Source organism: Malus domestica, chromosome 14, assembly GCF_042453785.1.
Source record: "Malus domestica chromosome 14, GDT2T_hap1".
NCBI lineage: Eukaryota > Viridiplantae > Streptophyta > Magnoliopsida > Rosales > Rosaceae > Malus > Malus domestica.
The window spans coordinates 880413-1024591 of record NC_091674.1 but is presented as its reverse complement, the minus strand read 5'-3'; the positions used below and the strand labels follow the sequence as shown (position 1 = coordinate 1024591).

Sequence of the window (144179 nt, the reverse complement as noted above, 5' to 3'; positions counted from 1 at the left end):
ACTCGTAGTTACTTGAACTATTTTGTAAAGAACTATGAACTCGTAGTTACTTGAACTTATATATCATGATTTTATAAGAAATAACAGTTTCAAACATATGGTATAAATGGTTGAGTAATACACCATCTCAAATAAATGCTAGGTGACACAACCTGATTGGAAAACAAATTTTTTTTTTAAAAAAAAAAGAAAAAAGAAAAAAAGAAAAATGGGGAGTTGATCACGTGGGAATTTGAGAGAGAATGTCTTTCTTCTTCGTTGAAACCAAGGTCCAAGAACAGCAGAACCGTGGTGATATTTCTTCTTGGTTTAGAGCTAATGTTGCACAACATCTGCATAACCATCATGGTCTTCTCTCTTTCACCACTTGCCCAGACCATTGGGTGGTTCTCGAATGTCCTCACAGGCTCTTCTTTGGACTTCTGAGTACTCTTAGGATCACCTGGTCCATACATGCATTCACTTTTGCTCCTAAGTAAAAATTAAAGATTATCTAGAAATTATCATTTTCTATTGCACTATTTAACATGCTAATATGAAAACGAAATTGCTAAGAACATCTCTAGTAGAGTCCTTAAATAGGGACAACCACCATATAACATGAGTATAAAACAAATATAGGGACAAAATGAATCTCTAATGGGTCGGAAAGTGAGTTCCTAAAGTATAAAGACTCACTGAATACATAGCGTATGTTCTCACATATAGAGACTGTATAGGAAAAATCTTGAGTGGAAAACGGGGCCCACAATCTTAATTGAAGCTCTTAATATTTTTTATACTTTTAATTTTAATATTTTATTTAGTTAAAAAAAATGGTTAACATAAACAAAAAAAATGTACACCTTGAGTGAAAAACGAAATCCACAATTTTGATTGAAGATTTTAATGGTTTTACTTTTAATGATTTTAACTAATTAAAAAATGTTAACATAAACAAAAAATGTGCACGTAATCAAATTATCACATAAATCATAAAAACTTCAAATTTAGGAATTCTACTGTAAGGACTACCTTTATTCACTATTGAAGGCATATTCTTTTAAGTATACAAAGATTCCCTTTAAGTTTCAAAATGAATACTTAAAAGTGGTGGTGGGAGTCCTTAAATAGGGACTTCCATTAGAGATGCTCTAAGTACTCTAAATTTGAGTGAGAAAGGAGCTCCTAACATTATATACAATTTTTTTATAATTTTATACATAAAGTACTCTATTCCTCTTAATTGGCTGGAGTATTAATTTTTTTAGAGAGCTCCTAAAATAGCTTTCTAGCATTTTTAGCTAAAATTCAACTAAAAAAATAAAGAGCATGATTGGAAATGCTCTTATTAGTTGTTACGAGGTTTATTAATTTTCTGATGTTAGACATTTTTTCCAATCCTCACATATTACCCCTCCTACTGATATTCACCACATTAATCATCTACTTGGTACCACCAAACTATCGAATTGATCGAGAGGTATTGCGTCGTTGACACGGTGCTAGTAACTTCATCAATCAAATTTACCTCACTAGATTGGATGGATGTTGCCACCAGACCAATGCCCAAAACTATACGTCCAAGGATCATTCGTACATTCAACGACTTTTTGATAGGAGACTCTTGAGCCACTTTTGCCTCTAGGATGAGTGATTAGATAATCACTATCATAATTCATTGTCATGATACCATGTTAGAATTACGTATATTATCTTCTGATCGATGAATGAATGAATTTATGATGAAATACAAGGCTATATAATTTACTTGCGCAAGACAAGTAACCTCCACTGTAAGAGGAAAATATAATTGATTAGAAAAAAAAAGAAAAAGGGCGGGACAAAAATTGAACTCCATTAAAAAAAAAAAACTAAAAAGGATTGCAAACATGAGTTGTTAGGGGGAAAAAATCATTCATCACAAAGGGGAGACAAACTTATAGCTCCAGACCAATAAACCTGATTGAATAAACAAAAGAATCTCTAAGAGACGAGTATCATGCCAAACAACTGAAGACGAAAGCAATTCTAGCCTAGATTGACATTGGATCGGCAGAAGTTGTCACGCTCTGATCCTGAGATACACCAGGATCGACATGTGATAGCTGGAAGTAGAGATATAATAAAACATAGAGTCAGCTGAGACTCATACATAATAATCAAAGAATCAATGGAAACGAAATTACAATAAAAGTAACCAACTCTACTCTGTACTGCAGTGCAGACACTAGCTACACCTCTTGAAATCCTCTTTCTTTGACCGCTACTTGTACTCTGCAAGAAACAGTCCTACACTCTGGAAATCATGCACTGAACAAAGTAAAAATCCGGGATAAGCTGCGAAGCTCGTGTGATGCGTTGGTTCTGGTAGGCTATAGCAATATGTATTACGATCAGCTAACATTCCTAACACTATTAAGTAAGTTCTAGTATCTGAACCGGTTATAGAAGAGAAGCCATGAATTATGACTGAAACCGGATAAAATTCAGTTCAGATAAACAGAAACTTGTAAGCCAATTGACTTGCATGCTATTATCTTGCAACCATTTTTCTATCCTGATTGAGTCAGTAATATTGTTCCACGGAAACATAACAACTCATACAAATTTAACTTTACCGAAATGGTTGCCTAAATTTCAAGATTAATCGAGGAATCAATGAAGCAGACAGGTAAGCAAGAGGGTTGTCCACTACTGCATATATATTTACAATGAGCAAACAAAAAGAGAACAGATATGTAGCTCAACAACCTTTATACAATCGCATTATCTAAACTTTCGTAAAATTACCTTTCTTTTTGAAGTCAGAACTCAAAACTCTAGAAATAATCAACGATTCAGTTTGAAGTGCAAAATGTACCGACCCAAGAGAGAAACTGATCACCACATCTGACCAGGAAGCAAGACCAGCAATACGCGCCCAAGACCATCGAGCAAAAACACAGTGAAGGTTTACGTACTTTTTTAGGAATGACGAGAATGAGGGTTTCCACACTATCCTGTCTACTAGCATTACCTAGTAGTGGCATGCTTGCGGTTCTTACAATTTCCTGCCTATATATACCAGAGGCTGGGAAATTAGTGATAAACATGGATGAATTCAAGATATGGCTCTTGCCTTTTGTTTTAGATTCTAAAGTTCTGAAAAACATTACATTTTTGAGGTGGATTCCATCTGGTTAGGCTTAATGCCTAAAGCGGTCCATATATATAGGATTCTTTGAAGCCTCATCCGGGTCATCAACTCTAAATGTTTTCGGAACAAAGCACAGTTCTGATTTCTCCACATCCATAATATTTTAAACCCTCGAGTGCTTTCCTAGGGTTGGCGAGCCATTACCTGAGCAGCGACTATTACCAGTAGAGCTAGGAAGACGGAGATAAACAACCATTAGATCCTTACAACAATACATTTCCCAGTCCAGCAGGAGGCCATAGAGGTATACAACCGCAATGTGGTGTTTGAGGAAACTAAAGACATGATGATAAAGTATAAGGTAAATCACCTCAACAAAACCATTTTCCAGTAAATGATCAGTATGTTAACTGATATTAAAAACCAAATTCATATTTTGGAAGTAACTACTACAAGTTAAGAAACATTTATATATAAAAACTTAATATGCTTTAACAATGTCAATTATTCTCAGTCCTGGGCTCTCTATCGGTAACAATGTTCTGAAAAACGTAGGTAACCAGATCAGTATAAGATTGATTGAGCAGAGGTGTTTGAAAGTTATCTTGGATGTGATGGTGAACTTGCGTCGGTTTGAAGGTTATTTTGGATGTGATAGTGAACTTGCTTCGGTTTGAAGGTTATCTAGGGTGTGATAGTGACCCTTACTAAGTACCACCTACCAAGGTTGGAACTTCGTAAGGACTGGGGCACTAACCGACTAATCAATAAACTTTGGCAAAACCACGTCCATTTTAGCTGAGGTGCACCCGTTCAAGTGCAACACTACGGCTCCTGCGCTGTCAATTTTGTTGAAGGACTCACCAGGTGCCAATTACAACTTCATCAATTTTGTCGAACATGTCGATTACATTGGTTAGCAAAAGGTTTGTAAAGCCACAGAAGGGCAGATACTTGAAAAGCACTTGGAGCATGAGATCCTCTGCTAGTTGTACTGAGTTCTCTGTTTATAGTATTCGCAGACATGGGCATCAAGTAATCAAAGCTGGACTTCCATCCTCATAACATTCTATCTCGGCATTTGACTCAGAAGAGGACTTCACCAGTTCTAAAATGAAGATTTGAAGTCTATGGGCTAGTTTAGAAGTACTTTTAAAATGGTTGAAAGCGCTTTTGGTGAAATCATCGGCAGGATCATCACCCCTACCGATCTCATACTTATCCACATCCAACTTTAAATAAAACAAGGATCAAATTCCCACCTGCTATTACTAGATTCCGTTGTTGATAAAAATTAGGTGTTCTGAACTCACTTGTAGAATTGGAAGAGCATATCGGAAGGGCAATTTCTCTTTCAAATTGAAAATGTCTCAAGTTCGAATTTCCCATGCCATTTAATAAGATAAAAAAGTTTAATACATCTAAAGTTCCATGCAGTTTCATACGAATGTTTGACAAAAACACAAATAAAAGTTCGTCCAGAATCTAGATGGATCGTGACTGTAAAGTTTACACACACATATGAAAAACATACTAAAACTAAAGCTTGAGAGGGAACAGGATCTTTAAGCTTTTCCAGGGGTTCTTGGGTCATGATGGTTGTTTGCTCCTGTTCCTGGATAGTCTTCACTTTCTATAGCCATCCTTCCTTCAATAAAACTCTCTCCCTCGCCCGCATCAAACACCTCGTCTCCTCTCCCGACATCCACTAGACCCTGCCAGAAAGATAAATTAAGAAAGCATTATTATGGGATAAATTGCAAATAATTAACACATACATAAATTTATGTACGAATCTCTATATATTGCATAATAAAGCGGGTATAATAAGAGAATTGTTATTAATACTTTGAAAAAGTGATCATGCACTGCTTCATACTATTTTTTGTTTTTTTTGGAGAACTGCTTCATACTTCTTTTCACCTTGAAGAAGTGCACAATGACATTTTCATTAAAATGCCTTACTGCTTTATGAATACACGATAATGTTTTAGAGTGATAGTAACAACGCTCCAAAATAATTATCATTGGTACAATATTTCACTACTTTAAGGAAAGAACAAGAAGAAAAGAATGAATGAGAAGGCGAAGGAGATAGAAAGCTGAACCAGAGATTCTTGGACCGACAAGTCTTTCGCCTCTGACCCGAGGCTCCCTACAAAACAGGCATAATAACGAACTATTAATCCACTTCTTTTATATAAGAAAAAATAATGAAATAAACCACTATTTTTTGCACAAATAAACTTTTGTATACAGATAGACTGCATATATGTATATCATGTTGCATCAGCTTTAGACCCTTCTACTGAATCCAAATGACCTAAGAAAATATTTAAAAAGTGAAAGGAAAGAAAAAGAGAGATTCTTGAGCCTTACTGGTTGCAGGAACTGCAGATGAAGATAGATCATACGAGAAAACCAATGAGAGTACCAGCAGTAGTCTAAGAGATGGATTTTGAAGCATTTTGATCAAATAGGAGGAGGAAGAAGAGGAAGAGGCTAAGAGTTGGTGAATAGCAAGAAAAATCATGTAGTATGATTGCCTATATAGGAAGAGCTATCACAAGAATATTTATGGAATTCTTTATCCCACCGCAAAAGTCAGCTCAAATTATTTCTCCTCATCCAATTTAATTTGATATAATAATAATAAGGATTTTTATCACATAGCCATGCTATCAAGATGATCTTTGAAATTGAAAATCAATCAATGTAGTCATTGAAATTGGGTGTTGCAAATCAATATGATCTTTCCATTACAATTCCGTAAAAAATTCTGTTATGTGGTGATGTGGCTCATAATTGGATCCACAAGTCTAATTAAATATAGTTATGTGGATTAAAAATAATAATATTTTTATTTTTATATAATTAAAAACTTTTTTAAAAAATGAACATTTCACCGTCTTCTCTCTGCGCTTCCGCACCAACAGACCCTCTCCCCATTCCCGGTGGCTCACGTCTTTCGCCACCTCCACCGTGTTCCAGACTTCAGAAGATCCTTCAGGATCTTGTTCGACAACACTCCGATTCGTTCTCTCTCGATCGAAACTGTAAAGTTGTGGAATTAGAAATGGAATGGAAAAAACTCAAATCATCCCCAAATCAGAAAAGAAGAAAACTGAAATGGGGGAGTACCAAACCCAGTAAAAAGAAAACTCAATTCAAGACCAAATCGCAGCAATTCAAACCCAGTGTGGTTGAAAGGCTGGTTGGGGTTATGAAAGTACGACAACGCTGAGAAGAGCTCAGGGATGTCGCTGGGCTTGTAGTTCACCTTCTTTTTCTTTTTAAAGTTTTTTAATTATATAAAAATAAAAATATTATTATTTTTAATCCACATAATTATATTTAATTAGATTTGTGGGATCCAATTATAAGAGACTTCACCACATAACAGAATTTTTTACAGAATTGTAACGGAAGTACCACATTGATTTCGAACATCCAATTTCAAGGACTACATTGATTGATTTTCAATTTCAGGGACCATCTTGATGGACTATATCAATTTCAGGGATTGTTTTTGATAAAAACCCTAATAATAATAATAATAAGGGTTAGTTACATTTTACACCTTTGAACTTAAGAAGATTATCATGAAGTACTTATAATTTTCTCACATTACGTCTTAAAGTTTTAAAATTGTATCATTTTATATCTTCTTGTCTTTTTAAACAACTAATCCTCCATTGAATTGCTGGGTTTTTTTCTTCAATGTTGTGGTGCAAAGGTGGCTTACATGATAGCCCATACAAGGATCCCATGCTCATCATGTCGTCAATTTAATGAATGTTAAAACAAGTAATCCTTTGACCTGAAACACCATGGTCTTATGGAAAAGCCATTGGCTAATTGATGATGCAACATGACCATGCCCCAATTTGGATGTGTTTGACATATTCGTAGAGGCATATGAGTGTAACAAGGAATTTCTAACCTTCAATAAGAGAAGGAGAATATTATACGATCTAATTTGCGAATTTGTGGTCAAAGTATCCAGCGTGATTAAAGAAGGCATTCTTTATACGTTTCAATTGAATAATATATATTTGGGGAAATCACATTAGGGGTTTGACATAAACATTCATACTCTAATAATTTGATTATAAGTATTGAGTTAAAGAATGATCGAATTGCATTGTAATTGCAACCAAGTAGGCTCTCCAAACTATTCTATATTTGCTTGGGTAGTGGCTAGAAGTCATTCATGACTTGTGAGTCTTCTCGAGGAATAACCACATACTCTTCGATGATTGAGAGAATTAAAAGAATGTTTTAATTTGCTAAGTGATTGTAGCATTACTAATCACCTCACTGCCTATTGAAACCTAAAGGATCATACATTGATACGCTAGTGTATTGAGATAAGTACGAGGTGATGGAAACAATTAATTACAGTAAATAAATAGAGGTGAAATTAATTAGGGAATCTTAATTTATCATATTAACGATTAGACGTTAATTTTAGGCCTTAAAATAGTTTGGGGTTTTTGGGGCCCACTGGGCCCAAACACATTAAGCTTCATTTAAGGACATGAAATGACGAAAATGACATAAGATCCAAAAGAGCCATCCTTCTATGTATGGCCAAGGAGAGGGTCAGTTCACTTGACTTACCTCCCTAAATTAGCTAACACTTGGCTTATTTCTCTTTATGATTTTTGGTGGTTCATTTCTAGAACAAGAGAGGAGAACGTTTCTCCCTGTCTAACATCAAAGGCCAGCCCCTAGAGGACAGATTACTAGTCTTTATTTACTAGAGGTGTGGGGCATTTAGGTTGTCTCATGTGTCAATTTTTGGAGAAATCAACGGAGAGGACCAATGGAGAAAGCCAAGAGAAGTTCCATGGAGATTCAAAAAGGAGAAGACAAGGTTCTAAGGAGCATAGGAGCTTTCTTGGGGAAGCCAATCTTGGCTCCAAATGGTATACAATCCTCTCTCCCTTCCTCTCTAGTTAAATGTTTTCCAAAATTTGATACCTCAATCATTAGGCCCATAAATCTTGAAGGGTATTTAGTTTTGATTCACTTTTGTTTATTGATTATATTGCCACGCATTATTTTAAAGTATATGCACGCTAATCTAGTGAAATCTCACAACAACAAAAAAAAAAAACTAATAAAAAGAGTTTGAAAACTTTGAGTTTTAACGATAAGGACAAAATAAAAGGTAAAGTGAATAGTACCAGGATTGACTTTTTAGTGTAAAAATGTGGTTTTTTATTAAAGTGAACAGTATCAGAAGCTTTTCATTAAAGTTCCCTAAATCTAGTGAAATCTCAACACAAATCTCTAATTTTTCCTTCAAGTTTGTCATAAAAAAAAAGTAATTAATGTTTTATGTTAGTTTCTCATGAGTGAAGAAAATTCCCAACGATAAAAATGATTAAAAAAATTTGTTGGAATAAAAGAAATTAATAAAAAAATGCTCCTCGATGGTCATACAAATTAATCAACAATTTTGAACAACATAAAGGGGAAACCGAAGTAAAAATGATTTCCTAAGTGGGTGGAGGGCATCATTTTCCCCTCTATTTTCCCATGGTCAAGGAAATTCGTTTCCCAAGCATACCCTTGCCAAACATGAAAAATGCAACAATTTCCCATTCTCCCAAGTCTAGTTTCCCACAAATCAAACGCACCCTAAAAATAATTGTGTATTTAGTTTTAAAATCAAAGTTGAAGGGTTGAAAAGTCGAGCTAGAAGTTAAACTAGAGAGTAATGCTATAAAAGTCATTTTATTTGAATCGTATTCTTATATCATATGATGTATTGTTGACATATATTTGTCACGTTATTAAAGTTAATAATTGTATATATCGTTTAGCCACTTAGTATTACAGAGTAATATTTTCCTTCACTCGTTAGATAGTGAGTTTGATATATACCCCACCCCTTACCCACGCCCTCACCACTAGGCTATTCCTAGTGGCTTGAATGATATGTTTGACACTTCAAAATTTTTATAAATGAATAGACCTTTGGTTTGAAAAAAAGAAGAAGAATTTTTGACCTAAAATTCAGGTACCATGTACATTATAATTTGATGGATGAGGATTTTCTCCGGATCCTCTTTGTGAGGATTTTAGGAATCCTCACATCCTAACCGTTTATCGTATATCATGCAGTTAGTTTTCGTCAGGTACTATTTGTGTTTAATTTTAAATGAAAAAATCAAATGATTTCTGACCGAACGATGTACGATGAAAAGTTAAGATGTGATAATCCATAAGATCTCTACCATTTAGATACGGATGGATTCAAATCTTAATTTGATGACCTAAATTAAATTTTCTATATTAATTTCTTGTAATATGTCCACCACTCGTAAAATAAAATTTAAGGGAAAACTAATGAAAATGACTTGAAAACTTTGAGTTTTAATCAAAATGACAAAAATGTGTTGTAAGTGAATAGTACCAGAAATGACTTTTTAGAATAAAATTGTCATTTTAGTTAAAAGTGAAAAGTGCAAAGAATGTTTCGTTAAAATTTCTAAAATTTAACAATTTGGTGTTATGTCATTAATGGACATGACATAAATTAAAGAAAAAGTGTATTATATTGTTCTAACAAAAGTTCATTTGTGAATTATTTGAGAAAGTTTGTTTTTTTCTTCTTGTTTTAAATACTATTATTGGTACAGCACAGAATAACGTAAGGAATCCCCGTGACTGCAATTGATGGACATCTTGGGAAGTTTGGAGAGCTTGGACGGTGGAAAGACGTCTGACTCGTGACTTTGTTCAATTGTCGCATATGGCAACGTCGGCAAGTTCGATTGTCATTAGGGTTAAGATCCCACTCACTCGCTGACTTAGGGTTTGTGGTAGTTGTCCCCAGTGATGGAGATCGACTGATCATACATTCATGCATGGTCACAATTATAGATAATTACAGACATCCCCTACCACTTCTAGGGAGAGCCACCTAAACCTTATCAGCTTCTTTTTCTTTTTCTCTGTCTTCCTAATGAGATCAAATGAAATCTTACCCAAAAATCAAAAGAGATTGAAGGAGATTTGAACCTCTGGCATGCACTTATATAAAAAGCTAAAACACATTCCATCGTTTATAGCTTTTTATAAAAATGTTATTCTCACTACATTTTTAAATTATATTTGTGTTATTTCTATAATAGATTAAACTCATATGTATTAGTAACTTATATTTCTAATGTGGTATGAAAAAATGTGATAAGTGTAGCATCACTCAACATTTTAAGTTTTGAAGAAGTTTAAGATAATTTGTTAATTGTTTAATTCTAACCCTATTTTGAGGACATATAAGAGGTTTAAGGCATTATGCATGTTTGTGATGTTATCAGTTATTATTCAAAATATTGAGATTTTCTATGGTTGATTCCAGACTTCTTGTTCTATGAACATTCACATTGATTAATCTTCTCTTTGTCACGCTGCGCCAATTTTACATTCTGATTTAGGAGATTTTTCAATCTAGAACATTATCACATGTGATACTACTCTACTCAAATTGTAACACGTGTACTTGTTTTTTAATTATTAAAATACCTTAAAAGTGGACCGTGTGAACCTTATCGTTTGCTCATATTAACATGTGGTATCAACCCCAAGTATATATTCCATAAACGCATAAAATGTAAATTATATGTAAATTTAAATAATTCTGCATCTATTATGTTCTATCAAAAAGAATATGCTGAAGATTAACACAAGTGATATATAAGGGATGATATATATGGAAGTGGAACTAACCCACACAGAAATACAATAAATAATTACCCAAGTTGACTTTAGGAGAAATATTCTTATCAGTTACGTTTTGGCTTTTGCATATTCAACTTGTCCTTCTTATCTTAATTAATATAAAACGCCAGCCATTCCCACATGTTTCCTCATGCCAATAGCCATCATCGCCCACCCTCTCTCCCCTCCTTTTATTTTTCTCCAGTCTGCAGTGCTGTGTAGATCCATTCAGTGCTTCATAAGAAGCAAAGGCATGGCGCACAAGTGTAATTTTATGACACAACTAGTTATCTTTCTATGTTTTACATATGTCCTATCATCAATAGCTGCAGCTCCTACGACAAGTAAGCCTTTTATTTATTTATTTATTTTAATTTTGAAATAACTGAAAAAATTACAAGATCCTCGACGAATGATATTTATGTTTCTTTCCTTGGCTCTGGATAATATAGGAAGTCGGAAGATAAGTAAGGGAGACCTACCGAGTCAGAATTTGTTGGATGAAGGTGTCCTTGATTTGGGAGAAGGATTTGTGGAGGGGCGGATGGATCTGGAAACCAATGATTATTCAGGGGTTGGAGCAAATCCGGTGCATGATCCAAAACCCCCAGGAAGAATTTGAGCCTTATGGTGGGTTTTGTTTTTGAACTTTTGATCTGGTTGGGGTTTTCTTCAGTTGTATGTCCTCCATGTCCATACACGTAATAATTTAATATACAAGAATTATTTTTTGGGTGATAAGAACAACGTGCTTGTTGAATACAATCTTTCTGGTTTTTGGTTGTTGTAATCTTCTTCTAATTATTTTATTAATTCTCCTTTATTATTTGTTGCTACTCCCACCTTCATATCATGTTTTCTCACTCTTTTGTTTTTGTTAGATGTTACAACTCCCCTAGTAATAATACATGTAACAAAATAAACCAAGGTGGATTGGATTCATTGCTCCTAACATCTAACAAATTTATCGTTAGAATCTTGTCTATGTTAATCTAACATCTAATCTAACACAATATATCGTTGGGCAAAAAAACTAAATAAATAAACCAAGGTGGATTGGATTCATTGCTCATAAACCTAAGGCCATCTCCAATTGACCCGACCAAAGGGCCAAAGGGTTAAAAAATACCTCTTTTGACATGAAAACTGTCTTCAACTGAGGGGTAGGCCAAAGAGCTCGTGGGCCCTACCTGACCAAAAATGGGAGAACCGGCCAAAGGGCTGGCCAAGAGCAGCCAACCTGCCAGCCTTATGGCCCAGCCCAAGCACATGCTACCTTACGTCCCACTTGACGTCATGTTGGCGTCAGCCACATGACGTCATGTTATTGTTTGACTATTTTTTTGACGAAATTTATAAAAAAAATTCTATTTTTTATTTTTTATAAATACCTAAGCCATTTCTACTAGGGGTGGGCACGGACCAGGTCAGGCCCAAAATTGAAGGAACCGGACTAAACCCGTTTGTAAATAACACGCGATGGGGCGGGTTTTGGATTTTTCAAAATGAGATCTAGACCTAACCCGACCCTTTTGAAATGGGTCGGTTCCTATGAGTACCCATGGGTCCTACAGTAGTGAGGGTAACTAGAGAAGAACAAAAAGACTGCTCATGGAGACCGACTGACCCCCGAGGACTCGACGGCACTGCTGGTTGATAATAAGCAGCTCGACTACTACAACCACTACAACACCATCGACGGCTACGTCTGCAACCTCATCAGATTCCCGACCTTGTCCTTGGCTCCTGGTCCTATAGCAACCACCTTCCCTGAGTTTAGCTGCATCAATTGGACCAATCGCAACCATTAAAATTCAAGTCAAGATAAAACCCTAAACCCTAAATACATTTATGCGAAGAAGAAGATGATGTCATAGAATTTACCTTGGTGGAGGACTCGGGGAGAAGAATGCTGGCAATGGTTTTGGAGGGCAGGATGATTTTCTCAATCAGGACGCATTTGAAAGTTGGCTATTTAGGTATCTGAGAACACTGGAGCTACTGGGTTTAGGGTTTGGGGGAAGATGACGACTGCTGATGGTTTAGAATGTAAGGGTTTGGGGAGGAGGATGACTGCTGATGGTTTAGAATGTAAGGGTTTGGGGAGGAGGATGACTGCTTGTTGATCAAGTTCTAAGAGATGATGGAAGGTTCTAGGTCTTTGGGTTTTTGAGGTATTAGATTTTGAGAGGTGTGTGCTATGGGCGTGGGTCTGATAGTGGAGTTTGGGCCTTTGTTTATTGATGTAAATAGTCCAATGCTTAGGCCTTGTTTGTGTCACGCCCCGACCCACGAATAAAGACTATTCCTGAGTTAAGGTGTGAGTCATACCTTAGCTATAGAAATAAATTCTACAACCAAGATATGGTGGAAAAATTAAAATAAAATTATTTGGAGTTGATTACACAATACATCTTGTAACACTAGTTAACAACTTTTACATACTAAATGCTTGAGTTTACCACATAAAATTTATTGAATATGCAATGGAAATAAAATATTAGTACTCAAATTAAATTGTAACAATTCTTTCGAATGCATGAAATATATGCAAATGAGAAGGATGAATGTACTCACTCCCTTCCAATCCCGCTAACACATACCCAAGGCACCTAAGCCTACACGTCCCATACCATGCTTATACCACTTGGCTCTGAATACCTTAGAATATGAGTTAACTCTCGTTCATCCATTAAACCCAATTTTTGTAATTAAATTCTCAATTTCCACTTTATTATACAGGCACTTCCCGTGATGCCCAATTGTATATTCAAGCCGTTCCCCCAACGCCTGACATATGCAAGATTTCATTATTTTATAATCAACCGGTTGCATACTCAAGCCCTTATCCCGACACCTGATGTATACAAGGTTCATTATTTTATATTCAAGGAAAACTTCAACCCTTGAATATTCTCACAACTCAAACACAACTTAACTCTTTTTCTTACTTTCCATGCATGTTTATGTATATGCCATGTTCATATAGATATCAATACTCACATTTTATCCAACAAGCCTAGAATCTTCAACATAATTCAATTTGATTAGTAACAAAAGTAATATAATCATAATATTAACAACAAAGTAATAATCTTTAATGTAAATGATAAGCAATATGTTACCAATTCCTCCTTGAGTCGATCCTCCTTTTCCATCAAGTTTCTATTAAAAACTCAGTGTTTTATTAATAAATGGTTTGCTCAACTCAAATTTATTGCAATTAGACAAAGGAACACGGAGATTTAAGTGGTTCACCAATTTGGCTACGTCACTAGGGTTGTGTTTTTATTTGTATTTCACTAGGTAATGAGGATTTACAAATGCATAACAATGACTTAAAAGCCTTGACAAAAATATGTAAGAAAAGTGATATGAGAATGACGGTTTTTCTCTCTTTTCTTCCACCCTCCCTTTTGCTCTCTCCTCCTCCTTCCTTTATATAGTGAGTGATTGTGTTTCTTCCCTTGAATTCCTTCCCCTTGAAGCTCTATACATATAGATTAACCTTGTTTGCTTCTTTTCCTCATGATTCATGGCACATGTGTTCCAATAGCAAGACACCAAGTGTTGTTCTCATCATTAGCCATGATATGTGGTCCAATAGAAAAACAACAAATGTTAAGTTAATCAAGCCCTAATATGTGTTCCAATAGAAACACACCAAATGTGAAGTTAATCATTGACAATAGGATGTGTTCATATGATAAAGCAACATGTGTTAAGTTAGTCATAAACAAAAATTATCATGCAAAGTGGACAAATACCCAAAGGCCACATCCATACTCTATAAGATATAGAATCCCACCTCAACCTATCTAGAGTAGTGACTAACCCCTCCTCTTTATTCTCTAATGGTTGGCAAAACGCTACTTAGCCTTTGTGAGAAAAATAAAGCCAAACTCATCATAATCCCCTTCTTCAATTCAAACTAAAAATATCTCTAATTACATATGAACATGAAATAATACTAGTTAGTTTTTGAAATAATCTTGTAGCAAAAATGAACTTACGTTGACACTAGTAGACATATCAAAAGTATAGCGTATAAAAAGAAACCCAATAAAATTATTACATAAAAACAACTTCGCACATACAAACACACATATATAATCATTTTTTTAATATGGTGTATTACAGTTTGCTAATAAAATAGCCCAATACATAGGCCTTGTTTTGTTACAAACAGGACGATCCAGGTATCCGTTTTTCTATACTTCTGGAACCGGCTCGCCCCGTTTCTCTTATTAAAAACTTGGAACTGGCCCGTACCCACCCTAACCCGCGGTTCCTATACCCGTTTGCCCATTCCTAATTTCTACCCCATTTCTCACGTCCTTTTCACCATCTCATATTATCTTACCTCATTTTATTTTAATTTTCACCAATTTTTCACATCATTTTCATTCTATAAAGATAAGAAATCCGAAGACTTATTAATTTAGCGACAAGTGGCACTCAAAATATGTCCAAAAATCTTATTTTAATATGGTAATCCAATTCAATTAACCATATTAATTCAATTAACCATATTAATTCAATTAAAATAATAAATTATGTTTGGTCTATAGCCTTTTGACCCCCTCGGGTGGAGATGGTGTTTTGTCAAAAGCTATGTTTGGCCTATGACCCTTTGGCCCCCTCGGTTGAAGATGATATAAAAAAGGGAGTTTTAACAAAACACTTCAAGTACTGTTCATTTTTAATGAAAAACCATATTTATACATTTCACTGGTACTATTCACTAAACCTTTAAAAATGACTTTTCATTAAAAGGGAAGTTTTTTGGACTTTTCGTTAGTTTTCCTTATAAAATATGGTCTGACATTGTTTATTAAAATATAATTTATTGCAGAGCTATAGGGCTAAACATGGCCATTTGACACTCTTTCGGTTGGAGATGGCATAAAGACCTTCTCGAGGCTAAAGGCCCAAAGAGAAGAGTAACTAACTCGACCATATTGATTAACAAAGTGACTAACTCTGAACAAGCAACATTACAAAGCACGTACTCGGTCATTTCTAGTAAGCCGAGTGAGATGCCTTCTTCCAGTCAACATATACGGACAAAGTAATAAGGTGATAATCTGCGTTCAATGCAGATGTCCGGATTAAAATCCCTATCGTATAGTTCTTCAAACTGAGCTCCATTAAGAAGTTGCATGAAAGAACGCTGGAAACGAGTGGAAACAGCAACTCTACAACGCAAGAAAAGATTGCATAGGATGGCAAAGGCTTCCCATACCATGAGTCTGAACAACAAATAAAAGTAAATACAAAACATAAACATAAAACGTGCCTACTTCTTAATGAGTATAGCACCAATCTTTCAATCTTGTCAAAATTTTGCCCCAAAATTTTGCTGACCTTGTAAGGCAAAATGAACAACGAAAAACTGCCATATTTGTCCTATTTCCCTGATAACAGTTGATTTTATACCATGAAATGAGATAATTAAAGGGTTCAATTGAAATTGACTGCAATACTTATTATGTAAAAAATTACAAGCATATGCATTATATATACCCACATATACTTCTTCAACCCGATGTTAGAGCAAGTATATCAGATTATAAACCGGAAGCACTAACGATTATCCCTCTAACACTGAAGGTTTTCTAAGCTTCTAACTTCTGCTTTATAAGTTTCTAAATGGCAAATTAGTTTATAAAATCATAAAACATTAGTCACTCGGGTTAAAGGGCGAGTTTAAATCCAAAGAAGCAAATAAAATCGTACAACATTACAAAGTAATCAAGTAACCAACTCGACAATTCCTTAGTAACAAGGTATGTTGTGACTAAAGCATTTTTAGTCAGTCGATGTGTTTTTTTGGTGACTAGATCAATTAGTCACTCAGGCTAAAGGGTGATGAATTTAAATCAAAAGAAGCAAATAAGCACAACATGCCCAAGAAACCTAAAAAGATCAGCTAACATGCAGGCACAAGAGAGATGGTCGACCATTTATGTGCGACCAACATTTACACGCCGTGGATCTATATCTCACACAGAGAAGATGCGTCATTCAAAATGTGTATCCACTGCCCCCTCCTGATACCTCCTAGGCAATATGAACCTTCCATTTCACATCGAAGATCACCACAAAGGGCATGAGTTTGTGTTCTTGTAAAAGCTCATCAATTTCTTTTTCAGCAAAGGTAAAAACAACATTTCTTCCGAAACTGCTGCATTTTCATCTTGTAAAAGGATGTGTTAGAATCCAGGGCAGCCACTAGTTAGCTTGGCCCTTGATTGTTTCCTTCACATCCAAATTTAAGAAGTCAGCGGGGAATGACATCATGCTGGCGGTGTGAACCCATTTAACCGTAACCGTTTAATATCCATTTAAACATTTACCCTTTTTAACCCATTTATCTTTCTTTTTTTACCATTACCCCTTTTTCACCCGTCGTGTTTTCTAACAACTTGAAAATTTAAAAAAAAAATTGTCATAATTTTTTTTTTGACAATTAAACACCGTTATAAGTACATTTATCATACATTTCCGTATTTTAATTTTTTAAGTCCTTTATCATTACAATAATTGAAATAATAGTTTACGAACGATATTTTTAATTGTTACCAATGAAGGTAATATAATATTTGCTAAGTATTATTGGGTTACGAAAATTGTTTCGAAGACATTTCAATCAATTTCACGGTTATCCGCAAGGAATTTAAATTAATTTGGCGAATTCCTTGCGGATGAGAGTCATCATTCCTGCAGCAATGTTATTGAGAGAAAGACCAACGAATTCCTTGCTAATTTATTGGGTGCTAAGTATTATTGGACCGAGAACATGATTTGTGTTAATTTTACATATATAAAATAAATGGATAAACGGTTACCCGTTTATAACCGCGGTTAATAACCAAACCACCCATTTAAATTTCACGGATAAACGATTATACCCATAACCGTAACCGTAAAATTTCAATAAGTGGGTAACCGCGACTATTTTGTCCATCTCTAAACTCAGGCGAACGAGGTATTTCAGGAGGCGAGGCAGTCGGATTCGCGCGCCGCCGCGGGGGGGGGGGGGGGGGTTTGAACCCTAGACCCGAGCTAAGGTGTATTTGTCTCCGCATCTTTGGTATTTGAGATTAACAGTCATCCAAACCCAGGATCTGCAGCTAGGTTCGGGATCCGAAGCTAAACCCGCAAAGGCTCCAAATCCCGAACTTTACTTGAAAGCTCAGCTGGGCCCACAACTTTTCAAGACCAGTAGGACCGCCATAGGGTCCACGTCATCAAGCTCTGGCAACCCGAGCTGGAACGAAGACTTGGTGTTTGTAGTTGCCGAGCCGTTCGAGCCGTTTCTGTTTTTAACCGTTGAGTACGTAACCAATGGGCAGTCTGTGGGCCATTCCAAGGTACACGTGCCGAGTATTGAGAAGCGGAGTGATGACTGGGCCGCACCAAAGTCCAGGTTGGTGACCAGACGCGTCCTTACGTGGGAAGAATACATCTGCGAGTTTGTTTAGAAGGCAGGTATCACGTGCTGAATAAGGCGGTACACGCGACAAGCGACGGTAGACCGGCGACAAAGCAGTCGGCGAAAACGCCGATTGGGTTGCTGGAAGTTAGGATTCGCGGGCCACAAATTTGCTTCCGGTGAAGAAAAAAAATGGCGTGCGTGGGACCACCGATACATACGTGGTTGCCAAAGTGGGTTCGGAGTTCGGACACGAACTATTCTCGACCGGTTTAATCCAAGCTAGAACGAGCAGTACACTTGGGACGTGTACGACCCTTGTACGGTTCTCACAACTCTAGTTTTGGATATCGGAAGGTACAAGCGCGATGAAGCGGGAAAACCGGAGAAGGATAGTCGGATCGGGAAGATCCGTGTGAGACTATCCACTTTGGATATGAATCGGGTGTACATGAGCTCATATTCCCTTACGGTGTTGCTTCCTGGTGGAGCCAATAAAATGTAAGAGATTGAGATAGCCGTTAGATTCTCATGCTCATCGTGGATTAGTTTTATCCAAGCTTACACGTCACCAATGCTTCCTAGGATGATGCACTACATGCGCCCACTAGGACCAGCACAACAAGATATTCTGAGGCACTCGGCTCGCAAGGTCCGAGCCGCCGTTGGGACAAAAGGTGGTTCAGTTCATGTTGGATTTTGACACGCATGTGTGAGGTATAGAGAGATTTTTCAGTATAATCGGTACATAAAATGATACACCGTATGTCATTATACAAATGGTGGGATATATATATTAAAAAGTTAATAACTTAGAACATAAAATTTCCCACCAATTATATAAAAACACATAATGTACTCTTCGTGTTCTGATCGCAATAAAAAATTTCTCTGCAACAGGAGAAGCAAGGCCAACTAGTTTCGCGTGGTGGGGTGCCTGTCACGTGCGGCTACATTGGCCCGTTGGCTTGATGGAATCTGCACGTGGCTTCATCCTCCCACCACCGTTTTAGTGCACGTACTGCTCTTGGCGGTTGTAATTTGTCCGCATCTGGTGTCACCCACTGTATTCATGTATGGCTTCTTCATCCTATTGGTACGGTCGCGGTATCGTCAACTGGGCCCACATAATATGGACCCGAGAATGTCCTACGTCGCTGCTGTGAGCCCAGAAGAGTTGAACGAGGAGCTCGACAGGTTTCCAACCACGTGACCGTCGGATATAATTCGTATCCGATACGATCGACTCCGGACCCTCGGAGGTAGGGCCCAAAGGCTTTTGGATGACGTGGCAGCCCATGGGGAGCGTTTGGAGGCCCTGTTTAATCGGAGGGATCCAAGGGCCGCGGAAATATTTGTGGTGTTTTGCGTGGTAGCTTCTTCTGTGTTTTACATGGTGCCATTCAAGGCCTTTGTGTTGGGGTCAGGTTTCTACTACTTGCGCCACCCACGGTTCCACGACGGCATGCCTTCGGTTCCCGCCAACTTTTTCCGGCGATTGCCGTCGCTCTCTGACCAGATTATGTAGGGTGATCCATCTGCATGGGCTACTCTCTTGGCGAAGTACGTAGCTGCTAGGTAAGTAAGTAGCTAGCTGATGATGATTCTTTGTTTTCTTTTTTGTTTTTCATTGGGGTATTTCATATGAACATTATGTTTTTAAATTACTCAATTGGAACTTGAAATAATGCACTCAAAAAGGTGGAAGAATAGTGAAGTGACCGTTGTTGTCTGTGGGGTGGTGGACCTCGTAATTTATTCTCAGTACGATTTCATCTAAATTCAGAACTTTACGATCGAGGAAGTGATCGTAGTATAAATCAGCCTTCACAATACTACAAATAAGTGTTGCAAATATGAATCTCACTTCGAGAAAGAGAGACTTTACATCTGCTCGGCTACTATCCATAGAGTCAATAGGTTTATTGTAAAACCTCTTAACTGTCTTCAGTACAACTACACATCCAATACAGAAAAAAAAAATGACTTTAATTAAAGGAGAATCCTTGTCCTTTTTCTCTCTAGCTGGTTAAAGCATTGAAAAACATTAATTTAAAGAATTTAAAATTTTTGCATTAATTTTGTGTGTGGTATTTTTATGACGTCTATTATTGATTGATATGTATTAAGTTTATGAAAACAGAATTAATGAGGGTTAAGTTTATAGACAAGTGTCAATTAATGTTAAAATCCACAAAAAGGCAACACACAAAATAAATGCAGAAGATTTGAACTCTAATTTAAACTAATTTTGAACAGGCAAAGTTAAATTATTCAACCAAAAAGTATCGAGTAAACTTTTGTAATAATCACTATTTTATTGCTTGCTTGTTTATTGTTGCCTAACCCACAAAACTCTATATCTTTTTCTTTTGTCGGATATGAACAATAATGAGAGAGGAGGAATTCAAACTAAAATACCCGATGGAAGAGGGAATGATCTTAACCAACTAAGTTGCTAACCTCTTACCAAACCTTAAACCCTTAATTAAAAATTATCGTGCAATTGTCTTGAGTCATCCAAGCACAAGTGCACATCATCTATGTGATTTAACTCAAACAATAAGACGTTAAGAATTGTGTTGGAAAAGAAAAAAACACAGTAAACAGATAATAGAGGGATAATATAATGTGTTCAATTGCTTGTTTAGTGCCCCTTTATGTGGCATGCTTTAGGGTTTACCTTGGCAAAATACAAAGAGTACCCTTCAAACTAGGCAATAGAAGTGATTCAATCCTTAAGACTTTGAAGCTTGCTAGCTAACTAGCTATTATCATAAAGATATATAAAAAATATAAATAAATAAAACCCCCAAATTTCAAAAAATCATGTAGAGAACACACAACTACAAGCATGCCATTTATTAATTTTGGTTATTAAAAGAATCATCTGCATTGTTGTTTCTTGAAGTTCCTTGTGGAGAGGAGTTTCGTTAACAAAGATTTCAACCTCCTAGACCCCGGTCCCGGCCTTAAAACGCCATAGTTTTCACTCTGCAAACTCGAGCATACCTTTTGCGTCTTCCCATTACTCCCAGAACACCATCCCCCGTAAGCAAATTGTCCGCGATGTCGTTTAAGAAGGTCGCGATCAATTTTGTTTAGAACCGGGGCATTTTTCTTGAACTTTCTAGCAAATGGACGGTTGCTCAGAATCATTCTTCTGAGATCTCTCAGTCCAAGAGACCTCGGATGCTGCTTCGGAGGTGTATCCCATGTAATGTAATGAAGGTCGTGATTGACGGTGGTGTTCTTGTAGTCTTCGGAGTTACATATTACTGTCTGGAAGTAGCCTTCCGGTGATGAAACAAAGTTAGTGTAGTAGAGGAGGAGAGTCCTTGGCAGATTGTCCCACCCTACGACACAATACTCGGCAAAAGATCTTGATAAAATTGTCCAAGCTGAACCTGGAGTGAAAGCAAGAGATCAATATAGATTAATAAGTGTACTGCTTTGTTACTTTTATGATCATTTTAGTAAAAGTGTTGCTATTCGGACCACATTAACAACCCACATTACCGACCATCTTTCAACAATGTGGTTAGTACATGTAATACAAAAAACGTTATTCCTTCTGTAAAAGAAATCTCAAATCCATAACCCTAGTGACACTCCAAACAAATATTTTACAATTTTGAAACAATGGCTAACATGCAGTGTTCAATAACAAACTGAGAGTGCGAACCTAATAAAATCGTGCGAACTTAAACTACGTTCATATAAACTTGCAAATTTGCAAGCAGTGGATGTATTTATGTGTATAATATATATTGGAAAATACTACTTTAAAGAGTCTATAGAAGCAAGAGAACAAGTTCATCTCAGCGAAAGCAGTTTATAAAAGAGAGGCCTTATCATTTAGATATGTGGTGCATGCAGATTGCAGGTGTCTGTTGTTTGACGTAGCTCTGCTCCCTCTCCAATGCTTATACTCTTTTTAGTTAACCAATGATTATTACTCGACTTACACCATATTGCCACATGCAGTAAAAAGTTTCAATCAGATTTAACAAACCCCGCACCCCACCCCCTCAAAATAAGGAAGGTGCCATAAACCAGTTTGGCAAACTCGCCAAAATGATCATCTTCCAAATTCCCAAGTGTTGAAATGTTCAGTTTTTCAGTACGCTACCAAAATATGGCCGCTATATTATTAATTTGTTATTAGTTATTTATCAGTTTATCAATTAAAATTTAATTTCTGATTATGTTGGCCAATCTTCTTCATAATTTCTTGAATTTTTCGTGTTGCGTTTAAGATGCGTGTAGTGTTGGTCAGTAGTTTGGTTCAGCCAACAATAGTTAGGTGGAGCGGAGAGAAAAATGCCAAAGCATGTTATTAAGTGATGCATAAACATCATGATAAATATGAACTGCGCACTAAACCTACCAGAAGAGGTGGAAATAAAGAAACGGTGAAAGGGACATTTGAAGATTCCCCAAATGAAAACAACCGCAATTTACATATAATCCGTAAATTTCATCATCACCTTCATCTTGTCATGGACTTATCATAGGTTTCCAACTGGATTGTTCTCCACCTTAGTTTTTTTTGTTGACTGTTTTTTTATAAGTAGTGGACTAACTGGTTTATTTTTATTTTTGTATATCAATATTTTATTTGGACGATAAAGATTTGAGATAAGTAGTTGAAGGGTGGTGCTATATACACAATTTTTTTTACCTTACACACATTCTTGTTATATAAATGGGGGTAAGGCTAGCCGACATTCATCTCTCCCAGACCCTGCGTAAAGCGGGAGCCTTGTGCACTGGGTACGACCGACACATTCTTGTTAATTTTTATCTCTTGATCTTCTTCAATTCATTCGATTCGACAACAGAAGTTGAGAGATGTGTAGGAGGTAGCACCATCCCTACCACCATTGGTTTTCAAAATAACTAGCCTCTTTTCACACGGCGTGTGGCAATTAGCTATTTTTTATCTTATTATTTATTTTTCTGGTTAATAATATATTATTTATTATTTGGTTGTTTTAGTTTTACTTATTTTTGTTGTAATTTTTTTTATTAAATATATGTTGAAAGATAATGAATTGCAAGAAAAAAAATAGACAAATTGGGCAATATGAAAGTTTCATCATTTTTGCCTTCTTCCTTTATATATATAGGGATACAATGACAAATTAACGAGTTCATTAAAATTTGATAAATGGTTACCTTGAAAAATATCAATTTTTTTCTTTGCTAAGGAAATTAAATCTCAATTAGTACGACTAGTTTGCTCATTTAGTTTTAAGATTCTGACATCTAAACTAACCTTTACACGTCGACTTCCTTTTTCCTAAACTTGAAAAGTACTTAAAAGTACTGATCAAGTTCAAATTTTGATTTTAATTTACAAGTAGATGTGAAAATGTGAACCAGCGGACGAAGACAAATGTTATCGACAAAATGCGTGAAAAAAGAAGCACAAAAGTAAACCATCACAACAACAAGACGTGTTATCTTTCGATGCTTGTGCTGTACGGAAGATATTTTTAGCATGTCAGGACACAGCCTGTTACACAATTGAAAACTTCAAAAAAAAAATCCATTAATTTTAGGGTTGTGATATCCACATACCCCTTTTTACTTCTCTCATACATTTTTGGTTTTCGACCGTCGGATCAGATGAATTAAAGAATATCAAATGACAAAAATTAACAAGGGTATGTGAGAAGTAAAAAGAAGTGTGTAGATAGCACACCTTTAATTTTAAGGAAAACTAATGAAAAGGGCTTGAAAACTTTGAGTTTTAATGATAAGGACAAAATAAAGGGTAAAGTGAATAGTACCAGGATTGACTTTTTAGTGTAAAAATGTGGTTTTTCGTTAAAGTGAACAGTACCGGTGTTTTTCGTTAAAGTTCCCTTAATTTTATTATGGCACTTGATGCTGTATTCTCAGCACAATGAAAAATTGCCCGTTGATTAGAAGTTTGTGTGCTACTACAATAGCAATATCCAAAATAAAAGAAGAAAATATATCTATTTGCTAATTTTCTTTTCTAATTTATAATTATTAACTTAATTAATGAAATTAATCATTTTTAATAAGAAAAAACTTGGGAGTTGGGGTTGAACCTGTGTAAAGATTGAAAGCAGTTGGGAGAGCCCTTTGTTTGATAACCCACCACAACTCTGATTTATTCAGGCTGTACAGTCCTGGGTCTATTACCATTGGCTTCCCTCTCTTATTTCTGCAAAATCACTAATTAGTTTTAACAATATAGAGGTATATAAGGTACTAATTATTCTTTTCATCATAGTGATATTCTAATTTAATAGGCTCTTTAATCAAAATGATCTATGAGAATTGCATAACTCTTTACTTTGGTCTATAAGATTTGAAATCAATAGAAGTGGTTCTCGAGATTGTCCAATATCAATCATTTTGGTTATTGGATGAAAAATTATGAAGTAAGGACCAAAATGATATAATTACTCTCCATTTAATAAACAATAGGCCAAAATAATTTGACCAAAATTAAGAGTATTTTTGTCATCTTATTCTTATTTTATGAATTTTTTTTATAAAATGATCAAAATGATTGATTGTAGACAAACTCAGAGATCAAAATGAAGAGTTATGCAAATATTATAGATGATTTTGGCTAAAATGCCAATTTAATATAAAGAGCAATAAGCGGAGAGTGGAGAGCGTTCTAATCAACTTAATTAACGCAAGAACTAATTGATAATTAACAAAAAACAAAAAACAAAAAAAAAGGAAGAAACAAAGACTCACAGCTTCCAACCCAAGCGACTAGTGTGATGTATGAAATTGAGATATCTTGGTAAATCAGAAAAAGCATGTATCAGATCTGAAAATAAATTTTAATAATTATGTAAGAATGCAAGAAATTTAAGTAAGAAAAACCCAACACAAAAAATGGATTTAATTGCAGCAAAAACAAAATTAAACAAAAATAAAAAGGCACTCACCATACCATCTTGAGTGATTAAAGGATAATCAGAAGCACTAAGATTGATAAACCAATCCCAATCCCAAGTCCTCAGGAGCAAGGACAATGCATGAAGAGTAGTGGCAAGCATGGTTGGTCCTCTGTAAGTGACCAAATTAGGTTTTCCCAAAACCCAAACATTACCAACTTGCCCAAAAACTGGATCTCCAGCCACAAAGTCAGCAATGTCCCTGTGCTCATCTTCTGGTGCAGCGTAATCCATATGGATTAGATAGTAATTTCCAGGATGGTATAGGGCATACAGCATGCGCTTTAGCTTCATGGAATCGCCTTTGGATGCAGAGATTAGGTAGGAAAATGTCACTGGATATGGCTTGGTGGTGCTGTTGCTGGATATGGTGGTTAAGTTGAGGTAGTTTATGCCTGGCTTGAAGTTGTGGATGGGGATTTTTAACCTAGTTGGGATGTATAGGAGAGAGAAGAGAACTGAGGTTAGGAGGAAAGATATTACACAAACTTTTATGGCCATTGCTGAAGATTTTGGGGATGGAAGAATGTTTACAGAGAGAGAGGGAAAGATTGTAGTTAAAATGGTAAGGGAGAGAGAGAGTTCTAATTGTAAAGCCAATGAAGGAGAGATTAGGAAATGTATTGGAAGTGAAGTTGCTTTGAAGTGAAGGCGATTTAGATGTGTCAATCACTGTATACTTGTTGTTGGGTGGGGGAGATCTTTAAGGTTTTAATTAGTTTTCTGGTGATGCGTTGGTTAATTGCTTAGTTTTTTAGCAATGACATGAACTTAATGAAATGAAGAGATTTATGACAGGGGTACACCATTATCATGGTGCTATGTGGATATTATACAATGATATATGTAAGTTTTGTTTTCATGTAACATTGTATTATTAGAACAAAACACTATATTAATAATATAGTCAATATATTTGTGCTATGCAATTGTTTTCGATAAAGCACTAAAAGTTTGACAAAAGTTTTTTCTTTGACTGTGTAACTCATAATATTTATGTTATGTTTTGGTGAGAGATTTCCAAGTTTTAAGTGATTGAATTTGATGGTGATGTTCCTTGTTCTATTTTGCAGATTTAGACCTTTAGGTTCAGCTTTAAAGGGATTAGGTTTCATGTCTTCCTCCCCTCTTTTTCTTGTATCTTTGTTGCTTTTGTTTCTAAAAGGGTAAAGTTTATGTCCTCCCTTCCTTTCATGTATTTTTATCCTTTTTTTCTTGTATTATGAGGGGTTAGGTTTATGTTTCCCCTAACTAGGTGTACTATTTTTTTTCGACGTTCTCTCTTTCCGTCGAGGTTTTCTAAAATAATAATAATAATAATAATTGAATTTGAGGCCAAGTTAATGGGGATGAACTACACACTATTATATACGAGAAATTAGAAATACACTTCATAAGCATTAATACAAAACAAGTGAGAAAATTTTGCAAATGACTACTTGAAGCACATACCTTTGCAAATGCTCATGACGGACATTTCTAATTCTCTCTATCCTATTGTTTATGCCAAATTATGGACCAACGAGATAGAGACTAGTGAAACCACACAAACACACAACAACTTATGGTTCACATGAATTTGGGGTAATCCACATTGAGTTGTTTCTTTGGTTTTCATCATGAGAGCCGTTAAGGGAGGCCTTTAAAAGAACAAAACTTGGACTCAACCTCCTTTTGTGTGTGTCTGTGTTTTTTTTTTTTTTTTTTTAAATTTGTTTTTTTTACATATTTTTATATTAGGCCCACAATGGGGCCCAAAAATGAGGCCCAAACCATGTACCAACAAAATATATAGTAGCTCAACTTCACCATAGCATTTCTTGGCAAGTAGTAGTTGTAGTTGGCACCTTGAAATTGAACTGCCCCCAAATTCCGTTGAAGGGCATCCCTGTAATTATGCTTGCCCCCAAAGTGGTTACAAATCAGTTAGCAGCTGAACCAAACAATCATCTCTCTCTTTTTAACAGAATAAACAACTTTTTTTCCCCAAAAGAAAAAGTGACAGAAAATCCGTGCGGAACAAATAAAAAAAAGTAGCCCAACTGCTTCACGAGGGAAAACACAGGGCCAGCCAGAAGTTGTTTTAATTCTTGCGCAGCACGTCACCATTTCTGACCTGCCTAATAACCCTAATTAGCAATAGTGAGGATCCTCGCCGGATCCTTTTTGTAAGGATTTCGGGATCCTTCAATCATATATGTTCATCGTACATCGTGCGGTCAGAAATTACTGTAAATTTCTTTATTTAAAATTGAATATAGACAGTACCTGACGAAAATTGACCGCATAATGTACGATGAACGAATATGATTGGAGAATTCCTGGATCCTCACAAAAAGAATCCGGCGAGAATCCTCACTCAATTAACAAATCATAAACGCCCACGTGGCAGCTAGCCAGCACATGATGCCAAGAGTGAGGGTAAGTGACCAACAAGTTAATCTGAACTCAAGATAAATTGTCGTCGTGGAAGACTCGGTCAGTCGTCTTTTTAAATCGAATTTCGGAAATTTCCATCCATTTGATGATTTGTTGAATCTTGGAGGCAAAGAAAGCGACAGTCGAATTGGGAGCCATTGAAATACATAAGTACTTCTACACAAAGATAATTAGAAGTAAGAACAGTCCTTGCAGTTGACCTCTTTCCGATATCATTTTCGTCTGTCTTCGTTGAAACAATCCAACTGAACAACCACGGCCGGAGAATTTCTATGAACACAACCCGGGATTAGTTTAATTCGAAGTCCGGGAATTTTGGTGCGTCTGATTTTGTTGAAACTTGGAGGCAAAGGAAGTGGTAGAAACCATCCCAGAATTTCTGTTAGAGAAAGGACAGTTGAATTCGGAATTTCGACGCGATTAAGGCATATGTGCATCGAGTTATGGCAAGTTTAGAGACCACCAAGAACATCCACATGCAAGTTCAAGTCAGACCTTCATCCGTAAACCAAATCAAGGTTCTCTCTCTAACCCAATTCTTGTTTCTTTCTCTGGCTTTCATCTCCGTCACCAATTTTTCTTCTTTCTTACTGCATCTTTCTCTGTAATATAGATTTTGTGGGTTTTCGTTGATCTTCTTGTTCATTGATAGATCCATTTCGTTTTCTGTGGATGCAGACGCAAGAACCTATCGACATTCCAACTGAAACAACCACGGCAGGACAATTCCTCAGGTGGCTCTTTAAACTTCTGTTTTACTTGCACTTGATTTTCATCACCATCTTCGTAATCTTCCTTACGCTCTATGGCCTCATCTTCACCACTCGCACTCGCCATTTCCGACCCCTCGAGTATTACCCTCCATTGCTCACTGCAATTGGGTGCTCTGCAACTGTTGCTTTCATATGGCAGTGGATCACTAGCTCAAGCCCTTCAAAAGCCATCAAGGCAGCCTTCTCGCTCAGCCCTTTGCTAACATGCGCAGTTGGAGTACTACTTGTATACATAAGTTCTCGTGTAAGCTTGGCAGCGGGTGTGATTGCCATCGTTTGTGCCCTCATTCAGTCTCTGTATGCCTGTTGGGTCAGTCCCCGTTTTGACTACGCCATTCGAGTTTTATCAGTTTCCACTGCTTTTCCTCCTCCGAAAACTACAATACTAGTCATTCAATCAATTTTCGTCAGCATTCTTTACTTGTGTCTCTTGGTTGCCGGCATTGGAAGAGCCACTGCCATCAGAAGTAGTTGGAAGGCCCTGTTCATCGCAGTAATCTTGCTAAGCATGGCATGGACGATGCAGGTAATCAAGAACACGCTGCTAGTTACCATCTCGCGAATCAAGTATATGAACTTTGCATTTGGAACAGAGATCGACACACGTGAAGCTTCCCGCGACACCATTAAGCACTTGACTGGGAGTATTTGCATCGGCTCCATCTTGGTTCCGGTTCTTGGGGTTGTTCGTGGCTCGGCCCGAGCCATGAAACTGACTGCAGGGGACACCGACGAGTTTCTGTTTTCGTGTGCCAACTGCTATTTAGGAATGGCTTCGACGCTGGTGATGTACGGGAATCGCTGGGGTTTTGTGCACGTAGGAGCGTATAATAAGGGGTTTGCTCAGGCATCATCAGATACTTGGGAGAAGTTCGAGAACGAAGGACTGAAAGAATTAATCGACTCGGATCTCACCGGATCGTTCTGTTTTCTTTCTGGGGTGGCAGTAGGTGCAATCTGCAGCCTAGTGAGCGGGACCTGGGCTCTTATAATTCACAAAAGCTATGCTACAGAAGTTTCCATATACGCATTCTTCATCGGATATTTCATGGTAAAAACTCGTCTGTAATTATCCTTCCTCAGTAAACTTAGCAATATCAAAACACTAATGTGTTCTAACTTTGGCTTTGATGTATCTGATTCAGTGTAGGGTTGCTATGGCATGGCCACAAGCATGCGTTTCATCTTACTACGTGGCGTATTCTGAGGATCCACAGAGCGTTAGATTTGATTCAACCATACCTGCTCGTATTGAAGAGCTCCAGAGATTCCAAGCATAAGAACCGCAAGCTATCAACAAGTGATCAAGCCTATCGCAGGAGCGGTCGAGTAGGATCCTCTGCATCCAGTTTTCTAGTCGACTAGTAACAACATACAGTTTTCTGTAAATGATATGTAGTTCTGAACATTCAACACGATATAGGGCACATAAATCTGAGGAAGAACACCATTTCGAAGAGTAAATGAATCAGATGCATTACTGTTACACTTAACGTAAACTCATCGTGGGATCAGCCACAAAAAATTCGAGAAAGCGTCATGGCTACAATACAAGTTACTTGCACATACAGCAAATTCAAGGAAGATAATGTTGTGCGGAAGCTTCAAATATGAAACCAATAAGCTACAACGGCAAAATATGATAAGACAAATAATCCAAATGACACAAGGATTTATACTGGTTCGGCGTAAGCCTACGTCCAGTTCCGAGACAGCGAGGAAATTCCACTAATATCAAAAGGAGATTACAAATAGAGTTTTAACTCTCAAACCCAAATCCCACATACACCCAATAGCTCTCACTCTCACAAAGAACAATTGGAGAAGATAGACACACATCAAATACCATCTCTCCCAAAAGCTACACAACATGTAGCAGCAACATCTTTGATTGAGGGATTACTAACAAAAGGGGATTACAAACAAATGGGAAGGAGCAGCACTGTTTCAAATGGGAAAGCCGAACGCTCTCCCTGGTATGGCTCTCATCTGATGCCGCTCCCCCCAACCAAAGGCATAATCGAATGCCTTAATATAACCAAAAGGCACTACCTTCTCTCACTTATTCAGCTGCAACCTTCATCCATACAAAAGCACCCAATAAAAAATCAAAGTAAAGGAATAATCATTCCTTTACAAACATCATCATGACTTTCCTTTTTCTTTTCAACAAACATAATCATTTGTCTACTTATAATGATGTTGTCCTTCATTTTTTATTATATGCTTTTGGCCAGTTGGCCACTAATTTGGCCACCATCCAACAGATAAGCGAACTGGTATGGTCATCCTAGATGCCCGCGGCCACCACATTCTGAACACATAATGTTGCCACTTCCCCCGCAACCTACATGGAGCAACTATCGCGTTAGCATATTCTCATTGGCCATATATACTCAAATGAACACCATAAAACTTTAATATTTGACAATCAAGTGCAAATATCGTTTTCTTTTCAAATCAACAAATGTACTCAGTTACGAGAAGGGGAGCTAATTACCGGGGCAGCGAACTTTGACAATAATACCCTGGCTCTCCAGTACTGAATCAACATACAGGCCTGAACCAGAACAAGTGGTACAAAGATATCCCAATAGGCTTCTCGATTCTCTCTTCCGGTACAGACTTATCATAACAAAACAGAGATTCAAGACTACTTCTTTGTTTATCCGCATCTCCAGCTGAGCACCCAGCCTACAACATCAAATAAACGCTGAATAAGATACAGACCTATCTAACTCATTGAAAAGTTTTATTTCCCTTCGGAATTCATTATCTTATTTCATCATTTTCCGTCAATCACGCGACATTCTCACATTTACTCATTCAGGATAAGAATTCATCTCAATGCACATTTCATGTAGTTAAAGAACCAAGAAAAACCCCCGAATGAGCTAGATATTATCCTAGGTAAGGCCTCCCTTCAATTAGGGCAGTATAATTTCAACAGTTTTAAACATCATCTTCGTCAATTGGAACTTAACGGGGACTTGCAATCTAGGTAAGGCCTTGGAAGTTTTCTCAAAAGATAATCTTGGCCTCAGATTTTGATAAAAAGACACCCCTTTTCATTTACTTCCAATCCCTAACTTCAACATTCCTCACAGAGATAATCTTGGTCACATTCTAAAAATGACCGAGAAACTGAGAAAAGCTTATACGCCATCAAATCAAATCGAAAAACCTCAGTCAAAGCGAGCTCCAAATGCTCGACGAGGTTATGAATCAAACTTATGGAAACATGCACCTCTATTAGTAAATGAACTTCCCTTAATCCATTACCAATTAGAAACAGCTAAATATCAACTCTTGCCACTCTTGCTACAAATCATTAGCAGCAAATAGGCAAAAACAATTTGTACGTGTCATTTGGTGGAACCACACTTATCAATAGTAAAATTCAACCAACATCAGAGGTTATTTACTAAAAAAATTCCCAACTCACAAATACAAATACAAAAATTGATACAGAATCAGCGCATCAAACTAAAAGAAAATTAAACATAAATAAACAGCTCAAGATATAAATTTCAGGAAAAAATAAAATAATACGCAGGAAAAGAGAGAGGTGAAGAAACAGAGGTCTACCCCATGTGAAGAAGAAGGAGAAACAGAGCCGTTGGGAGAGATGGCGGCAGTAAATTTGGCGATCGACCCACCACGCATGAGATGAAACCCATATGAAAATTTGTCATGGATATCCAACTTTGTCGAAGAAACAGGGACGACAGTAATCAAAGACGCCGTATTTGCAGCAGCAGAAGCAGAACCCATTTGATCAAATTCGAAATCTTTGATATCAACTTTCACATATAGAAATTACAGGGAGAGAAAGACTGAAGAGAAAAAAATAATTTGTAACAATTAAATGAGTGAGAAGAAGAAACTTCGGTGTAATCGACGACGACGAACTGGGTTGTGAAAGTCTCTTCAGATTAGTTGTTGGTTTCTCGGTGTCGTCGAATAGTTTTCTTTGGGCTTGAGGTGGTGGATGGGTCAGGTTTACATGCTTTGGTTCAAGAAGAGTTGCTCTTTGGGTGAAGCTCGACCCAATAAGTAGAGGATCCGAACCACAGTCGTTTGAAACGGGTCGTGTTTGATTATTTTGGAATGGATATTTCTTTCCAATTTCAAATATATTAAGGTAGGTCTGAACAATTTCTTGCATAAAATCGATACAATACAACATGAGAAAATGAAAGATTTGGGGACATCTCAACGAGTGGGTGGTTATTGGGTCGTCGGGTCATGTCTAGACATTAAAAATCTATTAAGATAAGATGACCTCTTAACCATGTTTAGGCATTATGCATGTTAATTTCTTACATAACCTGTTAACTAGACATGAAAATGATAAATGAGTTTAAATTTCGAAATAAAAATTAATAAGAACGACACACCATAAATATGTTTATGTGTGTATATAGACATGAAAAAAAATAAAAGAGATGAAAGTTATCCAATTCAATAGTCTTTGAATACAAAAGTTATCTAATTCAATATATTAAACCAGCCATATGTTAAGAAATGGCTAGTGTTTCAAATTTAGGAAATAAGATCTCTACTTGTGTTTTTGGGATTTCCCAACGAAATTATACCCTTTTGGTATGAATAGTTTATGGATGTTCTTATTTGGACAAATCAAAGAGTGCATTTTTTCTCACCACCATTTAGTGTGGTGTATGCTCACCATCCTATTTATCACCGTTAAATGAGTTTGAATTTCGAGATTCGTGTAGTAGATAAGTACAAATCTCGAAATTCAAACTCATCTAATGATGATAAATAGGGTGGTGAGCATACACCACACTAAATGGTGGTGAGCAAAAATACTTCCCAAATCAAATGTGAAAAGTGGTGTAAAGAAGGCAAGAATATACATAGGGTATGCGATAGATCTATTTTCCTTCTAATTTTTGTACTTTTACTTTACTGTCCAAATAAATTAAATACTGTCATTTTGAGCTGAAGATCAAAATTGGAGTATATTTTATAAAAAAATAAATTAAATGATGATGCTTACAAATAAATATGTTAGCATAGAAAATGGAACTAACACAGGATTAAATATAATAAACTGCCTATGCAGAATGCAGTTTTCTGTTTTTGTTTGTATTTTTGGCTACTTTTCTCATGTTTTTGTTTTGTTTTTCTTCACTGGTTTAGTTAGCTACATTGCCCACACTAAATCAAAGTTTTAGGTCAAGAAAGCAGAAAATACCTAACTCAACAAAAAAACACATTTCATATGTCTGGTGAGAAACATTGAAACTTCATTCATATTCATTTTTTGAAACGGATATTTACAGGAACCATAAAGATCGATCGGCTTTTAAACGGACATATACAGGAACCATAAAGATCGATCCGCTACCAAGAGAAATAGAACAAAAAAAAAAAAAAAAAAACAAAATGGTTTCGTGCTAACACTGCAGATCAGTGACCACCATAAGTAATAATGCTGTCCATTATCTTCCCCACGACCTCTTTGGAATCCTTCAGCTTTTTGATCGTCTTGTGCAACTTTTCTCTTAAATTTCAAGTAGACGGCCATGGGCCCACTCCAACAACACCGATATTGTCCCTACTTGACCACCTGCTCAATCCGTCAGGTGTGGAGTTTTAATACAAAAGGGACCCACCAGTTCACGTGGCAGTATGGGCCCGTCTTCTGGCTCTAATACCATCTTAAATTTTAGGTAGACGGGTCATGGGCTCACTCCAACAGCACCGATACTATTCCCACTTGGCCATCTGCTCAATCCGTCAGGTGTGAGGTTTAATACAAAATGTCTCGATGATAGTTAGAGTGGGTTAATTCTATATAAAGGTCTTATTCTCAAGCCTTCTGGCCGATGTCGGACAAAGGAATTCTAACATTTTCCCGCTTAACTGCCACCGCCGGAGACTCCTCCAGCATCTTTTCAACCTCCCCTACACAATCATCCGTATTTTCAGGTCATACGCCGCCGAAAGAGCGTTCGGATTCTTCCTAAGAGCTTCAACTTTAACCTCCCCTATGCCCTCTATAGTTATCTTAGCTGGGCGGTTTTTGTTTTTTAAGACTCCGTTAACGAAAGCGTCATGCTGACCTATCAATCTATTCCATTCAGAGAGGTACTCCGGATTACATGTATGATCAGTAACTTTCTCCATTTCAACTATCTCCGTCATCCAAGTAATCGACCTTTCTTTCATCTTCGACATAAGATTCTGGCCTGCTCGTTTGGCAGACAGCTGAAGCTTATAATAATTTTCTGAATGTCGCATTAACACTGAAACAACAACATCCTCTATATAACTCCAGATCTTCTCCACAAACCCAAGAGGAATGCTTGAAATTCCGTTCACTTTGCTCTCCAACTCCAACACAGTGATAAAAGCATTATGAGGAAGAAAGTTCGGAAGAATAATCCGCTTCGTTTCCTCCAAAACATTAATCACATTAATCTCTTCCATTAGAAAGTTGCTCATCTAATTATTGATTGAGCATGTCGACCATTCGCACAGTGCAATGCATGTGGCGATCATCAGAATACTCTTCAAATTCGCCTCTCAGAAGAAATTTCCTGAGTGATTTTTTCGCCGATCCAATGATCTGCATGAAAGCTGTCATAGCCTCAGCAACGGATGTCAGACTCTTAGGCATCTTGTTGAGCTCTGCGAGGCTGGAATTCAACCTCTCGTTGATTTTCTTTACTATCTCTGGTAAATTTCTCGCTATGCCAATAGCCTGAATCTGCACCAACCTTTGTGCTAAAACTGGAATAACCATAGATTTTTCGATATTAGATAGAAGAGGATGAGATTGAAATAAATCCTGAGTAATAGCCCCTGCCTCCTCGTATGTTTCATCACCAATGCGGTTCCTCACGCAGACATAACCTAGCCCAATATTGACATCGTCTCCTGTCACCTTCTCAAGCAATCCTTCGGGTGCCTTATCGACCTTCATCACTAGCGCCAGAGTCCTTTCACCGGTCTTGTCCACGCTCTGTGACATCCTAATCGATTCGCAAGTGGCAAAATCAACACTAGCAGACAGGACATTAAGAATTATACTCTCCTCAGGCTTGATATATTGCATGATCATATCCTTGATTTGATCATAAATATTTTCAGGCTGACCCTGAACTGGGACTCTAGTGATCCCAGGAAGATCGACCATCGTCAAATCAGGAACGCCGTTCTTTTTAACCAGCAATGTCAATGGGGTATTAGATATCCCTGTTGTGCCTTGGCCCGTTTATTGTGTGGAAACGAGATTCAAATTACAACCTCACCAAATCACACTCAGTTGAACAGAATAAAATACAAGAAATAAAGACACTGAGAAATTTACGAGGTTCGGCAAAAATCCTGCCTACGTTCCCGGAGAGATATTGCTCTTCACTATTAGAATAACAGTACAAGTAAACATGAGTTAAATCGACATAACTCAATCCCAAATCCCTTGTACACCCACTCATAGAATTTTTCCAAGAGCCTTACTCTACCCCAAGAGTTCTTTCACCAGAATACTTTTCACTCTAGCTCTCTTGATTTTCTCTCATCCATGCCCATGCTTTCCCATGGGAGAGCCGAATGCTCTCCCCCTTGGATGCTCTCTGATGCTTACCCTCTCACTCGGCAGGCCATTTCATCATTCGGCAAATCCTTCCACTTATAACAACAAAAGAAAACCACCTTTGAAAAGGCCACAAATCAAGGGCTAGACATGATGATGTCTCCCTTTTTCTTTGTCCCTTTCTTTATCCAAAAGTAGATGTCTCCCTTTTCCTTTGTCCCTTTCTTTAGCCGAAAGTAGCTAGCACTCCACATGATTGAGATGAAATTGTTGCAACTCATAATTATATGAGCCAATCACAACAATCCCCTTACCTCCTCCTGCAATAGAATTAGTGGCTTTGACAATATCATCAGAAATATTGTTTTCGTCGGTACGATCAACTTTGCTGTTACACTCCAAAGAAAGCTCAGGCTGAGGACTGTGTTGAAACCTCATTATAAGAGGTACCCTTGTACAGATACCTTGACCCCTAGGGAGGCTAATGCCGGCCAACGATTCCAGCACACTTGATTTACCGGAAGATTGATCACCAACCACTACAATTGTGGAGAGCGGAATACCTTCTTCCACTATCCTTAAGTTACGAAGTTTGTCAATTGCGTCGAGCAAAAGGACGGATTTTCTCTTTGTATGAGGACACAATTGGTGGTGCATATGTGTTAACAGGTTGAGGTGGTTGTTCTTCGGAATGAACTAGTGCTATCGAGCTTTCATCATTCAAAACGGTACTCGTGCTTGATTTGCTTTTGTCGGCTGCTAGCTTTCCTGATCCTCCCATTTCTGAAGTAGCACAAGTTAAAAACAGTGTGGATTTCTGACCTACAAGAGGTTGATGCTTTACAATTTAAGTCTTAAAATCATGCTAATTTTTTAATCCATGTAGTTGGCTATTATTTCTGGTATCATCCAAGAATAATACAAATTCCTCTCGGCTATAGCCATTCGTTAACAAGAAAAAAAAACACCAATCCTAAATAATATTTGTAGAATATAAATAACAGGGTCTTAAAAAGGAGAAACAGAATCCTAATCTGTCACACTTCTTCGGAATATATATTAGTTTTACTTCCTGGAAAGTACCAGTGCCTAGGCTACCTTGCATGCATGCATGAATATAAATGATGAAAAAGGTCGAAATGGTTTCAAGAAAATGAAAAAATCATGGTTAATCAATAGCTTACCTTGGATCCAGAAAGAATCTTTCAAAAGTAGTTAATTAAGACTAGCTAGGGTTTGAGTTCATACCAAAAGAATCCTTTCTGATTTGGGCTGATTGAATCCCAGCTAGCTTCTTCTGGAGTTGTGTGCATGCATGCAAGGGCAGATGCTAGTTAGACCTCAATTAATAACTAGGGTTTGAAGGAAAATAAAAAATAAAGAAAGCTGGTAATCTTTGTACCTTTCTTAATTAAGGAGAGGTGCACTATTCCTTGAACTTTTGCAGAAGAGTTGTAAGGAAGTTGGATGAGAGGCGTTTCTTCTATATTCTCTCTTAAAACTCTTGAAGTGGAGGTAATGTAGTTGGTTTCATCAATTGGGAGAGATTTTTCAGTGTGACCGGCACACTAAGTGGTACGTCAAGTGTCACTATACAAGTATTGGAAATTTGAGTTTGAGTAGAAATTTCTTTGTCCCACATTGGCCATTCCCAAAAGCTTTCATCACTTTATAAGGCTTTGTCCTTTATAGAAAGTACTTAGAGTAATAGGCCTGTAGAATAAAATTGGGCTTACCCTTAGGGTTAGGCTTTGGGGTGCACTATTTAATTAGTAATTAATATATAATTAATTATTAAAAGATGGGCCTTGGGAATTGGGCTTGTCCTATCCCTACTCAACTTCGAGTGCAACTGTCCCCCCTCCCCCCAATTCTCAAGTTTCCTTTGTTGGTTATGTTGATGCTAGGTACTTCTTTAATCTGCACATGGCAAGATCCCTAATGGGTATTGTTCGTGGAACCACAATTTCTTGGAGGTCTATTAAGCAAACTTTAGTTACCACGTCTTTGAATTATGTCAAGGATACTCGCCCTTTATAAGGCTGTTCGTGAGTGTACCCAGTTGAGAGTTGTTGTCGAGCATATTCAAATCACTTGTGGATTTTCGTCCATCATTGATGTCCAACAATGATCTTTGAGGATAATTTCGCATGTAGACCAGATTCGTAAATGATACATCTTAGATTTCTTGAACACATATTAATTGTTAATTTTAATTTATGTTATAAACTTATAAGTTGATGTACTCTAGAATTTTCGCTTGTAAAAAATTAAGACGAGTTACCACTAGACCAATAGTTGACAACATTTGAATTTAATAAATATTGATAGACTGCGGGCCTAAGTTCTTTGAGTTTTGATCGCTATGTTATCGCTTTGTTACCGATATTTAATTTTACTCAATTCTACAATTGAAATTTGAATTTTGATCTATATGCATTGAAACACAAATTTTATAATAGAGGTGGATAGGATGAAATTAGATTTTTTTTTTCTCATTAGCATTTGATGTCCACAAATGCTAATTACTCATTGGCTTATCATGCTAGAGAGGTTATACTTTAGTAAAGGGAAAATTAGGTTCGCATCTTTCTTTTTGTTACTCCATTGATTAAGATCCTATTCATTTTCAATTTTTGATCAAGGTTCTTGGGTATTAATAACATCATTAATTATTTGAATAACAAAATATTTTTATTTTTAAATATATTCCTTTAGTCTTAAAAATGTTACAATTAGTATATTTATATTTATGGCTAAATTTTTTATCATATATTTTTATTTTTAGTTTGTACCTATTTTTAATTTGCAAATATTTTTTAATTTGTACCAATTTTCTTTTCATTTTTAATTTGTACCCATATATTAGTTTCTTTTTGTGCCCATATTTTTTAAAGTTTTATTTGTGTTTGTACCTCATGTGTATACTGTTACGTGATATTGTATATTTAATCAATCATAGAAAAATTACATATGGTATATTTATGTTTTATGCCTAAACTTTGTATCATATATTTATATTTTTAGTTTGTACCCACTTTTAATTTGCAACATTTTTTTTTAAAATTTGTAGTATTTTCTTTTTAGTTTTATTTTGTACCCATGTATTCATTTCTTTTAGCGCCTATATTTTTAAAAATTCATTTGTACCCATGTAGACTAGATTCGTAAATGGTACATCTTAGATTTCTTTGATTTCTTGAACACATGTTAACCGTTAATTTTGTAATTTATGTTATAAGTTGATGTACTCTAGAATTTTCGCTTGTAGAAAATTAAGACAAGTTACCACTAGACCAATAGTTGACAACATTTGGATGTAATAAATATTGATAGACTCATGGCCTAAGAATTTTGAGTTTTGATCGCTATGTTATCGCTTTGTTACTGATATTAATTTTGTTCAATTCTACACTTGAAATTTGATCATTAGTATATGCATTGAAACATAACTTTTATAATGGAGGTGGATAGGATGAAATTAGATTTTTTTTTTCTCATTAGCAATTGATGTCGACAAACGCTAATTACTCATAGGATTATCATGCTAGAGAGGTTATACTTTAGTAAATTACATTGTAAACTATTTAATAAAAGTAGGGTTCACTAATATAAGTAAATTCCACCTTTTTTTAAAGATGTGGTACAATGTGTCCTAAATTGTAGTCTTAATTGTTTTGGTCCTGTCATCTTTCCCACGTTCTCTTTTTTCTTGCAAAACTATGTAATATTTAAGGGAACTTTAACGAAAAGCTCCCGGTACTGTTCACTTTAACGAAAAACCACATTTTTACACTAAAAAGTCAATCCTGGTACTATTCACTTTACTCTTTATTTTGTCCTTATCATTAAAACTCAAAGTTTTCAAGCCATTTTCATTAGTTTTCCTAATATTTAATGGTGCCATAATCTTAATCTCCAAGTAACAATGATTTATATGAAATTCGTTTATTGTCGTGTGGCGTCTTAGTTTAGTTATATGTGCTTATAAATGTTAAAAAAACAGCTTAAAATGTAGAGTAATTTTTGAATTTGTATCACGTAACTCATCTGCATAAAACTTAACACATAAAATGAGAATTCCTTAATTCGAGTTCACCAAAAAAGTGTCTGTAGACTTTTAATTTTATATCTCAACTGAAAGAAATAATGTTTATGCGTGTTTTGACACAAACAAGTGACGTAGCACGCATACGACACCCAAGAGATTCTCATAAAATGTCATCTACAAGCTACTTATCAAGAAAGGAAGTAAAATATAAAGAACATCGGCAAGGGGGAAAATGATTGATGTCGAAGCTCTTTCCACTTGGATGCCCATGGGAACTGCTTTTTCTTTGACGGTGAGGCCCAACGGCACCATCATTTGACATCTGTCCAACCATGTCAGCATCCATGATCTATGGCCTTACAATGGTAAAAGTGAAACAAAATCTCCACAACGTGAAAACTAAGAAAGGAATCATCAAAGACTCTTTCTCTTCCACTTTTCTCCACAAAAAAACTGCAACGTTAATCCTTAAGCTGTTAGATGTGTTGTTATTGTTTACTGAGAGTCAGTTAAGTCGCTTGAAGGCTAAGAATGATATATAGCAGTAGCTATAAATAGAACATTTTACTCCATCTTCGAATTCTCTCTCATCTCTCTACAATCTCGGTTTCCCTCTAGATTTTTCACCATTGTTTTGATTTGCTATAATTCAGAAACGGAAGGACGAAGGCAAATGAAATCGAGTTACACAGTTTTAAACAGTGAAGGCTCCCTCGCAATGGTTCAGGTAGAACTAGAAGCAGTACCTCTCAAATGCGCACCCATTGTGTCGTCCTACAACGACAAGATCCGCCCTCTTCTGGATGCGGTAGACAAGTTACGCAGCTTGAAGGTGATGGATGAAGGCATTCAGCTGCCAACGATTGTGGTGGTCGGAGACCAGTCATCAGGGAAGTCTAGCGTGCTCGAATCCTTGGCCGGCATCAGCCTACCTCGGGGCCAAGGCATCTGCACGAGAGTGCCTCTTATTATGAGGCTGGAACACCACTCGAGTCCTCAGCCTGAACTTTCCTTGGAGTACAGTGGCAGAGTTGATCGTACTGATGAAGACAATGTTGCCAAAGATATTGTGAAAGCTACTAATTCTATTGCGGGGGGAGGTAAGGGAATTTCGAACACGCCACTTACTTTGTTGGTGAAGAAGAATGGGGTTCCGGATCTGACTATGGTTGATCTTCCGGGAATCACAAGGGTTCCGGTCCATGGTCAACCTGAAAATATCTATGATCAGATCAAAGATATGATCATGGAGTATATTAAGCCGGAGGAAAGTATTATTCTGAATGTATTGTCTGCTACGGTGGATTTTACTACGTGTGAGTCAATCCGGATGTCACAAAGTGTAGATAAAACTGGTGAGAGGACGCTCGCTGTGGTTACAAAAGTGGACAAGGCACCGGAAGGACTACTTGAGAAGGTCACTGGAGATGATGTAAACATTGGTCTTGGTTATGTCTGTGTAAGGAACAGGATTGGTGACGAAACTTATGAGGAGGCAGCGGCGATGGCTCATGAACTATTTCAAACCCATCCCCTGCTTTCGAAGATTGACAAGTCTATTGTCGGTATTCCAGTTTTAGCACAGAAGCTGGTCCAAATTCAAGCAAACAGCATGGCAAAAAATATACCCGAGATAGTGAAGAAGATCAATGACAGGCTGAACTTCTGCATTATGGAGCTGAACAAAATGCCAAAGAGTCTTTCATCTGTTGCCGAGGCCATGACAGCCTTTATGCAAATCATTGGCTTGGCTAAGGAATCGCTTAGGAAGATTCTTTTGAGAGGAGAATTTGAGGACTACGAGGACGACAATCGCATGCACTGCACTGCTAGATTGGTTGAGAGGCTCAACCAGTACTCGGATGAACTTCACATATGTGCTGAAACTGATGCAAAGAGAAACTTCTTGATGAAGGAGATCAAGATCTTGGAGGAGACCAAAGGTATTTCACTTCCGAACTTCCTTCCACACAATGCTTTCCTCATTATCTTGCAGGGAAAAGTGAATGAAATTTCGAGTATTCCGATTGCATTTGTGGAAGAAGTGTGGAGCTACATTGAAGAGGTGGTTATTTCTGTGTTGATGCGTTATACGGAGAACTATCGTCAGCTGCGGCTGTCAGCCGGGCGTGCCGGCCATAATCTAATGGCCAAGATGAAGGAAAGGTCAATCAAGTGGGTGCTGGAGCTTGTAGAGATGGAAAAGCTGACGGATTATACATGTGATGGTGATTATGTTTCAGAATGGAACAAGTTGATGGCTAGTCAAAATCAATTCATTCATGGAGTCTTAACTGACGAGAAAAAACCTTCTATCATAACTATAGAAGGCATCGGGGAAGTTGAAGTCGGTGTTCTGGGGAAGTTCCCGCATGTGTTAGCTCAAGCTTATGACCTTAAAATGAGAATGATTGCCTATTGGAAGGTTGTTTTGAGGAGGCTTGTGGACTACATGGCATTGCACTTGCAGCGGTCTGTTTTCAACCTTGTGAACAAAGAGATGGAAGCTGAGATTGTGAATGAGTTGATGGGACCATACGGTGGGGGAATTGAGAGGATGTTGGAGGAGTCGCCGGCAGTGGCAGTAAAGCGTGAGAAGCTTAACAAAAGCATAAAAAAACTGAGGGATTCGAAGGAGGTGGTGGCCAAGATTATGGACAGCATTATCACTTATGGTGATTAACTAACTTGGCAATTAGCTTTCTGTTGTCTGATGTGGGTGGTTGTTTGTTTGTCAACTTTTGTTTTTAAGTTCTTTTGTTCCCTTTGTGTTCTTGTTGTGTGATGGTCCGTAGTCGTATGGTTGTGGTAATCCATGTCAAGTTTAATGTTTTTAATGAAATTTAAATGCGATTTCCTCCTACATACAGTTAACTCCTATTTTTTGTCTCATGTTATCTACTTTCATTACCGCTTATTAATATGATAGTGAGCTTTCATGACCAATTTGACAGACATAAAAATTTATTTAGGTAAATAATGAGACACGCATTGTAGAAATTCTAACTGATAAGAAAATCATCTTCCTTAAATCTTCTTTTTGATGTCAAAGTTGTAATTGCCTGAAAATAAATACGTAAATAGTGTTACTTGTCTAAGATAATTAAACTTGTTTGCCGGTTGGATAATTATAGAGAGACTAAATTTTTTAAACCAAATTTGCAAACCAAATGATGTGGTTGTTGATGATTGAATTATTATTTTTGCGTTGATTAACGTGCTTATTTCCTATTAATGACACATCATTTGGTTGAAAATTTTGATTTCTCTAATATTACCTTTGCTGGTTTATATGCTCAGTTCTATCTAAGAAAGGTTATCATTTTAACTGATCTATACATACCCACACACACATATATATATATATATGTTCTCCTTTGTATGCCTTTTTATCTTGCTTTTGTACGGCAATTGTTTTTAGTCTAGTGTTGCCTTGTTTCTTGGGCCTAGCATCAAATTGAAAAAGGAATAAAAAGCATTTAGACAACATTGTTGATGAAATGGTCAAGTGGGGGAGAATGTTCTCCCTTGTATCTCTTTTTATCTTGCTTTTGTACGGCAGTTGTTATTAGTTTTTTTGGCAAACGTACGGCAGTTGTTTTTAGTCTAGTCTAGTGTTGCTTTGTTTCTTGGGCCTAGCATCAATTTGAAAAAGGAATCAAAAGCATTTAGACAACTTGATGAAATGGGAAGGGATCCTCTCCGAATCCCTTTTACCAAATCTAACCAATTAACAAATTTAAGCATTTAAAATTTGATCAAACGGTTAAAAACATGAGATCTTTTTAAAAAGTTATACTAACTTTAATCGTTAAATTAAATTTTTAGGGTCCAGATTTGTTAATCGGAAGGATTTGATGGAAGGAATTTGAGGATGATCCTTTCTCATGAAATGGTCAAGTGGGGGAGAATGTGGATTGAATAAAAGCAATCATGTCACATTCTCCTCATTTTACAAGGCAGAGGGACTTTTTTATGTAATAAAAAATTAGTTCCAATAGCGTTGTAGATTTTATTTTCACTTTTTTTAGTTTCTCACACAATTGTCAAAAAAAAAAAAAAAAGCTAAATAATTTGTGTAAAAGTTACTTCCCAAAAATATTTGTAAAGTTGGTCATGTATTGAAAAAATTGTATTATTCATCTAATGAACATGAAGCAAAACTGAATGCAGTGATATTTTATATAGCCGACCTCATTTATTAGAATAAGACTTTGTTTTTGTTATTGTTATACATCCAATAAAGTCATGATTGTAGTGTGATGAACTGATGATGCGAAAGAATCTTTTTTTTTTAAAGAACAAGTGGCGTGACAAAACTAGTGAACTAAAAAATTTCTCAAAGAATGTGATCTACAAACAAATTTGAAGAAAGTAAAAAAAAAATGTAAAGCACATTGGCAAGGAGGGACAGATTGATGTTGAAGCTTTGATTGTGACGCAAGTTCTTATATCGTGGTACTTTTCTCTTTGCTTTCACAGCTCAGATGTTATTGCTTTGTTACCAATATTTAATTTTGTTCAGTTCTACAATTGAAATTTGAATTTTGATCATTAGTATATGCATTGAAACATAAATTTTATAATAGAGGTGGATAGGATGAAATTAGATATTTTTTTTCTCATTAGCATTTGATGTCTACAAATGCTAATTACTCATAGGCTTATCATGCTAGAGAGGCTATACTTTACTAAATTACATTGAAAACTATTTAATAAAAGTAGGGTTCACTAATATAAGAAAATTCCACCTTTTTTTAAAGATGTGGTACAATGCGTCCTAAATTGTAGTCTCAATTGTTTTAGCCCTGTCATCTTTCCCACGTTCTTTTTTTTCTTGCAAAACTATTTAATATTTCATGGTGCCATAATCTTAATCTCCAAGTAACAATGATTTATACAAAATTGGTTTATTGTTGTGTGGCGTTCTAGTTCAGTTATATGTGCTTATAAATGTTAAAAAAAAACAACAGCTTAAAATGTAGAGTAATTTTTGAATTTGTATCACTTAACTCATCTGCATAAAACTTAACACATAAAATGAGAATTTCTTAATTCGAGTTCACCAAAAAGTGTCTATAGACTTTTAATTTTAAATCTCAACGGAAAGAATAATGTTTATGTGTGTTTTGACATAAACGAGTATTGTAGCACGCATACGACACCCAAGAGATTCTCAGAACATGTCATCTACAAACAACTTATGAAGAAAGAAAGTAAAATATAAAGAACATCGGCAAGGAGGGAAAAGGATTGATGCCGAAGCGATGAGTGTGACGCAAAATCTTTATACTATTGTGGGTTCTCTTTCCTCTTGGATGCCCATGGAACTGCTTTTTCTTTGATGGTGGGGCCCCAATGACACCATGTTAAGCCCATTTACTTGAGTCCACTACTTCTCCTCTTGTAACCGGACCGTACCAGCCTTCTTTCCTTACGTCCAAGTAGCTAGGGTTTTTCCCGTTTATGAGGAGTATAAATTTGTAATGATGGAGAGTAGAAAGAACCTATGAAACGATGAATTAAAGTTGCCTCTTTTTTCTCAAACTCTTCTTTCCCTTTCTTCTTTTAAATTCCTGCACTATTTTGTATTGAAGTTGCCATTTTCAGCCAACCTGAGCTTAGCCCCATTCTCCACTTACACCACCACCACTTCACCCATCCCCATTCCCACCACTACAGCCCCAACCCTACCATTTATCACTATGGCTCTTCCTCACTTTTCTCACCACACCCCCCCCCCCCCTCCCTCTTCCTTCTCGGCACACTCACAATCCTTCCACTTAAGTCCCTCCACGGCACCCAACTCCTCACCACCCTCCCTTCCCATATTACCCAACCCACCTCCCTAGAACCCTCATTCACATTTTAAATCTATTAAAATGGAACCGCCATGATTTAATGGCGAGGACCCTTACGGGTGGTTAACCATAGCAGAACGTTACCTTGACTACTGAATAAAATGCCCAAACAGCATAGCAAAAACTTTACCCGATATAGTGAAGAAGATCAATGACAGGCTGAATTTTTGCATTATGGAACTGAATAAAATGCCCAAGAGTCTTTCGTCTGTTGCTGAGGCCATGACGGCCTTTATGCAAATCATTGGCTTGGCTAAGGAATCGCTTAGGAAGATTCTTTTGCGAGGAGAATTTGAGGAGTACGCGGAAGACAATCGCATGCAGTGCACTGCTAGATTGGTTGAGATGCTCAACCAGTACTCGGATGAACTTCACAGATGTCCTGAAAGTGATGCAAAGAGCAACTTCTTGATGGAGGAAATCAAGATCTTGGAGGAGAACAAAGGTATTTCACTTCCGAACTTTCTTCCGCGCAATGCTTTCCACATTATCTTGCAGAGAAAAGTGAATGGAATTTCAAGTATTCCGATTGCATTTGTGGAACGAGTGTGGATCTACATTGAAGAGGCGGTTATTTCTGTCTTGATGCGTAATTCGGAGAACTATTATAAGCTGCAGCTGTCAGCAAGGCGTGCCGGCCATAATCTAATGGCCAAGATGAAGGAAAGGTCAATCAAGTGGATGCTGGAGCTTGTAGAGATGGAAAAGCTGATAGATTATACATGCGATGCTGATTATGTTTCCGAATGGAACAAGTTGATGGCTAGTCAGAATCAATTCATTCATGGAGTCTTAACTGACGAGAATAAACCTTCTACAATAGCTATAGAAGGCATCGGGAATCCCTTCCCTTAAGCAATCTGTATGTGTGTGTATATATATATATATATATATATATATCTATCTGTGTGTCTTCTCCTTTGTATCCCTTTTTATCTTGCAATTCTGGTAGAAATTAATTAAACAACCAAAAACGCAACTTTTTTACTGATAAAGAAAGCCAAGATCCTTAGAAGAAACCTTGCTAGATTATAACAATCTCAAGAAGTATAGTATCCCTTTACTCATATTAAATCTCTCTTGTTTTCGCTTGTACAACAGTAAAAGAGGAAGTTAAAAGAGCACGACAAACAAATTGTTTCTCAAAACAAATTGAAGCTTTGATATGTAATTCTGAACATACAGTTTTCTAGTCGACTAGTAACATACAGATTTCTGTAAATGATATGTAGTTCTGAACGTTCAACACGATAAAGGGCCATAACATCTGAGGAAGAACACCATTTCAAAGAGTAAATGAATCAGATGCATTACTGTTACACTTAACGTAAACTCATCATGGAATCAGCCACAAAAAATTCGAGAAAGCGACAAGGCTATAATACAAGTTACTTGCTCATACAGCAAATTCAAGGAAGATAAGCGAACCGGTATGGTCATCCTAGTTGCCCGCAGACACCACATTCTGAACACATAATGTTGCCACTTCCCCCGCAACCTACATGGAGCAACTATCGCGTTAGCATATTCTCATTGGCCATATATACTCAAACGAACACTATAAAACTTTAATATTGGACAATCAAGTGCAAATATCGTTTTCTTTTTCAAATCAACAAATGTACTCAGTTACGAGAAGAGGAGCTAATTACCGAGGCAGCGAACTTTGACAAGAATACCCTGGCTCTCCAGTATTGAATCAACATACAGGCCTGAACCAGAACAAGTGGTGCAAAGGACTGTGCCTTTAACTTCACAGTTAAAGCATTCAAATGATTATCTCAGTCAAAGATATCTCAATAGGCTTCTCGATTCTCTCTTCCGGTACAGACTTATCATAACAAAACAGAGATTCAAGACTACTTCTTTGTTTATCCGCATCTCCAGCTGAGCACCCAGCCTACAACATCAAATAAACGCTGAATAAGATACAGACCTATCTAACTCATTGAAATTTTTTATTTCCCTTCGGAATTCATTGTCTTATTTCATCATTTTCCGTCAATCACGCGACATTCTCACATTTACTCATTCAGGATAATAATTCATCTCAATGCACATTTCGTGTAGTTAAAGAACCAAAAAAGACCCCCGAATGAGCTAGATATTATCCTAGGTAAGGCCTCCTTTCAATTAAGGCAGTATAATTTCAACAGTTTTAAACAACATCTTCGGCAATTGGAACTTAACGGAGACTTGCAATCTAGGTAAGGCCTCGAAGTTTTCTCAAAAGATAATCTTGGCCTCAGCTTTTGATAAAAAGACACCCCTTTTCATTTACTTCCAATCCCTAACCTCAACATTCCTCACAGAGATAATCTTGGTCACACTCTAAAAATGACCGAGAAACTGAGAAAAGCTTATACGCCATCAAATCAAATCGAAAAACCTCAGTCAAAGCGAGCTCCAAATGCTCGACGAGGTTATGAATCAAACTTATGAAAACATCCATTACCAATTAGAAACAGTTAAAAATCAACTCTTGCTACAAATCATTAGCAGCAAATAGGCAAAAAAGATAAGTAACTAACAATTGAAGAAGCATCATTCCCATCAACAACAATTTGTACGTGTCATTTGGTGGAACCACATTAATCAATAGTAAAATTCAACCAACATCAGAGGTTATTTACTAAAAAATTCCCAACTCACAAGTACAAATACAAAAATTGATACAGAATCAGCGCATCAAACTAAAAGGTACAACCAAATTAAACATAAATAAACAGCTCAAGATATAAATTCCAGGAAAAATAAAATAATACGCAGGAAAAGAGAGAGAGGTGAAGAAACAGAGGCCTACCCCATGTGAAGAAGAAGGAGAAACAGAGCTGTTGGGAGAGATGGCGGCAGTAAATTTGGCGATCGACCCACCACGCCTGAGATGAAACCCATATGAAAATTTGTCATGGATATCCAACTTTGTCGAAGAAACAGGGACGACAGTTATCAAAGACGCCGTATTTGCAGCAGAAGAAGCAGAACCCATTTGATCAAATTCGAAATCTTTGATATCAACTTTCACATATAGAAATTACAGGGAGAGAAAGACTGAAGAGAAAAAAATAATTTGTAACAATTAAATGAGTGAGAAGAAGAAACTTCGGTGCAATCGACGACGACGAACTGGGTTGTGAAAGTCTCTTCAGATTGGTTGTTGGTTGGTTTCATGGTGTCGTCGATTAGTTTTCTTTGGGCTTGAGGTGGTAGATGGGTCAGGTTTACATGCTTTGGTTCAAGAAGAGTTGCTCTTATGGTCAAGCTCGACCCAATAAGTAGAGGGTCCGAACCACACTCGTTTGAAACGGGTCGTGTTTGATTATTTTGGAATGGATATTTCTTTCCAATTTCAAATATATTAAGGTAGGTCTGACAATTTCTTGCATGAAATCAATACAAAACAACATGAGAAAATGAAAGATTTGGGGGCATCTCAACGAGTGGGTAGTTATTGGGTCATCGGTCATGTCTAGACATTAAGAATCCGTTAAGGTAAAACGACCTCTTGGTCATGTTTAGACATTATGCAAGTTAATTTCTTACATAACCTGTTAACTAAACACAAAAATGATAAAGGTAGGTCTGACAATTTCTTGCTGAAATCAATACAAAACAACATGAGAAAATGAAAGATTTGGGAACATCTCAACGAGTGGGTGGTTATTGGGTCGTCAGGTCATGTCTAGACATTAAACATCCGTTAAGGTAAGACGACATCTTGGCCATGTCTAGGCATTAGGCATATTAATTTCTTACATAACCTGTTAACTAGACACGAAAACGATAAATGAGTTTAAATTTCGAAAAACAATTAATAAGAACGACACACCATAAATATGTTTATGAGTGTATATAGACATGAAAAAAAATAAAAGAGACGAAAGTTATCCAATTCAATAGTCTTTGAATATAAAAGTTATCTAATTCAATATATTAAACCAGCCACATGTTAAGAAATGACTAGTGTTTCAAATTTAGGAAATAATATCTCTACTTGTGTTTTTGGGATTTCCCAACGAAATTATACCCTTTTGGTATGAATAGTTTATGGATGTTCTTATTTGGACAAATCAAATGTGAAAAGTGGTGTAAAGAAGGCAAGAATATAGGGTATGCGATAGATCTATTTTCCTTCTATATTTTGTACTTTTACTTTACTGTCCAAATATATTAAATACTGTCATTTTGAGATGAATATCAAAATTGGAGTATATTTTATAAAAAATAAATTAAACGATGATGCTTACAAATAAATATGTTAGCATAGAAAATGGAACTAACACAAGATTAAATATAATAAACTGCCTATGCAGAATGCAGTTTTCTGTTTTTGTTTGTATTTTTGGCTACTTTTCTCATGTTCTTGTTTTGTTTTTCTTCACTGGTTTAGTTAGCTACATTGCCCACACTAAATCAAAGTTTTAGGTCAAGAGAGCAGAAAATACCTACACTCAGCAAAAAAACACCTTTCATATGTCTGGTGAGAAACATTGAAACTTCATTCATATTCATTTTTTGAAACGGATATTTCCAGGAACCATAAAGATCGATCGGCTTTTAAACGGACATATACAGGAACCATAAAGATCGATCCGCTACCAAAAGAACTAGAACAACAACAACAACAACAACAACAAAGCCTTTTCCCACTAAGTGGGGTCGGCTATATGAATCCTAGAACGCCATTGCGCTCGGTTTTGTGTCATGTCCTCCGTTAGATCCAAGTACTCTAAGTCTTTTCTTAGGGTCTCTTCCAAAGTTTTCCTAGGTCTTCCTCTACCCCTTCGGCCGTGAACCTCTGTCCCGTGGTCACATCTTCGAACCAGAGCGTCAGTAAGCCTTCTTTGCACATGTCCAAACCACCGTAACCGATTTTCTCTCCTATTTCCTTCAATTTCGGCTACTTCTACTTTACCTCGGATATCCTCATTCCTAATCTTATCCTTTCTCGTGTGCCCACACATCCAACGAAGCATCCTCATCTCCACTACACCTACGTGTTGATGCTTCACCGTCCAACATTCTATGCCATACAGCATTGCCGGCCTTATTGCCGTCCTATAAAATTTTTCCTTGAGCTTCAGTGGCCTACGACGGTCACACAACACGCCGGATGCACTCTTCCACTTCATCCATCAAGCTTGTATTCTATGGGTGAGATCTCCATCAAATTCTCCGTTCTTTTGCAAGATAGATCCTAGGTAGCGAAAACGGTCGCTCTTTGGTATTTCCTGATCTCCGATCCTCACCCCTAACTCATTTTGGCCTCCGTTTGCACTGAACTTGCACTCCATATATTCTGTCTTTGATCGGCTTAGGCGAGGACCTTTAGATTCCAACACTTCTCTCCAAAGGTTAAGCTTCGCGTTTACCCCTTCCTGCGTTTCATCTATCAACACTATATCGTTTGCGAAAAGCATACACCAAAGAATATCATCTTAAATATTAAGTTTGTGATCTTCGCTAGATTGCTCCGATCATTAGTGTGGATAAGTATGTAAATGGATAGAGACAGGAAGCAAACACAAGATGTACGTGGTTCACCCAGATTGGCTACGTCCACGGAGTAAAGGAGTTCTCATTAATTGTGAAGGGTTTACATAGTATATAGGTTCAAGCTCTCCTTTAGTGAGTACAATTGAATGATTTAGTACAAATGACATTAGGAAATATTGTGGAAGAATGATCTCGTAATCACGAAACTTTTAAGTACCGAAGTGTGGTATCGTCTTCACTTGCCTTATCTGTCTCATAGGTAGATGTGGCATCTTCTTTGGAAGTACTATTCCTCCCTCCAGGGGTGATATCTTTAACTGGTGGAGATGCACAAGGTAATGTATCAATTTCACTTGACGCTTACTTGTAGTTTCAGGCTTGGTCAAGCGTGATACAAACCATGTAGTAGGAGTCCCCCAAGTCGCCGAGCTAGGGGATCTGCTGAAAGAGGTGACAGACAAGGTAAGCAATCAGAGCTCCAAGCAATCAGTCCCAGATCAGAAGTTTGATTTCGAGTTCCGGCTGATTGTTATCCTTCTCCTTATCTTGCAGGTAGCATGAAGGATAAAGAGAAGAAAAGGAGAAAAGGTGATATGAGATACTTTTGCTTTTGAAGAAGTAACTTTCCACAGGCTTATTCTTGAACTGGGCTGGAGGGTTTTCTTGTTTCCGTCAGAGTATTAGGCCGACTGAAGAATTTGAGGGTCAAAACAAGTCCATCAAATCTAGAGTACGTTCGACCCTGCTGATATGGGATACTTTTGCTGTTGACAAAGTAGTGGATGTATCGGCACGTGTTATGTTGCGCTTGTCTCCACATGCTTCCTTGTATCCTTCTCACTTGCCCTATTTGTTCCTCAGGCAGATGTGGTATCTTCTCGGGAAGCATAAGATGTTGAAGATGAGTACTCGAGAGCAATGGGGTTCCAGGCAGTCAGTTCCGGACTAGAAGCTTGATTCCAAGTGCTGACTGATTGCTCTCTTTCTCCTTGTCTTGCAGGTAAGAACAAGGCCAAAGGAAAAGACAGGGAAAAAGCATGATATGGGATACTCTTGCTTTTAACCCTGATGATATGAGATATTCTTGCTCTAGTGTAGCTTGTTTGCAGAGGTATTCTCGGGGGGAAAGAAAGCTGAGTATTTCGAGAGGCTTCGTTGGGAGTGCCCTCTCAGATATGAGGAAGGGTTGAGCATTTTTGCAGGTCTGCCTGTCCGTTGAGGATGAAGGTCGACATATATAGGAGTCTCCCTAACAAGGAGTAATACTATTCTTTTACCCTGCTTGGTCATAGCACGGTAGTGGGAGCTGCCAGCTTCACGTGTTTTAACTCTGTCAGAGCACTTTGAAAAAGTGGTCTGTGGTATCTGGAAAACTGATGTTACGTGTGAAGATTACAGACAAGCTTTATCCAAGGAGATCTGGCTCTCGAAGTTGAGAAAACGGTGTGAGGATTATAGACAAGCTTTATCTAAGGGGCTCTCGAAGTTGAGAAAGCGGTGCTTCTTCGGTTTTCGAACAAGCAATCCTGTCGGGGATCTGTATCTCGAGATTTGGAGAACGGTGCCTCTTCGATTTTTGAGAAAGCAATCCTGCTAGAAGTCTGGCTCTCGAGATTCGGAGAGCGGTGTCTCGTCACTTTTTAAGAAAGTAATCATGTTGGGAGTCTGGCTCTCGAGATTCGGAGGTCGGTGCCTCTTCGATCTTGAAACAAGCAATCTTGTTGGGAGTGTTTTCTCGAATGTGAGTAAAGGTTAGGCCTGTTTGCTAGTCTACCTTGCCACGGAGCACAGAGGTTGACCCACATGGACTTTCCAATTATCCAGCAATGGTCCTGTTCCTTTACCCTTGTGGGTAATAATATGGTAGCTAGACCTTCAAAATTTATGTGTCTAAACTTTGTTAGTGCTGTTTCTTTGCTATTCTTTTACCCTTCTTGGTCATAGCGATGTAATGGGAGCTGCAAGCTTCACGTGTCTAAACTTTGTCAGAGATTTTTGGCAAAGTTATCTGTGGTACCCGTGAGCTGATGTTGCGTGTGGAAAGTGAATGATTGAACAGTAACATTCACGTGCTTTCTACTTCACTAGAAATCTTCGACAGAATGCCCGTAATTTCCGCAAAGTTGAGTGTGCATGTGACAGGTGCTGACAAGGCTGAAAAAGCAGGTGCCTTTTTCGAATTCTGAGATCGGCCCTCGTGGTCTCTGAGCAGCCCAGCTTTTGAGAAAGCAAGCGCCTCTTCGATTTCTGCGATCGACCTTCGTGGTCTTTGAGCAGCCCAGCTTTTGAGAAAGCAAACGCCTATTCGATTCCTGAGATCGGCCCTCGTGGTCTCTGAGCAACCCAGCTTTTGAGAGAGCAAACGCCTTTTCGATTTCTGAGCAGGCGCCTCTTCGATTTCTGAAGCTCCATCGAGTGCGGATTTTTATAGAGGCTGGTATTAAGTTCCAAAGCACACTTGAATCTCCACCAGTAGAAGCTCCCTTCTTGCATTTCTAAGATCTTGATTTGTCCGACCTCTTTTCTCTTCAACACATTTGAAAATGTCTGGCCCCTCCGACCGTCGTTTTGACTTGAACCTTGTTGAAGAGGCAGCCACGCCTTCTCCAGACAACATATGGTGCCCATCCTTCTTATCCCCTACTGGTCCTCTTATCGTTGGGGATTCCGTGATGAAGAATGATATGACCGCTGCGGTGGTGGCCAAAAACCTTCTCACTCCCAAAGATAATAGACTACTTTCCAAACGGTCTGATGAGTTGGCTGTTAAGGATTATCTGGCTCTCAGTGTTCAGTGTGCAGGTTCTGTGTCTAATGTGGCCCAACGCCTATTTGCTCGAACCCGCCAAGTTGAATCATTGGCGGCTGAAGTGATGAGTCTCAAACAGGAGATTAGAGGGCTCAAGCATGAGAATAAACAATTGCACCGGCTCGCTCATGACTATGCTACAAACATGAAGAGGAAGCTTGACCAGATGAAGGAATCTGATGGTCAGATTTTACATGATCATCAGAGGTTTGTGAGTTTGTTCCAAAGGCATTTATTGCCTTCGTCTTCTGGGGCTGTACCGCGTAATGAAGCTCCAAATGATCAACCTCCGATGCCTCATCCTTCCAGGGTGCTGTCCAGTACTGAGGCTCCGAATGATCCCCCTCCGGTGCCTTCTCTTTCTGGGGCTCTACCGACTGCTGAGACTTCTCCTAAGCAACCTTTGTGAAGACTCCCTCTTGTTTGTTTATTTTGCCTCGTGTATATGTACATATTTGTAACTTCTTAGAGATATCAATAAATAAGCTTTGTTTCATTTCAACGTATTGTGTTAAATACACCAAAGCCTTCTTCACTAAGTTCTTTGAATTTTTCTTTTGTTGAAGCTTGTATGTTGAAGCTTTGTGAGTGGAGCATGTAGGTTGAGGTAGTGTTCCCTTAAATTCCCGAGTGGGGAAAACTTCTTGATTGGAGACTTGAAAAATCCAAGTCACTGAGTCGGGTCGGCTATATGAATCTTAGAACGCCATTGTGCTCGATCCTGTGTCATGTTCTCCATTAGATCCAAGTACTCTAAGTCTTTTCTTAGAGTCTCTTCCAAAGTTTTCCTAGGTCTTCCTCTACCCCTTCGGCCCTGAACCTCTGTCCCGTAGTCGCATCTTCTAACCGGAGCATCAGTAGGCATTCTTTGCACATGTCCAAACCACCGTAACCGATTTTCTCTCAGTTTTCCTTCAATTTCGGCTACTCCTACTTTACCTCGGATATCCTCATTCCTAATCTTATCCTTTCTCGTGTGCCCACACATCCAACGAAGCATCCTCATCTCCGCTACACCCATTTTGTGTACGTGTTGGTGCTTCACCGCCCAACATTCTGTGCCATACAGCATCGCCGGCCTTATTGCCGTCCTATAAAATTTTCCCTTAAGCTTTAGTGGCATACGACGATCACACAACACGCCGGATGCACTCTTCCACTTCATCCATCCAGCTTGTATTCTATGGTTGAGATCTCTATCTAATTCTTCGTTCTTTTGCAAGATAGATCCTAGGTAGCGAAAACGGTCGCTCTTTGGTATTTCCTGATTTCCGATTCTCACCCCTAACTCATTTTGGCCTCCATTTGCACTGAACTTGCACTCCATATATTCTGTCTTTGATCGGCTTAGGCGAAGACCTTTAGATTCCAACACTTCTCTCCAAAGGTTAAGCTTCGTATTTACCCATTCCTGAGTTTCATCTATCAATACTATATCGTCTGCGAAAAGCATACACCAAGGAATATCATCTTGAATATGTCCTGTTAACTCATCCATTACCAACGCAAAAAGGTAAGGACTTAAGGATGAGCCTTGATGTAATCCTACAGTTATGGGGAAGCTTTCGGTTTGTCCTTCATGAGTTCTTACGGCAGTCTTTGCTCATTCATACATATCCTTTATAGCTTGGATATATGCTACTCGTACTCATTTCTTCTCTAAAATCCTCCAAAGAATGTCTCTTGGGACCCTATCATACGCTTTTTCCAAATCTATAAAGACCATGTGTAAATCCTTTTTCCCATCTCTATATCTTTCCATCAATCTTCGTAAGAGATAGATTGCCTCCATGGTTGAGCGCCCTGGCATGAACCCGAATTGGTTGTCCGAAACCCGTGTCTCTTGCCTCAATCTATGCTCAATGACTCTCTCCCAGAGCTTCATTGTATGACTCATTAGCTTAATACCCCTATAGTTCATGCAATTTTGTACGTCGCCCTTATTCTTGTAAATAGGCACCAAAGTGCTCTTTCGCCACTCGTTTGGCATCTTCTTCGTTTTCAAAATCCTATTGAAAAGGTCAGTGAGCCATGCTATACCTGTCTCTCCCAAGGCTTTTCACACTTCAATCGGTATATCGTCTGGGCCCACTGCTTTTCTATGCTTCATCTTCTTCAAAGCTACAACCACTTCTTCCTTCCTGATTCGACGATAAAAGGAGTAGTTTCTACACTCTTCTGAGTTACTCAACTCCCCTAAAGGAGTACTCCTTTCATGTCCTTCATTGAAAAGATTATGAAAATAACCTCTCCATCTGTCTTTGACCGCGTTCTCTGTAGCAAGAACCTTTCCATCCTCATCCTTGATGCACCTCACTTGGTTTAGGTCCCTTGTCTTCTTTTCCCTTGCTCTAGCTAGTTTATAGATATCCAACTCTCATTCTTTGGTATCTAGTCGCTTATACATATCGTCATAAGCCGCTAACTTAGCTTCTCTCACAGCTTTCTTCGCCTCTTGCTTCGCTCTTCTATACCTTTCACCATTTTCATCGGTCCTATCCTTGTATAGGGCTTTACAACATTCCTTCTTAGCCTTCACCTTTGTTTGTACCTCCTCATTCCACCACCAAGATTCCTTTTGGTGTGGAGCAAAGCCCTTGGACTCTCCTAATACCTCTTTTGCTACTTTTCGGATACAGCTAGCCATGGAATCCCACATTTGGCTAGCTTCCCCCTCTCTATAAGTGACCACCATAAGTAATAATGTTGTCCATTATCTTCCCCACGACCTCTTTGGAATCCTTCAGCTTTTTGATCGTCTTGTTCAACTTTTCCCACTTAACTGCCACCGCCGGAGACTCCTCCAGCATTCCTTTCAATTCAGCCACCGTGCGGTCCCATCAGCTCAGTCACAATTTCCATTTCCAAATCCTTGTTAACAAGGTTGGCAACAGTTAATTTCAAATGCAAGGCCATGCAGTCAACTAACCTTGTCAAAACCACCTTCCAATACGCAGTCATCTGCATTTTCAGGTCATACGCCGCCGAAAAAGCGTTCGGATTTTTCCTAAGAGCTTCAACTACAACCTCCCCAATGCCCTCTATAGTTATCTTAGCTGGGCGGTTTTTGTCTTTTAAGACTTCGTTAACGAAAGCGTCTTACTGACCTATCAATCTATTACATTCAGAGAGGTACTCCGGATTACATGTATAATCAGTAACTTTCTCCATTTCAACTATCTCCGTCATCCAAGTAATCGACCTTTCTTTCATCTTCGACATAAGATTCTGGCCTATTCGTCTGGCGGACAGCTGAAGCTGATAATAATTTTCTGAATGCCGCATTAGCACTGAAACAACATCATTTTTTATATAACTCCAGATCTTCTCCACAAACCCAAGAGGAATGTTTGAAATTCCGTTCACTTTGCTCTCCAACACAATGATAAAAGCATTATGAGGGAGAAAGTTCGGAAGATTAATCCGCTTCGTTTCCTCCAAAACATTAATCTTTTCCATTAGAAAGTTGCTATTTGAGTCACTTTGAGCACACTTGTGTAGCTCATCTGAGTATTGATTGAGCATGTCGACCGTTCGCACAGTGCAATGTATATGGTGATCATCAGAATACTCTTCAAATTCTCCTCTCAGAAGAATTTCATGAGTGATTCTTTCTCCGATCCAATGATCTGCATGAAAGCTGTCATAGCCTCAGCAACGGATGTCAGACTCTTAGGCATCTTGTTGAGCTCTGCGAGGCTGGAATTCAACTTCTCGTTGATTTTCTTTACTTCCTCTGGTAAATTTCTCGCTATGCTATTAGCCTGAATCTGCACCAACCTTCGTGCTAAAACTGGAATAACCATAGATTTGTCGATATTAGATAGAAGAGGATGAGATTGAAATAATTCCTGAGTAATGGCCCCTGCCTCCTCGTATGTTTCATCACCAATGCGGTTCCTCACGCAGACATAACCTTGCCCAATATTGACATCGTCTCCTGTCACCTTCTCAAGCAATCCTTCTGGTGCCTTATCGACCTTCATCACTACCGCCGGAGTCCTTTCATCGGTCTTGTCCACGCTCTGTGACATCCTAATCGATTCGCAAGTGGCAAAATCAAGACTAGCAGACAGGACATTCTATCTATACTAAACGTTGGTGGAAAAACACTGTTCATTAACAGTTACATTCCGGTTTTGCCCCTAATCTAACGCACAGTTTTCAGCCTTTTAAAAGATGCTACATGAATTGGCGATTTTGCCCTTTGTAGTCAGTCTACATACGGAAAGGTGCTCGAACCCTCTCTCATTTTCTTCCTTTCATTTTCCCTTTTCGCCTGCTCTCTGTTTCTCGGCGTTTCTCCCTCTTTGATCTTCGTGTTTCCTTCATAATCTGTTTGTGTTGATCGTCTACCGTCTGAAGAGATGGGTTTTCTGGCTGATTGCGGTGTTTCAGGTGGTTTGTCTATTTTATTCTTTTTCTATTTTCTTTGATTAGGAAGAAATTTGTAGATCGATTGGTGTAAAATTAAATCTTTGCGTTCTTTATCAGTTCTTTCCTAATTTTTTTCGTGTTTTTAGCATCGTTGTTTAATCTGATTGCCTTTTTTGTTTCAGGAAATACTGATCTATCAATTTTAGGGTTTCTCTGTGCAATCTTGGAAACCCTTTTCGATTAAGGTGTGTGGGTTTTTATTTCAACTTCAGGTGTTTCCTAGCTTAGAATATTTCTTAAGAACGAGAATGTAGTTTTGATCTTCACTACTTTGCATTGCAGCTCATTTTGATAACATTTATAATGCTATATAAATTTGCTAGATTAATATTGCAATTTAATAGTGTTGTTTATTCTGTGTGGCAAGTTATTTTAGTAACATATATTGCATTTTAGCAACATTTACACTGTTGTCTGTCGTAGTTAGACTTTCCGTTTATTTGTTTTTTATTTTGTAAATCCTGTGTCTTTTGTGGTTAAATTAGATTATCCCAACCTGCATAAAATTGAGTCATGTTGATAAAATCTTTGTCTTTATTATGCTGTTATTAAAAGTAGCCTTGAAATATTTTAAATTCGTTTTATATTTATTTGAGAATTAATTATTTCTTTGTTTGCAATCATCTGCAGATTAATTTTGGTTTGAAAAAAAAAATCTTTGCTGCATCTCAGTTCCTATTGTAATTTTAACTGCCAAGTTAGCTTTCAGCTGTCAAGTTTACAGACAATTGATTGTGTTTGTAAGTACTTTTCACTTTGTTAATATTGTCTTCAACATTATATTTCTTCCTTTTCTTTGACAATTGTCTAATTGCAAGTGAATATTGTGGCTCTAAATTGTATATCGAATCATTCTTTTCAGATATTTCTTTGCTTAAGTTATAATGTTGAGCTACTTTTATATTATAATTTTATAACTAGATAGTGCATTATTATAAAAATAGAATGTTTTGTTTTTTTTTTATCAATGTTATGTATGCAGCATAGTCTTTTTGTTTTTTTTTTTTTGGGAACTTTAACGAAAAGCACCCGGTACTGTTCACTTTAACGAAAAACCACATTTTTACACTAAAAAGTCAATCTTGGTATTATTCACTTTACCCTTTATTTTGTCCTTATCATTAAAACTCAAAGTTTTCAAGCCTTTTCATTAGTTTTTTTTTTTTTCCTTACTCTGTATATTACCTTTTTATCTGAGAAGTTACTTTTAATTTTAGCTGATACATTTTAAACCCACCGGTTCTACATTGTGTTAATCATGATTCTTGAGACCATAGATAGTTTTTATTTTCATAGTTAACTATGTTATCGTTTTTAGTAAAACTGTGAATATCATAGATAAATTATATATAAAATGCTTTTTTGTAGTCATATACTGTGTTATTAAAAAAGTTCAATGTTTGCAAAAACTATCAATATCACGAAATGATATTACAATTTTCTTTTGTGATAACAATTTTTCTTTTAGTTAACATATACATTTCTTTGAACAGGTGTATTTCTTAATTTTGTGTCACCCATTGTGTAAAAAAGTTTTAGTGCTCCTATTTTCTCACGTTTTATGATCTAGCCATCAATTTATATAATTTATGTGTTAGTAAAAATCAATTGGTTTTTTTTTTATTTTTTGTAATTTGTCTTTCATTGAGAATAAACATTGTTAATACTGTTGATCTTTGCAGTTTCCACTCAGCGTGGATAAGACAAGTAAAAAGTGACACTCCCATTGAAAACTTATCTGCAAAATAAATTTTGATCTGTGGTTGCATGGTGCATTGCTGCATAGTTTCACAACTGAACTATAAGAAGTAAGAATGTAGTTATCTTATTACTTTGTTAATTTTTAAATCTTTTTAAGTTCTATTTATTAGTTGTTTTATATTTTATTTCTTGCCATTTGTTGCTGAACTAAATTCTATTGTTCATTGTAATAATTGTTTGTTGTTTGCCTTTTTGAACAGATGGACTATCGTGTTTTCTAAAATTTCAACTGTTTAAGGTGAGCAATTTTAAATTTTGAATTATTTAGTTTTAAATACTTTTTTTAATTTTCGTTTTTTTTTTTACTTTTATTTTCCAGTCTAGCATTTTAAAGTTTGGTTGGTTTATTCTTTTTAATCATTATATTATATCTGGTATACATTTGTTTAATCTTCGCATTATATGTTTGTTGATACTTCTTTTTCTCATTTTTTGGCTTTTTTCCAGCGTGGTTTCCTCCGATTTGTTTTCAAATTTGTATTCCAATTTGACTCCATCATGTCAAAAAGACTTGCAAATGCTTTAACAATTAATGATACAGAACACGAAAAAGAGTTTGTTAATAATCAATCCAATGTTTTATCTGAATATGATAGACAATTTAAAAGAGTGCAGAAAAAGTTGTATACAAAACTATGTCAACGTTTTCTCATCTAAGAGTAGTCCAATTATTCAGCAAAACTCAGCCATTGACTACCAAGGTGGTGCTAGCACATCTTCTGTTCAACAAGATGTTGAAAACGTAAATTCTTCCAATATCGATGAATCACATTGCATGACTTTTGTTGAAAAAAATGCTCTCTTAAGAGATAAAAAGGGAAAAAAGGTTGTCAATGTATTAGACCGATCTACAAAAAACACTCAACAAACCCTTGATGATCAGAATAGTAATCTTATGAACAAGGGTCAAGCATTTTTTCAAAAAAATAGAAAAGGTCAGTTCTTAATTTATGCATCTATTAATTTGATTTATCAAGAATTTCAATTTTCTAATTGCCTAAATAATATTATGCTCATTTTGTTTTTGTTCTCTATTTTTTGTGTATCTTTTTTTGTAGGAGTTGTTAAAGAATATGCGGACTTGGGAGATAAAAGTTATAAGTGTGTTCATTGTGGTGCTTATTTTTGGCTAAAAGAGTCTCTTAAACCAAAGTGTAAAAAGGATCTACCTGTTTTCACTCTTTGTTGCCAACAAGGAAAAATTAAGTTTCCAAATCCAAAACTAGCACCACCATTTTTAGATTACTTACTTGATCCAACTAAAGGGCAAAAAAATTTATCATTTCGAGAAAATATTAGAACTTATAACTCAATGTTTGCATTCACTTCAATGGGAGCCAAAGTTGATAACTCAATTAACAATGGATCAAGCCCTTATATTTTCAAAATCAGTGGTCAAGTTTGTCATTTAATGAGATCTTTTTTGCCTGTTGATAATGAGTCTCCAAAATTTGCTCAAATGTATGTCTATGATACATATAATGAGGTGGAAAATCGTCTTAAAGTTTTTAGTTCCAATGGAAACAATCAAAAGGCTAGATCCAACGATTGTAGAAGGGTTAATCAAAATGTTTGATGCATCAAATGAATTGGTTAAACTTTTTTGAGTGGCAAGAGATAAATTTGAAAACAATGGTCTTTCTTCATTAAAAATGACTTTGCTAGGGAGGCAATTAAATGATGGCAAACAATATGAGCAACCTACAACTGATGAAATGGGTGGTTTAATAGTTGGAGATATAGGATTGTATGATTCTAATCGAGATATTATTATAGAGTCTAAAAGTCGCGAATTAAAACGTGTAACAAAGTTGAATCCTAAATTTATGTCTCTGCAATACCCAATTCTTTTTCCATATGGTGAAGATGGTTATAGACCAGATTTAAAATGGAATGAAAATTATAGAGGTAAAAAAACTAAAAGACAAAGAATACCAATGAGAGCTTTCATTGCTTATCAAATTCAAGAGCGAGAACCACCATTAAGTACATTGTTAAGAGGAGGAAGATTTTTTTCAACAATATTTGGTTGATTCTTTTGCAACACTTGAAGAAGATAGATTAGATTATATTAGACAAAATAAAAAAAATTTGAGAAGTGAAGTTTATAAAGGGATATATGATGCATTCTCAAAAGGTGATACTGATGCAAATAATTTGGGACAAAAAATTGTATTACCTGCTTCATCTACTGGAAGTCCTAGATATGTGATAAATAATTATCAAGATGCTTTGGCTATTTGTAGAGAATACGGACATCTTGATTTGTTTATAACATTTACATGTAATGTTAAATGGCTAGAAATCACAAGAGAGTTTGATAATAAGCCAGGATTCAAACCTGAAGATAGGCCTGATATAATTTCTAGAATCTTCAAAATGAAGCTTGATCATATGATTGATTTCATCAAGTCCGGGAAGCCTTTTGGAGAAATTCAAGCAAGTAAGTTACTAAAACTCATTCTAGCACTTATTTCAAGCTTTTCAGTTTTCTTATTTATTATAAAATTTACTTTTATTATTTTCTTTGTTTTCATTTTTTTCCCATGAACAGATGTTTGCACAATTGAGTTTCAAAAAAGAGGTTTACTTCATTCTCATATGTTAATATGGCTGAAACCAAATGTGAAATGTTTTTTCGCATCAGATATAGACTCAATTATTTCAGCTGAATTACCTGATAAAAATTTGCATCCATAACTTTATGAAATCGTTAATCAGTTTATGATTCATGGTCCATGTGGTTGTATTAATCCAAAATCACCTTGCATGCAAGAAAATAAATGTTCTAAAAACTTTCCTAAGCCATATAAAAGTGAAACAATTTTTGACACAAATGGTTTTGCTGTTTATAAACGTCGTGAAGATGAAGAAAAATTTGTGATTAAAAACGGTATAAAAGTTGATAATAGTTTTGTTGTTCCTTACAATGCAGAGTTATTACTAAAATATAATGCACATATAAATGTTGAATCCTGTTGTCAATCAATGCTTATAAAATATTTATTCAAATATGTAAATAAGGTTCAGATAGAGCACGATTAGTTCTTCAACAAAATTTGAATGATGAGATTTTAGCATACCTCAATTGTAGATATATATCACCTTATGAGGCTGTTTGGAGACTATTTCAATATTTCGTACATCATAGAGAGCCTTCTGTAGAGCGATTACCAGTTCATTTACCATTAGAACAAAATATTGTTTTTACTGCTGATCAATCACTACAGTCAATTATTAATCAAAAAGCTTTTGAAAACACAATGTTAACGAGTTTGTTCGAATTGAACAAAAATTTTCCTGACGCGCGTGCACTAACTTATGCACAAATTCCTACAAAATTTTTGTATGATGTAAAGAAAAAAACTTGGAAGCCAAGAAAATATAGAGCATCAATTGGCAGAATAGCATATGTACATCCTGCATCTGGCGAATTATATTATTTAAGAATGCTTTTGAATTTAAAAAAAGGTGCCATTAGTTTTGAGGATTTAAAAACAGTTAATGGTGTTGTACATTCTTCCTACCATTCTGCATGCAAATCATTAGGACTATTAGGCGATGATAAAGAATGGATTGAGGCTTTATCAAGTGCTGCACATATTGCATCGTCTGCTCAATTGAGACAATTGTTTGTCACAATAATTTTATTTTGTGATGTAGCAAATCCTCAAAATCTTTTTGATAGTCATTGGCAAAACATGTATGATGATATTTTATACAAATTGCGAAAAAATTTTGCAATTCCAAATATGATTGTGCCAGAACATGAATTAAAAAATTCAGTGCTATTTGAATTAGAATTACTTCTTAATAATGCTGTAGACATCGAAATTTCGGTAAATAAATGTTGACCGATAAATCAAAGTGTCAACGCTCATGTATTACATAAATTTTACACGTAACGTGTGTCTAAACAAAAAATCGAAATAAGTTGGAAAAGTCATCAAACAGGACACGTGTCAACACCTGGCAGAAACGACTTATTTCATCTGGAATACTATATTCAAAATTAGGCCTTGGAAATTTCTATAAATAGAAGGCTAATTCATTCATTTGAGGGGGACCAAAATCATTAGGCAAAATTCTGAAGCTCTGAAACTCTGAAACTCCGAAGCTCTCAAGCATCCAGGTTCCCGAAGAATCAAGAAAGCCTTCTTCGTTCTTCCTTCATTGTTCTTCCAAGATCAAGCCCCGACTGCCCTTGGATCAACAATCATCCACCAATTCAAGATCAAGCCCCGACGGCCCTTGAAGAAAGTGTTCTTCGTTCTTCGTTCATCGTTCTTCCAAGATCAAGCCCCAACGGCCCTTTGGATCAACAATCATCCACCAATTTAAGATCAAGCCCCGACGGCCCTTAAAGAAAGTGTTCATCGTTCATCATCCGTTCATCCTAAGATCAAGCCCCAACGGCCCTTTGGATCAACAACATCGACAAATCCATACATCCAACCGTTCTTCAAGATCAAGCCCAAAAGCTCTTGAAGATCTGTTCATCACTGTTCTTCAAGATCAAGCCCAAAAGCCCTTGAAGATCCGTTCATCACCGTTATTCAAGATCAAGCCTCAACGGCCCTTGAAGAAACGCTCATCCTCAAGATCAAGCCCCAACGGCTCCTTGAAGATCCGCTCAAATCCACCTTCAAGATCAAGCCCACGACCCTTGAAGAACGTTATTCAAGATCAAGCCTAAAAGCTCTTGAAGATCCGTCAATCACTGTTCTTCAAGATCAAGCCCACGACCCTTGAAGAACGTTCATCCTTAGATCAAGCCCAAACGACCCTTTGGATCAATCGCACATCCACAAATCAACACCTTACGGAGATCGAATCAGAGGATCAAATTAGAGAGAGATTGTAACCCAAAATCATCAAATACAAATATTTGTTTGTGCACGTTGTTCTTGTCTCTTTCATTTCAGGAAATTTTCGTGTTCACAAATTGGCACGCCCAGTGGGACAATCTCTACCTCTCATCTCTTTCTCCGTTCAAGAAATTCGAGCACACTTCCAAAATTAATGGCATCAAGGAAGGCTCAAACTGATCCCGCAACTGGCGTAAAGAACAAGAGCGTCCTCGTCGCAAGTGGTGTCACTTTAGGCATCACGACTCGAAGCAAGGCAAGAGCTACTTCTGCCGCCTCTTTCACCTCTGCATCAACTCTACCAAGGGAACAAGAGCACCCAAGGCACGAGCCTTTGATCACCTTAGCCTCACCAAGGGCACCAAGGGGCGAAAGTCCAAGGAAATACTCCGAATCCATGCTCTCCGATGCCGATTCGAGCGGCAGTTCAGCCATGCAAGTCATGACCATTGGAGCAACTTCAATCGATGAGCAGCTGGCTCAAATGAATGAAGCAATCGCAAGGCTAACTTGAACTGTGGAAGAAAAAGACTTGCAAATCGCTGCACTTGTCAGCCGACTGGAGCCACATGACGGCGAGAACCCTAACCCAGAAGATGAGCCTCCGGTGGAGAGAATCGATGTGAAGCCGGAGCCAGACCAAGCATCGGCACTCATGGGATCTCTTTCTATCCAGCAACTGCAGGAGATGATCACCAACACCATCAAGGCACAGTACGAAGGGAGCTCAAATACCTCCGGGTTGTACTCGAAGCCATATTCAAAGAAGATTGACGCCTTAAGGATGCCGAGGGGTTATCAACCGCCAAAGTTCATGCAATTCGATGGAAAGGGAAACTCGAAACAGCACGTTGCCCATTTTGTTGAAACTTGCAACAACGCAGGGACCGAAGGGGACTACCTCACCAAGCAGTTTATGCGCTCGCTGAAAGGAAACGCATTTGAGTGGTACACAGACCTAGAGCCTGAGTCCATCAACAGCTGGGAGCAATTGGAGCGGGAATTCCTCAACCGCTTCTACAGCGCCCGCCGCACTGTGAGCATGCTAGAACTGACGAGCACAAAGCAGTGGAAGGACGAGCCAATCATTGACTACATTAACAGATGGCGCACTCTAAGCCTCGACTGTAAAGACAGGCTCTCGGAAACCTCTTCAATCGAGATGTGCATCCAAGGCATGCAATGGGGTTTGCAATACATCCTTCAAGGCATTAAACCATGGACCTTCGAGGAATTGGCCACTCGCGCCCATGACATGGAGTTAAGCATCGCCCATCATGGGAAGAAGGGACCGATCGCCGACTACAAGAACGACAAAGTTCTTGAGACAAAGGTGGAGAATGCTGCGTGGAAATCCACCAAGAAAGCAATGACGGTCAACACAGCTCTCGTCAAAATCCCTACACGAGGCAAGGCGATTCAAGCTGAAGCTTTTCGTGATCAAGAGATGCGTAGACGCACTTTGAAGGAGCTTGAAGAGAAAACTTATCCATTCCCCGACTCTGATGTGGTTGCCATGTTAGAAGACTTGCTGGAAAAGAAGGTGATCGATTTGCCTAAATGCAGACGGCCAGAAGAGATGAATCGCACCGACAGTCCAAGGTACTGTAAATTCCACCGCTTCATCAGTCATCCAACGGAAAAATGCTTCGTACTGAAAGATCTCATCCTGAAGCTAGCACAACAAGGGAAAATCGAGCTTGACCTCGAAGACACGGTTGCGGTACACACTACTACTATCGTGTTTGGATCACTCGATCATGTGCCTCTCCGAAGCATGCATGACCATTCCCGTCAATGTTCAAGTCACACAACACTTCCTACATAACCATCACCGGGGGCAAGCAACCAAGATGCATCTACCGGTAATAAGGAAGGGTGGACATTGGCGACCTACAAAAAAACAAGGAAGCCAAGACCACAAGCCACAAGGCCAAAAGAGGAGCCTAAACCCGCCCCTCGAACTTTAGTCTTCGACAGGCTAGACCATTCAAAACCTAGAATTTCGGCACTTGATCGCATCAGTGGTCGAGACCGAACTTCCGTCTTCAAAAGGCTTAAGACGCCAACACCACAAAGATCTGTCTTTGAAAGGTTATCAAAACCCAAGAAACAAAGCGGCAAAGCTAGATCTCCCCCGCAACAGTCGGCTGCGGACAGACTTGAAGAAACTAACAAGTCTTCTAGAAACAGGAAGACAACACCAAAGGGAGAAAAGCTCGACAGTCTAGCAGGAAAAGACGATGTTCAAAGCTTGATTCCTTCAAGGATGAAGCGCCAAGCAACTTTGGAAGTCGACATAAAAGGACCACTGAAGGTAAGGAGGCGCACCATCATCTACACCGGCCAATCTTCACGCCAACAAACCCAAGAGGATCGCACTGAAGAAAAGGCCCAAGAAGACAAAGAAGACAAAATCCCTGAAGAAAACCTCACTTCCGGCTCTGTCAACTCAAAATCTTCACCTCAATCGCTGGGGGCATGCTCCAAAACCATGCTAGTCAAGCCAAGCGAAGTTGAAGGATGGATTCATGTCACTCCGAAGAAACTGCACAAGAAGCATATGTCTTCTCCACAAGTGCACCAATCAGAAAGGGGGCAAAGCAGCTTTCGTCAACCTCCAGAACAATGTGAAAGTGTTGGAGATAATGAAACTTTGACACAAAGATTATCCATCCCCATCACGATGTGTGACATCTTCCCAGAAGACTTCTTCAGCTACTCAGTCAAGGCTCCTTGCTATGAAGATTGCGAGGAACAACTCTCCCGGATTGCTTGACAAAATTCACAAATTCTCCTCGCCCGCACGAGTCTAAACTGCATGGCATAAAGCTCCTGGTCTGCACGAGCATAAAAGGCAACACCAATGCTCCTTGTTCGCACGAGCTTAAACTGCACGAACCAATGCTCCTTGTTCGCACGAGCCTAAACTGTACGAACCAAAGCTCCTTGCCCGCACGAGTCTAAACTGCATGGCACAAAGCTCCTGGTCTGCACGAGCATAAAAGGCAACATCAACGCTCCTGACCCGCACGAGCATAAAAGGCGACACCAACGCTCCTGGTCTGCACGAGCATAAAAGGCAACACCAAAGCTCTTGGCCCGCAAGAGCATAAACTGTGTACGGAATGAGTTAGCAGACGGCATGGTAGGTGTGCACGGCGACGTCACCTCCGAGGAAAGTTGCAACAAAAGGCACTACACAGCATAAACTCGCTGCAGTCTTTTGCACAACCCCACAAGGTAAAGGTGACGCACTGGAACAAGCTCCAAGCAGCAGCGGCAAAGAGCCTACGACAAGCAGCAAGGTCAAGGTGCACAACAACGTCTCTACCGAGGAAAGTTGTGACCAAAAGACATTTCACAGCGAAGCCCCGCTGTAGTCTCTTGCACAACACCATACTGCAGCGCACCATCGAGGGAAAACTGTGATCAAAAGGCACTACACAGCGAAACCCCGTTGCAGTCTTTTGCATAAACCCTAGGCAGCAGAAAGCACAGATATGCCCACATCTTGCTCACTCCAAATACCACGTCTCTGAAAACTTCATGAGGGTTCCAACATCATGCTCTGCCTTCTCCAAAATTAAAGATTCCTAGCATCACATCAAAATAAAAATAAGGGTTTTATTAATGAAAGTCAATTTCATTACGAATGCAACGATATTCTTAAAAAAAAAAAGATACAATTTCTTCAAAGGAAAAAAAGGAAATATATATATGTGTGTGTGTGTGTCTAGGCCTAGCAGCAACAAAAGGCACCAGCCCAGGTCCAGGCAAAACCTCGCAGGCCCATGTCCCTCATTTTGAACATTCTCTTTTAAGGTTTCGACTTTTTGCACCAGTCGCTCGGAGTACCAAATTGCCAATCGACAAACCAACCATGGTGTTACCGAAGCAGCTGCTCGCCACCATCGAATCAGCTCTGCTGAGCCCGTCGCCGCTGAGCCTGTCTCAGAGAGTGGAGCTCATGCACGCCATTCGCAGCTCTTTATCCCCCGTCACTCCCACCAACTCCAAACGAGGCAGTAACAGCTCGCCGCCACAGGTTAAACCCGCAGAGCTTCAACCCAAGGAAGCTTCTGACGTCACCACTGCCTGTCTCTTTCTACAGCGTCAACAACAACATGTCCAAGATCATGCAATTGGAGCAACGATGGCGTGTTGGGAGCTTAATCAATCTCTGAATCTCATCCAAATCCCCGTACGTAGCCACGACGTCCACGTCGTCACTAGAGCTTATGTCTTCATCCTTCACCACATTCCTCACTGCTCCAATTCTCTCCGTCACATACTGTCCTAAAACATCGACACATGTACGATTTCAGCTGATTCGTCGTGTCGAGAATGGACAAGGCGTCACTGCTGTCCAATGCCGTTTCGTACATCAACAAGCTGAAAAGCCAGGTAGGACGAGCTGGAGTCGCAGGTGCAGAGAGAGTCCAAGAAAGTGAAAATCGAGACCGGCGACAACCTGGATAATCAGAGCACCACGACGTCGTTGGAGCAAACACGGCCACCCAACTCGTTGGCGAGTGGGTCTACGGGGTTCGAGATAGAGGTGAAGATAGTAGGTTCGGACGCCATGATTGGGGTTCAGTCCGCGAATGTGAACTACCCATCAGCTAGGTTAATGGCAGCACTGCGTGACTTGGAGTTTGAGATCCACCATGCGAGCTTGCCGTGCATGAACGAGCTCATGCTGCAACACGTTGTGGTGAAGGTGCCTAACAACATGAGAAGTAAAGAGAGTATCAAAGCTGCAGCTCAGCAGCCACACCTTCGAGCGCACAAGGCCTCCACGCCAGCCCGTATCCTCCGCTCCTCCACGCCAGCCCGTATCCTCCGTTCCTCCACGACCAGACAGCCACAACCTCACTGGCTCATGCACAGCTCCGTCCTCACTCCACCCAAACCCGACCTGCTGCACATGGTGCGCACACCCGGAACAAGTTGGGCTGCGCTCTCGGCATCGACTCCTTTCACCGCAGCGCCTGGCCTCCCTCGAGCTCGTCACTATGACCACCATGATAGCAAAGAACTTCAAACGACCGCCGTCAAACGACTAGCCAGTCGTGAAGCTCGAAGCACCATCTTCTCCGTCCGCCTTCGTCCTTCCCTGCAAATTCCTCAACCCGTCATCCAAATTTATACAAAAAAAATATAAGAAAAAAAAAGATGGTGAGCAAAGTAGTGCTGCACCACGTGAAAAGAAAGAAGAAAAAAAAAATATATATATAATGAAAAGCTGTGCAATGGTGCACGACATGAGGAAAGAAGAAAATAAAAAAATAAAAAATAAAAAAAATAAAAAAATGAATATCAAAATGATGAAAAAGGAATGGAATGGTGGTCAGCACCGAAAAAATATATATATATATATAATAAAAAAAATTAAAACAAATGAAAAGCTGAGATTGCACCATGTGCAGGATAAGAAAAGATAATTAAAAAAATGATGATGGAACTTGGTGCATCCAGCACAAAAAAAAAAAAAAAATTGCATTGAGAGAAATAAAAGCCCATTTCATTTACTTCTCTGGAAAATTACAAAGGGAACATTTACATGCCAAAAAAAAAAATTGTGCAAACAAACAAAAGCCTTCATTGATCATGTGGCACCTCAGTACTCAGCGGAGCCCCAGATCGGAGAGGCACCAGAGGGTGATTATTCAGAGCCTCAGTACTAGGCAAAATCCCAGGAGGAGAAGGCACCGAAGGTTGATCATTTGGAGCTTCATTACATGGTACAGCCCCAGAAGATGAAGGTAAATATTGTTGGAAAAAACCCACAAACCTCTGATGATCAAGTAAAATCTGACCATCAGATTCCTGCATCTGGTCAATCTTCCTCTTCATGTTTGTAGCATAGTTATGTGCAAGCCTGTGCAACTGTTTATTCTCATGCTTGAGCCCTCTAATCTCCTATTTGAGACTCATCACTTCAGCCGCCAATGATTCAACTTGACGGGTTCGAGCAAATAGACGTTGGGCCATATTAGACACAGAACCTGCACACTACACACTGAGAGCCAGAGAATCCTTAACAGCCAATTCATCAGACCGTTTGGAAAGCAGTCTGTTATCTTTGGGAGTGACAAGGTTCCGGGCCACTACTGCAGCGGTCATATCATTCTTCATCACCAAGTCCCCAACGGTAAGAGGACCAGTAGAGGATATGAAGGATGGGCGCCATATGTTGTCTGGAGAAGAAGGGATTGCCTCTTCACCAAGGTTCAAGTCAAAACGACGATCGGAGGGTCCAGACATTTTCAAAGGTGTTGAAGAAAGAAGAGGTCGGACAAATCAAAGATCTTAGAAGTGCAAGAAGGGAGTTTTTTACAAGCGAAAATTCAAGTGTGCTTTGAAACGAACTGCGTGCCTCCATAAAAATCAGCACTCGACGGGATTTCAGAGATCGAAGATGCGAGCTCATAATTCGAAGAGGCCAATTCAAAAATCGAAGAGGCAAGCTCAGAAATCGGAGAGGCATCTTGCTTTTCCAGACGCGTCAGCACCCGTCACACGCAAACTCAGCTTTGCGGAAATCACGGGCAATTTGTTGAAGCGCCAATCCCAGATATCAAATAGGCGCCAGTCTTTTTCAGCCTCGTCAACACCTGTCACATGCACACTCAGCTTGGCGGAAATTACGGACAATTTGTCGAAGATTTTTGATAAAGAAGAAAGCACGTGAAGCTATACCGATCAATCATGCGTTAGTTGCCGACACGAGTGAAAGAATAGTACCTCTACAGGTATTAAAAGACTTCCTATAACTGTCCACCTTCACCTTCCATAGCAAGGCAGACATACATAACCTTTCTTCATCTCCGAGAACCTCTCTTCATCTCCGAGAACCTTTCTTCATCTCCGAGAATGTCTTCCCAACGAAGCCTCTCGAGTCACTCAGTGTTCCTTATTCCTTGGGGTACCTCTGCAAGCAAATGACTCCAAAGCAAAAGTATCTCATATCACCAGGGTAGAAAGCAAGAGTATCTCATATCATGCTTTTTCCCTGTCATTTCCTTTGTCCTTGTTCTTACCTACAAAGACAAGGATAAAGAAAACAATATGCCGAAACCTCCACTCAAACTCGGGTAAGGAACCGACTGCTTGGAACCCTTCCCTGATTGCCTACTTAGCACTGCTCTTGAGTACTCGTCTCCTACTGCTGCTGTACTTCCAAAGAAGCTGCCACATCTGCCTGAAGAACAGATAAGGCAAGTGAAAATGATACCTTGCAGCATGTGGAGACAACGTGCAGAAGAAACAAGCAGAGAAGAATGCAGCCTGCACAGTCAACTCAACAGAAGGAGTCTGAGATGAGGAACTCGAGAAGATGCCACATCTGCCTGAGGAACAGATAAAGGAAATGAAAATGATACCGTGAAGCATGTGGAGACAAGTGCAACAAAGCACGTGCTGATTCATCCGCTACTTCTTCAAAATCAAAAGTATCTCATATCATCAGGGTTGAAATCACTCTGGACGGTGAACTCGTTTTGACCCTCAAATTCTTGGGTCGACTTACTAGGCATTGTGGACTGCATGTGCCGTTTCACCACCCTTGAATCAAATCCTTAAAGATCAAGTCACCAACTGGAAGAAAAACCCTTCAATCTTGAAGATCATACCGTTGACCAAACTGCTCAGGTGTGAATTAGAAAGATTGAACAGAGCAACAAGTCGTCACCTTCACCTCGCGCCTGCTTGTCATGTGTTCGAGTCAACCTTCAAGAATCAAGCCTCAACGGCATTTGAAGAAGTTTCCAGCCAAATTCAAGATCAAGCCTCGACGACCCTTGAGGAAATCACAAGTTCGATTCAAGATCAAGTGTCTACCACTCTTGAATCAAAACCTAGTTCAAGAATAAGCTGTGGAAAATCAACAATTGGAGAAATCCAGAAAATCCTCCAACCCAGTTCAAGATCAAAGCTGTGGAAAGTCAACAAAGCGCAAAAACAAATACGTGCCGATTCATCCACTACCAAAGCCAAAGATCATCTACCACATGAAGCTCCTTGTGGTCCAATTTCAACCTTCAAGATCAAGCCTCGACGGCCCTTGAAGAAATTTCAAACAAAAGTTCAAGAACAAGCCTCAACGGCCCTTGAAGAAATCTTAAGCCCAATTCAAAATCAAGCCTCAACGGCCCTTGAAGAAATCTCCAGCCTAATTCAAGATCAAGCCTCGACGGCCCTTGGATCGACATCTACATTAAGGGACTTCAAAACGCATCTCCTACATGCGACAAGCACATGTATACAACGCGTCTTGAAGTGGGGGCATTTGTAGACATCGAAATTTCGGTAAATAAATGTTGACCGATAAATCAAAGTTTCAACGCTCATGTATTACATAAATTTTACACGTAGCGTGTGTCTAAACAAAAAATCAAAATAAGTTGGAAAAGTCATCAAACAGGACACGTTTCAACACCTGGCAGAAACGACTTATTTCATCTGGAATATTATATTCAAAATTAGGCCTTGGAAAGATTCTATAAATAGAAGCCAATTTCATTCATTTAAAGGAGGAACCAATTCATATTACACCTTGAAGCTCTGAAGCTCTGAAACTCCGAAGCTCTCAAGCATCCAGGTTCCCGAAGAATCAAGAAAGCCTTCTTCGTTCTTCGTTCATCGTTGTTGACCGATAAATCAAAGTTTCAACGCTCAAGTATTACATAAATTTTACACGTAGCGTGTGTCTAAACAAAAAATCAAAATAAGTTGGAAAAGTCATCAAACAGGACACATGTCAACACCTGGCAGAAACGACTTATTTCATCTGGAATATTATATTCAAAATTAAACGTTGGAAAAATTCTATAAATAGAAGCCAATTTCATTCATTTAAAGGAGGAACCAATTCATATTACACCTTGAAGCTCTGAAGCTCTGAAACTCCGAAGCTCTCAAGCATCCAGGTTCCCGAATAATCAAGAAAGCCTTCTTCGTTCTTCGTTCATCGTTCTTCAAAGATCAAGCCCCGACGGCCCTTGGATCAACAATCATCCACCAATTCAAGATCAAGCCCCGACGACCCTTGAAGAAAGTGTTCTTCATTCTTCGTTCATCGTTCTTCCAAGATCAAGCCCCAACGGCCCTTTGGATCAACAATCATCCACCAATTTAAGATCAAGCCCCGACGGCCCTTGAAGAAAGTGTTCATCGTTCATCATCCGTTCATCCTAAGATCAAGCCCCAACGGCCCTTTGGATCAACAACGTCGACAAATCCATACATCCAACCGTTCTTCAAGATCAAGCCCAAAAGCTCTTGAAGATCCGTTCATCACTGTTCTTCAAGATCAAGCCCAAAAGCCCTTGAAGATCCGTTCATCACCGTTATTCAAGATCAAGCCTCAACGGCCCTTGAAGAAAAGCTCATCCTCAAGATCAAGCCCCAACGGCTCCTTGAAGATCCGCTCAAATCCACCTTCAAGATCAAGCCCACGACCCTTGAAGAACGTTATTCAAGATCAAGCCTAAAAACCCTTGAAGATCCGTCAATCACTGTTCTTCAAGATCAAGCCCACGACCCTTGAAGAACGTTCATCCTTAGATCAAGCCCAAACGACCCTTTGGATCAATCGCACATCCACAAATCAACACCTTACGGAGATCGAATCAGAGGATCAAATTAGAGAGAGATTGTAACCCAAAATCATCAAATACAAATATTTGTTTGTGCACGTTGTTCTTGTCTCTTTCCTTTCAGGAAATTTTCGTGTTCACAAATGCATCTACCTCTTTGAAAAAATATCATCTTCCCATGCCTGATGCACAAAAAATGTTAGAAATTCAAAATAGGCTTTTGAGAGAAGAATTAAATTATGATTGTGAAGAACTTTATAAAAAAACATGCACTTTTGAAATCACAACTTAACCAAGGTCAAAACATGTTTATGATTGTGTTATAAATGCTGTAAATGCAAAAAAAGGAGGTCTATTCTTTGTTTATGGTCATGGAGGCACTGGAAAAACTTTTTTATGGGATATAATTACAAGTAAGCTTAGATGAGAAGGTAAAATTATTCTAGCTGTTGCATCATCAGGAATAGCATCATTATTATTACCAGGTGGTAAAACAATATTGCCAAATTGATTTATCCAATGTTTCGGATATTTTATCAAATTCACAAGCTTTCAGATATTTTATCAAATTCACAAGCTTTTGATAAAATATCCGAAAGTGATTTTATCAAATTCACAAGCTTTTGATAAAATATCCGAAAGTGATTTATCCAATGTTTCGGATATTTTATCAAATTCACAAGCTTTCGATAAAAATCTTCCATTTGGTGGAAAAACTCTTTTATTGGGTGGTGATTTTCGACAAATATTACTTGTTATTCCTGAAGGAACTAAAGAGGATATAATAAATGCTTCATTGAATAGTTCTTATTTATGGCCATATTTTAAAAAATTTCATTTGAAAGAAAATATGAGATTGTCAAAAAATGGATTGAGTATTGAAGAAAAAAATAAAATTAGTTCGTTTGCAAATTGGATTCTACAAATTGGTGATGGACAAATTAATGATGCAAACAATGTGAATAATTCAAATGATAGGGATACATCTTTGATTCAAATACCACAAGATTTGATAATTGATTGTTCTACAAATGCTATCCATTCAATTTTTTCTGCAACATACCCGAGTTTTGAAACTTTTTTTGACAAATTTGCTTATTTAAGGGAAAGAGCTATTAACACCTCGAAATACAACTGTTACAGATGTGAATAATTATATAATTAATTTATTACCTGGACAGCAACAAACATTTTTGAGTTATGATTCTTTATGTTCTTCAAATGCAAATGTTGAAAATCTTGAAATAATGTACCCGACAGAATTTTTAAACAAGCTTGAATTCAATGGTTTACCTGCACATAATTTGGTATTAAAAATAGGAATGCCTATTATGCTACTACGAAACTTAAATCAGTCTTCAGGTCTGTGTAATAGAACTAGATTAGTTGTTACTCAATTATTTGATAGAATTATTGAAGCTAAAATTATTGGTCATAAAGTTTTCATACCAAGAATCACTCTTACAGCTACAGAGAATAAGTGGCCTTTCATCTTCAAAAGACGTCAATTCCCAATTAGAGCATGTTATGCAATGACAATCAATAAAAGTCAAGGACAATTTCTTAAACAAGTTGATTTATATCTTCCATAACCTGTTTTTACACATGGTCAATTATATGTAGCATTATCAAGAGTGACATCAAGAGAAGGTTTAAATTTTTTAATAGAAAATGTAGAAAGTAGTGTTAAAAACTGTACTTTGAATATTGTTTTTAAAGATGTGTTACAAAATTTACAAGAAAATTAACCTAGCTCAGAAACTCTAAATCTCTCACTTTCTCATCTCTCAAATCACTTCTCTCTCTTCCATGTTTCCCAGTGTCTTTGTCTCTCGGCTCTCTTGCTCAATCTCTGTCGACTGAAATTTCAAGGTGATTTTCCAACCCTAAATTGATATATTTCATACCTTCATTTGATCTTAATTTATCTAGAATTGATCTGCATATGTGTAGTATAGATTTTTTTTTTAACTAATGTTATAGAATGCATGTCCTATTCAGAAATACTGAGATGGAAAAGGTTGCAGAAAAATTGTGAGGTAGAAATTCCATTATGAGTTCTCTGGCCGATTTGAGGTGAGTAATACAAACTTTTATGTTAAATTGATTTGTTTTGGTTTTTCGGGATGCTTAATTTCATCTGCAAACAAGGTTGACCATCCAAAAGTTTCAGTTTTGTACCCATTATTCAATACTAGCTCAATAATTATATTGTTTGCTCTGACTTTGTTTATCAAAATAATTACACATCTTCTTACAACTAGCTTAGCTCCTTAGCGAAGTGTGGGATGACCTTAAATCAATTACTTATGAACGAATTATGGGAAGCATTAAGCTTGACTAAGTTTACCCGGTCGATGTTATTTAAAATGCATCTAATTGAATATTTATAACCAAAAGAATTAGTTTTCTAATTGCCCAATTTTACAGGTTTTGCATCATTGGAACATCAGGCCTATGTCATTGCTTTACCTAAGGTAGTTGAAATGTACATACAGTATCTTAGCTTTTAGTTTTTTTCTTCTTTGGTTGCTTAGAAATTATGTGTCATGGATTTTAATAGTATAGCAAAAATTTGCATCTCTTTGAAAGCTACGAATTTAGCTTTTGGGTTCCTTGAACTCGGAATTTATATATGTAACATTTCAAGACTTATGTTCGTATGAAATTGTAATTCCTCATCCGTCATTACATTTTTTGACAATGATTTCAGTTCATAAAACAATAAACTACATAAATTGTAAAAGTCTACTTTTTTAGATGGTAAAATCTTGGATTGCCAATTGAGGATATAGTTGCAATTTGAATTCAGTCTACTTTCTGTCCACATGTGGTATGTATGTGTGCACTAAAATCTCCAAAATATAAAATTCCAGTTTCATTCTCTCCCTTAAGAACGTTATTACTGAAGACATTAAAGAATATTTTCAGTTTAGAGTATGAGTGCTATATGTGTTTCTTTCATTGCTAAAAATTATGAGACATAATTCTGCAAAACTTAATTGATGACCGTATGAAAGCTATGAAACAACTCTCTGTACAATTCTTTAAATTTGGTTCAGTTTTGTCTTAGGTATGCATACAATCATTATTTGTGAGATAATTAGTTGCATGGTTAGCTTTTAGTTGTTTGTTGATAATTACATATGGTTCTTAATGAATTATATATGATTTCTGAGGTTTGAGATCAATATCAATATCCACAACTGCCACAATCGCCGATTGTACCATATGGGCATAAATTTTAGCAAAATTATCATTCATTCAACTACTACTCTTTGTCTTTCTTAAATTTTTTTTGCTTCACTGTGTTTTACCATAAAATAGATAACCATGCATGATAATGAATTACAAATTGTTTTTTATTTCTTATATTCAAATTTGGTTTTTATACTTTCTTCCTACGTATGACACCATTTTTCCATCCATGTTAACTAATTATTATATATTATCTATTAACTGCCATGAAAAGTTTTTTTTAACACTTTATTTTACAATTTTAGGAAGGAAAAAAAAAATTGCTAATTCAACAAAGAGCTTACAGTGCTGACAAATACATTTTCAAAGAATGAAGAGGCAAACATTCAAAGGTATGTAAAATTAATTAAGGGCAAATACATTTTCAAAGATTGAAGAGACAAACATTCAAAGGTACGTAAAATTAATTAATACTTTATTAATTTTGTTTTATTAACGTTTTACGTTTAACTACAATTTTTACTAATAAGCTTTCTCTTCAGGGGAATTAGCTATTACTAATATATATACAAACTATCTTTTTTCCACATGATCTAAATACATGACAAATTACCTGCTTGCATATTGAAAGGTTAAATTGAATATCCAAAAGTATAAAAGTAGACATTTGCACTAGAGATATACCATGTCCACATATTTTAATGTAATATGTTCCTTCACAGATTTACAAATATATGGACAAGATTTATCTTTAGTGGAAGGATGTTTGTTTATACTTCTGAATGTTAGCCTTAAACCTTTCACTAGACAAACAAATAATTAGCCATGTATTCACAAAAAGTTAGAAGAAGAAAGTATCTATATAAATTCGTAATAGTTAATTCCTCTGAAGAGAAAAGACGGAAATGATGATTCTTACTCCATATAATTAAACCTAAGTTTACCAATTTGCATAAATCTGATCCGTCTTAGATCGCCATTTAACTTTCTTTTAAAAATTATAATATTGCCAAATAAACTGCTATTTAATCATAGCATGATTTGCAATACTTTTCCAACTCTTATATAACACTATCACTAAATATAATTTATTCCATAAGACACCAATTTCCATTTTTGTTGTAATAAATTGCAACAAACTTATCTTTTCTGAAACGTTATTCAAATTCTCATCCTTGGTATGTATCCAATTTCACTTACTCTTTATTTCTCAATACATTTATTTGTATAAATTAATATAACATTAACCACAACCAAACAACTTACAAATTATGCTCAATCTATTTTTAATAATTTTTTGTTATTGTTATTACAAACTTTCTTATCTCGCAGCAATGCGAGGGCACCACTTCCTAGTTAAGAACTATACTCTCCTCAGGCTTGATATAATGCATGATCATATCCTTGATTTGATCATAAATATTTTCAGGCTGACCCTGACTGGGACTCTAGTAATCCCAGGAATATCGACCATCGTCAAATCAGGAACGCTATTCTTTTTAACCAGCAATGTCAATGGGGTATTAGATATCCGTAGGATGGGCAAATACCCATTGGTTATGGGTAACCATGGTTATCCGTCCATTTAAATTTGACGGTTACGGTTATGGGTAACCATTTAGATAAATAAACGGTTATGGGTATAACCGTTTGCCCGTGAAATTTAAATGGGTGGTTATGGGTATTACCCGCGGTTATAAACGGGTACCCATTTAACCGTCTATTTTAATATATGTAAAACTAAAAAAATTAAAAATAAAAATTATTTTCTAGTATCCCGAGATATATTTGGTAATAAAGGCCCATATAATATATATTTATGCCTCACTTGAGAGAAAAATATAGTTGATAGAACGGGCTAATGTTTAATATATGTGATTGAATGTGCTAAAGCATTAGAGTGTTCGACAGTTTTGTTTTGGAGTTTTTTAGAGTTTTGACCAATTCAAGATAATGATTAGCTTGAACATTTAGAAACGTGTTATTATTGGATGATGCGTACCTACACACACACACACACACACACACACACACACACACACACATATATATATATATATATATTTAATTGGCCTCGAGTTTTTAATAAATATTTGACCCCATAATTAGAAATCAATTAAATGGCTTGAATCGATTAACATATGTTTCTAAATAAAAATCCAAATATTTATCAAATTAGCTTATTAGCAGACTGATGCGTACTTACATATATATATATATGTATATATGTATGTATACAAGAATATTAATTAACCTACAACCATGCATGATTCTTGTAATAGATTGACCATCAAATAATTGGGAGACATCGCATATATTCATAATTAATATTATGACAAATTTCTTTTTAATTTTCAAGTTGTTAAAAAAATAGGTAGACAGGTAAAAAAAAAAAAAAGTAAAAGGGTACGCGGTTATGAGTAAATGGGTATGTGGTTATAGGTAAATGGGTATGTGGTTATGGGTAAATGAGTATGCGGTTATGGGTATGGTTAACCGTTTATAAACGGTTATGGGTATGGGTATACCCGTTTATGTAAATACCCAACGGGTAAACAATTATGCGGGTAAAAGCTTAAACAGTTATGGGTAAATAACCGTAGTTACCTGCCCGCCATAACCGTTGCCCATCCTTAGATATCCCCATACCTCCTCCTGCAATATAATGAGTGGCTTTGACAATATCATCAGAAATATTGTTTTCGTTGGTACGATCAACTTTGCCGTTACACTCCAAAGAAAACTCAGACTGAGGACTGTGTTGAAGCCTCATTATAAGAGTTACCCTTGTACAGATACCTTGACCCCAAGGGAGGCTAATGCCAGCCAACGATTCCAGCACACTAGATTTACCGGAAGATTGATCATCAACCACTACAATTATAAGGAGCGGAACACCTTCTTCCATTATCCTTAAGGTACCGTTTGGTACGCAGACGGGACAGAACAAAACATAAGTTCCATGCTACATTTGGTAGCATAGGATGGAATGGAACAATTTCGCGTTTGGTACCCACAGGACGGAATGGAACGAATGATTAAATGACAAATTTACCCATATTTTTCGTTGACTCCATCGACTCAACCTAATGGATTTTCTGCAAAACTTAGATTTTCTGCAACCGTATATATGAAGGTGGAGTGAAGCCGGAAACTAAGCAACTTGTTTCCAGACTGCCACTGGTACAAACAAGAAGAATTATTCTTAGATTTACTTTCATTTCGTGAGGTGGGTTTCTCTGGGATTTCCAAAGCATTGAATTTGGACCAGTTGTCTGTGGATTTTGATGGTATTGAAGGCCTCATAGCAGGAGCTGATTTAGGGGCTTTCGACAGCTTTTTGTTGTGTAAAGAGGGGTTTTGGAATTAGAGGAAGAGGAATGATGAGAGAGAAAGAACCTGAGGCAACCTCGTGGTCGTGGGGCTTCGACGGAGATGGAAGACGAAGCATCGCTGCCATCATTGCTATTGCGAACGGTGATGGCATTGATATCCCGTAGTAGATTTCGAGGGCTCTGCCCCTTTAGTTTCTTCTTGTTCATCGTCGCCAGTTGCGGTGCCGGAGAGGAAGCTGGGTTTGAAACCAAACCAGCACTCAGCAGATCTGAAACCAAACCAAATGATTTGAAAATCTAACGGCGGGAGGAAGCTGGGTTTGCTAGGATTGGGTTAGCCATAGCTGCGTTGTTGGGTTTGTGGTGGAGGAGGATGAGGCTACAGGAGAGAGGGAGGTGACGGGAGAGAGAGAAGGGTAGACAGTGGAATTAATGAAAAAGAGGAGGGATATTGTTGTCCAAAAAAATTATAATTTTGTGTTCCACGGGGTGGAACGAGCCGTTCCAGGGGAGAGGTGGAACAAAAATTTAGCCAAAACTCGTTCCGTGGAACAACGCGTTCTACTAGTTTTAGGTGCACCAAACATGAGACGGAACGGCTCGCCCCACGTACCAAACGGTACCTAAGTTACGAAGTTTGTCAATTGCGTGGAGCAAAAGAACGGATTTTCTCATTGTATGAGGACACAATTGGCGGTGCATATGTGTTGACTAGGGATGGGCAATGGTTATGCGGGCGGATAACCGCGGTTAATTTACCCATAATCGTTTATGCTCATACCCGTATAACCGTTTACCCGTTGGGTAATTGCCTAAACGGTTATACTCATACCCATAACCGTTTATAAACGATTAACCATACCCATAACTGCATACCCATTTAACCGTAACCGTTTAATACTTGTTTACCCATTTATCCTTTTTAACCCATTTATCTTTTTTTTAATTTTACCATTACCCTTTTTTCACGCGTCTACATGTTTTTTAACAACTTGAAAATTTAAAAAAAATTGTCATAATTTTTCAAGGACTTTTATTGCTGCTGCATTGTTGAATACATTAAGATGATGCAGTAAACCGGAGAGGGAGTCATCAGCTTATGGATGTGTTAACACATCCAATGTGTTGTAATCTTTTCGCTACTTAAACATGTTAAGAATCTATTCAACTTAATGTATTCATAATTGTGTTGAATTTATTCAACTTAAATGTGTTTTATTCATCCGATTACGCCTAAAACAGCTGGTTCCCACAGTAACGCTCGGACGTAATTTCTAGTCATTCCTGTAGTAGTGTTATTGAGAGAATAACCGATGAATTCCTTGCTAATTTATTGGGTGCTAAGTATTATTGGATCGAGAACATGATTTGTGTTAGTTTTACATATATAAAATAAATGGGTAAACGGTTACCCGTTTATAACCGTGGTTAATACCCATAACCGCCCATTTAAATTTCGCGGGTAAACGGTCATACCTATAACCGTTTATTTATCTAAACGGTTACCCATAACCGTAACTGTTTAATTTAAATGGACGGATAACCGTGGTTATCTATAACCAATGGGTATTTGCCCATCCCTAGTGTTGACAGGTTGAGGTTGTTGTTCTTCGGAATGAACTAGTGCTGTCGAGCTTTCATCATTCGAAACGGTTGATTTGCTTTTGTTGGCTATCCCCCCATTTCTGAAGTAGCACAAGTTGAAAACAGTGTGGATTTCTGACCTACAAGAGATTGGAGCATTTATGAACTTAATGTCTATTCGAGTATTCCGAACAATAATAAACCAATAACTAGATATTCATGTAAGTGTAACAAAGATTGGTGATCATCCGAATAGTTTGTCTTTTTCCCTAACTTATAGTCTCATATACAATACACACCATCACGCACGCGCACACCCACCCACCCACACACGCGTGCACACAACCACGTGCACGCACACCCACACACCCCCAACGCAAATCCTTGATGGTATGTTGAAATTCGATAGAGAAGAAAAAAGATGGAAGACTTATATACAAAAGTATAAAACCAAACCACTCAAACAAGTGAAAGTATTAAATAGGACTCGCTAACAAGCTGCAGATGGTAGGTTGATGCTTTACAATTCGCGTCTTAAAATCATGCTAATTTTTTAATCCATGTAGTTGGCTATTATTTCTGGTATCATCCAAGAATAATACAAATTCCTCTCGGCTATAGCCGTTCGCTACCAAGAAAAAAAAAAAAACACCAATCCTAATTAATATTTGTAGAATATACATAACAGGGTCTTAAAAAGGGAAAAAGATCATCGCCGGATCATTTTTCTAGGGATCCTGTGATCGTGATCGTTCATTATACATCGTGCGGTAAAAAATCATTTCAAAATTAAAATTTTAAAATTAAATATAAATGGTGCTTAACGAAAACTGATCGCATGATATACGATGAACGTTTACAATCACGGAATCCCTAGGATCCACAGGAAAAGGATCTGGTGAGAATCATTTTCCCTTAAAAAGGAGAAACAGAATCCTAATCTGTCACACTTCATCGGAATATATACTAGTTTTACTTCCTGGAAAGTACCAGTGCCTAGGCTACCTTGCATGCATGCATGAATATAAATGATGAAAAAGGTCGAAATGGTTTCAAGAAAATGAAAAAATCATGGTTAATCAATAGCTTACCTTGGATCCAGAAAGAATCTTTCAAAAGTAGTTAATTAAGACTAGATAGGGTTTGAATTCATACCAAAAGAATCCTTTCTGAGATCAGCTGATTGAATCCTAGCTAGCTTAATCTGGAGTTGTGTGCATGTATGCAAGGGCAGATGCTAGTTAGACCTCAATTAACAACTAGGGTTTGAAGGAAAATAAAAAATAAAGAAAGCTGGTAATTTTTGTACCTTTCTTAAGGAGAGGTGCACTATTCCTTGAACTTTTGCCGAAGAGTTGTAAGGAAGTTGGATGAGAGGCGTTTCTTGTATGTTCTCTCTGAAAACTCTTGAAGTGGACGTAATGTAGTTGGTTTCATCATTTGAGAGAGATTTTTCAATGTGATCGGCACACTAGGTGGTACACTACATGTCACTATACAAGTGGTGGGATTTGTGTATAATAACTTAAAAATAAAATTTCTCACCACTTATATAAAAACACGTGATGTACCACCGTATTCTCGTCAGAATGAAAAATTTCTCATCATTTGTGACTGGGGTGATTTGCGAATCTATTTGCATGGTTTGATATGACTAGGGGTTCGGAGTTTAGACCCTTGGCCTTACTCTTCTTTGCCACGTACCTAGCTCGTGATTAATAATGAACGAGGATCCTCTCCAAATCCTCTTTGTAAGGATTACGAGAATCCTCCAATCACATCCGTTCATCGTACATCGTGCGGCCAGTTTTCATCATGTATTGTTTATATTTAATTTTAAATAAAAAGATTTACAATGATTTCTGACTGCACGATATACGATGAACGGATGTGATTAGAGGATTCCCGAGATCTCACAAAGAGGATCCGTACAAGATCCTCATTCATTAATAATTACTTGATCTAGAAAATCATGACTAATTTTTTGGGAGAAAAGAAATGCTAAGAAGACTCTCTCAAAAGTATGACTCTCTATAAACTTTCCTTGTCTAATTATATCAAGGGCAAAATATTTTTGATGTAAATAATTTTGAAATCAATTTCTTAGTAAAAAAATACAAGTGAATTCCATAAAAGTACTTAAAGTGTTCATAAAAAAGCACATAATTCGTGCTTTTTGCATGAAGCACTTATTATGTGCTTTTCGTATGAAATACTTCAAATATTTTTAGAGCTCAAAAACATTTTTTTTTAAACCGCTTTCAGTCATTTTAATTTCGAATGAGTCCTAAATTGTTAGGTGCTCTCAAATCCATCGGTTTTTTTTTTTTTAATCAACCCCATAATCTTATTAAGACAAAAATAGAAATACAAATGAGGGGGACATAAAGCCTAACCTCATTGATGGAAATGACATAGCAAGTAACACAATAAGAGAACCCCACTTACAAAGAAAAGATATGAGAACCCCACTTACAAAGAAAAGATATGATAAAAATCATCTGAACCGATAGCTAGTACTCGTGATCTGCACCAAAGTTAGCTAAGACATCAGTTACACAGTTGCCCTCGCGAAAAATATGGGAAACAAAAACATGCATATGCCTAATCTACCACAAGCAATTGCTCCAATCAACACATAAATACCATTGAACAATAGAACTAGGAGAGTTTAAGTAGTGAATCACCATAGTTGAGTCCGTCTCTAATCAAATGTGATGCCATTCACGCACATAGGCAACTCGAATAGCCATAATTACATCAAGAACCTCAGCTGCAATCGAACTACAAAAATTCGTGGACAACGCAAAAGCACCCAAGGCAATACCAGGAGAATCCCGAAATACACCACCATAACCTGTACGGCCTGTAAACTTGAATGACCCATCAACATTTACCTTGATCCACCCGACCATAGGAGGTTTCCATACAACAGGAATGAAATGCATGGCAGTAGACAACAAAGGAGAAACGCCTAAAGTTTGAAAAATAGGAGCACTTGATGCAAAAGGAACCGAAGAAAAAACCAAAGAGACAGATTCTTTAGAACACGTAAGAATCCTAGCCTTGGCATGAGCCATACATAACTTAGCACCCTCAAAACGAATCTTGTTTCGTAGAGACCATATGCTCCAAATAGCATTACAAACAACAAGCACCCACAAACGGCAAGAAGAGGAGGACAAAGCAACAAAGAAAGCGGTTGAAAAAGATTATCCAAGGAACCACATTGTACATATGATCGATTAAAGAGGAGTGGCAAACCAATTCCAAATTTCTTGAATAAATTGGCACTCCAAAAATAAGTGCGAAACAGTCTCTGCTAGAATTTTGAATTGTATGTAAATGATATTTGTATTCATCTTAGGCTAACTATTGATTTTGGTTATAAAGTGTTTTTAAAAGTCATGGCGAATTGTGTCTCTAAAGCGATGATTTAAAAAATGAAAAGAAATTTGGTAATTTTGTGGGACTGCGCAGATATCATATATGGACTATTAAGGGTGTGCCCAAATAACATTATTGTTGGAATAGTCGAAAATTGAGAAGGGTATGTGTAAGAAGTAAAAATGAGTGTATGAATAGTACTACCTTAACATTAAAATTAAGAAACATGTCCAAAGTCACATTATAGAGTGAACATACTACAATTATTTCTCATTAAAAATTTAGGAAAATTTAGTTTAAAATTTTGATCTCGCTAACATTACTCTTACCTCAAAATATGACAGCAACACATGTGAGCTTTTTTGCAAGAATAATTTTCCCACTTGACTCTGGATGAGATATGGTAAAAATTCAATTCATTAAAACTTGTAAAACATGTCCTCCCCGCTTCATAAAAAACAAATTGTACTCAACGAAATTCTTATCCTAGATCGTATAGAAGGTCTTGGAGCACGTAATACCTTCACACACAAAAAGTAAAGTCTGATTAGTAAATTAACAAAATTATAGTTTGTGTGATATATGTGCATGCACACCCTAATAGTTCAAGTGGTGATTGTGATTAGGCATGACACTTTGAATTAGTATTTTTTATTAAAGACCTGCCCTCACAAAAAATAAAATTCAGACAGTAACATGTTGCTTTCTTTTAATTTGTTTCTTTAAGTATCAGCTGTAAGGCAAGAGATTTGGTTTGCCCAAAAGGATGAAATCAACATTAAAAATAACCATTAGATGAACTGATAATAATAACTTAAAGAAACAAACAGAAAGTAGTGTTCTAAAAAACGGCCTAGGCGGCTGCTTAGGCGCTAGGCGGTGAAGATCCGACGTGATTTAGGGAAAATCGTTTCGAAAAATCGGCTTGGAGCTAGGCGGTCCTAGGCAGATTTTATTTTATTTTTATTTTATTAATTGTGTACTTTTTTATTTTTTTAGTTTCATGGTGGTATACGTAAGGAAATGGTGGACCTAATTTGCAAAGAATGGATTGACTACAAGTTCATCCAATTGTGAAATGAATTGAAGAACTTTTGAGGGGATACATACAAAAAAAGAAGAAGAAATAAACTAGATACAACAACGTTAAATAGTTTAGTCTAGGTCCAATACAATGCAAGGATCATGAATATGAAGAATTTAGTCTATCATCCAAGAATACTCCTCATTATGATTATATGCTTATTGTTTTTTAAATATTGAACTTGTTGGATGATGTACTTTGTGTATTCTTACTTCTATTTTTGCATTTTATCATTTTTTTATTATCAAGTACAATTTTTTTTAAGTGTAAATAGACACTTATTTACAAGATATATAATAAATTTACATAAATCCGCATAGGTGCTAGCCCCATACCCGCCGTCCGACTAACGCCTAGCTTTTCTGAACCTTGAAAAAAAAAAGAAATAAAAACATACATACAACGTGCTTTAAGCCGAATCAGAAGTAAATATATATGCTAGTTAATCTCCATAAGTAATAATTATGCTATACATTATCTTGGCCACAACCTCAGATTCCTTGAGCATTTTTATGCTTATTCAGCTTCTCCCGCTTCCTGGCTATTGCCGGTAACTCCTCCAGCATCCTCTCGATCCCACCACCACAAGGACCCATCAGTTCATCGACAATCTAAAAATAGGGTAATATATAGGATAATAATGACTCATCAAGCAACACCTTTGGTTTGGTAAATTTTGAAAGACCATAAGGGCAGTGGGGCACGCTGCTCATCTCAGCATAAAAATTATATTGGCTAGCTTGTCATCGGTTATCTGAATGGATAGTAAAGGTTATTTGAAGTCCCAAGAGCACCCATTCTCATTTGATTTAATACTCATTAGGGTTTAAAAGTCCAAAGGAGCGCATGGGATGTGGGTTGCTGAACGTTTAGAAGTCCAAAGCACAACTCTATCAGCATGCGGTTTAGAAACGGTTGGTTGTCATTTACTTAGATTCATATTCCAATTCCACAAATTAAATGTTGCAGTATTCCATAGGTTTGCTGAACAATTATATATACTACTAGGAGCCCCTTCTGCGTAAGGCACTTACTAAAACCAGCTTTCTTACTTCTTCCTGACTAATATCTTCTCTATCAAGTAATCATCTTGCCACAATTCAGAAATGAGAGGAGCAAGGCACAAGAAATCGAGTTCTACAGTTCAAACTGGGGAAGGCTCCCTTGCAATGGTTCAGGCAGAACTAGACGTAATACCTCTCAACACCGCACCTATTGTGTCGTCCTACAATGACAAGATCCGTCCTCTTCTGGATGCGGTAGACAAGTTACGCAACTTGATGGTGATGGATGAAGGAATTCAGCTGCCAACGATTGTGGTGGTCGGAGACCAGTCATCGGGGAAATCTAGCGTGCTCGAATCCTTGGCTGGTATCAGCCTCCCTCGGGGTCAAGGCATCTGCACGAGAGTGCCTCTTATAATGAGGCTGCAACACCACTCGAGTCCTCAGCCTGAATTTTCCTTGGAGTACAATGACAGAGTTGATCGTACTGATGAAGAAAATATTGCCGAAGATATTGTGAAAGCTACAAGTTCTATTGCGGGGGCAGGTAAGGGAATTTCTAACACCCCACTGACTTTGTTGGTGAAGAAGAATGGGGTTCCGGATCTGACTATGGTTGATCTTCCGGGTATCACTAGGGTTCCGGTCCATGGTCAACCTGAAAATATTTATGATCAGATCAAAGATATGATCATGGAGTATATTAAGCCGGAGGAAAGTATTATTCTGAATGTATTGTCTGCTACGGTGGATTTTACGACGTGTGAGTCAATCCGGATGTCACAAAGTGTGGATAAAACTGGTGAGAGGACCCTCGCTGTGGTTACGAAAGTGGACAAGGCACCAGAAGGACTACTTGAGAAGGTCACTGGAGATGATGTGAACATTGGTCTTGGTTATGTCTGTGTAAGGAACAGGATTGGTGACGAAACTTATGAGGAGGCAGGGGCGATGGCTCATGAATTATTTCAAACCCATCCGCTGCTTTCGAAAATTGACAAATCCATTGTCGGTATTCCAGTTTTAGCACACAAGCTAGTCCATATTCAAGCAAACAGCATTGCAAAAAATTTACCCGATATAGTGAAGAAGATCAATGACAGGCTGAATTTTTGCATTATGGAACTGAATAAAATGCCAAAGAGTCTTTCGTCTGTTGCTGAGGCCATGACGGCCTTTATGCAAATCATTGGCATGGCTAAGGAATCGCTTAGGAAGATTCTTTTGAGAGGAGAATTTGAGGAGTATGCGGAAGACAATCGCATGCACTGCACTGCTAGATTGGTTGAGATGCTCAACCAGTACTCGGATGAACTTCACAGATGTCCTGAAAGCGATGCAAAGAGCGACTTCTTGATGGAGGAAATCAAGATCTTGGAGGAGAACAAAGGTATCTCACTTCCGAACTTTCTTCCTCGCAATGCTTTCCACATTATCTTGCAGAGAAAAGTGAATGGAATTTCAAGTATTCCGATTGCATTTGTGGAACAAGTGTGGAGCTACATTGAAGAGGCGGTTATTTCTGTCTTGATGCGTAATTCGGAGAACTATTATCAGCTGCAGCTGTCAGCAAGGCGTGCCGGCCATAATCTAATGGCCAAGATGAAGGAAAGGTCAATCAAGTGGATGCTGGAGCTTGTAGAGATGGAAAAGCTGACAGATTATACATGCGATGCTGATTATGTTTCCGAATGGAACAAGTTGATGGCTAGTCAAAATGTATTCATTCATGGAGTCTTAACTGACGAGAATAAACCTTCTATCTGTTGAGAACTAAGCTGCATCCTAGCTTTAGAATTAACCTGCAGAAGTTAATCCTGCAGATGAAATCAAAAAAGTGAAGAAATGAAGGCTTTACTAAATCAGGAGGAGCCATTGAAATTCAACGGCTAGTTTCTTTTTCTTGTTTTAGAATGTTTACAGCTGTTTGTTTTGTCTTAAGCAAATGTACTATGCATTCTCTCCCCCGTCCAGATGAATGGATGATATCCTCCGTTGCTCTTAGTGGCTGGAGATGAGTACTATCTGCCTAGAATGTAGGATCGTGGTCTTTGACTAGTTTTAGATGATATATTTAGTCTCTGTAATTGTTTATGAAATATACACAGACTCTTGCTCTTCCTACCTTCTCTTGAAAGAAACAAATTTCCTCAAACCCTTGCTCAAAGTTTCAATCTTTTTATCAACCTATTCGATATGCCTGGTACCATTTCAAACATGGTATCAGAGCTGTTGGTCTGATTCCGAAGAAAGGGCGTTATACTGTGAGAGAAATCCAACTCCGGAAAAAAAAAACCAGAAAACCTTAAAGGTGGTTCTTTTATTGTGACTCTTCGTATTCTAGCTCAAGAAATGGCTGGATCGAGCACATCTGGTGGTGATTTACGAACACCACAATTTAATGGATCAAACTACGATTTTTGGGCCATTAAAATGGAAACCATTCTCATAGCCTACGATCTATGGGATGTGGTTGAAGCTGGGTTACCTGAACAACAAACTCCCAGAGAAGAAGGCTCTGAGGAAGAAGGAGAAAGCGAGACGGAAAACATTCCGGTTGAAGCTCCTGTTGTTACAAAGGAGGAGAGGATCAAGAATGCCAAGGCGTTGAGTCTCATCCAAAGTGCAATCACTGATGAGCTTTTTCCCAGAATCCGAAATGAGAAGACTGCAAAGGGTGCTTGGGAAATCTTGAGAAGAGAGTTCAGAGGAGATAAAAAGGTACGAGCTGTGAAATTACAAGCCATTAGAGCAGATTTTGAATATTTAAGGATGAATGATGTTGAATCTCTGGATGACTATTTGGCTCGGTTCTTTGAGATAGTAAACAACCTGAAATCTCTAGGAGAAGATGTAACCGAAAAAAGGATTGTTCAAAAGCTGTTGATGAGTCTAAATAGGAGATATAAGTCCATAGTGTCAATCATTGAGGAAACCAGAGATCTGGACAGTATTAGAGTTGAAGAAGTCCTAGCCTCAGTGAAAGTCTATGATAAAAGAGAAGACTTGCATGATGAAAGAGATAAATACACTGGTACAGAGAGGGCCTTCAGCAGTCTCAAGGTTGGAGGAAACGGAAGCAGTAATGGAAATTTCAAAGGCTCTCAGTATAAGACAAACTCAAAATGGACTCAATATAAAAAGGGGAAGAACTGGTCTCAGAATGGGAACTGGAGCAATACCAGTGGATCAAACTGGAACAACAACTCTGGAGGAAGTTGGAACAATAAGTTCAATCCACAGAACAAGCAAGGGAGTAATAGTCAAAGTGGTGTGAAACCACAGTGTCAAGTCTGCGAGAAATACCATTTTGGTGTGTGTAGATATAAAGGAAAAGCTAAGTGTGGAAAGTGCAATAGGTTTGGTCATATGGCAAAAGACTGTGATAACAACAGACAAGTGGCTAACTGTGCCAAGGAAGAAGATGTAACCACTGGTACAATGTTCTATGCTTGTCACTCAGCATCAATAGAACAAGATAAATCTGTGTGGTTTGTGGATAGCGCTTGCAGCAATCACATGACTTCTCAAGAGTCTCTTCTATTGAATCTTGACAGATCAGTGACTTGTAGAGTTAAAATGGGGACTGGAGATTTGGTTCAAGCAACAGGCAAGGGAACACTGGTAGTAAATACAAAGCATGGGAAGAGATACATCAATGAAGTCCTGTTGGTTCCAGGATTAGATGAAAACCTGCTGAGTGTTGGTCAAATGATGGAACACGGCTACTATGTTCTGTTTGGAGGCAACATGGCTGTGATCTTCGATGACAGCAACCTTGAGAATGTGGTAGCCAAGGTAGTAATGACAGGGAACAGATGCTTTCCATTGTCTCTTGAATCTATAAATCCAGTGGCCAGAAAAGCATCAATTGAAGAAGAGTCTTGGATATGGCATAAAAGGCTAGGTCACTTGAACTTTGCAAGTCTGAAAAGGATGCAGAAAGAAGGGTTGGTGCTTGGTTTGCCTGAACTATCTGAAATGAAAGAAATCTGTGAGAGTTGTGTGTCTGGGAAGATGCATAGGGAACCATTTGATAAAGAGAAAACTTGGAGAGCTAGTAATCCATTAGAACTGGTACACACAGATGTTTGTGGACCAATGCAGAATGAATCCATTGGTGGCAACAGATATTTCATAACATTCATAGATGATTTCTCAAGAATGTGTTGGGTGTACTTTCTTAGAAACAAATCTGATGTGTTCAATGTGTTTAAAAAATTCAAAGTCCTTGTGGAACTACAAAGTGGTTTTAAGCTCAAGAAGCTGAGAAGTGACAGAGGAGGTGAATATACATCCCATGAATTCTCAGACTTCTGTTCCAGCACTGGAATGGAGAGGCAATTGACAGTAGCATATTCTCCTCAGCAAAATGGAGTTGCTGAGAGAAGAAATAGAACCATTTGTGAAATGGCAAAATCTATGATGGCTGAGAAGAACATTCCTGTGATTTTCTGGGCTGAAGCAGTTGGAACTTCAGTATATCTGCAAAATAGATGTCCTACAATCTCTGTAAAGGGCAAGACTCCATTTGAAGCCTTCACAGGAAGAAAGCCAGGTGTAAAACACATGAGAATGTTCGGATGTATCTGTTATAGTCACATTCCATCCAAGCTTAGACAGAAGTTTGATGACAAAGCAAGCAAAGGAATTTTTATGGGGTATGGCAGTTGTGAGAAAGGTTACAGGATTTATAATCTTCAAACAGAGAAGATTATTCTCTCAAGAAGTGTAGTGTTTGATGAGAATAAGACCTGGAACTGGCAAAGCAAGCAAGATGAATCTGTCTACATACCTCTCACTATTGGAAATGAAAACACTGAGATGACAGAAACTGAAGAACATTTTCATGAACCTCATAGTATTGACTCTTCAAATCCTACTCAATTAATCTCAGATGATGAACATGTTCCTGGAAGCAACATTGCCAGTACAAGTCAAGGCTCAACACCAAGCAATACACCAGTAAAGCTGAGAAGCTTGGAGGACATTTATGCAAGATGTAACATGACCATCATTGAGCCTGAAACCTATCATGAAGCTATTGAAGACAATGCATGGAAGGAAGCAATGAATGCTGAGATTGAAACTATTGAGAAAAATGGAACATGGGAGCTGGTGGAAAGACCTGCAGACAAGCCTGTCATAGGAGTCAAATGGGTGTTCAAAACCAAACTGAATCTCGATGGATCAGTTCAAAAACACAAGGCTAGACTTGTGGCAAAAGGGTATGCTCAGAAACCTGGTATTGACTACAATGAAACCTTTGCCCCAGTGGCAAGGTTGGATACAATTCGAACTTTGATTGCACTTGCAGCACAAAAGGGTTGGAAATTGTTCCAACTAGATGTTAAGTCAGCCTTCTTAAATGGAGTGCTTGAGGAGGAGGTTTACACTGAGCAACCCGAGGGTTTTGAAGTTGAAAATGCAAGTCATAAGGTCTACAAATTAAAGAAGGCTCTCTATGGATTGAAGCAGGCTCCTAGAGCTTGGTACAGTGAGATTGACACCTATCTCACCAGCTGCAATTTCAAAAGAAGCATCAGTGAGGCCACCTTATATACTAAAACTGATGAAGAAGGAAACCTGATCATAGTCTCTATATATGTTGATGATATAGTTTATACAGGTAGCAGTGACTCATTGCTCAGTAAATTCAAAAGGGATATGATGCAGAAGTATGAGATGACTGATTTAGGACTCCTACATCATTTCTTGGGGATGGGAGTTCTACAATCCGAGAAGGGGGTTTTCATACACCAAAGCAAGTATGCAAAGGCCTTACTTGCAAAGTTTGGTCTCGAGGATTGTAAGTCAGTGTCAATCCCTCTTCCCACTGGTGAGAGACTAAAGAAGGTGGATGGAAGTGAGTTAACTGATGAAGGTTTATTCAGGAAAATAGTTGGCAGTTTGCTATATTTAACTGCAACTAGGCCTGATATAATGTATGCAGCTAGTTTGTTATCAAGGTTCATGCATGGTCCTACAAAGAAACATATGGGAATAGCTAAAAGGGTTCTCAGATACATTCAAGGAACTCTAAGTTATGGCATTGAGTTCACAAGGGACCAGGATGCTGTTTTGATTGGATTTTGTGACTCAGATTGGGCTGGCAGTGAAGATGACAGTAGGAGCACATCCGGGTATGCATTCAGTTTTGGTAGTGGTACATTTTCATGGGCCTCAGTCAAGCAAAACACAGTTGCATTGTCAACTGCAGAAGCTGAGTATGTCTCAGCAGCAGGAGCAACAGCTCAAGCCATCTGGCTAAGATTTGTTTTGGATGATTTTGGTGAATTGCAAGCTGATGCAACACCATTGTTTTGTGATAACATGTCTGCAATATCGATGGTCAAAAATCCTGTTTTTCATCAGAGAACCAGACACATAAACAGGAAATATCATTTTATTCGAGAAGCATTGCAGCAAGGATCCATTGATGTGAAGTACTGCAGAAGTGAAGAACAGTTGGCAGATATATTTACAAAAGCCTTGCCTAAAGATCGATTCAATTACTTGAGGATGAAGTTAGGAGTAAAGCCAGTAAGCAGCTTAGGAGAGGCTGTTGAGAACTAAGCTGCATCCTAGCTTTAGAATTAACCTGCAGAAGTTAATCCTGCAGATGAAATCAAAAATGTGAAGAAATGAAGGCTTTACTAAATCAGGAGGAGCCATTGAAATTCAACGGCTAGTTTCTTTTTCTTGTTTTAGAATGTTTACAGCTGTTTGTTTTGTCTTAAGCAAATGTACTATGCATTCTCTCCCCCGTCCAGATGAATGGATGATATCCTCCGTTGCTCTTAGTGGCTGGAGATGAGTACTATCTGCCTAGAATGTAGGATCGTGGTCTTTGACTAGTTTTAGATGATATATTTAGTCTCTGTAATTGTTTATGAAATATACACAGACTCTTGCTCTTCCTACCTTCTCTTGAAAGAAACAAATTTCCTCAAACCCTTGCTCAAAGTTTCAATCTTTTTATCAACCTATTCGATATGCCTGGTACCATTTCAAACACTATCATAGCTATAGAAGGCATCGGGGAAGTTGAAGTCGGTGTTCTGAGGAAGTACCCGCATGTGTTAGCTCAAGCTTATGACCTAAAAATGAGAATGACTGCCTATTGGAAGGTTGTTTTGAGGAGGTTTGTGGACTTCATGGCGTCGCACTTGCAGCTGTCTGTTTTCAACCTTGTGAACAAAGAGATGGAAGCTGAGATTGTGAATGAGTTGATGGGACCTTACGGCGGGGGAATCGAGAGGATGTTGGAGGAGTCGCCGGCAGTGGCAGTAAAGCGTGAGAAGCTTAACAAAAGCATAAAAAAGCTGAGGGATTCTAAGGAAGTAGTGGCCAAGATTATGGACAGCATTATCACTTATGGTGATTAAATAACTTGCCAATTAGTTTTGAGGGTACTACAAAATGGTCTAAATAAAAGTATGCAGTCTGTTTTCTTATGTCGTTGTTTGTTTGTCAACTTTTGTTTCAAGTTTTTTAGTTTCCTTTGAGTTCTTGTTATGTGGTAATTGTATGGTTCTGGTAATCCTTGTCAATTTTAAAGTTTTCAATGAAATTTCACTCAAATGCATCCTACCAGCAATCAACTCCGATATTTTGTTTTGTGTTTTCTGCTTTCATTACCTTTCATTTAATTTGATAGTGAGCCTTCGTGACTAATCTGACAGATAAAAGTTTACTTAGGTAAAGAATCCGACACACATTGTAGAAACTCTAATTGATAAGAAAATCAGATTCCTTAAATTTTCTAATTTTCGATGTTAAAGTTGTAATAACCTGAAAGTGAATATGAAAATACAGATACTTTCCTAAGATAAATAAACTTGTTTGCCGGTTTATATATCTTCTCAGTTCTACCCAGGAAATGTTATCATCTTAAAACCCAACTCATCGTGGAATTAGCCACAAAAAATTCGAGAAAGCGACATGGCTATAATACAAGTTACTTGCACATACAGCAAATTCCAGGAAGATAAGCGAACCGGTATGGTCATCCTAGATGCCCGCAGCCACCACATTCTGAATACATAATGTTGCCACTTCCCCCGCAACCTACATGGAGCAACTATCGCATTAGCATATTCTCATTGGCCATATATATTTGACAATCAAGTGCAAATATCATTTTCTTTTTCAAATCAACAAATGTGCTCAGTTACGAGAAGAGGAGCTAATTACCGAGCCAGCGAACTTTGACAATAATACCCTGGCTCTCCAGTATTGAATCAACATACAGGCCTGAACCAGAACAAGTGGTGCAAAGGACTGCGCCTTTAGCTTCACAGTCAAAGCATCGGGGATTGTTTCAAATGATTTTCTCAGTCAAAGATATCCCAATAGGCTTCTCGATTCTCCCTTCCGATACCGACTTATCATAAAAAAACAGAGATTCAAGACTACTTCTTTGTTTATCCGCATCTCCAGCTGAGCACCCAGCCTACAACATCAAATAAACGCTGAATAAGATACAGACCTATCTAACTCATTGAAAAGTTTTATTTCCCTTTGGAATTCATTATCTTATTTCATCATTTTCCGTCACGCGACATTCTCACATTTACTCATTCAGGATAAGAATTCATCTCAATGCACATTTCGTGTAGTTAAAGAACCGAAAAAGACCCCCGAATGAGCTAGATATTATCCTAGGTAAGCCTCCTTTCAATTAAGGCAGTATAATTTCAACAGTTTTAAGCAACATCTTCGTCAATTGGAACTTAACGGGGACTTGCAATCTCGGTAAGGCCTCGAAGTTTTCTCAAAAGATAATCTTGGCCTCAGCTTTTGATAAAATGACACCCCTTTCCATTTGCTTCCTATCCCTAACCTCAACATTCCTCACAGAGATAATCTTGGTCACACTCTTAAAATGACCGAGAAACTGAGAAAAGCTTATACGCCATCAAATCAAATCGAAAAAACTCAGTCAAAGCGAGCTCCAAATGCTCGACGAGGTTATGAATCAAACTTATGAAAACATGCACCTCTATTAGTAAATGAACTTCCTTTAATCCATTACCAATTAGAAACAGTTAAAAATCAACTCTTGCTACAAATCATTAGCAGCAAATAGGCAAAAAAGATAAGTAACTAACAATTGAAGAAGCATCATTCCCCTTATGGATGCTTAAAATACACTACGAAATCTCTCCAATTCTTTTTAATTCCTCAACTTTCTCAAATTCTTTAAAATCAATTTCTAATTAAATACACCTGGAATGTTATAATCTTCTTTAAAATCCTAATTTAATACACTCGAATTTCTAAGGATTTTAATAAACTATCTTAAAGTTCTAATTGAATACACCTTGAATTTTAGAGAATCACTTCCGATAAGTCGATGTGGATCTTTCTGCTGATTTGCCTTCGACTAAATTCATTAAAATTCATTAAAAGAATTTTAGAGAATCTTGATTGAATACCCCTAAATAATATCAACAGAAAAACCATGTTGTTCCCGCTCAACCATAATAGTTGAAGTTGTGGCTAAGACGGCTGTCCTCGATGCTCTTCAGATGCAAGAAGCTTTTTGGCATGACCGTGCTCGAGTTAAATGGCTCACTGAGGGTGATCGTAATACCGCTTTTTTCCATGCTTATGCTCGAGGTAGGCATTCTTCCTCCAGGATTGTAAATCTTTTAGATGGTGAAAATGTACTCTCTTCACATACTGCTATTGTTGATCATGTGGTAAACTTTTATCAGTCTTTATATAATTCTTCGTTCACCCCAACTGGAATTGAGGATGTTTGTGGTGTAATACCACCTATGGTTAGTGAAGAGGAAAATCTTTCTCTTTCTTGTTTACCTTCAGCAGATGAAATTAGAAGTGTTGTCTTTTCTATGGATCCTTCGAGTGCTCCGGGACCTGATGGTTTTCCTGGTTCCTTTTATCAGTCATGCTGGGATATTGTTGGTTCAGATGTGATTGCTTTTGTACAAGATTTTTTTAAGCGTGGATGGCTTTATCCCAATGCCAATTGCAATTTTGTGGTGCTTATCCCTAAAGTAGAAGGTGTTGCCACAATTGCTCAGTATCGGCCCATTGCTCTTGCTAACTTTCTGTTCAAAATTATCCCCAAGATTCTTGCTGATCGGCTCAGCCCAATTGCCACTCGCATTATTTCTCCTCAACAAACGGCATTTTTGAAAGGTAGACGTATTTCTGATTGCATTGGGCTAGTTTCAGAAGGGTTCAATTTTATGGACAAAAAGGCTTTTGGAGGTAATGTAGGCATAAAAGTCGACATCGCTAAAGCTTTTGATACTTTGAACTGGGATTTTCTTCTCCATGTGCTTTCTAGTTTTGGTTTTTCTAGTATCTTTGTGGATTGGGTGCGGGTTTTATTACAGTCAGCTCGCCTTTCAATTCTGGTAAATGGCACACCGCATGGGTTTTTCTCTTGCTCCCGAGGGGTACGTCAGGGTGACCCTCTTTCTCCACTTCTTTTTTGTCTAGCAGAGGAAGCTTTGAGTAGAGGTTTATCTTCGCTTTTCTCTACTAGAAGGATTACTTCTATTTCAGCTCCGCGAGGTTGTTGCCCTCCTACTCATGTGTTATATGCTGATGATCTTTTCATTTTTTGTCGTGGGAATGTTCGATCTCTTTGTTCTCTTCGAAATTTCTTGGATAAGTATGGTTGTGCATCGGGGCAACTTGTTAATGCATCTAAGAGTACTTTTTATCTCAGCTCTTCCTCAGCCCATCGTAAAGCTCATGTTTCTAGGCATCTTGGCTTTCGTTTGGGTGTTGTTCCTTTCACTTATCTTGGGGTACCCATTTTTCGCGGTAAGCCAAAGAGAATTCACTTTCAAGCTTTGGTAGACAAGGCTAAAGCTCGCCTCTCGGGTTGGAAAGGTAAACTTCTCTCAATGGCTGGACGATTTCAATTGGTACAGTCTGTTTATCAAAGCTTATTTCTCCATAGCTTCTCAGTTTATCAATTGCCATCTTGCATTTTAAAGCATCTTTCTGCTTGCGCAAGGAATTTTATTTGGTCAGGGGATTTATCTTCCCGAAAATTGGTAACAGTTGATTGGAGTATGGTGTGTGGACCTAAAAAAGAAGGTGGGCTTGGTCTTCGTGATTTAGCTTCTTTGAATTTAACGGCTTTGCTTAGTTTTGGATGGGATGCTTTACAATCTTACTCTTTGTGGGGTTCTTTTGCTCGTCAGCGTTTTCCTCTTTCGCCTTACAGAAATCAAAATATCTATTTACGGTCTTCTGTGTGGCATGGTTTGAAGCGTGCTTTGCCTATTTTGAATAATAATAGTCGTTGGATTATTGGTGATGGGAGGTCAGTTTCCTTTTGGTTTGACAAATGGTTGGATGAGCCTATTATTAGTCCTTCTTTATTTTCGGTCATTTCACCTAAGGTTCTTCCTCGGGTTTCAGATGTTATTGAAGCACAAAGTTGGTCTTTGCCAGATTATTTTTCAAATTTATTCCCTTCAATTGTGCAACAGATTTTACGTCTACCTTTGCCTTTAAATGCTAAGGATGACAAATTGATTTGGGAGCCCTCACCTACTGGGAAGTTTTCTTTTTCTTCTGGTTATCACCTTATTCGAATGAGACATAGTGATTGTGCTTGGGCTAAGGTTATCTGGCAACATTTTATTCCGCCACGACTATCTATTTTGGCTTGGAGGCTTTTTCATGATAAACTTCCTACAGAAGATGCGTTACAACGACGTGGTATTTCTTTGGCATCCATTTGTTGTTTATGTCATAATTCTGAAGAATCTACTGCTCATCTTTTCTTTGGATGTCGGATATCTAGGCAACTTTGGAGGTGGTTAGCATGTCAATTTGGTACATCTTTACCTCTTCCAGATTCTTTGGTTGCTTTTTGGGATGTATATGTTCGTAAGCCATTTTCCAAACAATTGCACAATCTATGGATTTTTGCGGGTCTTTCTACTATTTCAGCTATTTGGAAGGCTCGAAATAAATTTATTTTTGAGGGTCGTCCAATCTATTTTCATCGTCTTTGCATGTCTATTAATTCGGCGATTGTTCATGGTGGGAAGTTTATTCCTGGTTATTCTCAGGGTTTTGACACTCGAATAATTTATTCTTTGGGGATCCAACCTATCCCTCGCAAGGCTCCTACTATTCTTCCTGTCCTTTGGTCTCCTCCTTGGTTTCCTTGGGTTAAGCTTAATACAGATGGTTTGTCTAAAGGAAATCCCGGTCCTGCTGCATGTGGAGGAGTTTTCAGGAATTGCCATGGTCGTTTTCTCGGAGGTTTCTGTCAACGGATTGGTCATTGCAACTCTTTTTTTGCAGAGTTATCAGCAATTATTATTGGTATTGAGTTTGCTTATCAGCGGGGTTGGCACTGTCTTTGGTTGGAAAGTGATAGTTCTAGTGTTATTTCTGCTCTTCAATCATCTGATTTTGATCCTCCTTGGCCTCTTCATACGCAATGGTCTATTTGTTTGGATCGCATTCGGAAAATGACTTTCTACGCATCTCACATATATCGAGAAGGAAATCTTGTTGCGGACAATTTTGCTAACATGGGCTTGTCTTCTCCATCTTTAACATGGCATGATTCTCCTCCGATGGCGGTTCGTGCTACTCTGTTTTCTGACTATGTTGGCTTGCCTGGTTACCGCTTCTCAAATTAATGTGCATGTCGGCATCCAGGTTTGTCTCACTTTCCTTTTTTTCTCCTATCTTTATGGTGTTGTTTGATTTGTTTTGCAGGTTTAGACCTTCATGTTTGGTTCTAGAGGGGTTAGGTTTCATGTCCCCCCCTCTTTTCTTTGTATCATTGTCATTTTTTGTTTCTAGAAGGGTAAGGTTTATGTCCCCCCTTCTTTCTAGTGTATTCCTTTTTGTTATCTCTGTTTTTTGGAGGGGTAAGGTTTATGTCCCCCCCTGACTAGGTGTACCTTGTTTTTTTGTTATCAATAAAATTACCCTCGTACCGTCGAGGTTTTCCAAAAAAAAAAAAAAAAAAAAAAAAAAAAAAAAGGATTAGTCATTTTAATGACATAGAGTCAGACTTTTGCTTTATTCTAAAATGCATTTTCTAATTAAAAGAAGATGAAGCTGGACAACTAGTGACTCAAATTATGTTATATAATGAATTGACAATGATTTATTTTGAATGAATGCTTCTATTCAACATGATGTGAAATTAAATTTCTTACTTGTTGGGAAATGATGTTGGTACACTGAGATTTATAGTTATAGACGGAAAGCATAAGATTAGCTTCTATTTTTACGCACTTTAGAATTTATTCTTTGTTATTGGAAGTACCTTTGGGGTTAAGTGAATCAAATGCTTGGTAAGGTCCATGTAATAACTCAGTAGAGACTCTATCTTCCTAGGTAAAGACCCCAAAGAAAGTCAGCTCGCATGGGTATACTTGATGACCTTATTTCGAGGTAGTGGCCATGACCTTTTATTAGAGCTCATAGACACGATATTGAGGCCTAACCAAGATGTTTAGAACCAGATTGAGAAACGTTGAGAAAGGATTTCGTAAATAAAATAATGTATAATCAACCTGGGTTTTAGAATAGCTATGAAATCTTCTATTGAGGTGAGTTAGTAGCATAGTTATGGATTTATTTATTAAGGTGAACTGCGAATGGCTTAATCCCTTCGTAGGGTACGTAGGCAGTCTAACGAAAAGGTTAGATGCAGCTATAAATAACTGAGATTAATCTTTATCGAAAATTAGAAAGAAGAAAAGAGATTGGGTGTTTATAAACTAATTAGTTTAAAGATGGACCTTATGTTTTTGTTAAATAAATTTAGCTATAAAATATGTGAGGAATTAAGAAGTTATTAAATAGTTGTGATTAATGGTAGTTAAATAAACAAGAGTTTAATTTGACCTATCACGGTAATTATATCCCAAAACAAATGTTTTGGGGTGGGGTGTTGCAGTATGGCATCTGAACTTTGGTTTATTTTCCAATACAATGTAGTCCAACTTCATAACAATGCATTATCCCTCTACCGTAGCACCTACATGATGGATAAAGTTCTAGCAGATCGTTGTCTTCTTGCTTCATTAGCTAGAGATTTATTCGTGTAGATACTGGTAGAGAGCTAACACTTGGGAGCCGCAACAACATTGAATTCGTCCGCCTATGAAATCTAAAGGTTAGAATTCTAAAACTTACTCTAAGTTTATACATGTGTTCTTAATTTTATTATACATGAACATAACCAATACATAAATTAATTTAATATGATTAAACGGAATCCAGCATTCCGCTAACATGCATGTTAAAATGATTATTTATGCTTAAGCCACCCACCACACTTCTGCACATGAACTAAGGTAGTTCACAATCCAACATTCTAGTCCATCAGTCAAACTACACCAAGACGATGTTACATTGCTTTAATGATAAAGCGTTGCCTTTGAGTGCTCTCATGGTCATCCGTACGCTTGATGCACAACAAGACCTATACTGCCCAAAGACAGATGATGATGAAGTTTTAGAACCCGAGGTTCCATACTTAAGTGCAATTGGTGCTTTGTTGTACTTAGCTCGGTGTACAAGACCTAACATCTCCTGCATTATGAATCTCTTAGCACAACACAATCATGTGCCAACGAGAAGACATTGAAAGGTGTTAAAGAAACTCTATGTTATCTGTTGGCGCAGACATTGAAAGGTGTTAAAAAAACTCTATGTTATCTTAATGGTATTGTGGACTAGGGCTTGTCCTATCCCTACTCAACTTCGAGTGCAACTGTTAAATTTTGTAATTTATGTTATAAGTTGATGCACTGTAGAATTTTCGCTTGTAAAAAATTAAGACGAGTTACCACTAGACCAATGGATTTAATAAATATTGATAGACTCAGGGCCTAAGTTCTTTGAGTTTTGATCGCTATGTTATCGCTTTTTTACCGATATTTAATTTTGTCCAATTCTACAATTGAAATTTGAATTTTGATCATTAGTATATGCATTGAAACATAAATTTGATAATGGAGGTGGATAGGATGAAATTAGATTTTTTTTTTCTCATTAGCATTTGATGTCTACAAATGCTAATTACTCGTAGGCTAATCATGCTAGAGAGGTTATACTTTAGTAAATTACATTGTAAACTATTTAATAAAAGCAGGGTTCACTGATATAAGTAAATTCCACCTTTGTTTAAAGATGTTGTACAATGTGGCCTAAATTGTAGTATCAATTGTTTTGGTCCTGTCATCTTTCCCACCTTTTTTTTTCTTGCAAAAGTATGTAATATTTAATGGTGCCATACTCTTAATCTCTAAGTAACAATGATTTATATGAAATTTGTTTATTGTCGTGTGACGTCCTAGTTTAGTATATGTGCTTATAAATGTTTAAAAGAATAAAGCTTAAAATGTAGAGTAATTCTTGAATTTGTATCACGTAATTCATCCGTATAAAACTTAACACATTAAATGAGAATTCCTTAATTCGAGTTCACAAAAAAAGTCTCTGTAGACTTATAATTTTGAATCTCGTTTGAAAGAAATAATATTTATGCGTATTTTGACACGAATGACGTAGAATGCATACGACACCCGAGAGATTCTTAGAAAATGTCCTCTACAAATAACTTATCAAGAAAGAAAGTAAAATATAAAGAACATCGGCAAGGAGGAAAAAAGATTGACGTCGGAGCTATGAGTGCGACGCAAAATCTTTATACTATCATGGGCTCTCTCTCCGCTTGGATGCCCATGAGGGCTGCTTTTTCTTTGAAGGTGGGGGCCCCAACGACACCGTCATTCGACATCTGTCCAACCATGTCAGCATCCATGATCTATGGTCTTACAATGGTAGAAGTGAAACAAAATCTCCAGAACGTGAAAAACTCAGGCGGAGGAAGCCATTGACAACCAAAAAAACGAAAGGAGAAGGCTCTGAAATGCGTTAACCAAAAACCCCAAAATTTGAAAAACCTCTCAATCACATAGAGCAGCAGCAGCAGCAGAAGAGAGAGAAGAGAAGAAGAGAGAAAACAATGTCGGGCTTTTCATCCGGATCCTCCGCCTCTTCCTCTTCCGCCCAATCCCCCTTCTCTTTCTCCAACCCTCATTCCTTCTCATTCGGCTCTTCCGCCTCCCCATTCGGATCCTCCGCACCTGCCACCACGTCCACCATCGGCTTCTTCATCGGATCCTCGGCCTTCGGCGCCTCCACTCCCTCTAACCCTTCCTCCTCCCCATCTCCATTCTCTTTCTCCCTCAACTTCACTTTCATTCCCTCCTCCTCCCCTACCCCTTCCTTCGGTTTCGCACCCATCGCCACCACCACAACAATCTCTTCGGCTTACACCCCTTCTTTCGGATTCGTGCCCTCCTCTACCAACACCACAACCTCCTCTGCCTCCACTCCTTCTTTTGGATTCTCATCCGCCGCCTCCGCTGCCACCACCACCACCACAATCTCCTCTGCTTCCGCTCCTTCTTTTGGATTCTCATTCGGTTCTTCCGCCTCCCCGTTTGGATCCTCAGCACCTGCCACCACGTCCACCATCGGATCCTCGGCCTTCGGCGCCTCCACTCCCTCTAACCCTTCCTCCTACCCATCTCCATTCTCTTTCTCCCTCAACTCCACTTTCACTCCCTCTAACCCTTCCTCCTCCCCATCTCCATTCTCTTTCTCCCTCAACTCCACTTTCACTCCCTCCTCCTCCCCTACCCCTTCCTTCGGTTTCGCACCCACCGCCACCACAACAACAACCTCTTCGGCTTACACCCCTTCTTTAGGATTCGTACCCTCCTCTGCCTCCGCTCCTTCTTTTGGATTGTCATCCGCCGCCTCCGCTGCCGCCGCCACCACCACAACCTCCTCTGCTTCCAATCCTTCTTTTTTATTCTCATCAGCCACATCCTCTGGCCTGTCCCTGTTTGGCTCCTCGGCCTCAACGACTTCAACTCCTCTGTTTGGTTCAACTCCGTCCCAATCCCTGTTTTGCTCATCCTCATCGGCTCCTACCTCCACCGCCTATGCCTCCCCTCTATTCGGATCTCATTCTTCCGCTACTTCATCCCCATTCGGAGCAACCTCATTTGCACCTAGCGCACCCACACCCCTGTTTGGAACCTCCTCCACTTCCGCTTCGCAGCAGTTTGGCACAGCTTCCTCGTCCCAACCTTCATCCTCTGTAGCTCCAACCACCCAATGGTTCCAAAGCTTCTCCACTTCCTCTTCAACCTTCACATTACCAACATCCTCCCCTCTTTTGAAACCCACAACCTCCACTCCCACCACCGCTGCTCCTCCATCAACAACCGCTTCCACATTCTCCTCCTTCAGAACGGCGGCTTCCTCCGCTTCGCAATCCTCTTTCGGTTTCTCCACCAGTTTCTCCAATGCTGCCCCAAAACCGACCTCACAATCCTTCCCAACTCCCTCCGCTCCGTTTCTTTCTACTCTCACGACCACAACCCCTTCTTCGACTCAAGCAACTAGCACTACAACCCAAGCCTCTTTCACTATGCCGTCTTTTGCTGTGATTCCTGCTACTTCTCCGGCTCCTAGCACCGCTGCAACAACGGCTCCAATGGCGGCCCCTGCGAGCTCAGCAGCTTCTTCCGGGGGCTCGCTTGTAAGCTCGTGCGCCTTCCAAACTGCTTCAGGAGCTACTGCTTCTTCTTCTTCTGCTGGCTTTTTGTCTTTGACAAAAGGACCTGCTCCATCGTCTCAAGCACAACCAAGCACTAGCGTGCCTGCATTGGGTGAGTTGTTTTCTCAACCTTCTTTTGTCTCTTTTCAATTAATGTTGTATAAGAGCTTCCATTGTGGTTGTCTTCAAATTGGTTAAGCATTTCGAATCAATATTAGGAATATGGGTACAACTTAGAAGAAGACTGAATTGCTTTGCGGGATTATGTTGCGAATCGCCTTGAACTTTCGGGTTCATTTGTTTTAGAGCATTTTGAGTTGTGATTGGTGCTTGAAATTGTAACTCCCTAGACAAGGCACATGAAATTGTGATTTTGAGAACCTCATTCTTTCTGAACCACAACGCACGTATGCTTAGCTCAAAGCGTTTTTAGTTACTTAGAAAGGTCCCGATAAATTGTAACCGTGCAAAAGTGCTGTTCTGTAGGTGTCGGTGCTTCAGCCCCTGTAACTGCTACGACAACCACCACAAGTACTGCTGCAACTCAGACATCGACATCACCTGTTGCTGCTTCTACTTCTTGTTCCCTATTTTCCCGTAAAACAAGGTGGCAGTAAAGCGTGAGAAGCCTAACAAAAGCATAAAAAAGCTGAGGGATTCTAAGGAGGTAGTGGCCAAGATTATGGACAGCATTATCACTTACGGTGATTAAATAACTTGCCAATTAGTTTTGAGGGTACTACAAAATGGTCTAAATAAAAGCATGCAGTCTGTTTTCTTATGTCGTTGGTTGTTTGTTTGTCAACTTTTGTTTCAAGTTTTTTAGTTTCCTTTGTGTTCTTGTTATGCGGTAATTGTATGGTTCTGGTAATCCTTGTCAATTTTAAAGTTTTCAATGAAATTTAACTCAAATTCATCCTACCAGCAATCAACTCCGATATTTTGTTTTGTGTTTTCTGCTTTCATTACCTTTCATTTAATTTGATAGTGAGCCTTCGTGACTAATCTGACAGATAAAAGCTTACTTAGGTAAAGAATCCGACACACATTGTAGAATCTCTAACTAATAAGAAAACCAACTTCCCTAAATTCTCTTATTTTCTACGTCAAAGTTGTAATAACCTGAAAGTGAATATGGAAATACTGTTACTTTTCTAAGATAAATAAACTTGTTTGCCGGTTTCTATATATCTTCTCAGTTTTATCCAGAAAAAAAAAAAATATATATATATATATGTCTTCTTCTTTGTATCTGTTGATCCTAAAAACTACTAAGCCTACGTGACATGCAGGCCGAGTAATCTATGAGCTAACTACGTCCTTCGGTTGAATGCGGGGCGTGCCAACTCGTCGGCCGAGCTCGGCCGAGGAGTAAAATATGCTGATGTTGTGTTGAGTGCGCTGCCGACTTCTGTGTCTTGCGATTGCGACCGAGGAAGGAACACGTCTTGGCCTCTTGGGTTCTCAAACCTGAAGACAAGGCTGCTATTCTTACGAAGTTCACAAATCGTCGTCGTCGGATTCGATCACAGTGATGGTATTCGTCAAAGTAAACTCACGCCGAATCGACACCAAAGTGTAAGGAAACAAATACTCAAAGCGGATATATGTCTTAACAATAAATGTGGTTCAGCCGTCGGAATGCCGAACTCTAAATCCCACTTAAGAGTATCCAATTATAAACTAACTCGGCGTGCAATGTGCCGAGCCTAATAAACTGTAACACCTCACTTCGCTGAGAAGGCTAATAAAATGACCTCGACCAATAAGGATTTGGAAATCCTTCTCGACCGAGACTTAGATAGATAACCAGCCACCCTCGACGCAGTGCTATCTATGTTGACTGAAGATGTTGCGAGATCGGCTGGTTCTACGGTGACAGTGCTATCTATGCCGACTGAAGATATTACCAGTTTCCTTCACAGTGTTGTTTATCCAAATTGAAGGTGTGTCGGCAAAAAAGGAAAAGGAAAAAGTCTCAAGGTTGTTGAGAGAATTTGCACATGGCAGTTGTGTGTTGAATTGAATGTCCTCTTCCCATTGTTTGTAGCTTGGTATTTATAGAGATCTGCATACCTAAATAGTGGAAACCAATCCCAATTGCACTATGACTCTGAGTCTCTATTTGTTGCCGACGACCACACACTTATCACATCACTCAAAACTTGACCCCATATTTTCCATCCTGACCGTCCAATATAATCTTTCCGAAGACTCAACCCAATTGCGTCATCACCATGCAATCTATTTGTCTAGATTCTTGGCATCCTGCCAAGGATATTCAGTGGTTCCATTTATTCCACCACCACATCATGATCTTTATCCAATCCATGCATTGATTTCGGCATGCATGGATTTCACCTTTATCCTGAACCAAAATATATGATGAGGCCACATGCTTGCTTGATGACATATATTGAATCTTAAACATAACTCTAGGCCACGTGGGCTTCTCTGCCAAAACGTTGCATGCATGCTCCATATACTTTTATTAACTCAAATGGATAACCACAAACCACCTAATTCAATTGTGATTCAACCCAATCTCCACGTGCTGCATGCTTTTCAAATCAGATAGACTAGCTTAATCCATTATCCAAGCAAAAAGGCATGACTTTGTAAACTTCCACAACTCTCGCTGACACGCCCCAATCCCGATATTCCCCGAATACTAAGAAAGGCACGTGCTGGCCGACATCTGAGGGTGACGAAAGCCATTTATTGAGTGCAATTGCTGAAAATAAAGGATAACTAAGACTTATAAATATAAAAGAATAAAGAATAATCATTTAAGGAACGTGTTCAGAGTATACAACTAACTAGAACACTAAAGGAAATAATATAAAATTAGATGAACAAGGAGTGGGTCCTACACCGAGAGGACTCGAAGATGCCGATGCAGAAGTGCCTTGACGCCGGGATTGTATGCCTCGATTCTAAGCCCTGAAGGGGGCGCAAAACAAACATGAGCGGACCAAGTTGATATATATATAGTAAAACAGTTATCAACGTACTAACCCTCAGGTTTTATGAAAACACATATATATCATGATAAACATAGGTTTTTCGAAACCTAGCATGACGTGCAATGTCTCAAATCATAACTTGTATATATAATAATCACTAGTGAATTGTCCGATAACCCCCAGGCCCCATGCCGGCTCCCCATCTCTGAGCAGACAGTAAGAGGACAATACACTACATGCCTCTTGCTGGCTCCCCGTCCCTGGTCTTAAATGCCAGAGGAAACACCCTCCAAGCCCTATGCCAACACCAAACCGTCGCCCAGGACGGACCGAAATCTATCCCTACGTCCCGTAGCGGAAAGGACCACTAGGTAAGTATAAAACCATTGAACATATCTATATTGAAAAACAACTTCATAGTATAAAGTCATCCATCATCTATACTATAAAAGAGGTGTTCTAAACATGTTCTAAATATCATATCGTCATCCATCAGATATTCTATAAAAACATGGGTTATAGGAAAAATAGTAATAATTCAATCTAGCCTCAGTAAGCATATTATCTCATAAAGTACTTCATAAAACATAAGTATTAAATCATGTTTTTCATGTATGCATTTATATTATTAAAACATGCTTTTGAAGGGGTCCACTCACCGTACACCGATGGTGCAAAGCTGTACCAAAAAGGTATAACAAAATCATCGTTAATAATTGCACCCATTCACATAAAGGAGTACTTTTAGTCAAACTTTATTCAAACGATTGCATTAGGGAAAACAGATTTCAAAAACGGGTCTAGGACGTCGAAATTAGCCTAAGCGAGGTCTTGGATGAAACCCCGAAAAGTCAACTCAAAAGTCAACGTTGACTAGTCAAAGTCAAAGTCAACTATGACAGTTGACCAAGTACACGTTGACCGTTGACCGAGTCAACAGTCAAAGTCAACTGGTCAAAGGTCAAAGTCAGACTGGGCTTGGATTGGGTTGGGCCGAAAAGGCTTTAAGGGTTTTGGGTTTAAACTAAGGCTAAAGGGTTTAAAGGGAAAAGAGCAGAAAACCCACTTTCTAATTGGCCCTAAGGCCTTAATCCTAAAACAGAAATTAAATAAAACCTTAAAAAGGTTTTGGGTTGGGTCACGGGCCTCAAACCCTCAACTTATCGGCCCGAAGGCCTTTAGGGTCCTAAACCAAATAACAATTAAATAAAGACAATAAAAAGGAAATTGGGTTAGGATTTTGGGCTTGACTCCCCACACGAGCCTAAGGCCCGCTTGACTTGGAACCGGCCTGGAAGGCCTGGTCTCGCCGGAGAACAAACACCGGAGCTTCAACAGCTCCGGTCGACCACCAAACATAACCTTAGACTCCAATCTAGCTTCAACAGCACCGGAGCTTCATTTCGTCGTGGAACGGCCGGAGATGGCCGGAATCTCCCCCGACACCCACGGCTCGCCGGAAATGGGTGTTCCTACACCTGAGTTCGATTCGTCCTAAAAACCTCCAAAAATCACGAAATAAACTCCATTAAACCACAGTTCACCAGATTCTAGGAAGAAAAAGGGAAGATTTGGGGCTTACCTAACCGGAGATTGAAAAATCTCACCGAAGCTTATTTTTCCGGTTTTCTAGGTTCGCCGAAACGAGAGGGAGAGAGAACAGGACGAGATGGTGATGGGTGATGGTTCTTCTTCACGTACATGTGCGTCTCAGTGTGTGGGTGTGTGTGCGATTTAGTGAAGAGAGGAAGAGAAGAGAGATGAGAGAGAGCCGAAAAGGAGAGAGACGAGACAAACAGAAAAAGAAGAAGAAGAAGGAAATGGTTTCACGGGGGAGGGGGGACAGAGAGAAAAGTGAGGGAATAATTGGGGTGCTGCCACGCGGCAGCTTGAGAAAGAAATTATCTATTCTAAAGTAGGGGGCATGCACTGTTTATTTTTTTTTTATTTTGCTTTATTTACAACAATACCAGCCGAATGGGAATGAGTTGGGAGGGTAATTCTCAAAAATTAAGAGGGTACTTTTTTCCATATGGTTTAGCACGGAGCCACTCGATTTCATCCTATTTACAACAATACCAGCCGAATAGAAGTGGGTTGGGAGTGTAATTCTCAAAAGTTCAGAGGGTAATTTTGTCTGTTTGGTTTAGCACGGATTGCTGGGTTACACGCGTGCGCTCCCCCTCCCATCTCTCATTCTTCCTCTCTCTCCTACGCGAGCCCTCTCTCATCTCTCACTCTTCTTGTTTCTGTCCTCAAACCCTAGCAGCCACAACTCCATCTCTTCCGTTTCTCTCATCCTAGAACGGAAGAAATATGGAAAATCAGGGCTCTTCCATTTGCTTCCACAGATTTCTCGAGCTCCTGATAAGATTAACACTTTGACCCTATCTCAGACTTGCAAGTCACACTGTAGTAGTAATGGTGTGGAGACGAAGGAATGAGAAGCAGAGAGAGATAATATAATTTTTTTTTTGGAGAGTATTTTCTTAATTCATTCAATGCCTTTCCCACGGATAATTGCGTTGGGTCTTATACAACTTTTGCAACCACTAAGTTGCCAGATGGCAATTACAATCACTTAATAGACTAATTAAGCTATTAAATCTTAAAACTAAACATCGATTAAGCTAATCACTAAGTTTATAAGCTAAATGACTAATTCATAACATTGCCTTCCCCTTGAAGAAATAACCTTGTCCTCAAGGTTAAAAATTGAAATCAGGAAATTGTGCAGTGAACTCGTCAAAATCTTCCCAAGTTGAATTTTCCAGGTTGCCCCCTGTCCAGTGAATGAGTAGTTGGACACCCGCCACATTGCCTTTCTTATACATCATTCGCTGCAGCACCTGAAGAGGTTCTTGAGGGAGCAATCCATCATCTGTGACTGCTGGCAGAACTGGTAGAGGGTTGGCAGCTGGACCCAAGTGCTTCTTCAAACAACTCACATGGAATACAGGGTGTATCTTTGTAGTATCAGGCAGTTTCAACTTGTAGGCTACCTTCCCAATTCTTTCCAAAATCTCAAATGGCCCATAAAATTTTGGATGGAGTTTGTGATAGGAGTGTGAAGCTAGTGACTGTAATTAATAAGGGATCAATTTCAAGTACACTAAATTCCCCACTGCAAACTCTCTTTCACTCATATGCTTATCAGCCTGCATTTTCATTCGATTCTGTGCAACAAGTAGATTTGTTTTGAGCATGGCAAGCAATTTGTCCCTGGCAATAAGGCTTTGCTCAATCATGTCTAACTTGGCCGAACCAATTTCATAGGACCTGATGTGGGGTGGGGGGTATCCATACACAATCTCAAAAGGACACATTTTTGCGGAAGTGTGGTAAGATGTATTGTAGCTCCATTTTGCCCATGGTAGCCATTCCAGCCATTTCTTAGGTTGTCCACTAGTGAAACACCGAAGATAAGTCTCCAAACACCTATTGACTACTTCAGTTTTCCCATCACTCTGTGGGTGATAACCAGAGCTCATGCAAAGCCTAGACCCCTGTAATTTGAAGAATTCCTTCCAAAATGAACTAAGGAACACCGTGTCCCTATCACTCACAATTGTGGCTGGCATGCCATGCAATTTGAATACTTTATCCACAAATTCTTGGGCCACAATAACAACAGTGTATAGGTGATTTAGGGCAATGAAATGACTGTACTTAGATAATCTGTCGACCACCACCATGATGACTGATTTACCTTTGCAAATGGGTAACCCAACCACAAAGTCCATGCTTATGTCTGTCCACACCTTAGAAGGTATTGGGAATGGTTGTAATAGACCGGGAGGGGCAATAGCCTCGTACTTATTTTGCTGGCAAACTCGACATTCAGCTACCCAAGTCTTTATGTCATTCTTCATGCCCACCTAATAGAAACTGCGTTTAATCCTGTGGTAGGTCTTCAGAACTCCTTCATGTCCAGCTGCCGGGATGGAGTGATGCTCTTCAAATATGGTCTTTTTCCAGGGAGAAGTTGGACCAATCACAATTCTAGTCTTGTACTTCAAAAAGCCATTGTCTAGTTGGTATTTAGAGAGCTCGGGATCCAGTGAGGAGTTAGTGTTCTGGAGCAAAGTTTTAACTTCACTGATTCTCTGTGAAACCCACGGATCATGCTCAAGACTCATTCGGAGGTCATCTAACCACCCAAAATAAGGATATGAGATGGTTGTGCACTCCAAACTAGGTCTGGAACTTGGTAAATGATTGTCAGGTAGTACAGGGGATCCATGAACTCTAGACAATGCATCTGCTACAGAATTGTCCACCCCTTGCTTGTATTGGATCTCATAATCTAATCCCAGCAATTTTGCCACCCATTTTTGTTGAAATTGGGTGTTAGCCCGCTGGTTTAGAAAGTATTTCAAGTTGTTGTGGTCAGACTTAATCACAAAGTGGCGCCCTTGAAGATAATTCTACCATTTCTTGATGGCGTGCACTATGGCAATTAGTTCTCGCTCATAGGTAGAGAGAGCTTGGTTCTTGGGTCCGAGGGCTTGGCTCGTAAAAGCGATTGGTCTGCCTCTTTGTTGCAAGACTGCTCCAATACCATTCCCTGAAGCGTCGTATTCCAGTTCAAAAGTAGTGGAAAAATCAGGTAAGGCAAGGACCTGGGGAGATGTCATGATCTGTTTGAGTTGCTGGAAGGCTGCTTGAGCATCACTAGACCAATGGAACCCATATTTCTTGGTCAATTGGTAGAGTGGTTGCCATATCTTTCCATAACCCGGCACAAATTTCTGGTAGTAACCAGTGAAGCCCAAGAATCCCTTGAGTTCTTTAACATTAGAAGGAATTGGCCAATTCAATATGGCCTGTATTTTGGTAGGATCCGCAGCAACTCCGTCTCGAGACATGATGTGCCCGAGGTATTCAACCTTACTTTGCCCAAATGAGCATTTCTGCTTTTTGACATATAATTGATGCGTCCTCAGTAAATCAAAAACCAAGTGGAGATGAGATAAATGGTCCTCCTAGCTCTTGCTATAAACTAGGATATCATCAAAGAACACTAGCACACATTTTCTCAGAAATGGCTTAAATATGTCATTCATTAGATTCTGGAAGGTGGCAGGGGCGTTGGTCAAACCAAAAGGCATCACAAGGAACTCGTAGTGCCCATCGTGTGTCCGAAATGCAATTTTTCAACGTCTGCAGGATGCATTCGAATCTGGTGATATCCAGCTCTCAAGTCTAATTTGGAGAAATACTATGCCCCAAACAACTCATCCAACAAATCATCGATTAAGGGAATTGGATACTTGTCCTTTACTGTGATTGCATTCAACTCTTGGTAATCCATACAAAGTCGCCATGTGCCGTCTTTCTTTCTGACCAACAAAGCGGGAAACGAGAAGGGACTGCGGCTATGTCGAATGAATCCAGATTGTAAGAGCTCTTGAACTGCCTTTTCAATCTCATTTTTTTGTGTAGGACCGTAATGGTATGGCCTGATACTAGGTGGTTTAGAACCTGGAAGTAATGGAATCTGGTGATCATGTGGTCTCGGCGGAGGCAGTGAGACAGGAAGCACAAAAATCTCCTCAAAGGTACCCAATAAAGCCTGTAATTCATTGAGTTGCAATGGAGTAAGTTCTGAGGCTTCAAGCTTTTCAGTTTCCATGGAGTACAATAAAATGCCCGTATTCGAATTGTAAAATTCCTTGTCGAGGTGCTGAAGAGATATTTCCTGTATGGAAGGGTGAGGAAGTGCATTATGTTCCAATCTATACTTTTGGCCATTTACTTCAAACTCCATGGTCAGAAGTTGAAAATCCCAAAGTACCGGGCTCACCGAGGATAGCCATTGAACTTCTAGGACTACATCGCAACCCCCCAAGGGCAAAGAATAGAGGTCAGTAGCACACTGGTAACCCCCTACTTCCATTTTCACCTGTTTGCAATATCCCTGACTTCGAACCCTTCCCCCATCCTCAATCATCACGTTGAAGGGTTTAGTGCCCTGCATATGCCATCCTAATTTCTTAACCAACCGGCCATCCACAAAATTATGAGTACTTCCAAAATCGAGGAGTATGCGTACTGTATGACCATTCACTAATCCAGCTACTTTCATAGTATGTAAGGGTTGAAGAGGAGTTGTGCCATAGAAGGCACTCTCACTCAACTCCATGTGGTGCAATTCAGGTTGATCCGTGGGTGTAATCTCATCCGAATCCTCCAATACCAAGTCATCAGCAAGGATATCAAGCATGAGAAGTTGTTTATGTGCACACTTATGCCCAAGAACCTATTTATCATCACAAAACCAGCATTCACCCTTCGTTTTCTTCCGTTAGACCTCTTCGGGTGTAAGTTTCTTGAATGGCAAACCAAAAGGTTTGGGTCTAAGCAAAGAAGGAGGAGGTGCATGAGTTGGGATAGCTCGAGGAGGAGTGACAAGTTTGGAGGCTAGAGGTTTTAATTCAGACAATTTGGCATCAAGTTGTAAGGCGAGAGAAATGGCATCATGCACATTAGAAGGTTTGAACAACTTAACATCAAATTTCAACTCTCGTTTTAAATCGCCTAGAAAACAACTTTTCAACAAGCTAGGGCCGACATCAGATGTTTTATTAGCCAAACGGCGGAACTCGGTGATATAATCGCGAAGACTACCTGTGTGCCAAAGCTTAAATAAGGTCTCGATGCAGTTTTCAAACTCTGAGGGCCCTAATTCTTGACAAAGAGCCTTGGAAAATTCGCTCCAAGTTGGAGTGGAGTTCAAACAATCGTGCCAACGAAACCATTGCAGTGCCTCATTTTCCAGGTGAAAGGAGACTGTGAGGACTTTGTGAGCGTCAGGAACATTGTAGAGGTTGAAATACTGCTCAGATTTATAAATCCAAGCAAGAGGATCATTACCCTCGGTGAATTTAGGGAAATCGAGGTGATGCTGCCAAGGAGGGCGGGGCGTGAAGCCACCGCCATCAAACTGATCGCGGCGAGGGTATCGGGGGTTGGTCATACTGCGAAACTCCACATCCTCAGTCAGAATCGAAGAGGGAATGCCCGAATCTGGGACTGGGTTACCCGGATCGGACGACGATACACCACCGGTCTGCAGAAAAGGAAGCTCACGACAGAATTGCTCAAATCCGACCGCGAGTTTAGTGTCCATGTCTTGGGAATGAGCTTGCAGAGCGGCGGAAATGGAGGAATGGATCATCTGAGGAAGAGGTTCCAGAGAAGACTCCACTGCGGCTAAGCGAGCATCCATGGCGGCTTGGCGAGAATTGTTGGATTGGCGGGGCATACAAGAGGGACACCAGGAAAGAGTGGCTGATACCAATGATAAGATCAACATTCTGACCCTATCTCAGACCTGCAAGTCGCACTTTAGTAGCAATGGTGTGGAGATGAAGGAATGAGAAGGAGAGAGAGAAAGTATATTTTTTTTTTGAGAGTATTTTCTTAATTCATTCAATGCCTTTCCCATGAATAATTGCGTTGGGTCTTATACAACTTTTGCAACCACTAAGTTGCCAGATGGCAATTACAATCACTTAATAGACTAATTAAGCTATTAAATCTTAAAACTAAACAGCGATTAAGCTAATCACTAAGTTTATAAGCTAAGTGACTAATTCATAACAGCTCCGGATCGCTAGCCTCTGTATGAAGGTTCGTCTCTCTCTCTCACTTTTTTTTTTTTTCAATTCGTGATCGAATTTTCTTTCCAAGAATGTTAGATCTGTTGCCTTCGGGAAGAATGCCCTGCATTTTTCTGCCTTTTTCTTTTTAGTGGTTTTTTTTCCTTTTTTTTTCCTGGTGAGAATGCAGGTTTTGGGTTGCAGACTTGGACTGTCGAATGGAGAAGTTGAAAAGCAACTGCAGGAAACCAACAATGGAGACCCGGCAGCAGCATATTCAAGTCGAGCTGGGTAATCTCATGGCCTTCGACCCTCATCACAGCTTCCCCTCCATCCCCTTCTCTAAGTTATTTTTCTTTACTTATACAATATATCTCCATTTTTTGGTAATATTTTTGTATACTTCTGGGCTTTTTGAAATGATTGCTTTTGAGAAATTAATTGAAAATTTACTTTTGGAAATTGGGATTTTATTTGGATTAATCCCATCAGTAAAGTGGCAGTCTTTAAGTGAAATAGTGAATTTTTCACACTATGCTGATGGGTTTTTGTTCAGTGGGTGCAATTCTGATTTGTTTTTTTTGTGGTTTAAGCTATTGCGAATAGTCTTTTCAAAAAACATCACAGGTACTTCCAGATTCAGAGAACAACTAAACCTCTATTTGTTTCCTATAGTTGTAAACTCAATTTGCTATGTGAAATCTTGATACTCATAGGTGGTCTGATGTCCCCAAGTTGATTATAAGCTGTCTTTTAAAATGTATCGTTTTTGGAATAAAAAGTAAATAAATTCTCTGTCGGTCATAAAAAAGTCTACTAAGTTCGTGAAGAATATTGTTAATTCGAACTTATTCGGTATTGAATTTGATGGTTATGTTTTCTGGTGGATCAATATTCATGGTTATGTATTCAATTTTGTTGTCGCTGTGGCTGTTTGTGAGATTTGGTTTTGTCTTTTTTTTCCCCTATGTACAACTTTTGTAAAAATGAAGTGTTCGTTTTCAAATGTTGAGATTAAATTCAAGTGTTTAGACTTTAATTGAAGCAGATTTGGTTTGGTTTCATGACATTTGAGTGTTTGAATTTTACTGCTACAGTATTAGATGAAATCAAAATTTAGTTTAGAGATTGAAGTGATGGATCTTTAGAATTTTAAAAGTGAGAGGTTTCAGAGGACTTGAAATTTCCTGTAATTTAGATGTGGATTTATGGATTTCTGTAAGATTTTTGAGAATTTTTTTTCTGAATTTGATTTATTATTTTGATAGACTTATAATGGAATGGGACAATAGAGTTAGTATCAAAACCTTGCTGAGATTTTTCATCAAGAGAGGATCAGCTTCTCTGGGTGGCTATTTTGTTTTGTGATTAACGTGTTTTTAAAACTTGGTTCCATGGTATAACCTATAAAACTAAAACTTGGTTCCATGACATAACTTCTCTGAGAACCACGTCGTGCTTGCAAGTTTGCATATTCTGGCCACCCTTAATTCTCATTCATGCTAAATTACTGATCACAAATGACTGTTGTACTGAATTAACATAGTTGTGATGAAATGTTACTTTCATTGTTCTGTCCAATGAAAGAAAACCTTTTCAAAAGGGTTTTCTTTTGTTATTCTCACACACCAAATGCCTTCGCCCATGAGCGGTAGGTCTCGGGTTCGAGACTTGGGAGCAGCCTCTCCATAAATGGGGGTAAGGCTAGCCGACATTCACCTCTCCCAGACCCTGCTTAAAGCGGGAGCCTTTTGCACTGGGTACGACCTTTATTCTCACACACCAAATGCTGCATTTGTGTATGTAATGAAGACATAAATGGTCATATGAGATTCTTATTCATCTTTTTTTTTTGTTAGGATATTTTGATTAATTTCAGTGGTTTTAACGTAATGATAATACTTAAGTACTGAAGCAAGACCTTTATGTGAAAATTCAAAGTAGCTCAGTAATAATTTCCACTGTTAACCATACATGATCATCCTTTGCTAATAATTTGTTAAATCTTTACGTCTACATATATACATATATACATATATATATATATATATGTATATATGTATATATGAAGAGATATGCACCACCTACCAGTAATCAATTGAATTATTTACAATTTTGTTTACCTTCTGAAGCTGAAGGGAAAATTTTATAGGACGTAAATAAGGCCGGCGATGCTGTATGACACAGAATGTTGGGCGGTGAAGCATCAACACGTACACAAAATGGGTGTAGCGGAGATGAGGATGCTTCGTTGGATGTGTGGGCACACGAGAAAGGATAAGATCAGGAATGAGGATATCCGGGGTAAAGTAGGAGTAGCCGAAATTGAAGGAAAGATGAGAGAAAATCGGTTACGGTGGTTTGGACATGTGCAAAGAAGGCCTACTGACGTTCCGATTAGAAGATGCGACTATGGGACAGAGGTTCAGGGCCGAAGGGATAGAGGAAGACCCAGGAAAACTTTGAGAGAGACCCTAAGAAAAGACTTAGAGTACTTGGATCTAACGGAGGACATGACACAGGACAGAACACAATGGCGTTCTAAGATTCATATAGCCGATCCCACTCAGTGACTTGGATTTTCCAAGTCTCCAACCGAGAAGTTGTCCTCGCTCGGGAAATTAAGGGAACACTACCTCAACCTACATGCTCCACTCACAAAGCTCCAACATACAAGCTTCAACAAAAGAAAATTCAAAGAACTTAGCGAAGAAGGCTTTGGTGATTTAACACAATACGTTGAAATGAAGGAAAGCTTATTTATTGATATCCCCGATAAATTACAAATATGTACATATACTTGAGTCAAAATAAACAAACAAGAGGGAACCTTCACAAATGTTGCTTAGGAGAAGTCTCGGCAGTCAGTAGAGCCCCAGAAAGAGAAGGCACCGGAGGGGGATCATTCGGAGCCTCAGTACTGGACAGAACCCTAGAAGGAGGAGGCATCAGAGGTTGATCATTTGGAGCTTCATTACGCGGTACAGCCCCAGAAGACGAAGGCAATAAATGCCTTTGGAACAAACCCACAAATCTCTGATGATCAAGTAAAACCTGACCATCAGATTCCTTCATCTGGTCAAGCTTCCTCTTCATGTTTGTAGCATAGTCATGTGCGAGCCGGTGCAACTGTTTATTCTCATGCTTGAGCCCTCTAATCTCCTGTTTGAGACTCATCACTTCAGCCGCCAATGATTCAACTTGGCGGGTTCGAGCAAATAGGCGTTGGGCCATATTAGACACAGAACCTGCACACTGAACACTAAGAGCCAGAGAATCCTTAACAGCCAACTCATCAGACCGTTTGGAAAGTAGTCTGTTATCTTTGGGAGAGAAGGTTCCTGGCCACTACCGCAGCGGTCATATCATTCTTCATCACGGAATCCCCAACGGTAAGAGGACCAGTAGGGGAGACGAAGGATGGGCGCCATATGTTGTCTGGAGAAGGCGGGGCTGCCTCTTCAACAAGGTTCAAGTCAAAACGACGGTCGGAGGGGCCAGACATTTTCAAAGGTGTAGAAGAGAGAAGAGGTCAGACAAATCAAGATCTTAGAAGTGCAAGAATGGAGCTTCTACTGGTGGATATTCAAGTGTGCTTTGGAACTTAATGTCAGCCTCTATAAAAATCTGCACTCGACGAAGCTTCAGAAATCGAAGAGGCGTTTGCTTTCTCAAAAGCTGGGCTGCTCAGAGACCACGAGGGTCGATCTCAGAAATCGAAGAGGCGTTTGCTTTCTCAAAAGCTGGGCTGCTCAAAGACCACGAAGGCCGATCTCAGAAATCGAAGATGTTTGCTTTCTCAAAAGCTGGGCTGCTCAGAGACCACGAGGGCCGATCTCAGAAATCGAAGAGGTTTGCTTTCTCAAAAGTTGGGCTGTTCAGAGACCACGAGGGTCGATCTCAGAAATCGAAGAGGCACCTACTTTTCCAGCCTTGTCAGCACCTGTCACACGCACACTCAACTTTGCGGAAATTATGGGCATTCTGTCGAAGATTTCTGGCGAAGTAGAAAGCACATGAATCGTACTGTTCAATCACCCACTTCCCACACGCAACAGTAGCTCATGGGTACCACATATAACTTTGCCAAAGTTCTCTGACAAAGTTGAGACTACTTTTCCAGCCTTGTCAGCACCTGTCACACGCACACTCAGCTTTGCGGAAATTATGGGCATTCTGTCGAAGATTTCTGGCGAAGTAGAAAGCACATGAATCGTACTGTTCAATCACCCACTTCCCACACGCAACAGTAGCTCATGGGTACCACATATAACTTTGCCAAAGTTCTCTGACAAAGTCAAGACACGTGAAGCTTGCAACTCTCACTACATCGCTCTGACCAAGAAGGGTAAAAGAATAGCAAAAAACAACACTAACAAAGTTTAGACACATAAATTTTGACGGCCTAGCTACCATATTATTACCCACAAGGGTAAAGGAACAGTACCACTGCTGGATAATTGGAAAGTCCCGATGTGTCAGCCTCTGTGCTTCATGGCAAGGTAGACTAGCAAACATGCCCAACCTTTACTCACATTCGAGAAAACACTCCCAACAAGATTGCTTGCCCCAAAATCGAAGAGGCATCGCCCTCCGAATCTCGAGAGCCAGACTTCCAACATGATTACTTTCTCAAAAATCGAAGAGAGGGTAAAGGAACAGTACCACTGCTGGATAATTTGAAAGTCCCTGTGTGTCATCCTCTGTGCTTCGTGGCAAGGTAGACTAGCAAACATGCCCAACCTTTACTCACATTCGAGAAAACACCCCCAACAAGATTGCTTGCTCCAAAATCGAAGAGGCACCGCCCTCCGAATCTCGAGAGCCAGACTCCTAACATGATTACTTTCTCAAAAATCGAAGAGAGGGTAAAGGAACAGTACCACTGCTGGATAATTGGAAAGTCCCTGTGTGTCAACCTCTGTGCTTCGTGGCAGGGTAGACTAGCAAACATGCCCAACCTTTACTCATATTCGAAGACACCGCTCTCCGAATCTCGAGAGCCAGACCCCCAGCATGATTGCTTTCTCAAAAATCGAAGAGGCATCGTTCTCCGAATCTCGAGAGCCAGATCCCCGACAGGATTGCTTGTTCGAAAACCGAAGAGGCACCACTTTCCCAACTTCAAGAGCCGGATCTCCTTGGATAAAGCTTGTCTGTAATCTTCACACGCAACATCAGCTTTCCAGATACCACAGACCACTTTTTCAAAGTGCTCTGACAGAGTTAAAACTTGTGAAGCTGGCAGCTCCCACTACCGTGCTATGACCAAGCAGGGTAAAGGAATAGCATTATTACTTGATGTTAGGGAGACTCCTATATATGTCGACCTCCATCCCCAACGGACAGGCAGACCTGCAAAAATGCTCAACCCTTCCTCTTATCTGAGAGGGCACTCCCAACGAAGCCTTTCGAAATATTCAGCTTTCTTTCCCCCCGATAATACCTCTGTAAACAAGCTATACTAGAGCAAGAATATCTCATATCATCAGGGTTAAAAGCAAGAGTATCCCATATCATGCTTTTTCCCTGTCTTTTCCTTTGGCCTTGTTCTTACCTGCAAGACAAGGAGAAAGAGAGCAATCAGTCAGCACTTGGAATCAAGCTTCCAGCCAGGAACTGACTGCCTGGAACCCCTTACCCTGGCATTGCTCTCGAGTACTCATCTTCAACATCTTATGCTTCCAGGGAAGATACCGCATCTGCCTGAGGAACAGATAGGGCAAGTGAGAAGGATACAAGGAAGCATGTGGAGACAAGCGTAACAGCACACGTGCCGATACATCCACTACTCTGTCAAAAGCAAAAGTATCCCATATCAGCAGGGTCGAACGTACTCTAGATTTGATGGACTTGTTTTGACCCTCAAATTCTTCAGTCGGCCTTATACTTTGGAGGAAACCAGAAAACCCTCCAGCCCAGTTCAAAAGAAAAAGTATCCCATATCATCTCCTCATTTTTCTTCTCTTTATCCTTCATGCTGCCTGCAAGATAGGGAGAATGTGAACAATCAGCCGGAGCTCTGATTGCTTACCTTGTCTGTTACCTCTTTCAGCAGATCCCCTAGCTCGGCGACTTGGGGGACTCCTACTACATGGTTTGTATCGCGCTTGACCAAGCCTGAAACTACAAGTAAGCTTCAAGTGACATTGATACATTACCTTGTGCATCTCCACCAGTTACAGATACCACCCCTGGATGGAGGAAGAGTACTTCCAGAGAAGATTCCACATCTACCTATGAGACAGATAAGGAAAGTCAAGCCGATACCACACTCCGGGACTTAGAAGTTTCGTGGTTACGAGATCCTTCTCCCACAATATTTCCTAATGTCATTTGTACTAAATCATTCACTTGTACTCCCTAAAGGAGAGCTTGAACCTATGTACTTGTGTAAACCCTTCACAATTAATGAGAACTCCTCTATTCCGTGGACGTAGCCAATCTGGGTGAATCACGTACATCTTGTGTTTGCTTTCCTATCTCTATCCATTTATATACTTATCCACACTAATGACCGGAGCAATCTAGCGAAGATCACAAAAAGTGACCGTTTTCGCTTCCTAGGATCTATCTTGCAAGAGAACGGAGAATTGGATGGAGATCTCAACCATAGAATACAAGCTGGATGGATGAAGTGTAAGAGTGTATCCGGCGTGTTGTGTGATCGTCGTAGGCCACTGAAGCTCAAGGGAAAATTTTATAGGACGGCAATAAGGCCAACGATGTTGTATGGCACAGAATGTTGGGCGGTGAAGCATCAACACGTACACAAAATGGGTGTAGCGGAGATGAGGATGCTTCGTGGGATGTATGGGCACACGAGAAAGGATAAGATTGGGAATGAGGATATCCAAGGTAAAGTAGGAGTAGCCAAAATTGAAGGAAATATGAGAGAAAATCGGTTCCGGTGGTTTGGACATGTGCAAAGAAGGCCTACTGACGCTCCGGTTCGAAAATGTGACTACGGGACAGAAGTTCAGGGCCGAAGGGGTAGAGGAAGACCTAGGAAAACTTTGGAAGAGACCCTAAGAAAAGACTTGATTACTTGGATCTAACGGAGGACATGACACAAAACTGAGCGCAATGGCGTTCTAGGATTCATATAGCCGACCCCACTTAGTGGGAAAAGGCTTTGTTGTTGTTGTTGTTGTTGTTGTTTACCTTCTGTTTCATATCTTTATTCCTTATTATCTTGGCTGTTCTGCAACGGGTTAACGATTTCGGTCATGCGTCCTTCACTGCACCTTGCAATCACTTCCATCTCTGTTTTGTGATTCCTTTGATCTCTGATTCCTCATGTTTTTGATCTCTGCTTTTCGATGTCCTCACTCATGCTGCTCCCAATTTCTCTAACCTTCCACAAGTAATTAAATCTCACTTTTTCTCAACTACCTAGAAGCCAAATATTTGAGTTTTCGTTGTGGTTTGTTACTTTACCGAATTTGATTGTTAATTTTTTGGCTTTCAGTTTTCGAACCAGAGGAGAAAATCAAGTATTTTGACACGGTTTGTCAAAAATTGACAATCAAAGAGTCTTTCAGGGGTTTTAGACTGTATTTCTTAATCACTATGTCATTAAGTCTGAATCGGCAACATCAGCCATGATTGCTTCCTACAACTTTTCAGAAAGTTATACAGAGTTTGGGTTATTCTGTTATGGGGTCGAAGGAAATGAGGGACTATTAAATAGGTAATAGGTAATCCAAAAGATGAGAGTTTGTGTTTTTGTGTTTGATTTTGCTATTGCCAGGTCGTGTTTGTGTGTTGTCTTTCAAGACAACTATTAAATAGGTCATGAACAGGTTGGATGAGTATAGGAAGTAATAGAGACTTGGGAGCAGCCTCTCCATAAATGGGGGTAAGGCTAGCCGACATTCACCTCTCCCAGACCCTGCGTAAAGCGGGAGCCTTGTGCACTGGGTACGACCTTTATAGTATAACCAAAATTATGAACAATGATTGATACATATTTCGTATTTTTTATGGTCCATTTGTGTTCTATTTGGTTGTATTTTGCTGGAATTTCATATAATTTGATTTGGCTGTGTAACTGATTAGCTTAAATTTTTTTGTAAAGCTTCACATTTTAAACATAATTGTAGTGTTTTGCATATTAGATCCTATGCAATGTAGTTGATGATAAATAGTGATTTTCTTTTTTGCAGGGTTTGAAAACCTTTTCTTATTGGTATTTGGTGCATCTATGTTTGTCTTCCAAGATCTTCTGTATGAAAGGTAACTGATTTAAGGTTTTTGAATAATTAACTTTGAATTTTTGCTGGTTTTGCTTGTGTTTTCTTAGATCGGACTAAATGTTAATACTAGGTTTATATATAGTTCTGTTCAAATTGAAATTTCAATATGGTTGATTTGTTTATATTAAATATTTATTGCATTATTTTATTATGTGTGTTATATATTTATTCTTTTGTTTTTTTTTCCTTCTTCTTTGCATTTTTTGGGGTTAATTACTGGGTAATGGGCTTCTCAATCTGTTGTCTAGACTAAAGAAAAGGAGGAAGGGGCTCTCAAAAATTTCAGATCCGAGAAAATAAAAAGGTATAGATCTTCACCTTTATCTTTATTAAGTCCAAATAGGATGGATCCGTGAAACTGTGAAAGATAATATGTGAATAACAATTTTTGTGTCTTTGTTCTTGGTGTAGGTCTTGAGCAGCAACCAATATCAAAGGAGAAGAAAAATCAGAAGGGAAGAGGAAGACGATGGAGAAAAGAGATGGGGAAGCTGCAAAGAATTGGGGGATGGGGTGCGGAGTGGGCTTCACGAGAAACAAAAACCAATTGGGGGTGGGGAAGAAGAAACGAAAAAGGAAGCATACCTAGCCGCTGAGGTCAGTTTGTTTTTTATCTTTTGGTTCTATGGTTTTTAGTTTCGTCTGCTGCAAATTTTGATTGTATAAATTGGGTTTGGGTTTTTGTTGTTGTGAATACATATGTGAACATATAATCTACCCCCAGGCTCCTCCCGCCTCCCTCTTCCTCTGTTGGACAACATCACCTCCGCTTCTCTTGGGTATTTTCTTAATCTTTATTTTTCCTCCATCTGACTTCTGTTTTGTTTGCAGGTTTGATGCTCCCAGAAAAGCTGATTCCAAGTGAGTTTCTGTTTTCATTTTCCGTTTTGCTGTGAATTTTCTTTGATTTGATCAAACATCTCGATACGAACAGTTGATTTTCAATTTATCCTTAATTTTCTGGAGACCTGTTGGTTGCATGTACAAGAAATACTTTCATATCATGTTTCAATTTCAAAGTTGTTTTGAGTTAATAGTAGATTATCTCCTGTTGCAATTTCAGCGATAAGGAGATCACCAAGTAACCATATTCTAATTAGTATGTTTTGTGATATGGGACCATTTATCCCACTGAATTGACTTCCTTGCCGTTTAGTAAACATATTAGTAGCCCTAAAGTTACCTTTTCACTGACAGTGCCATCAAATTTAATGAACACAAGTAGCGATAGCATATCAAAGTTAGAATTTTCCAAATTTTGAATTTTAGTTTTTATTTGATTCGTCTTAATGTATGTTTAGAATTGTGTTTGTGGAGGTGATTTGAGACAGATTTCAAGCTGGGTTGTTGAGATTTGATTCAAATTGGTGGATTTGGGTGAGAAACTAAGAAACCCTACTATTTTCTTTCGTTTTTATGCGCTGAGATGGACATGCATATGATTCTCTTTGTGAGATACAAGAGATTGAGGAATTTTTATAGTATGGTGGCTAGCTAAGGAAATAAACAAAGGGATAATTATTTTGTTCTGGGATCCACAATTTATTGCAAAGTTGAATTCTCTTGAATTTTTGTTGTTTAATATTTTGTTCATGTATTTGAATGCATTTTTAATTTCAGCCGATCTATCTGAAGCCCAGTTCAATTTGTTGGAAATTCATCAGATAGCATTGGGTCTAATCATTTCCTTTTAGTATTTCAGGTGGTGGTTTTTTTTATTTTTTTTTAAATTTCTATAGGGAGAGGTCGCACTTGGTGCGATGGCAAGTGCTTTCGCCCATGAGCGGTAGGTCTCGGGTTTGAGACTTGGGAGCAGCCTCTCCATAAAATGGGGGTAAGGCTAGCCGACATTCACCTCTCCCAAACCCTGCGTAAAGCGGGAGCCTTGCGCAATGGGTACGACCTTTTTTTTTTTTTTTTTAATTTCTATAGGGGAGTTGCATATGTCTGTCAGGTTCATAAGCCAAAGGAACCATTTTTCTGGATATATTGAAATATGTAAGAAATTTTTCCTATTTTAACATATTAGTTTTTGCTCAGTGGGATTGAAAATTGGGATTTTGATGCGGTTTTGTTATTTTTGTGGTCAATTTGCAAATACTTAATCTTCAATCCTTTGTAGTAGCAGCGATCACCACCTGTTTGATGAAAGATACCAGTGAAACAATTGTTAATGTTTCGGAAGCAACATAGCTCCTTATTTTGGGTGATTGTTTTTGTTTTTGGTAGGAGAACGGTTTGGAGCAATTGACTCAAACTTCTGATCAAATAAGGTGAGTTCGTTTGTTAGTTGGTTCTGTGAAATGCAAATGTGTTCCATCTTCAAATAAGGTTTAATTTGCTCAGTTTTTTAGTCTTTCAGTATAAAAAGGTGTATAGCAGTGCTATGCACTTTTTTTTTTTGTTATTATCAATGCAGCTGTTGAGCTGCTTATTCTCAAAATTTTTAAAGAGGGTCATTAATATAGTACAAGTATTTTTTATTTCCTTAGAAGCCAAGGATATAACCGAGCGCAATGGCGTTCTAGGATTCATATAGCCGACCCCACTTAGTGGGAAAAGGCTTTGTTGTTGTTGTTGTTGTAGAAGCCAAGGATATATGTAATTGAATGTTGGTTATATGAGTTTGTTTGATATATGACCTTTAGTTTGTATACTTATATGGAATTGTGCAAGGTTGCCACTCTTTGCCCCCTTTCGATTGTGATCGAATTTATTGTTTTGTTCTTTCTTATTGTAAATGTCATTTTGTTTGTGAAGTATAGTTTATAAACTACTTCTATTTACATTTTGAATTTCTTTTTTGTTTATGTTGTCATTTCTTGATTTTAGTTTCTGTGGATTTATATGGTTCTGATTACAGAAAGTATTGTCAATGGATGAGAACTCTTACAAGCAAGCTGCAAATCTGTTCAAAGACACCAAGATCTGTTAATATCAAATGCATCAGCCATCAGCCATTCTATAGTCATATTAATAATGGTACAATGAAATAATGTTTGAGGTGTTCTTTTAGAATCCTTTTGCTGGAACACTTGCTTTAATATGGATTTGGTCTAATTTAAATGCATTTCTATGTACTGCTTGAAGAAGCAAAACAATTCTGGTTTGCTTTTGTTTTGTACTCTGTAAAATCTTTGAGCGACAAGAATTCGGATAATTCACAGAAGAGTTCTGATGATAATGGATTTTCTCTCTTCCAAATTTTGAGAGCTGCAAAGCTGAAGTATGTTTCCCAGTCTCCTTTCTTTCCCTTAGCTTATAATTATCTGCTCATGAATTCTTGGCATCTTATTTTCTTCTACTTATTGGGGTGTTTTACAGCATCGTAGATTTTTTCAAGGAGTTTTCTTAGTTTGTGTTCAAGGCTGGTTCAATTTTGAGAAATATTTATGGTGTAGATTGGGAAAACAAACTTGATGTATTAATTTTTCATTGATAGTGTATGCTTGAATTAGCCGTGTTTTTATGTATTCCAGTGTTCTTTTTTCTTGGAGTTACTCAATCCTATACTCATGATTTGAGTTCTTAATTTTTCAGGCAAAAGAGTTGCAGGCAAATTTTGTGTGCTTGAGCCTGTTAAGCAAGTGAGTTCTTTCTTTTGCGAATTGTGAATACATTTTTGCAATTCTATTGGGTCCAGTCAGTGTGCCCCTCCTTCCATCCCCAATGGTATTCTCTTTTTTTAGTCAATCAGAGCAGACCACACATATTTCATCTAATTATGACGCTCCTAATAACGTAATCATCCATCGTCAAAACATTCCCAATTTATTTACTAATTTTAATTTTGGCTTTTAAGTTTGGGATTTGGTTTTTAATATTTATATTTTTGTACAAACTTGATGGTATGAAGGGGTTTGATGATTTCTGATTGTATGAAAGTTGTATGGTTCAAAAGATGATAGCATTTTGTTCTAAGAATTGGGAAACAGTTGCTATTTGAAAAAGGTTGGTTTTTCAATTTTTTTATTTGTGCCCTTTTAGTTGTTTGAATGAACTTTTGATGATGTAAATCAAGCTAAATTGAATAGATGTGTTTGTATATTGTATTTGGTTTGTTAAAGTGGTCTTTTTTGCTGAAAAATGTAATTTAGTTTTTTGGATCAAAATTTTCAGAGTAAGAAAATTACCTTGGAGACAGAATTTATATATGAGAACTTACATTTATTTAGAGTTTTGAATTCATCTTTATTCTATGTCGGTTATGGGATTGATAATTTTCGGCTTAGTTTTGGCTAAGAAAGAATTAGACTGTTACTTATTAAGTTGAGTTAGGAGGATTGCGGTGTCGAAAATTAAGAAGGGTTAGTGCTATTGTAATGGCATTTGCATTTGTTTTGAACCTAAAAAATATTTGGCCTTTTTCTATACTGAGATCCGATGACCTGAGAGTATCGAAAATGATCCATTTATTAAAGTAACAACGCAATGGTGGTGGGAATAAGCTTTCACAGGTATCTATGGATGTGATATGAATCGGGTGGATGATGTTGAAGCATTAGTAAAAAAAAAAACAAATAGGATCTTAGATATTTTACATTAATCCATACATTAGTGCTTGAAAGATTGGCTTTTGAAACAAGAACAACACACTTTTTTTGCTTTTTTGTTTAGCTATTAAAACACGTGTCTGGCCTGCATGACATATATATTGCCATCTTAACTTGAAGGGCAATATAAGTGTTAAATGCACGTTTGAGAAATAGAGCTTTTTTTTACAACTGTATCTTTTATAATCAGCTTGGTTGAATGTATATAAAAGTTGAATTGCTCATCTTACCGACATCTTTCACTCATCTATCCCTTTTGTTCGTTCATGATTATGTTGAATTTTTTTTTTTCAGGTTAAATGTCTTATTCATGTGGTTAAGGTTGGTGCATTCAAATCCCGCAACAACGCGCGGGCATTTATGCTAGTGAATCCTAAGCTTTAATTTCTGATTGGTAGTCAAAATAGGACTAAAATGATATATTTAAAACATTTTGGGGTAATTACATACATATATTTTTATAACTAGGGGGTGGGTGTTACACTCGCAACATGTTAATCCCATTTCATCCTGATATCCTTAGACTAAATAAATCTCTCTTAAGATAATTACCATAATTAAAATTAATAGTAATATCAAGAAAAAATCAGTTTAGTCTTTGAGCCATCTAATGGTTTCAATGCAACGGGCCGATAGCGTAAAGGGAAATGATAAACACACACCTTTTATAGCTTCCTACACACCCCTGGCTAATCATGTCTGTTGTTTTCGTTTGATTTATTCAATCCGATGCCCTGGAACAAAGAGGGGTGTGGGAAAAGCTATAAAAGGTGTGTGAAAATCAGCTCTTTAGCGTAAAATCGGGTCCAAACATTTCCTTCCAGTTTCCTTGAGCTTCGGCTCATAAGCTGAATGGTTAAGGAAATTAATGCAGTCGAAGAAATATATGGTTGAGGAATCCACTCCATAGCTTAACACGTCTCGAAAGAAACCTCGACGAGCTAGCCAAGAAACCCAAACGGGGTCGAAGTCTTGAAAACCCCCGCTCACCGCTTCTCATGGTACTCAGGATATATATATATATATATATATGAGCTCGGCATGTGTGTTAGCCGAACGACTAATAAAAGTGATTGAACCTTCTCAAGAGGGGCTTGTCTTGAATATCTGTTGACCCTAGAAATTACAAAGCCTACGTGGCGCGCAGGCCGAGTATATTCTAAGCTAACTACGTCCTTCGGTGATTGCGGGGCGTGCCAACTCGTCGGCCGAGGCTCGGCCGAGGAGTAAATTTGATGATGTTGCGTTGGGTCGCGCTACTGACTTCTGCGTCTTGCGATTGCGGCCGAGAAAGGAACACGTCTCGGCCTCTTGGGTTCTCGAGCCTGAAGACAAGGCTGCTATTTCTTACAAAGTTCACGAACCGAATTCGGCTTTCAATGTGCCGAATGTAATAACTGTGACACCTCACCTCGCCGAGAAGGCTAATGAGATGACCTCGACCAACAAGGATTCGAAAACCCTTCTCGACCGAGACTTGGATAGGTAATCGACCGTTCTCGCCGCAGTGCTGTTGATGCCAACGGAAGATACTGCGAGACCGACCAATTCTACGGTGACAGAGCTATCTATGCCGACTTAAGATATCACCGGTTGCTTCCACAGTGCTGTTGATGCCAACGGAAGATGTGTCAGCGAAAAAGGAAAAGAAAAAGATCTCAAGTTGTGAGAGTTTGCGCAGGGCAATTTTGTGTTGATTTTGTCCGGGCTTTTCCATTGCTGAATGTCTTGTATTTATAGAAGCAGAACACCGAGCCCGAGTTCTAATCCTATTCGAACTAGGTTTCCTTCTCCGGATTAACGTTACCTCAATCAGTCCTACCTCTGCTAGGACTACGAATCTAGTCCTTAACTGAGCCGGATTCGCCTTCTAGTTTTACTGATCTCGTCGAGGGTCCCTATTGTATTAGGACTCGACTTGCATTCTGATTTAACCGACCTAGGCCTAGAAGCCCATGAGCTGAAGCCCCCATGACTTTCTCGCCGTAGTCTTCCCGGGCCGAAAGTGATACCTCCCTCGGCCCAAACTGCTATTTTGGGCCCAAACATTGCCCCCTCGCTTTTGAGGTCCTCGGCCTGAAACCTTCGGCCGAGTTTCGGCCTTGAAGAAGCGAATCTACCACTCAGGATCCCAATACCCGAGTTCCAAGGCGCATTTATTGAACATGATCGCACGATCTTGATCCTGCTAAACCACTCGCCACGTGGCATCCCCTAACATGGCCAATCCCCGATAATGACGTCTGAAGCGTGCGCCTGCCCGAACCGTCTCGTCATTATGACCACTATCTCAATCCGCGAGCCATTTCATCAGTCCGTGAGCCCTCCTGTCATCGTGCAGGCGTCGAACCGTCTTTCGTCATTAACTTCGCCGTCACACACGATCGTGCGCCCCCAAAACCTAAAACCGTCGGTCTTCTCAACCGCATTCCCCAAATGCTCATCATGATCAACGATTCCTCCGGTCGATTTTGCCCTTTGCTTTGAATTTCGAACGATTGCTCTTCCTCCCATTACTCTATAAATACCGAAATTTCCTCATTTGTACTTTACGTTCTCAAACTTCCTGAAATCCCCTACTCTTGCTCTCAAGTGCATTCCTCCATTCCAAGCTTTCGTCCTCAAATCCCCAACCCAAAAAACCTCCTTACGCTGTGCTTTTACAATGGCCTCCTTCATCTCCAAGCTTTCCCGGGAATGCGACCAGCATCAGAAGATCCTTGATCGGAGCTCGATCAAGAATATACGGTTCGAGAACGACATGAGCACCGTCCACCAAATCCTGGGTCCTCTCTTCAAGGCAACAATCCCGCCGACCATCACTGGTCTTCTCCAGGAACACTGCCTTACACCCTTGCTCCAAGGGTTCGAATGGTCGAGATGGGAGGCGGCAAAGCCCCAAGGCTCCTGGCCCTCGACGACCACCACCTGGGCGACCTGGGTTGTCCGAATGGAACGGCTCTTCGGCGAAAAATGGAAAATCCTGGGCATCTACGACGCCATCCTCCTTTCGTCGATGGACATTGTCCCTGACAAGGAGCTGCTCCTAGCCGCTCTATGCTTCTGGTGCTCAGCCACCAACACAATGGTCCTTCCCCTTGGTCCCATTGGTCCCACCATCCTGGACATCACCGCCATTTTGGGGACCTCGGCCACCGGGATCCCTATCGACGCGACCCTCTCCGGGCACCCGTCGAATATCGATCTGAAGACGCTCTTCGACCGTCGAGCCTTCGAGACCCTGAATAGTGACGGTCACATCCCGTCGAGGGATGAAATACAGAAGCTCCACAAGAACTTTCTCAACTACAACACCCTCTACCTTCACTTCGCCGGTCGAGGGGAAGAGGACCTGCGAGAAGGAGAGCATGAAGCCTTCCTCTTCTACTGGTACAATAAATACATTTGTTGTACCAAATCAAACAAATGTTTGGTCGAGAATATGCCAGTGGCCGAAGCCCTGGCCAGTGGTCGCGTCCTGGCGCTGAGTTCTAATATTCTTGCCCACCTCTTCCGTTGCCTGGCCGAGGCGACTCTCCACACGGTGGACCCCCACCAGAATGGCCCTCTCTGGGTCTTCCAGCTCTGGTTGCAGGTGTACTTCGCCTCCCTTCGGCCGGCTATAGCTGATTTCTCAGCAACAGAGGCTCTTGGTCCTCAGCTAGCCTCCCGACCAACGCCTCCTCATCAGGCCGAAGAGGTGTTTAGGTACCTCTTTGCCCTTGACGATCTCACAAGCGACGAATTCCTGATTTGTCGTCGTCGTGATTACCCCCCCTCCATCAAACTGCCTACCTCTACGTGGGCGGCAGAGGAGGACGCCGCTCTTCGCCGAACCTGGGGGTCGTTCGTGCTTGCTCGCGACCTTCCTCTCGGCTGCGACGGGAAACGGTCGGGGTGGGAAGTGTACCATCCGAACTTCCTTGCCCGTCAGCTCGGCTATCTTCAGGGCTGTCCCGTCCCCCTTCTCTCTTCCCGCACAGTATTGAGCCGCGGACGCGAGCCTCGCTCTTCAGAGAACGAGTGCAGGACTGCCGCGAAGGAGTTTCAAGAGTACTGCCAAAGATTTCGCCTACGACCGGCCACCCCAGAAACCCATTGCACTGACACCTTCGGTGAGTGGTGGGAAAATTACACTCAAGAGTTCTTCGGTACGCCGGTCGAGGATGTACTAAACAGGCTCTTCGGTAACCGACCTAAGAAAGCCCCGGCCCCCCACTCTCAAGGTAGTTGTTCAATTCCCCCTTTTTCTTCAACCTTGCCTGTTGTACGCCTTACTGAATTGTCTTTATCCTTTTAGGTAGTCGGCCTTTGAGAAAGACAGAGGTAGTTGCCGCTGCTATGGCCGGGAAAAAATCGGTCGTGGCCAAAAAAGACAAACCTGCTGGTAGGGCCGGGCTGACCAAACGGCCTCGCCAAGAGGTCGGGCCGGCTATCAAGCCTTCCCCGCCTGCCAAGCGGGTCAAGCAACTGGCGAAGAAAGGTGCACGGGAGATCCACGTTATTTCCAGCCACACGACGACTCCCAGTGCTTCCCCTTCTCCCGCCGCCGGCCATTCTGGGGTCAAGAAACAACCGGCTTCGGCCATAGAGACGATCCCAGCGCGGCCTGCTTCTGTGGCCGGCGAATCAGTCGTACCTCCCTCTGTCGAGAAGGCACCTGTCTCACACCAGGCGGTTCCTACGACCGAGGAAAACTCTCCCAAGAATCCAAAGCCCACGGTCTTCGTGCTGGAAGAGAGTGAGGGGAGCGACGAGGTCCCGCTGGCGCGTCGTCCTCCTACTCGTCAACGAACTCTTCCAGTATCCGAGATGGCGGTTCAACCCGGCCCCTCCTCGGCTAATCGTGGCAAACACACGGTCGAGGAACCGACCCCGGCGGCCGAACCTCTCGTTCCTTCTCAAGACCAGGGCGTCCCTGCCTCCACTGAAGCAGCTGCGCCAATCGGCCCATCGGCAGCCGACCGTGGCAAACGCCTGCTCGAGGAACCCGAGGCCACGGCGGAATCGCCGATCCATCCTCAAGACCAAGGCTTCCACATCCCTCCACAAGAGGTTACCTCGGCTTTTGTAAGTACCTTCAATTTTCCTCCTGATTGCTTTTCTGCTTTAGAATTCTAAACAAGGAAAAACTAAATGTCAGGTGCCTGTACATTCTTTTCACCGTCAATTCTATGCGCCGAAGGGCGTTATCTATATTTCCTGGCCGCCTCAGTGGCCATCAAACGTAGATAACTTCCATCGGCCTCGTGAAGTGAGAAGCAATCTGAGACACTGGGCTCGGCCATTGAGTTCTTTAGGTTCGAGCAACGACCCTGGGGACATGGCCGAGGTCTCCTCTCAGCAGGTTAAAAAACGACACCTTCTTGCTATTCTTGTCATGACTTCCTTTAAGCTTAACCTTGTTTATTCATGCAGGCTTTATGGGAGGTTGAATTCAAAGCTCTCCTCTCCAGTACGACTGCAGAGTCCGGCCCTTCGGTCGCTCCAACTGAGGCTGCCGATCCAAGCGCCCTAACCCAGTTGCGAGAAGTCCTGTCGCTCTCTTCATCGCAAGTACTTGAGCGCAACGGTCTTGATCTGCTCGGCGTGTGTCTGAACGACCTTGGGGCCGACGGTCGCCTAAGCGGAGATGCCATTGTTCGGGCATCGTCTGCTTTGGAGCGCGTTCGGGAGACATTTGGCATCTTCCAGACTGCTCTGAAGGCCGAACAGGACCTGCAAGCCGCCACGGCCGTTCAAGACACCCTCCGTCCGAAGATTGACGATCTACGGGCAAAAGGAGAAGCGTTAGCCGAGCTCGACCGTCAGATGGCCGAACTAACAAAACGCCGGTCGGTCATTGCTTCTGAACTTGCGAGGGACTTCGAGTCAGGCGGGAAGGATCGCCTAACTGAGTATGCGGCGGCCAAAAAGCGGGTCGAGCGCCTGAGGCTAGACAAAAAGAATCGGCAAGCCGAAGTCATCATGGCCGACGTGCGGTGGTTGGAATTGAAAGCTCTGCTCAGCACTCTTCTTCCCTCGTCTCCTTGAATGTATTAGACCTACTCATTTTTGTAATACCTGTCAATTTTAATGGAATGACTTTTCCTACAACAAACTTTTTATTCACGCATTTCCCATGTGACCGGATAGTATTTCTTCAAGAATTTCCCATTAATTGGTAATTTGTGAACTACTCCAGTCCGGTCTTTGAGATGATACGCCCCTTTACCGTATACCTTATGCACAATGAACGGCCCTTCCCAATTCGGCGACCACTTGCCGAACCTAGGATCTTTTAGTCCTACGGGCAACACCGTTTGCCATACCAATTCACCCTCGCCGAACGTTTTCTGTTGCACCTTTTGATTATAGGCTCGCTCGGCAATCTGTTTTTGCGCCACTAGTAAGTTATACGCGTCAAGTCGCGCTTCTTCCAAATCTTCTAGTTCCTGTCTCATGGACTGATTGTATTCGGCGCTAAACAAACTACTTTGTTCAATTAATCGCAACGAATTTATGCTCAACTCGACTGGTAGCACTGCATCGTGTCCGTAGGTTAATGCGTATGGGGTTGTTGCAGTCGCCGATCGGGGCGACGTTCGGTATGCCCATAATGCCTCGTTCAACTTCAAATGCCACATGCCAGGCCTGTCTTTTATTATTTTTTCGAGGATGCCGATCAACACTTTATTACTTGCTTCGGCCTGCCCATTCGCCTGTGGATAATACGGTGTGGACTGCTCCAGCCGAATGTTCAAATTTGCCGTGTATTCTTTAAACCTTTCGGCTGTGAAGATTGTTCCATTGTCGGTTATGATTGTTTCTGGTACACCGAACCGAGTCACAATGTGTTCCTCCACGAAGTCGCAAACTTCTTTAGATGTTAACTCGGCATATGATTTTGCTTCGACCCACTTAGTAAAGTAATCAGTTGCGACTATTATCCATGCATGCTTAGCAGCTCCAGAAGTCGGCGTGATTTTGCCGATTACGTCCATGGCCCATCCTCTAAACGGCCACGGCTTAATGACCGAATGTAGTGATTCGGCCGGGACCCTTTGTATAGGCCCATGGATTTGGCACTGCACGCATCCTCGTGCAAACTCGATACAATCTTTCAGTATTTTCGGCCAAAAATAGCCGTGTCGTCGGAGTAGCCATCGCATTTTCCGTCCAGATTGGTGAGCTCCGCATACCCCTTCATGAACCTCTGCGATCGCCCGAGCACTCTCTTGGGGGCCGAGGCATAGCAGTAACAAACCATCTTCGCCCTTTCGGTACAACTCGTTCTGGTACGTGACATAGTTCATGGCGTGAACCCGTGTCCTGCGACTATGTGTCCCGTTAGGATTATCAAGGTACTGCATAATGGGTTTCCTCCAATCATCTGGTATAGCCTCGGCCGCGCAAATTTCTATAGAGTCCTGCCGATCCAACAACGAAGGCAAGGACATGACCCTGGTGCGGATCACATTGTCTCGACGGAGGATTTGCTGATTAACCAAGGCCGGGTATAGCTGTCGTAATATTGGTATCTCCCGGCCTAGCTTGCCCCCCATGAGTTGAGCACCGGAGGCGATCTGAGCTAACTCGTCTGCGTCGGTATTATGAACCCGAGAAATATGCTCGAATGTAATACCGTCAAAAGACTCGGCCAAATAGCTGGCGACCATGTGGTAGGGCGCCAGAGTACAACTCATGCAACGAAAAGACCCATTAATTTGGTTAATCACGAGTTCAGAATCACCGAGGACGAGGGCACGAGTGGCTCGAAGGTCAAGAAGGAGGCCAAGACCAATGACAAGAGCCTCGTATTCGGCCTGATTATTGGTGCACTCGAAATCCAGTTTGAGCGAAAAATACCAGCGATCGTTGTGAGGAGATTGAATGACGATGCCCACGCCGGCCGAAGACGAAGTACTGGAACCATCAAAATACATCGTCCAATAGTTGTCGCGGGTCACCACCATGCCGATTTCGACGTCAGCATCCCCGAAACCATAAGGCGAAGGGTGCTGAGCAAGGAAATCGGCCAACGCCTGTCCCTTCACAGCTTTCTGCGGCACGTACTGCAAACTAAATTCGGACAACGCCATTGTCCACTTCCCAATTCGGCCTTTGACGATTGGTCGGGTAAGCATGTACCGGATAACGTCGGTCTGGGCAATGACTTGGGTGACCGACGGGAGCATGTAATGCCGGAGCTTGGATGCGGCGAAAAATACGGCGAGACACAGTTTCTCGACGGCGGGATAATTGATCTCTGGTTGATTGAGATTCCGGCTTAGATAAAATATAGCCTGCTCTCGGCCGGCATCATTGTCTTGCGCGAGGAGGCAGCCGATAGATTCTTCGGCCGCCGAGATATAGAGCTTCAGAGGTTTACCACGCCGAGGGGGAACTATGACAGGGGGTTTCGTGAGGGATACTTTGATCTGTGTAAACGCCGCCTCATGCTCGCCGTTCCACACGAATTTATCCGAGTCCTTGAGTTTCAAAAGCGTGGAGAACGCTTTCATTTTACCGGCCGAGTTAGCAATAAATCGGCGGAGGAAATTGATCTGGCCAAGCAAGGACTGGAGTTGTTTCTTCGTCGTTGGGGGTGGGGCATCGACGATTGCGCGTGCTTTATTCGCATCGACTTCAATTCCACGGTGATGCACGAGGAAACCAAGGAAATTTCCGGCCGACACGCCGAAAGCACATTTGGCAGGATTCATCTTGAGGTTGTGCTGACGCATGCGGAGGAAAGCCTGTCGGAGGTCGTCCAGATGTGTCCGTCGGCGTTTAGATTTGATGACAACGTCGTCGATGTAAACTTCGACGATGGTTCCGATTAAGTCGTGGAAGATGGTGTTCATCGCTCGTTGGTATGTGGCGCCGGCATTTTTGAGGCCGAATGGCATAACAACCCACTCGTAAGTACCGAGTGCCCCCGGGCAACGGAAAGCAGTTTTATGCACATCGGCTTCGGCGATGAATATTTGATTGTACCCAGCATGCCCATCCATAAAGGATAACATCTCATGATTCGCCGCGGCGTCGATTAACAGGTCTGAAATCGGCATTGTATACTCATCTTTGGGAGTTGCCAGATTCAGATTTCTGAAATCGATGCATATGCGCAGTGCACCACTTTTCTTTAAAACAGGAACGATATTCGCCAACCATTCAACATATCGAGCTGTCCGAATAAACCCGGCTTTCAAAAGCCGAACCAGCTCGTCCTTGATGCTGAGTTGCACTTCCGTCGAAAATCGACGCGGTGGCTGACGGAAAGGTTTACATCCGGGCTTAATACGTAACTCATGCTCGACAAGAGTACGATCTAAGCCGGGCATCTCATGGTAGCTCCAAGCAAAGCAATCTTTGAACTCCGTAAGCAAGGCACGAAGCTCATCTTTCATTTGTTGGGGAAGTAAAGCACTAATAAACAAAGGCCGTGGGTCATCGGCCGTCCCAACATTAATCTCTTCCAGGGGATCCTTAACTTGGGGCCGATGGTCTTCGAGCGCGGCCGGGGCGGCTTGAATTTTATCAAGAGACAAAACAGGACCATTATCTCCTTCGGCCAGGAACTCGACGAGGTTAACGCCCGAATTTGGCTGTTTAGATATAGTATACCAATGGGCCAGCAGTCGTTCCATAGTAGATGAAACCGCGGCCCTACGTGCTTCTCGATCGGTGTCAGACATCGGCCTCGGGGAGGAAATTGGCTAATCCGAGTCTCGCCGAATCCTGGTGGACAGTCTCGGCGCCAACCTCGATAGCTTTCTGTACAGAAATCCGAGTCGGCCGGCCTTCATCATTGAAGCCTTGCAAAGTAATGTAGCCGACGTGGTCATCATAATACCGTGCTTGGATCATGTTAGTTTCAAAGGGCTGGTTATCGGCTGGGTGAACAGTGACCGATTTGCCGTCCCAAAAAACAAGCACTTGATACAATGAGGAAGGAATACAACTGGTTTGATGAATCCAATCTCGACCGAGCAGTGCATTATACTCGGTTTTGGAATCAACTACAAAAAAAGCGGTCATGTGAGTGCGACCGGCAATAGTCACAGTTAACGGAAGTACACCCTTGGTTTGCGATTTGTCGCCGACGAAACTACTCATTGTGATCCCTGACGGAATAAGTTCGTCGTTCGAGCGACGCAAGGCCTTCATGATGTTCAGAGGCAGGATATTGACGGTCGCGCCACAGTCGACAAAAACTTTAGAAACGGGATATCCCTCGATGTGGGCCGTCACATACAATGGCTTTAAATGGTGGAGTGCGGCCGATGACGAACGAGGAAATAATTCGGTCAAAACGGCCTTCAGACTGTCATCTTTCGTTGTTGACTCATCTTCAGCAATAGACACAAAATCCACATGGCCAGTTTCCTCGGCGACTACATCACCATCGAGGAAATTCGGTTGAGCCGTGCTTGATTGAAAATCAGCAGGTAACACATGGACCATACTAATTTCCATGTTATCCAAGACTGACGGGCCCATCGGGTTGGGACCCTCCTCGCTAACCTCATCCCTCGTTTGGTCGACGACTGCGGGCTCTGTTTTTGTCAGAGTTGGACAAAAAGACTCCTCTGTCCCTTCTTCGAGGGTTTGAACCTGCGGTGCTGCTTCGGCAGCTTGTTGGTTCTGTGTGACCGCCGCAGGCGAGGTTGAGATCGACAGTGTGCTTTGGGTCAGGACCTGCACCTGCTCTTGGTAGTATAGCCGGGCATCTCTGGTATCGAGATAAGCATCCAGACGTGCAACACGTGCTACTTCATCGGTCGTGAGACCGAAGAGAGAAACCGCTGAAAATACTTCGAAGTGATATCGTAAATACTGAAGATCCTCCATTGAGAAAGGAAGGTCGGCTGCAACGATATCAGTGTATGGGTCGACTTCAAATCCAAGGACACGGGCTTCTCGTATGTGCTGGAACCTTGCCTTCAATCCCGGGTCAGAGGTCTTCTGGATGATGCGCTCGGCGTCCGGACAAGTCAGGACTAGATCAATGGTGTCCTGGCATGCTTTCGGCAAACCATACAGATCGTTGGCCGAATGTTTCTTATGGAATTCGCGCATATATTCTAAAGCCTCCCCAAGGAATGGTGGATGCAAATTCCGTCGAATTTTAATCAACGGTTCTTGTATAGCTGGCTGGGCTAATTTGCTCTCGGCCTCTTGCCTGAAATGCTCGAGGCGTGCCTTCATCTCCCCTGGGCGAAGAAGAAGTTTGATCCGTTTATCGGCTTCTTCGAACGTGGTCTCGATATCTCGGTCGACCAACCGTTTCCCCTGACCCAACTCTGTCATAATAGCTGGAGATGGTCGTTCATCACCAGTAGCAACTGTGTCCTTCGGCCGCCATTTAGGGGCCGAAGTTTCTTGGGCTGCCTGCCGACGGGCCATGCAATCTATCCTCTGGTGCCGGCGTTTCTGGGATTTGGACAACGCGGTGTAGACGCCTTTCGAAGAATGATATGTGTACCAACGTTGATCTTTAGGCTCGGGAGGTTTGAAGGTTTTTTGACTCCGCGACGATTCCGAACTACCAGAATTACGTGTATAATAGTCCTCGTCATAAAATGAAGCGCCAAAATCGAGGCGCCGCCTGACTGAGGATGTCTCTTCCATCTTCACTTTTGGGCCGAGCCTATCAAAAACCCCTTGGTGTCGGCCGACGCCGGCTGCTTTTTGCTGAATTGCGGCCGTAGGTCGTTCTGTGATAGGCGAAGATGGTTTCTCCTCTGGCTCACTGCCGACCTTCGCTCTACATTTACTGCAAAAAACCGCCGTCCCACTATCTTCATCGGTGCTATAATCCCTCATAGGTTTAACAATAGCGGGTCCTGTTAAAGCTGTAGGTGGTTTGTTCGAACGAAAATCGGCCATGAAACGTGGCCGAGAATTCTGAGTGCGAAAGTCTTGCGTCGCAACAACTTCGGCCTTCCCTTTTCCTTTGTCCTTAGGTAGGTATGCATCGACCATATTCACGGTTGCTGTGGGGAAAGGATCAGCATCAATACTCATCTTCTTCTCTGGAAATTTCAGTTTTCCATTATCAATCCAGCTCTGGACGTTGTCTCGAAATACGACACAATTGTTTGTCGTATGTTTACTTGAATTATGGTATTTGCAATACACCTTTCCTTTAAGCTCTTCGGCCTTGGGAATGTTGTGACCAGGCCGAAGTTTGATGATCCTTGCTGACAACAGTTGATCAAAAATTGCGTCAGCCTTTGTAATATCAAAAGTATACACTTTTGACAGTTTCAATGTTCCTTCAGTGGCCGAGCGGCTTTTGACTTCCCTGGAGTCAACTTGAGTCAAGGCCTTGCAAACGTATGGCTTATCTATTACTATCTCAGCCGCATCCACACTAACGCATTCATCCTCGGTTGACGCATAACTGACGGTAGGATTCTTGTAAATCGTCCCCCGAGACGGAGTTTTCGAAATCTTTTCCTCGCGGAGCAAATAATCATACTGTTCGACATGTTGGGCTAATTCATACATATCCCGAACATTTGCCCCCAAGAATTTCTTTTTGTATTCGACGTCGAGGCCGTTCAAAGCAAGCCGGACGAACTCGACTTCGGGCAAGGGTACTCGGCACCAATTCCTGGCTGATTTGAACCTGGTAAGATAATCCATCGGGGACTCATCTGATGCCTGAGCCATCCTTGCTAATGAAGAAACCGACACCTCCAACCCTGGTCGATAAAACTGCTCGTGGAATTTCTCGACCAACTCCTCCCAGTTTTGGATGGAATTAGGAGGGAGATTGATATACCAAGCAAATGCCGAGCCGGTCAACGAGAAGTTGAACAGCCGTAATTTATGGAAATCACTATGAACATCGCCGCATTGCGCGGTGAAACGAGCCACGTGCTCCAACGAAGACAAGGACGATTCACCGGCAAAAAGGCTAAAATCCGGAATCTTGAAACCTTTCGGATATCCGAACGTTTCTATGTAGGCCGGGTACGGATGGATAAACTTAGGAAACTTCGGCCCTTTCTTCATGGCCGAGTCGATCATCCGCTGAACCTCGGTCATATCAACAGGTGTTGCTTCGACCCTCTGGTCGATTCCGTCCGACCTACTATTTGACCCTCCGACCTTTTCCAAGTCAATTGGTTTGGGCCGAGCAGGAATTGGCTCGGCCTGTACCATTGGTAACGGATTATTTCTTGGTGGCAAGCGTTGGAAAGGATCGAAAGGCCTGCCGTCACTGAATTTACTAACCAGCATTTCGAGCAGTCTGGTTTGCTGCTCAGTGGAATTGAGTATCACGTCATGTAGCTTGTCAATACCTCGGCTAAACGTCTGCTCAACTGACCGAGACTGCTCGTCGAGTCGCTTTCGAAGAAACGACCTTGTTGGTGGGTCAGATCCTTCACCGCCATCCTCGTCGCAATCCTCCACTATCCCTTCATTGAGAACACAAGTGTTCCTGTTAGGGATTTCTAGACTGCGGTGTTGACCGCCGAGATTAACTTCCCTTTCTCGGCGAGTCGCACTTGTGGACTCAGGTGTCCCGGCGCTAAGGGGATTCTGCGCCTGTGGCACACTTTGTCCTACGTTCTGAATCGGTAAATCGGCTGTTGATTTTCCCATAGCTGTTTTCTTTTTTACCGATCGCGTTTCAATTGGCATGAACTTCGTAGTTTTAGCACTGTGTCCCACTGGGCGTGCCAAAATGTTGACCCTAGAAATTACAAAGCCTACGTGGCGCGCAGGCCGAGTATATTCTAAGCTAACTACGTCCTTCGGTGATTGCGGGGCGTGCCAACTCGTCGGCCGAGGCTCGGCCGAGGAGTAAATTTGATGATGTTGCGTTGGGTCGCGCTACTGACTTCTGCGTCTTGCGATTGCGGCCGAGAAAGGAACACGTCTCGGCCTCTTGGGTTCTCGAGCCTGAAGACAAGGCTGCTATTTCTTACAAAGTTCACGAACCGAATTCGGCTTTCAATGTGCCGAATGTAATAACTATGACACCTCACCTCGCCGAGAAGGCTAATGAGATGACCTCGACCAACAAGGATTCGAAAACCCTTCTCGACCAAGACTTGGATAGGTAATCGACCGTTCTCGCCGCAGTGCTGTTGATGCCAACGGAAGATACTGCGAGACCGACCAATTCTACGGTGACAGAGCTATCTATGCCGACTTAAGATATCACCGGTTGCTTCCACAGTGCTGTTGATGCCAACGGAAGATGTGTCAGCGAAAAAGGAAAAGAAAAAGATCTCAAGTTGTGAGAGTTTGCGCAGGGCAATTTTGTGTTGATTTTGTCCGGGCTTTTCCATTGCTGAATGTCTTGTATTTATAGAAGCAGAACACCGAGCCCGAGTTCTAATCCTATTCGAACTAGGTTTCCTTCTCCGGATTAACGTTACCTCAATCAGTCCTACCTCTGCTAGGACTACGAATCTAGTCCTTAACTGAGCCGGATTCGCCTTCTAGTTTTACTGATCTCGTCGAGGGTCCCTATTGTATTAGGACTCGACTTGCATTCTGATTTAACCGACCTAGGCCTAGAAGCCCATGAGCTGAAGCCCCCATGACTTTCTCGCCGTAGTCTTCCCGGGCCGAAAGTGATACCTCCCTCGGCCCAAACTGCTATTTTGGGCCCAAACAATATCAACAAATGCAGGTCGAGAAACACCAAGGCCGAGGTCAAGAAATATTCTATTTGGC

General features: G+C 39.6%; 7 protein-coding genes, 5 long non-coding RNA genes and 3 pseudogenes across 18 annotated transcripts; 9 read left to right on the top strand and 6 right to left on the bottom strand.

Annotated features, from left to right (window-relative positions):
* Nucleotides 1–4484: 4484 nt before the first annotated feature.
* LOC114821208 (uncharacterized) lies at nt 4485–6364 on the bottom strand. Its single transcript, XM_029093186.2, has 3 exons — nt 5498–6364; nt 5227–5273; nt 4485–4833 (listed from the first exon to the last, which is right to left on the bottom strand). The coding sequence occupies exons 1-3, from the start codon at nt 5649–5651 to the stop codon at nt 4684–4686; spliced, it is 351 nt and encodes a 116-aa protein (XP_028949019.2). The 5' UTR covers nt 5652–6364; the 3' UTR covers nt 4485–4683.
* Nucleotides 6365–10299: 3935 nt separating this feature from the next.
* Nucleotides 10300–11688, top strand: LOC103453912 (uncharacterized). The gene is made up of 2 exons (XR_531930.4): nt 10300–11196; nt 11305–11688. It is a non-coding gene; the product is annotated as an uncharacterized lncRNA (long non-coding RNA).
* Nucleotides 11689–16964: 5276 nt separating this feature from the next.
* Nucleotides 16965–19886, top strand: LOC103430939 (multiple C2 domain and transmembrane region protein 14-like; annotated as a pseudogene).
* A 1018-nt stretch (nt 19887–20904) lies between these two features.
* On the bottom strand, nt 20905–26026 carry LOC103430921 (beta-glucuronosyltransferase GlcAT14A-like). Its single transcript, XM_008369062.4, has 4 exons — nt 25243–26026; nt 25041–25116; nt 24377–24492; nt 20905–21697 (listed from the first exon to the last, which is right to left on the bottom strand). The coding sequence occupies exons 1-4, from the start codon at nt 25745–25747 to the stop codon at nt 21177–21179; spliced, it is 1218 nt and encodes a 405-aa protein (XP_008367284.3). The 5' UTR covers nt 25748–26026; the 3' UTR covers nt 20905–21176.
* Nucleotides 26027–27765: 1739 nt separating this feature from the next.
* LOC114821090 (protein PNS1-like) lies at nt 27766–29944 on the top strand. The gene is made up of 3 exons (XM_029092939.2): nt 27766–28203; nt 28364–29509; nt 29604–29944. Exons 1-3 carry the CDS (start codon nt 28129–28131, stop codon nt 29736–29738), a joined length of 1356 nt encoding a protein of 451 aa, XP_028948772.2. The 5' UTR covers nt 27766–28128; the 3' UTR covers nt 29739–29944.
* A 136-nt stretch (nt 29945–30080) lies between these two features.
* Nucleotides 30081–32348, bottom strand: LOC139191423 (uncharacterized). Its single transcript, XR_011575474.1, has 3 exons — nt 32047–32348; nt 30959–31152; nt 30081–30805 (listed from the first exon to the last, which is right to left on the bottom strand). It is a non-coding gene; the product is annotated as an uncharacterized lncRNA (long non-coding RNA).
* Nucleotides 32349–33725: 1377 nt separating this feature from the next.
* On the bottom strand, nt 33726–36806 carry LOC103453974 (dynamin-related protein 4C-like; annotated as a pseudogene).
* Nucleotides 36807–40469: 3663 nt separating this feature from the next.
* LOC103453911 (dynamin-related protein 4C-like) lies at nt 40470–42939 on the top strand. Its single transcript, XM_008393503.4, has one exon. It carries the CDS (start codon nt 40750–40752, stop codon nt 42757–42759), a length of 2010 nt encoding a protein of 669 aa, XP_008391725.3. The 5' UTR covers nt 40470–40749; the 3' UTR covers nt 42760–42939.
* Nucleotides 42940–45591: 2652 nt separating this feature from the next.
* On the top strand, nt 45592–46911 carry LOC114821184 (dynamin-related protein 4C-like). Its single transcript, XM_070811535.1, has one exon. It carries the CDS (start codon nt 46112–46114, stop codon nt 46790–46792), a length of 681 nt encoding a protein of 226 aa, XP_070667636.1. The 5' UTR covers nt 45592–46111; the 3' UTR covers nt 46793–46911.
* Nucleotides 46912–47072: 161 nt separating this feature from the next.
* Nucleotides 47073–49184, bottom strand: LOC103415178 (uncharacterized). Its single transcript, XR_011575198.1, has 3 exons — nt 48741–49184; nt 47590–47837; nt 47073–47435 (listed from the first exon to the last, which is right to left on the bottom strand). It is a non-coding gene; the product is annotated as an uncharacterized lncRNA (long non-coding RNA).
* A 7736-nt stretch (nt 49185–56920) lies between these two features.
* On the bottom strand, nt 56921–86153 carry LOC139191512 (dynamin-related protein 4C-like; annotated as a pseudogene).
* On the top strand, nt 58802–60476 carry LOC139191331 (uncharacterized). Its single transcript, XR_011575350.1, has 3 exons — nt 58802–58864; nt 59310–59419; nt 60362–60476. It is a non-coding gene; the product is annotated as an uncharacterized lncRNA (long non-coding RNA).
* Nucleotides 86154–88551: 2398 nt separating the features above from the next.
* On the top strand, nt 88552–95959 carry LOC103401607 (dynamin-related protein 4C). The gene is made up of 2 exons (XM_070811534.1): nt 88552–90267; nt 95529–95959. Exons 1-2 carry the CDS (start codon nt 88605–88607, stop codon nt 95888–95890), a joined length of 2025 nt encoding a protein of 674 aa, XP_070667635.1. The 5' UTR covers nt 88552–88604; the 3' UTR covers nt 95891–95959.
* Nucleotides 95960–104331: 8372 nt separating this feature from the next.
* LOC139191063 (nuclear pore complex protein NUP62-like) lies at nt 104332–106994 on the top strand. The gene is made up of 2 exons (XM_070811533.1): nt 104332–106225; nt 106600–106994. Exons 1-2 carry the CDS (start codon nt 104506–104508, stop codon nt 106728–106730), a joined length of 1851 nt encoding a protein of 616 aa, XP_070667634.1. The 5' UTR covers nt 104332–104505; the 3' UTR covers nt 106731–106994.
* Nucleotides 106995–116685: 9691 nt separating this feature from the next.
* Nucleotides 116686–128742, top strand: LOC139191062 (uncharacterized). 7 transcript variants are annotated; one of them, XR_011575194.1, is made up of 12 exons: nt 116686–116714; nt 116874–116974; nt 124852–124921; nt 125190–125245; nt 125353–125538; nt 125773–125802; nt 126243–126318; nt 126562–126643; nt 127171–127214; nt 127805–127923; nt 128032–128167; nt 128482–128742. It is a non-coding gene; the product is annotated as an uncharacterized lncRNA (long non-coding RNA). The 7 variants fall into 7 exon arrangements; XR_011575191.1 differs by having other exon boundaries at nt 116709–116974; XR_011575196.1 differs by lacking the exon at nt 126243–126318 and having other exon boundaries at nt 116709–116974.
* The last annotated feature ends 15437 nt before the right edge of the window (nt 128743–144179 follow it).

Coding starts and splice junctions, on each gene's coding strand:
- LOC103430921 (XM_008369062.4), bottom strand. CDS start 25,747: ATGGCCATAAAAGTTTGTGTAATATCTTTCCTCCTAACCTCAGTTCTC. Junction 24,493..25,040: donor AGTCGCTTGGGTTGGAAGCT/GTGAGTCTTTGT, acceptor GTGATTTTGCAG/AAATAAGAGAGGGAAGCCAA. Junction 21,698..24,376: donor TGCTTTCAATCTTTACACAG/GTTCAACCCCAA, acceptor CTTTCACTCCAG/GTTCAGCTTGGACAATTTTA.
- LOC103401607 (XM_070811534.1), top strand. CDS start 88,605: ATGAGAGGAGCAAGGCACAAGAAATCGAGTTCTACAGTTCAAACTGGG. Junction 90,268..95,528: donor CGAGAATAAACCTTCTATCT/GTTGAGAACTAA, acceptor ACACTATCATAG/CTATAGAAGGCATCGGGGAA.
- LOC114821090 (XM_029092939.2), top strand. CDS start 28,129: ATGGCAAGTTTAGAGACCACCAAGAACATCCACATGCAAGTTCAAGTC. Junction 28,204..28,363: donor CATCCGTAAACCAAATCAAG/GTTCTCTCTCTA, acceptor CTGTGGATGCAG/ACGCAAGAACCTATCGACAT. Junction 29,510..29,603: donor TCTTCATCGGATATTTCATG/GTAAAAACTCGT, acceptor TATCTGATTCAG/TGTAGGGTTGCTATGGCATG.
- LOC103453911 (XM_008393503.4), top strand. CDS start 40,750: ATGAAATCGAGTTACACAGTTTTAAACAGTGAAGGCTCCCTCGCAATG.
- LOC114821208 (XM_029093186.2), bottom strand. CDS start 5,651: ATGATTTTTCTTGCTATTCACCAACTCTTAGCCTCTTCCTCTTCTTCC. Junction 5,274..5,497: donor ATCTGCAGTTCCTGCAACCA/GTAAGGCTCAAG, acceptor CCTGTTTTGTAG/GGAGCCTCGGGTCAGAGGCG. Junction 4,834..5,226: donor TGTCGGTCCAAGAATCTCTG/GTTCAGCTTTCT, acceptor TCTTTCTGGCAG/GGTCTAGTGGATGTCGGGAG.
- LOC114821184 (XM_070811535.1), top strand. CDS start 46,112: ATGGAACTGAATAAAATGCCCAAGAGTCTTTCGTCTGTTGCTGAGGCC.
- LOC139191063 (XM_070811533.1), top strand. CDS start 104,506: ATGTCGGGCTTTTCATCCGGATCCTCCGCCTCTTCCTCTTCCGCCCAA. Junction 106,226..106,599: donor CACTAGCGTGCCTGCATTGG/GTGAGTTGTTTT, acceptor GCTGTTCTGTAG/GTGTCGGTGCTTCAGCCCCT.